The 144,179-nt window shown below is 42.2% G+C and overlaps 3 protein-coding genes across 3 annotated transcripts; 2 read left to right on the top strand and 1 right to left on the bottom strand.

Annotated features, from left to right (window-relative positions):
* Window positions 1-26,470: 26,470 nt before the first annotated feature.
* PTPN5 (protein tyrosine phosphatase non-receptor type 5) lies at window positions 26,471-89,273 on the top strand. The gene is made up of 13 exons (XM_075712599.1): window positions 26,471-26,564; window positions 50,222-50,403; window positions 51,269-51,388; window positions 53,236-53,319; window positions 59,532-59,770; window positions 63,058-63,247; window positions 66,833-66,917; window positions 72,324-72,403; window positions 72,891-73,028; window positions 76,371-76,481; window positions 81,292-81,452; window positions 85,275-85,388; window positions 89,180-89,273. The coding sequence occupies exons 1-13, from the start codon at window positions 26,555-26,557 to the stop codon at window positions 89,271-89,273; spliced, it is 1,608 nt and encodes a 535-aa protein (XP_075568714.1). The 5' UTR covers window positions 26,471-26,554.
* An 8,352-nt stretch (window positions 89,274-97,625) lies between these two features.
* On the top strand, window positions 97,626-122,492 carry IGSF22 (immunoglobulin superfamily member 22). The gene is given in 27 exon segments (XM_075712430.1): window positions 97,626-97,635; window positions 100,310-100,382; window positions 101,054-101,073; window positions 101,240-101,320; window positions 103,695-103,941; window positions 105,718-105,841; window positions 106,471-106,684; window positions 107,858-108,130; window positions 108,372-108,419; window positions 108,422-108,563; window positions 108,565-108,621; window positions 108,623-108,675; window positions 109,613-109,789; window positions 110,889-110,928; window positions 110,930-110,992; window positions 110,994-111,013; window positions 112,921-113,104; window positions 113,106-113,206; window positions 114,120-114,324; window positions 114,706-114,784; window positions 115,784-115,857; window positions 115,859-115,959; window positions 116,866-117,113; window positions 117,115-117,160; window positions 119,257-119,499; window positions 120,038-120,058; window positions 122,425-122,492. Coding segments are annotated over 27 exon segments (3,012 nt in total).
* Window positions 122,493-130,761: 8,269 nt separating this feature from the next.
* Window positions 130,762-143,424, bottom strand: TMEM86A (transmembrane protein 86A). The gene is made up of 4 exons (XM_009487547.2): window positions 143,385-143,424; window positions 139,629-139,636; window positions 136,377-136,641; window positions 130,762-131,189 (listed from the first exon to the last, which is right to left on the bottom strand). Exons 1-4 carry the CDS (start codon window positions 143,422-143,424, stop codon window positions 130,762-130,764), a joined length of 741 nt encoding a protein of 246 aa, XP_009485822.2.
* Window positions 143,425-144,179: the final 755 nt, after the last annotated feature.

Raw genomic sequence — 144,179 nt, 5'->3', positions numbered from 1 at the left:
GGAGGGGGGGGCGGCGGCTCCTCTGCTGCCCGCTCATCACCTGTCCCCCCCTCCACGCACACGCACCCCCGCTCAGCGGCGACGGGGGGGCCGGCGGCCGCCCTGTCTGGCGAGAGCGCCGAGCGGAGGGCTGCGTGCCTCCGGCGGGGGGGAGGCAGGGCGCTGTGGCGGTCTGCGCGTACGTGTCTGCCGGGGGCTGCGGGGGCGGCGCGCCGGCGGAGGGGGACCGCCTGCCCCCGCCGCTCGCCGGAGGGCGAGCCCGGTGTGTGTCAATGGGGGTGGGGGGGGTACGTGGGGCGGCGGGTCCCCCGCAGCTCTCCCCGGGGCCGGGGAACTTCCTGATGCCGGGGGGCGCTTCGTAGTCCCGGCGGCAACCGCGCCGCTTGCGGGGGAGAGGGGTGGGGGTGTGAGGGGGCTTTGAGGAGAGGCGCGGGGCAAGTTGTAACGGTTTTAACCGTCGTAACGGTTTGGGAGTGTGGGGGGGGGGGGTGCGGCGCGCGCGCCCCGCAGCGGGCTGAGGCGGGCAGGGCGCTGGGTGGCGGGGAGGGGAGGGGAGGGGAGCGGGCGGCTGCCGGCGGCGGGAGCGGGGGCGCCGGTGCAGTGCGCAGCAGGGCTGGGGGCTCGGCGGGGGAGAGGCGCGGCGTGTGGGGGCCCGCTTCGCCGCGCCGCAGCGGGCGGCTCTGCCTTTGTGCTCCCTCCGCACCTGAGCGCGAGGCTGGGAGGGACGGCGCAGGTGGGGGCGGGCACGGTAGGCAGAGGCGGCGGATCCCCGGAGCCAGGGAGGGGAGGTAAGGCGAGGCTGTGCCGTGCTGCGGCGGCCGCTCCCGGGGCTGCGGGGGACGGCTGCACGCCGGGGGCTGCGCCTTCGGCCGGCGGTGGGGGCGGCGGGCAGGGCAGGTCCCTTGCTTGGCGTCTCCTGCGGCCGCTTTCCCGTCTCGTCCTGCTGCACGGAGAGAGATGCAACAGCAGCAGCCCGGTCCCCCGGGGAAGGACGGTGCTCGGAGGTGGGCGAGCCGCACCAGCCCGGCCGATGCGCGGAGGGGCTGCCGGGCGAGGGGCTGGGGAGGGGGGGAGCCGCCGGCGCTGCGCGCCCGCTCCCGCGGTCTCGGCGCAGCTGCCCGCCAACCTGCGAGGAGCCGCGGGCGGCCGGCAGCCCCCCCGCTCCGCGCCGCTTACGCCCCCGGGGCGCCCGCCGCCCCCCTGCCCGCCGCCAGCCGGTCGCGGGGCCCGGGGCGTGGTGGCGGCGGCGGCGGCGTGCGCAAGGTCGGGTGCTCGCAGTGTGAATTTTCCCCGTTTTCCCCCGCCAAAGAACACGCCAAGGTACGCGAAGCAGACGCTGGTGTACGCGCTTAGCGGATCTCTCTTGGGAAGGAGCGGGAGATTTGGGGGAGGCTGCGCTCAAGCCGGTGTCGTCGGCAGCTAACTACTGGCTGCAGTTAAAATTTTAGCAGCAACAGCTTTGCGATGCTTTCCGGGAATATTGCTGCCTTTGAGCTGATGTGACAGGCAGCCCATGGTACACTGCCACTTTCTACTAGATGGCAGTGCTGAGAGCAGGATAGTTGGCGTTGTAGGCAATAAAGTGTTGGGAAGCTGGAGACTTACGTGCAGCTGGATTTTGGTGAAGCTATGGGTGGAACAGAAGAGAGACCTCACGTGTGCCCTGTGAGCTTATTTGCAATGAAGAGGATTTTTCCAAACTTTACATATGGTTCCCTTGTTATACAATTACATTTTAATGAGACTGTGATTCTTATATTTGGAAAGGAAAAACAAATTTAGTAGGTTAAGCCTTTGTATTACAGCATTATTGACAAAGTTTCGGAGGTTTGGATCCAGCTCCACTGGCTGCCACCTGATTGTCAAAGATTTACAGCCGAGGCTCAGATTCTGTGCTTGTGTTAGAGCAATAAATTCCTGATTCGAAAGAAACGTGGCTTTTTATTTCATGAGCGTTTTATATATTGAGGAAGCATTTTTTTGGTTTGATCACAGTGTTTTGTTAGGCAGTTTGAGATAACTTCTTTGCTGTATAAATATACAGGTAAGGGATCAAGTTCAAATCTTGGCTAGATCCAGAGCTCACGTTGATCTCGGCGAAGTTGTGTGGTACGTGACAAAGTCCTGAATGTTACCGTGTGGAATATCTGAAGTAAAAATTTTCTTTCTGCTTGCCCTACACTTGTTTTCCAATTTGTTCCTTTGGAGTAGCAGAATGTAGTGCTTTTGCCAATGTTTTCATTGATATATTTGAATTAGGGTTGTGTATCTGGAGCCAGGGATTGTTCAGGGTCTCAATATGCATCCATTGAGAGAAAATTTAGCCTGTTAACTTGAATGTGAATAAAATGGACACCAGAACTCTTAGTTTACATTTGCATATAATGAGTCCCAGTGTTTTCAGTAGGTATGTGCAGGAAGGTAAGCACATCATGTTCGCTTGTATAATTAATTTTGTAATAACTGAATAGGCATTTTTCTTTGTAGTATTTTGTTGTTGGGTTTTTTTTACTTCTCGTTTAGCATTATTGTTGTGGTTTAAGGGCTAAGCTTTAAAATGTTTGTCACTCCACTGCAGAGAGTGTTGCCAACTGGATGTCGTGCATGTAAAACTAGAACAAGAGCCTTTAAATAGCAAAACCATCAATTTAATAACAATTTAGTGTGATAAATGGTAGAATACACAAGAATGCAAATCTGAATGATAATAGTATGCATCTTTTGATATTAATATTGATAAAGTACAAAGCAGGAAAGCAAATAAACATATTCAGCTTTTAAGTAGCTCAACTGGTTTGAAATGGAAGACCTGTTTTCTGTTAGGCAGTTTATGCTTAAAAAAAAAAAACAGGGGGGAGGGAAGAAGTTATTTACAAACATTTTTTTTGTTTTCTGGATCTCAAAATTCCATTATGTAGCAGGATGCTTTCCAGTATCTGCTTTCTCAGTATCTGGAAAGGCAGATGTTGCTGCAGCAGGAGCAATTACACTGATTTGAAGCACAGGAGGGGGGAAAAAAAAAAAAAAAAATTCTGCTCTGACTTTCTGCCTCTGCCTAAAAAGATCAGCCATTTAGCTCTGTTTCAGGCTTGTCAACAGAAGACATGAGATGGGGAAATTAAGTTTGTTCAACAAAGGGAATGAAGTTCATGTACAAATTAGGAAATTTCTGTTTCCAGAAAAAAATGAGTAAATTTGTCTAATAGACTATGTTAAAAAAATTCCACTTGCTTGGCTTTACCTCACAATTGTCCACAAACAAACCCTCGTCAAAAGTCTTGTGATTTCCTAGGTTTTCTTGGTTGTTAGTTGCTTAACCAGATCACTTGGTCCTGTGGGATATTGAGTCAAAAGGCAGAAGAGGCAGTGGAGACTTAGAGCCCTGTAGGCTTTAGTAGAAGAGGCTTTCTGAATTGCAGCTTTTTAAAAGGTGCATGACAGACTCCTGCCTTCACTAAAATCACTGAGAATTTTGCTATGGCAGTTCTTTTTCTGTTCGCTTCTTATCCTGTGTAGACCACAGCAAAGTGTGACTGATGGGACACAAGATTCAAGCTATGCTAGGGCATGGGTTCTTGGTTTAAGCTGACGCTTCAAAGAGTTTATTTTTAGTTTTCGGATAAAAAGTGCTTATACCTTAGAGAATATTTGAGACACCCTGCAAACAAAACATGCAAGTGAAAGTTAAGAAATGAAGAGCTGATTGTACTAAGCCATCTGTAGCAGAATAAGGCCAGAAGAGATGCAGAGCATGTGTATGCTACATGTATATGTGCTACCACGTAGTGAGCGAGCCATAATATTCAAGAAAGACAAGTCTTGAATGTCTCTGGAAGGTGACAGGATTTTTTATTTCACTATGGTACTCAGGCACAGTAATTCTTTTTTGGCTCTTTTCAGAATCCTCCCTTAATGGTATGGAACCAACTTGACCTGTGATTTTGAGCAACATTTTAAAGAGCTAGTATGGTAATAATTTGCATGTTAGAAGTCAGATTCGATCTCCTGCGTTGTAAGACTCCTGATTTGTGACCAGCTAGAATTACAGTAAGTGGTTCTGTATGTTCTTGGTTTGTGTCTTTTTTCATCTTAGCCTTTCCTTGCTTACTGATCTGCTGCATGTAACCTGACTCCTAACCTGTTTGGGGCAGGAGCAGCCATTCATAACTTGTTTCAGTGGGGCTCAAATCCCTGTTTGCAGATCTAAGAGACTAATGTAGTAGAAGGTAACAGTCTGACCTTGGTTTAAGGTCAAGGGTAGGTGCCCAAAATATTTAGTATTTTTAAGAGGTAGACCTCTAGCATTAAAAAAAAAAAGTTTCTTGTTTTCTTTGTGATTCCTTGTCATAACTAGCTTCATTCTGTGCTTTACTACTGTGCTTACAGGTATAACAGCTAGTTATAGTGAGATAGTGAGACCTTCTGCATTTTTATAGCAATGCTGACCTGTGGACACAACTGCATGTGTTAACGGGAACTCACTCTTCAGGTATAAGCAACTCAAATTACAGGGAGATTGTGGTCTCCCTTATATAGCATCAGATAAATGCCTTCAGACTAGCCTTGTCAATCACTGCAATATAATAAAGCCATTTAGACCATCTTTTCTAAAAGAATTGAATATGTGACACTGGGTTCAAATAGCAATGAGTGCTAGAAAGACTACCAGCTGCATGTAGTATCTTTTTATACGCATGAATTTTTTAGGATGATACCTATCTTCATAATCCTGTGTGTGCAAACTTGGTATTTCTCGATGTGCCAGAGGTTCAGACAGATTTTGAAAGCTTCAATGAAAAGCTACTAATAGCTGCAGTGTGCAGAGCCTGCTCAGTAGTTTTGCCCACTGTCACACACAGAGCTAACATCACTATCCAAACTGATGTCTGTGTGCATACACCACTTCATCAAACTGCATAAGCTATGACACAGCTAGTCTTACACTGCTTTTTTAAAGCATTCAAATGTTGTAATTCATATATCACTAGAATTGTTCTACTGCTCATTTGTCCACAGATTATGTTTCATTAAAAGTGCTGATGAGTACCCAGGACTCTGAAGACAGCAGTTTTGTGCAAGGTAAGAATGTTCCTTAAAGAAGCTGATGGAGGATAGAGTTCCAGAGTTCCTGGCAGACACTGACAGCATAAGATGGCACCGTAGTCTAGTCTGAAATTGTAAGTCTTAAGGAGGACTGGATGTCCTTGACTTTACAAGAGCTTACTGCACTGAAGAAACTTAATAGTGGGCTAGAGTCTGCTTTCAGGACCTGTGTAGCTGCTTTTTTTTCTGTTCAGTTACACTAATATGACTATGGAGCGACTAGGTTTTCCCTACATGTGAGTATGAACTGAATCCCTCTACACTGGAGGAAGTAATTTTATTTACCCTGGCGAACCTGAGATCTGCACCCATCATTTCTGAACTACTTTGTTTCAAGCATTCCTAGGAAATCTGGGAAATGAATGGTGTAAGCTTTACCGCATGACTGGTTCCAAAGGAGTCTCCATTTTGAAAGCTGCGTGTTCCAAAGATGTTAGTTTCATTTGCAGAAGGCTGGAACCTGCAGTTGACAAAGGTCATTAAATCACTGATGTCATGAAATATGCAAAATATTTCATATGAATGATATCCATACCCATGCAAAGCCTTTTTTATCACTGAGGCTTTTTGCAGTATAGGGTCCTGTCAGTAGGGAACAGGTTACAGGTCAGGAGGCTAGGGCACTAACACTGTGTATTATGCCTTGAAATACATTACACAGTTGTAATTCCAATATTAAATACAAAAATAACACTCTACTTGGCAAATATAAGATTGATAACTGCTCCTGGGGAAAAAAATCAATATTAGTGGATATTTTAGTGGGTAAGTCCAGCAGACGTAGATTTTTTCATTTCAAAAAGTGGAAGAATCTTCAGCTTCCATGTCCTTTCACCTTCATTACACAGTTCTTGTAAGAAGCAGCAAATGCAGAAAGCAATCTTGCAAAGTATGTTTCTATTTATAAGTAGGCAGTGATCAAATCCTGTCATTCGTTCCTGTGTGACCCTGAGAGATGCAGGAGATGGATGTATTTCATTGGGAAATGGAGGTCTAATTTACATGTGGAAATTTGCTAACATTAGTGTACCAAGCTTATTTTCCGCACATGTACACTTCCTAGAGAAGCAGACTGTGAACATGGAAATGTATATGCCTAAATATTCAGAATGGCTGTTATGGTAGGTACCCCTGTGTAGACAGACTTCTTAGATATAAGTTACTATTGCAGAAGTTGGTGAAATTGCATCTAAACCTAAATGAGAATAAAACAAAAAAAGGAGCACAATAACAATGCAAGTTGAAGTCTAACAAAAGTACGAAGATCTTCAAAGTACACGTGCTTTGGTAAAGATATGTCTTTTCATCTGTAAACCCACTATGAAAAGTTAAGGTTAAATGTCCTCTTAGGTATCCACTCCCTTGTTTGTTCTGTGTCTGTATAGTGAACAGAGTATTTTTTATTTAGAAGAATATTTTGTATTTACAGTTGTAGCTGTTTATTCAGGTAACTGTGCATCTTGTGTTACTAGTGCAGCAGAGAAGTGACTCTGACATTTGCTACTTCTTGAAATGCATGTTTACTGAAATCAGAATTATACCTAGGAATCACAGTCTCCCTAGATCCCGTGAGTTCACTGTGTGTCTGGAGATGTATACCCTTTACTCAAATGCAAGGAGTACAGGTAAAGATAACTTGCGTTATGTGTCATTAGGAGTTAGATGTTGAAAATTGGTCTAAGAATAGCACTAGTCTCTAAACAAGTCAACAAAGTATCAAATTGTTTGAAATAAATGACAAAGGAGCAGACATGGGACAGTGGGGACTGTTGATGCATGCAAAGCAACAAACAAGATGCTTGAAGGAAATTGTCCTTTCAAAAAAAAAAGTCAATTATTTGTAGGAATTTTGGTAAAAATCAGTAAGTATTTTAGATTTTTCTTCATAATACATGAGTTGGAAGTTATGTTTTTCATGCGAAGCTCCTGAGTACTTGACAGTGGAGTATTTGTGCTGTGGGACCACATCAGCCTATGAAATCATTGCAAATGAGAGTCAAAATAAGTACTACAACAAATTCACTGTTGGCCTGTGAGTTAAAGCATTTTCTAAAATTATGATTGAACTTAAATTTAAATAGAAAATCTTCTAGAAAAGAATGTTTTTATTGGGGAGATATAACTTGGAATGTTTTTATTATCTTCAGTTATTTCATCTATACTTCCTTTCAGGTCATGTGTTTTTTCATAACCTACCTGTATTGTTTCTGATATTCTTAGACACAGAAATTTGAAACTTTCACATCCTTAAAGACTCAATCAAGGCTTACAGGACCATTTGTATATACTAATATTAAGTTTGTGCATACCTTTTTTCGTTATTGAAACTACAGCATATTACTTATGTTACCATTCAAAGTATAGTTGAATTCTCTGCTGATTTCACCTTTCAGCAGGTGTGGCTTAGATGAACTTAGATGATGTATTCATTTGGACGATTGTATGCCTCACTTTCAAAATGAGGTTATATCTCATTTTTTCCCTAATTCTGCACCCCAGAAAGTAGCAATCCTTCTGGTTTCTACCCTAAGAGACAAACATTTATTTTTTCCCTGCAGATAGTTTGTACTCCCCTTCAGTGGGAGAACATACTCTGTTTGTAACACCAGCGATATCATGAGTGTCTAATGGTATCTTAGAGTTTGTTAGGAAATACAAATGCTGGCATTTTGTAAAGATGCAGAGAGTGTTTTCAGATATCATTGAATAACCAAAACTACTGAAAAAAGCTCAGAATTTTGCATGGTGAGGGTATTTGCTCTGAACTGTATCTCTCAGGTGCTACAAATAATAACTATTTTCATAATAGATGACTTGCAGTCTGTAAAAACAGGTCATTCCAATTACTACCTTCTTTCTTTTCCCGCTGCTTCAATGGCAGGAAATTTTTAGCAACCAACAGCATTGCAGACTTTTTTAGGTGGAGGCGAATACTCTATGGATCTGAGATAAGGGGAGGACTCTGTTGGAGTATAACAAGCTTTGGATCCTTTTGGAAGGCGGGATTCAAAAAGCTGAGGTGGGCTAAACCCGCAGTAACTAGCTTTTTTTTTTTTTTTTTTTTTTTTTTTTTTTTTTAATTTGGGCAGGCAGATACTTACCTAATTTCAGTCTTAAAGAACGGTTGTTTTTTGTAGCCCCATTCCTGCCTCTCACCAGCTTGCCAGGACCACAGCATGACAACTGTAAGTGAGCAGTAAGGGGACGGGGAGAGGAGGAGTTGAGAAGTTTCTTCTTTGGTTGAGAAAAGTACAGGGCAGCAGAACAGTCCATTGAACATGCTCAGTGATCCCAGCTAGTCTTTGAAAATTGAGTTGTCACAAGTAGTCCATGGGTTGTAGGTTGACAGTTGTCACATGCAGCTGTGGTGACAACACGCAAGCACCAGAAGCTTTTTCACACAGCCACACTGGAGACCTATTCTTACAGTTCTGGTCTTGAGTAGCTACCTACTCAAAAGGCAGGCAGATGGATCTCCCTGGATGCATTCCATGTGTTTCCCAATCACTAAAGAAATTTTGCATCTCACAGTGGTGTCTTGGACTTGACCAAAATTTGAGCTATTGAAATTACAGGTGTGTATACTCCCATAAAATAACAAGGAAGGTAGACTATTGCAGGCCTGCTAATGGTAGTGAGAGTCCTTATGGGCTTGAGGTTTCATTTTTCTCCACTCTTGCAAGTCTTAAATCATACTGTTTAGGTCAGGACACTTAGAAGCACGCTAGGCATCTTGATTCAGCCTCTCTAAGGGAGTACTTGTTTTGCCAGAGATATTATTTGAAGCATTCCCTTGTGTATGTGATACCACTTTTGAATTTACTGTCAGTTCACTGAATTACACTTGCCTGATTGTTTTGGGGGGGTGGGGGGTGGGGTGTTTGTTAGGGTTTTTTTAAAATACAGATAAATAAAATGTGCTCAATATTTTTTCTAGCATCATTCAGAGATTCTGGGAAAGGGAATCCATTTTATTCATCAGGCAGTACTTTTTTTTTTTTTTTTTCTCACAGTTCTGTGGAGCCCATTTTACTTTTAGGAACAGAGACTTGCTGCTTCCTTCCTGTACCTTGACTTGTTGAGTGTGGCTAATTTGTTTATTTTCTTTTCCAGAACATCTTCCATTTGGTACTCCAATAGCATCTGTTCCCTCATTTTCAGTCTCAGTAGCAGTGCACGTTACTAGCCTGGGGCTTGGCTGTAGCTGCCTCCTTTAGGAGCAGAGCCTCCCTTGCCAGTACAGATAGCTGCCACCATTCCATTACACTGACCAAAACATTTGCTCCTTAGGTTGAGAATAGCAAGCCAGAGAGGTGGAATAATTTAACTAATTGGCTTGTTTAAGTCCTCTTTAAACATGGAAATCAGAGCCTGCAAACATTCATAAGATGAAACATTGGCACAGACATGATCATTTCTGTGAAACTGCGGATGTGACTACTTTGTTACGAAACTGCTAGGAGCTTTGTGAATTATTGTAACAAATCCCGTGACTAAAAAGCATGTAATGGCTATTTTATTCTGCTGGTGATTGCTTCTGCACTTCACAGCCTGTTTAGAATGGCCAAATAATTAAAATAGTTAACATTTTCTTTTAAATTAGAGGGGGACTTCTCACATACTTACATGATGCCTAACTTGTACTGACATACATAAGGAGTTGAGTGCCCAAATGCTGTGTGTATTTTAGCCCATTATTTGTTGTATTGAACCATGTTTTCAGACCCTGAAGTGCTGTGTTCTTTGTGGTAAATTACTGCAAGCATGTGTAGCATTCTCCATGCTATGTATGTTTTATAACACCTCTAGTTTCTTAATTATGTATTTTTTCCCTGAAGTATGCACTGCCATTTGTTCCTAACTTCTATCTCTTTTGAGCTTTAAGTATCATGTACAACAGTGTATGTCCTGAATTTTTTAGGAAAAAAATTGTCTTTGTCCCTTTGAATTTTGTATGCGCTCTTTGGCACCCTAACCCCTCAAACTTCTGATTGGAAACACTGTAGATCTTCCTACAGAATATAGTTTTGGCCATTTGCTGCAGTTCTGCATGTTGCCAGTGGGCAGCAGATTACAAATGGAGACTCAGTGCTCTAAAGTTTTGTAGTGATGCTAGATAAGGAGAAAAAACAGCAATTAAGCAACAATATGTTTTATCTGCAGTGTATTCTGTGCAGCTCAAAACATCAGTTTTCAGTCTGTTATCCTTGAGCAAATTAGATTACATTATATTAATTTGCATTAGATTAAATTCAGAACCGTTGCTTTGTGTTAGTCCTGGGCATGACTTTAATGTTACATAATGGGTTTTTAACCCAAAAAATTGTGCCAGTGGTAAGATACTGATTCAGGCATGGTGCTGGTTCCTGTGTTTGGACAGAGAAGACCATTACCTGTGTACCCTAGATTTAGAAAAAGATTCTCTTCTGGCTGGCAAACTTGCTTAAAAGTCAGGTTCTGCTAACACTCTCTCTGGCTTTACTATGTTCTGTCACAGCCTACTGGCATTTATCTGGTGGCCTGGGATTTGTAAAGCTGTGCCTATGAGATTGCTGATTACACTGGGAAGAGAAGGTAGTCCAAAGCTAGCTGGAATAGTGTCTGCTGTCATTTGGGAATTTGCTTTATTGAGGCATCCCACTTACTCCCTTGGTAGTTGATACTGAACAGAAGTAGAAATTGAGAGCAGATATCTAAGCTGATTTATTGTCCTTGAAACTGGATGTTTATTCAAGTTTGGAATACAGAGTTTCCTATCTGTGTCTACAAGCTTTTCTTCCCTCATTTTTTTCAGCCAATACCAATCTCTGCTGCTCTGTGCATGGCTCTCATCCTTTCCATCTGTCTGTCACCTCTCCAGCCCAAGTGTCATCTCCTCTAGCTATGTATTTCTCTCTTCCTCTCACAAAGAGCTGAGTAACCTTCTGCCACAAAGGCTTCAAACCAATGAAATGCAAACTGCCCTCTTTGTCCACTACATCCTCTCAGATTAGCAGCTTGTGTCTGATGTTGTCCAAGTATGAAAGAAGCAGCTTTTCCCCAGAAGCTATAGAATTGCCTACATTCATAATTTCTGAAGACACAGCATGCAGCAGGTTGCCTGTAAATCCAGTGAACAGCTTAGCTGGGAGAAGTCTCTGTTTAGCTTAAAATTAGTGGCAACCAAGTGCTTCAACAGAAACAAGTAGCCAAGGCAAAAAAATATGAGTGATAATGAGAAAGAAGTTCCGGACCTCTGGAGAGCTAATTACCTGTGTCAGCTAAAGTAAATCAAAGGGGTTCAATATCTGATGACCTGAAGATGAACATATCCCAGATAATTAAAGATGATGTATAAGTAGCTATAACCAGGGAGATTATGTAGAAATTACTGCATGCAGCTGCTTCAAATATTTTTGTACTTTGTTTTTCCTAATATTTACAAGTGTTGCTTTAACACAATAGCTGATGTGCCATCTAACATGAATTTTTGGGGAAAAATTTATTCTATCTTTATGGCTTTCGAATTTAGGAAATACTGTGAGGTAGGTTAGGATATGATACTGCAGTTCTGTGATTTCTTTAGTCCTTTTGTTACAATGTGTTGTGTATTTGTCCTTAAGCAAGGTGTTTGGTGCATTTGGAAGGGATAAGGTTTTCCAGTAAGTTTTGAGAGTTAATGACAATTTTTCACATGTTGCTAACAGTCTTCTAGAGCCTTAAATACCAGTAACAGCAGTGGTAACTTGCAGATCTTATTTAGATTTGGACAAAAAGCTTCTGAGGAGTGTTTGTGGTTAACTTTGCTTTCATGATATTCAGTATCCTTGGGATCAAGTTTATTACAGACTATTAGCCTAGAATGTTACGAGCTGATAATGGACTGGCTGTTGAGATTTCCCTGTCAGTAATAGGAGGGGAGACACACACACTCATAATGCCTTGTTTGTAAGGGACTTTATCGTGGACTGACATGAACTGATGGCCACCACTACAGGATACATAAAAGAATCATTTGCTTCTGGTTTTTGTTCCTCTTTTGCAAGTGATTGCTATGGACATCATGCTCTCTGATTCTGAGAACACAAAGGGTATTTGGAAATACCATCCTGAAACCAGTATTGGTCCTGGAAAATGCCACATTAATCCATCCAGCCATTTCTAGGCCATTTCCTGAAATATAGAACTTAAGCATTGCATCTACTTGCTTGTGATTACCAAATTTCTTCTTTGGTTGCTGCATGATTTTAGGAGCTGATGCTTTATAAATTACCAGAGCTAGAGGTGAACAGAAATCTGAGATCCTGCTAACAAATCAGGCTAGATAAAGCCTTGCTTGCTAGTCATAGTGACTTACATAATATTGGCCCTTTGTCCTAGAGAGGCATTTTTTTTCCTGTTGTTCAAGAACTGGTCTCAGACCTCAGACCAGTGTAAATTTTAGAGCTGCTCTGCTGTGCTAATCTCTTATTGTGTCATTTTGGAGCTGTTAATTGATGATAATTTTGAATGTTTAACCCATTTGCTTTGAGGATTTCTAAACCTTTTTCTGGCAGACTATTTCTCAGTGACACTGTTTGATGTGGGAAGTGTTTTTGGAGAAGCAAGGGAATCGGAAGGCAAAAGAAGCTGTTTCTTTTTTGCATCTTTTGTGTGCAGTGATGCCATGAAAAGCAAGGGCTGTAAAGGGTGAGAGAGTGAGTGTTCCTATCCCCCTCTGCACCCGCCAGGCATTCACATTTGAGGAATATGATGCAGAAGCAGAGCCCCATCTGCTGATGTTCTCCTTTGCATGAGATAATTCCTTAAAGAAGGGGTCTTACATAAATCACTTCGCTGACCTGTGTTTCTGTGTATATGCCATATCATGTCTGTGGGTGTGTTGTTAACTGCTGCACAGAAAAGAAAAAGCGAGAAATCAAGTCAGTGCTAGAGCTGGATAAACTAAGTGCTCCATTTAGTTTTATGCAGGTCATTATTTCTAAGCAAGGTTTAGCATCTTCACAAAACTTAGACCAAGATAACTTCAGAAGTTGCCCCATATGAAGTTTAATTCCTCTTTGTGTTGAATTTGATGGCAGAAATCCCCCAGATGGTGGAGGGAGCAGGACTGGACTACATGGTGATGGTTTGCAGGTTGTGAAATTTCAAGTCCACAAAAGCATAGGTACTTTTTCTGTCTGAAAGGATCCTGATACTCTGCTGGGGGGCAAAAGCTGCTATTGTGTTTTGACTTGAAGTGGTGTCTAGGGAGAGGAAAACAGTATTGGCAGCAGCTTCCTTTGCTTTGAGCATTATGTCTGTATACTCCCTAGAGAACTCATTATTTTTTAAGGCTGTGGCAGCAATAGGCTAAATGGATACAGTAGTGATACACTCATGGTTTGAGGTGCTGCATTCATCCTTTCAGGATAACTGGTTCTGCTCCCTTCAGTGATGTGTGGCACCCCAAGATCAATGGGGCAATTTAACCTGAGCAGGTGGCTATTTAGCAAACAGGAAGATGCCATTTAGTACAATGGTAGAAACAAGAAAACTGTTCTCTTTCTAGAGCATTGTCTGCTCTCTGATCGAATCCTTCTTAAGATCAGTTTACCACACTAATAAACTCAGTCTGTTTGTAGAAAGGAAGGAATTATGCAAGAAGGTCAGGCTCACCATGGTTTATGCTGGGGAGACAACAGTGTGTGAAAGGCAAGGTTCTGAGTTACAGTATGATTTCTAATCAGTAATTACTAGTCAGGATGATCATCTTGATTGTTGACTTACAGGGTCTTAATGTTGTGAATGGATAAGCTTTTCAAACCTGGGTGCATTAAGGGTGGTCATGTTTCTTGTGCATGAATATATGGCCCTTTTGTAGCTTGTAGTTTCCAAATACTTAATAAAATCAAGTAAAATTAAGACAATACCGTCTTAATGTGGGAATTCTTATATCAGAGAGGGTGGGGAACTTCTGAGTCCTGACCTAGGACCTGAGTTGTTATAACCCACCTTCCTCTCTAAGAAAAGTTGTAACAGACTGCCACTGCCTTTTGAGCTACAGTGCTGGACTCCAGAAGAGACATACTGTTTTTTCCATGGGTAATCAATGCTGAGCTGTCAGAGCCCAAGCAGGAGAGGCTATGGCACGGCCCTGGGGCCCTGATACTATTTTGCTGTCACCTGGACACACAGCCACAGTATGTAGGGAAGGATAAAAGGGGGATCCTCCCATGCCCCACTGCCAGTTGGCTGGGGTTCACAAGTGGGACAGACCTGGCTGCAGCCAAGGCCTGAGGAACTCTGAAGGCTCTTCTTGGGCACATGTGCACCTTTGTGAAGGTAACAGAAATATTGAAGGCTACAGAGTGGGGTATCACAGGACACTTAGGGGCACCAGTGCCTGGACCCTCAGTACAACGAAGGATGGAAGCAGTCAGTAGATGGGCCTCCATTTGGTACTGAAACCACTTACTGGCTTTACTTTGACCTTGCCATCCTTACTTTTAACCTTATTGGCCTTACTTTAGTACTGAGACCACTTACTGCAGCCTTGAATGGTCATGAAGTGCCCTTCTGCTCTGTCCACTCTCTTAACACTGTCTAATGCTGCTTCCCCTCCCCACTACTGGAATCCATTTCCAAGAATTAGAAGTCAGAGGCATGTGCTCTGCTCCAGCTGATGGGATTGGAACTCCAAATTTGATACTATGTATGTTCTAATGAAAGAAACAATGCCAAGATACTGTGAAATAAACCGCATATAAACATCAAGGGGAGAGTAATGCTCAATCTAATGCAAAGTGTATTCTGTGTGTAAAGCTCTTATATATACTGTATATTTCATCATGTTTGGAAGTTTATAGTGCTTATCTTCCTGACGCTGGACTGTAGACATCATCGTCCCTGTGATGGAAGCAGGATCAAGCTCTCTAAACCAAGAATAACAGAGCAAGTACAGATGGACTGTGTTCCAGACCCCAGAAACAGCTGTGTCCTTTAATGCCCATTGCTATAAGTGAGTACTTAGACACTGGTAATCCCTCATTCTTTGGGGGGATGCTAACCACCCCTATGTCCCACTGAGATTAGAGTCAAGGGCATTTACCACCTCCAGGATTCAGCATTAAATACCTGCCAAAATGTTCTCTGTTTTTGGAACTTGAAATGGTTCCAAGCTTGCTTTTTTTTTTTTTTTTATTATTTTCAAATTAAAACATGAAATCCAATCTACCCTGATACTAACACTTTCTCCCCACCTCCCTCCCAGAGTCTGTCTTCCTGGACTGGAACCCTGTATATCATGTTTCCCTAAGTTTCAGGATCGTTTTGCTTACATATAATTAGGGATTTATAATGTAAATCCTGACACAACCTTAACTAGCCTATTGCAAATGTGACACTATTAATTAAGGACTCTCTAGAGTGCAGTATGCTCCTTGGTGGATTAGCTTCCTGGAAATTTAATGGCAGTTTGCAAATTGGCATCCACTTTTGGTTTTAGTCTGTCTCTTGCTACTATACAAAGCAATTTTGATTCTGATAATGTGAGAGATTCTGTACTTTGTTTTACTTTCATCTCTGTTTAAAAAACCCTCTGTTTTGCCCTTCTGCTGCACTTCAGGCAGGAGGATGAGTCAGCTGGGAACATCCTGGAGAGACGGTACAAAGACAGGTTGCTTTGTGTCCGGTTAGTCTAATAGAAATTTAGCAGGATATTCATGCCCAGCCCCCAGTAACCAGCTGAATTCCTATCCCACCAGTTGTTGAAGCTCAGTTAAGTTCAGAAAAGGCACCTGAGATTTATGTGTAATTCTAGCTTTATTTCTGCCCAGTAATTTTATGGAGGTTGAGATAAGCATTATAGGGTGCTGTGGGATTTACTTAGTTCTTGGTACATCTGGAGGCTAGATTGTTTTGCTTCATCTCAGAAAAACATTGAATTGTTTTTATTTGTGGGATGCTACAATATTCTGTACTACTTACAGGTTATCTATATAACATCACTGTGCAATAACTTTCTAAACAACTTCATGTATGGACACATTCATTCTGGAATAGCTATTCTTAAAATACTCATCCTACTATACTATGACATAACTTGTATCTGTAGATGAGTTTGTAAAAGTTTAATAGTTTTGGGGAGGTCTAATTAGAAGAACCAAACTGGCCTATGTATAAATTATTTTGTACCGAATTGCTTAGCTAAAATATCATCTTTTATAACGATCAGTATTTATTTAGCTATTATATACTACCTTTCAAAGTGTGCCACCCTAAAAATTACCATTTTGTTTTCAAGCTGTTGATTGCCAAATATTTTCCAGCCATTTCATTTAAATACTTAGGTGATAACTAATCTTTCTATATTTCTTGTAAAAACCTGGCTGTTTATCTATCTCTCTTTTTTTTTTTTTTTGAAAGAGAGGGTGGGTCCTTTAAATGCTTCAATCTAAAATTACTGTCCCTTTTCAAGCAATTTTATAGATTCAAAACATGCCCCCCACCCCAATCTAGTATTAACCATGAAAATAGCTTAATTTTTTAAGATTTTAGAATACTACCAAAGACAAAAGCTTATTTAGTGATGACATCTGTTCTTCTGTGTATTCTACTTGTGGATGTATTTGACTTATGCTGTTTGAACTCTACAAATGCCGGGAACCATGAAAATTTTGGCTACCTTTACTCATGCCATATGCTTTGCTAGTACGATGCTCATAAACTGATCAGGCTGTTTTGATGGAGACTCAGTGCTGAGAGATCATGAATCCACACTAATATTCAATGGCAAAAGAGTCTTCAGAGTGATTTTGCACATGAAAGCAGAAAAAAGTACTGCAAAATGAAATAGAATTCTGCAGCATCCTTATGAATGCATGAAGACTGTGCTCTGAGCTTGCTGGATCATCTTGAGTAACCCTATCAACCGTACTTATGGCATGAAACAAAGGAATAGCAAGCAAATTCTGGGCTCCTTCAGATAATCAGTTCCTGCAAAGGATAAAACTAGGTGAGGCGGTTAGGATCTGCAGCGCGAACATAATCATCAGTGGAATGGGGGTAGGAATGTGTCCAGTTTTTTCAAAGTTAGGCTGGTATGAGGAGATTTATAGTTTGCTCAAAAAATCCCCATGTGAATGAGTTTGATGCAAGTTCTAAATGTGAACTTAAACCATCTAGCAAAAATGGCTCTACGTATCTCTCCATAATGTTTCCACAAACCATTTGACAAGCTCTCTGGACATATGTTGAATTCAGAATGACAGCACTTGCAGTTGTATGTGGACTGTGATCTGCTTCTGCTCTTTGTTACTTATGATCTGTACTCTGGCTCACCCAGAAGCATGCAAACATTTCCTTACCTGAATTAACTTTCATGAGCAGTGCTGTACTGCTTGGAATTGGGATTCATGTGGGTGGGAAGGGGTATTATATCATTTTAATCCAGCAGTTAGTTTAAGGGGTAAAGGAAGGGGGAAGTGATGGCTGTACAGAAATGGGGATACAGAGCTGAACAGCGTTGGTACAAGGGTGAAGGGCTGCATGGCAGGACAATAACTCCTTTTTCATATCAAATTTCTCTGATGCAGCTGCAGTATATATCATGTAGGGCAGTGCTAATGGCCAGAAGGTGTTTACCCCCTCTTTACCTTCTTAGAAAGATGACCTTGAAAGACTTAAATCAATTTTGGTGAGGTTGTGAGACTGGACTCAAAGCTGTGCGCTCTGTGCATCTGATATTCCTAATAGTCATAAGAGTCCTAGGCAGAAGAATGTAGTAATTTTGATTCTTGCTGTTGAGCTTCATGAAATCCAGTGAGAGGGAATTATCCTTACTGCCCGAAGACTGAGAGCTAAGGAGGATATTGTGACCACTTGTAGTGACTGGCTCTGTAGCAGGGTTTTTGTCTGTTACGTGGGAGGCTTAGGTTTCTTCAGAGCAGAGAATTTAATTTCCCCATTTCACTGAGGTTAGATGGTTACAGGAATGTAACTCTGTGTACCTTGCAGAATCTGCAGGAGAGCAGAGCTGATTTGTGTTGAGACAGATCTCCCACACAGCTGTGAAAACAAGTGCACAAATTCAGAGTAGCTGGATGTAAATCTGAAGTAACTGTCATGGAGACTGATGTTCTCTCTAGGAGTTAATCTAGATTTACATCAGGGTAACTGTGACCACAATCTCTCAGGATTTGTCTTTGCTAGACTTTGGTAGCTCACTAAATTAATTGCTAATTAACTTGAGATGGTTGATTATTGTGGATGCTTCCCACATATTTCTTCTGTCTTACCATCATAGAATTTAAAGACAGAGCTTCACTAGATCAGACCAGATCTTACCTCTTCTGAACTTCTGCTTGTCAAAAGCTGTTCCCTGCAGCTAGAACTAACACACCGAGCACAGTCAGCAGACATTACACCAAAGCACTGCAGTCCTCAGGAATCCAAACTTGTGCACATCTGGGGCAAAACCAGCAGAGACATGGCAGCCCGTATTGCCTAAGGCACTTAAAATAAGGAAGGGGTTAGAAGAGGTCCTACAAGGCAGTCCCAGACTGCCCTTGAAGCCTGGCCTTGCCAGTTTCCACAGTGGAGTGGGACAGTGCGAGACTTCTCCTTGGCATAAATACAGTAGTCAGCGTTAAGTGGGTTCACCACCAAGGTATCTAAGAAACCATGAGCTAGCTCCCCTCAAAGCACTTCTTCCCTTCTGTGTCAGGAAGCAATTGAATCGGCGATTTGTTAATTCTATACAAAGCAGGTTGTAACATGAAGTATCTCACGGTAAAAATACTAATTTGCAGCATCTGGGGACACTGGGAGAAGAAATGGCCAGAGTCTCTCCTTCAAGGTCTGACAGCATTGAGTCACCTGGAAATTCTGCCTCCCTTCCTCTTCAGATTTCATCCTCAACAGTACACTAAAAAGACACACCTTTCTTGTATGTGTTTTGTATGGTTTAAATGAATTGGGATGCCAGAATGATGGGATCCATGTGGTCCTGCTGTAGTCTGGGCAAGGAGGTCTTATGACAGTCTTACTTGAAAACTAAATTCAGGTTCTGCTCCAGCTTCCTCCAGAATGGAGGTAGAGAAGGACAGTTAAAGCAAGACAACTGAGAACCTCTAATGCTTTTGAAGATAGTAAAAGGATCTGTGTCAGAGTTGAAAGCAAAACTAAATTAGGCTTCTATTCAATAAAAGGTCCTTATTCTTAAAATACACATTTTGTTAGGTGCCATCAAAAAAATGCGTCTAAGCAGTATGAATCTAAAATGTCACCCTTGTCTTTACAGACGTGCTTAGCCTTCCAGTCCTTGGGCTTCACTTTGAACTAGCATATCTCCTAACAGCTTGTAGTTTGAATTGGGAAGGCCTGGTCATACTGACTGATGAACATGCAATGAAGATGTAAAAATACAATAAACTGCTGATTATCTTTTTTGCCTGCATAAGAAAGTAAAGGCATTGTGCCAAGCAAATATGCGCATTAGATGACTAACAGAGCTCCCACACTGTCAGTGTAGGCAGGGAATATGCAATGCAGCCACATATGTGTCTCAGAACCATACCAAGTGCTTTTTATTCTTAATGTTTGGTTTTGTTTTTAAATAGGAGTTCAGATCCTTGAGCAGGATGTTTATCTCTATGCACAGAAAACAATATTGGTCATAGTTTTTAATATACGATCAAGTTTTTAAAACTACCAGCTGATACATCTATTGCGAGTGACATCAGAATTTCAAGTAATTGCTATAGATGTGCGCTAGGATAGCACTGCATATCATGTAATTATCTGAGTTTACCTTTTTTTTAATGGCTGGAAAAAGCTTGGTTTTTTCCTGTGGGAATGTTGTTGAAAAATTTTGTATTTAACTGCCCTGATTGAGGTTTGATCTCTATTTCTTTGATAAAATTGGTATGAGGTTTTGACAAAAATCAGTATGCTGTAACAAAGGAGTTGAATTCTGTTTGATACTTAGCCATAGTTTTAAAATATACGTGCAGATGCTACTGAGCTGAACACCGAGGGAAGTTCTGTAAATCCCTGTAAGCAGAATGCAGTTCAAATTTGCATTTAATGCAGCAGTGAACTTCCACTGAAGATGGTCCCCTTTTCGCTCTTCCAAGGATGCACCAGTGATGTCCACCCCCCAGATTAATTAGTTTTCCATCAATTCTGCAAGCTGAAGCAGCAGCCTTGTTGCTGCATGGATAGATAAGATAGATAGATATGATGCAATAGAGGAGAGTGACCAGGATGAAACAAACCCCTCTCTTTCTGCAGCAGTGGAAGGTTAGATCATCTTAAATGTAACAGGAAGCTAAAGTTAAGTGTTGTTTGTTTGGATGGTAGTGTCATTTAAATTCCCCAAGAAATATTAAGGACCCACTGACCTAAGAATTCTGCAAACACAGAATGGGAGACAATCTCTTGAGGTGAATCTTAACAGATGGAGACACTGGAAACCAAAGACAAAATCCCAAACCACCAAGTTACATTTCTGTGGCCTGACAACCAGATGATCAAGTATTCAATGGACAGACCTCAGTTGTTCTCACAGCTAAATGTTTTCCAAGTTTATCACACTTTTCACTGGCTTATCTCATAAGTGTACAGTATTTCAGAAAGCAGACTTCCAGAGTACAGGTAGAGAAAGGCAGAAGTCTTCAGATTCTTTCCAGGTCACTCTTTCATTGACAGTGGCAGAATCTGTCAATATCCTTTTAGCACTGCATAACTCTTTATCTGATGACAAACTAATTTGTAGGAGTTCAAGAAGCAACACAGCCGTATTCCCCTTACAGAACTATTTAGTAGTCTGTGTAATATGGATTGGTCTCTATTTCTTCTATTTTAAGCACTTGTTTCTTCTTTCTTGATTTCTGTGAAGTTGGCATCTAGATCCCTCATCCCAGTTACTGTATCTTTACCAGCAAGACTTGCTATTATGTGGACTAGCAGTTACAAGGGGTTGTGTGGAATGACTGGGGTGAGAGTCCACAGATAGTCTCCATTATATAAATTGTGCTTTCCACTCAGCTGGTTAATTAAACTTGGTTTTCAGATCCCAAGACAGAAACCACTTATGTACACACTTTATTTTAATAACACGTTTCTGTTCCTCTGTCCCAGGAGACTTGGCCCTGTCTTAGGTTTGTCCATTCTTAAGATGGAGAAAAGGAAATATAAGGACAAAAGGTTAGAGAGCGTGTGGCTCTGCAGTCCTTTTTCAAGCAAATACTCTTGTCTGATCTGGGGTTGTAGATGGAGTGAGGGAACATCTTACAACACAAAATCACTACAGATTGCCTGAATGATGTGTTCTTTGGAATAGATTCTACATCCTTCCCGGAACAGGGAAAAAGTGAACAGTAGCAATAAACCATTTTATCGTTTTGTGTTCTGCCCTCTGCATTTGTGTTACTGTTCTGTGATGATGCTCCTGCACATTAACCTGCTTTGCTGCTCTGTCAGTGCCAGAATATATATCCAGATAATTGCATGCACAATTTTTGCTTGTGTCTGGGCAGACTATGCAGGTGTTTTCAGCAAAAATTAACCTGGTAGCTTAAAAGCATGGGGTTTTGCTCATACAGAGCACAAGATAAAGTCACTCTGGCTTCCATGAAGTAATTTGAATGTGCTGCTGAGTACTTGCTACCAGAAGTTTTGCAATTGCTTATCAGTCCTCTGTGACATGTCCTCTACAGGTTTCGCACAGAGCAAAATGAAGTGCTGAAAACTTCTCCTAACTTAGAGCCTGATTTTGCTGGCACATGAGTAAGTGCACCTGTGACTAGTTTTAGATGCTCATGTCAGTATCACGAAGGACATGCAAGAGTTTTAAAAGCAAGGTTATGCAGTTGTATTGCCTTTATTTTTTTAAGGTGACTAGCTTTCTGTAAAACTACTCTGCCTTCAAGGTCTTATTCATAGTCATGGGCACATGGCAGCATATTTCTTCTATATCAGTGTAAAGTAGGTGTAAAATGCTACCAAATCTGAATATTGTTTTCACATCAGTTTTACACTGATAATAACTGCAAGATGTAAGGTAATTGAGGCTGTGTGCATTTTCAGAGACAGGAGTGATTCCTAACTGTCCCTGCTTTAGTGGTATTTTCTTCTGACTGTTCATATGCTGTTGGAGAGACAGAAAGATGGGGCATGTTAGGCAATAGATTGGCTTATTTCTTGCAACAGTTTAAAACTACACTTGTCCCTAAGTTATCTGGAGGGGGAAAGAGGAAGCAGAGGAGAGGAATCCTTGAATTTAGAGGCAGTGTAAGGAATCATAGAATCATAGAATGCTTTGGGTTGGAAGGGACCTTTAGAGGTCATCTAGACCAACCTCCCTGCAGTGAGCAGGGACAGCTTTAACTAGATCAGGTTGCTCAGAGCCCCATCCAACCTGACCTTGAATGTTGCCAGGGATGGGGCATCTACCACCTCTCTGGGCAACCTGTTCCAGTGCTTCACCACCCTCATTGTAAAAAATTTCTTCCTTATATCCAGTCTAAATCTATTCTTCTTTAGTTTAAATCCATTACTCCTTGTCCTGTCACAACAGGCCTTGCTAAAAAGATTGCCCCCATCCTTCCTATAGGCCCCCTTTAAGTACTGAAAGGCTGCAATAAGGTCTCCCCTCAGCCTTCTCTTCTCCAGGCTGAACAACCCCAAGTCTCTAAGCCTGGCCTCGTAGGAGAGGCGCTCCAGCCCTCGGACCATTTTTGTGGCCCTCCTCTGGACCCGCTCCAACAACTCCATGTCCTTCTTGTGCTGAGGGCTCCAGAGCTGGATGCAGTACTCCAGGTGAGGTCTCACCAGAGCCGAGTAGAGGGGCAGAATCACCTCCCTCAACCTGCTGGCCACGCTTCTTTTGATGCAGCCCAGGATGCAGTTGGCTTTCTGGGCTGCAAGTGCACATTGTTGGCTCATGTCTAGCTTTTCATCCACCAGTACCCCCAAGTCCTTCTCCGCAGGGCTGCTCTCAATCTCTTTTTTCCCCCAGCCTGTATTGATATCGGGGGTTGCCCTGTCCCATGTGCAGGACCTTGCGCTTGGCCTTGTTGAACCTCATGAGGTTCACACAGGCCCACCTCTCCAGCTTGTCCAGGTCCTTTTGGATGACATCTCATCCTTCTGGCATGTCAACTGCACCACTCAGCTTGGTGTTGCCTGCAAACTCGCTGAGGGTGCACTCAGTCCCACTGTCTGTGTCATTGATGAAGATGTTAAACAGCACTGGTCCCAGTACAGACCGCTGAGGGACCCCACTTGTCACCGGTCTCCATTTGGATATCGAGCCATTGACCAGTACCCTCTGGATGCGACCATCCAGCCAATTCCTTATCCACCCATCAAATCTGTATCTCTCCAATTTAGAGAGAAGGATGTTGTGGGGGACTCTGTCGAAGGCTTTACAGAAGTCCAAATAGATGACATCTGTTGCTTTTCCCTTGTCCATTGATGCAGTCACTCCTTCATAAAAAGCCACTAGGTTGGTCAGGCAGGACTTGCCCTTGGTGAATCTGTGCTGGCTGTCTCGAATCATCTCACTGTCTTCCATGTGCTTGAGCATAGTTTCTAGGAGGATCTGCTCCGTGATCTTCCCAGGCACAGGGGTGAGGCTGACAGGTTTGTAGTTCCCAGGGTCCTCCTTTCTTCCCTTTTTAAAAATGGGCACAATGTTTACCTTCTTCCAGTCACCAGGGACTTCACCTGACTGCCATGACTTTTCAAATATGATGGAGTGGCATGGCAGCTACATCAGCCAATTCCCTCAGGACTCTGGGATGCATCTCATCAGGTCCCAGATACTTGTGTACCTTCAGGTTCCTCAGGTGGAAAGGGATTAAGTGTGGAGTCTGGCAAGGCACCTGTACTGAAGGCAGACTACAACAGTTGCATATAGCTTAAGAAGAGGTAACTCTTTCTAGAAGCTACAAGGACCTAGAGATGCAGGCCTTGTGCCTACAGTTTCAGCATTCTTACTCATTTGGCCTCTTTGGAAATGTCATGATACCAAGTTCCTGCACAGCAGTGTGTGTAAAGAAAACACTTTTATACCAGCATTTGGATATTGTGGTGGACTGCAGGCACTAAGGAAGGTCAAAGAACAGCATTTGGGGCTGCTGTTACTGCAAACAGCTTTATGTTAAAAACTAAGATGTGTGATCAAGTTACCTTGTGTCAGCTGAACCACAGTAACTATGTGTACACATTCTTAGTCTGCTTTTGTAAAAGCACTAAGCACTTCTTGCTTGAATTTTGTCAGTGCTGTCTTCTGTTTGCATTGGACTGAGAGCATGCAGAGTCAATTACAGAAGTAATAACTTTATATACTGGGGCAACCAACCTGTTCAGATTCCAGTGCCCTTTGTGTCAAGACAAGGTAACATAAGGAGATCTGTATAGAGAGGCACAGCATCTTTTATTAGACCACTTGATGTAGTTTGGGCATATAGTTTGGCCTTCAGTAGTAAGTCAAGAGGTACCAATTCCTTTTTTTCCAGTGGCAATCACTTACAAAATCCAGTTACTTCTTGGTTCTGCACCTCATAGAAGTGCTGCTGGAATGGAATGAGCGCATTGTGAAACCTGTTTCTTGGGAACAGTTGCACAGAGCTGGTGATAATGTCATTGCCAGAAGTTTCAGAGGAGCAGTGGGGGTGCTGATGGTGCACTCAGAACTACCCACACCATCTTCTTATGGTGCTTGTTAGTTGTTTTGAATGACACCTGCTCTCTAAAAGAAGGTTGACGCCCCTTGGGAGTTGCCTGCAAGACATCTTTTCTGTGTTTGAGCTTTGACTTAAGCAAACACATCAGAAAACAAACTTAATAAAAGCATCTAGCTGAAAATAATTGGTTGTCATTTTTTCCTGTGAGGGAGGGAGAGGTGTTTCTAAGTGGCTATAAAAGTATAAGTATTATCTGTATGCTTTATGCCTGACTTTTCTGGTTTTAAGAATAAATTTTAGGTTATGTTTTGACACACACTGTGTACTCAGACAGTATTTCTTATTCTTGGACCTACATAGTTCCTCCATACTATGTTTTTATTACAAGTGAAAGACACAGCATGTATCCAGGCCTTTACAGCAGGTTTCCTCCCTTGACTTAGTTGTTCCTTGTCCTGGGTAGCAGAGGATTGCTTAATGCTAAGATGTGCTATGTTGGTTGAGGTTAATTTTTGAGGAGTGCCTCATAAATGATTCTGCTGACTTGCTTTTACGTGGATGCTGTCTTGTTGTATCCTGGTGCCTTCTAAGAATGTGACTTGCTTTTAAATATGTTTTTCTTTAACATGCAGATGTGTTTATCTATATGTAGTGGTCACCTCCTGTCCCAGTGTCAGAGATGGTCTGGGTATCTAGGTGGTCTTTGATTTATTAGCCTGTTCAAAGCTGGAAAGATCAGTTTCTAGTGAAATGAACTCTCTGTGATTTCAATAGGACCTCTGTGGGAGAGGGTGCTTTCAGGATTTAGCCCTTATACTCTTGCTCTTCAGGAGACTTCTTGATTGGGTTTGTGATGCAAAGTGTGTTAGCATCAATAGAGTTCTATTGGTTTCTGCGGGCTTTGGATGAGACTGTGGATGAACTGGCCTGATGTTCACAGTGCGAGGTGCTTTAGAAGCAGATGACAAATCATATAAGCCTTGGAGGCAGAGCACTGTATCATCTGGACAAAGAATACATCTCTGGCCTCTCCCTTAGCAGAATTTGTAAAGAAGGAAGAAGTCCCCGCAGTTTGTTAGAGGTGAATTTCTTTCTACGTGCCTGCATGTTTTTGCTATGCTGTCAGTGGCATGTTGGAGACACAGTCTCTGAGGCTATGATGGACTGTCTGTTTCCAAATTATGTATTCAGTTAGTCCCACTGTGTGGTAGGTATGACACATTCAGCAGTTCTTCACAAATAAGTAGTAAGGATCTCTCTCTTGTACTCACAAATCTTTAAGCACTGTCTGAGATTTTAATGAAATTGACCATTATGATTTCAGCTGAAGGCTTTTTCCATATGGAGCAGATGGCTCTTAAGGGAGCTTAACTTGTGGATCACCCCCTTTTCCTTAAATTCTAAAAGACTTTGTGGTACATACACTTTGGACACCTGCAAGGCTTCGGGTAGATCCAAGTTCCTGTATGCAGGCAATAAGCAAAAGCAAGTGGATCAATAACAACACAGGAATATGCTTCATCTCCTTTCGATTCTTTCCCCCACCCCACAGATCAGTGGCTTGATACTGGCTTTATGGATGAACATCACATAATGGTCTTTTAGAATTTATTTTCAAGAAAAATTATGTGTAAAGGCCCTGAATGATTCTTGGACATCTGATAGTGTTAAAGCTTAGATTTTTCACTTATTTTTTAGGATTCTAGTGCATAAAGGACGTAAATGATAATCCCAGAGGACCATCTGTCCTGGAGCAGACATTGGAACTGAGCTACTATGTGACTGAAAGGACTGAGTGCATGTCAGATGGTAAGTAAGGCAAGGAGAGCAGATATATCATACTGTCACTTCAGTGCAGATGAAAAACACAGTCATATACTCATTCAGAACTTGTCCTGATCTTCTTGGAGAATGAAAGGAACGAGGAACAAAAAAAAAGAAAGGAAAATTCATTGCAGCTTGTAAATATTTTGCAAAGCCCAGTTAGCATGGAAGGTACTTTTTGTAGTGGACTATCTCTTTTAATCTAGCTGTGGTTCTTGTATCATGCAAAGAGTCCATTTTACCTCCATTACCTACTTGATGTCTATGAAGCTCATTTTAACTAGGATTTCTAAGGAAACCTAAAGGATTGAGCCTTGGTCTCCTAAAAACTCCTTACAAAGTTCTTTTAAATAGAGTCCATAGCTGTCTCAAACATGCTTTTTATTTATTTGTGGTAAGCAGTAAGGAAATGAGTTTTGTTTAATCATCAAGGAAGTGGGTGTTTTCAAGTCATTCTGGACTTGGTTCTAAGCATATTCTGTTTTCTTCAGAAAGTGTTTCCTATCTGTGCAATGAGGGCTCTTAGAGCTACTGGACTTTGGACTTTCGACTTTCAATCATGCATCTGGTGTGGATAAACCTTTTTCTTTTTATTGGTTAGAAAGCTGATCTTTTTACCTTCTGGTTACAGCCTAACTATGCCTTAATGCTGCACTGGACCAGCCTTTCATACCGTCTTGCTGGCATAGATGTCTTGCAGACTATTGCAGTCTGTGGTTGTTTTTATGGTACAGAAGCCAGTTCAGCTGATGGGGGTGTGCCTTTGGAATCAACTCCACACTGTGAAGGAGGCTCCGCTTATGGAAAGAGGATGCTGAAAGCCTTTATTAGGGAGTGTTTGGAGTGCAAAAACATGTTCTGTATGTGAACAAGCTGTAGGTGAATGGGTTCATTCCACCTGCTGTATGCTTTACTTCTGAAAAGCCCCTTATGAGCTGTGACCTTTTATTAGTTATGTAAGAATCCTGAGAAACTTCAGGTAACCTACAGATATTTCTCCTGGGTGCTTACATTCTCTTTACAGATTAGTGGTCAGCTTTGCCAGCTGATAGTCAAAGCTTGCCACTGATTTGATGGCAGAAAGGATGCACTTTCCTTTCTATAAGCTTAGAGAGTCATGCTAGTGTTCTCTACAGGCTTTGTGTTATACAGTCTTGTCCAGATCCTTTGAGGCCAGTGTTAAACCTAGGCCATAAAACATCAGTGTTATTTACTTTTATATTGAGGTGGTGTGTAGGCGTGCCAAATAATTGGAAGCCTCACTATGTTAGGACATGCACAACCACGGGTAAATGGCAAACATGCACTTTTTGCCTCAAAGCACTTACTCTTGGTAGTTTAGCATAAGTAAAAACATGATGATGTATGTTACCTGATCTTTATAGTCATAGACTATGTTAATTTCAAAGCAAGATCTAAATGCAGTTCTACTGGTTATACAAAATAATTAATTCAGAAATCACTTTGCAGAGTTTATGAAAATTATCCCTACACTGAAGTTTGGAGTAAAATGTAGATAAAAGTATGGAGTTAAACCATGAGTGAATTTGATCCATCCACCAACATAGAAACCACACACGCTCCCTATTTTTAACTGGGTAGTTTAAAAAAAAAATAAAAATTATATCTATGTGCTATAAATCCAGTTTATAATTCTTACGGATACTGAGTATTTTCAGAAGTCTTTCACATTTCACTTTCTATTTCCTGTCCACAATATGGCTGATTTGGGGGAGAAATGTGTGAATGGTTCTGGTAGGGTAATACTTTTTTTTTTTCTCCCCCCCCCTCCCCACTTTATATGGGACTTTGCTGCTTCTCCTTTTGTTTTCACTTAGGCTTTGACACTGCCCTAAGAGAAGTGTTCCCCTCCTTATTCACTTCTCCTCATCCCCACTGAATTCTGCTTGGCCAAAATATCATGTGTTCATGAACAGTCTGCAGGTTGTTTGTCAAAAAGATCTTTAATTCAGCAGTGATACTGGCTTGCTCTTTATATGTGGGCAATACAAAGGGAAGTTTTTCAAACAGTTTTGTTTTTATTCCAGAATAAGACGTGGGTAGTTCTGCCTTGCAGAAAAACATAGCCTGGGAAAACCTGATGTGGGAGGGGAGAAAGAAAAGATCGACAATCATTTATCATAAGTTTGCATCTACAGGGACCCTGATTCCAACATGGAGTTAAATTAAAAATTAGCCTATTCTTTTTGACAAGTATCTATTTGGTAAATTATCATGTGCCAGTTTTAGTTATACAGTCCTCACTGCTTTAGTTTAGTTTCTTTCAGGATTATGTAACGCAGTTTGCCTTCAAGGAACTTTAAGAAAGGTATTGGCTATCTGCAATACATAAGAGAGTAATTGTTTCTTGTGACAGACTGTGATCCCCGTTTCATCTGGTGGTGTTGCACAAATAATCCTGATGACTTCAGGGATATTTCTAACAAAAAGAAGAGCAAAATGAATAAGGAAGCCTTAGTCTGGCTCTGTGTGGTTTATACTGCTTCTGTTTGAGAAATAAAATATAGCAATGTACCCTCAGTGGAAAAAACACTTCTCTGGGAACATAGTGGAAGGAAGAAGAGATTGTTTTCTTTACTTAATGGCTTGACAAATACAAGTTCAGAGGCTATTCATTTAACATTGAGCTTTCATTACATGGACATTCCATGATTTCACTTTAGTATTTATATACAGTAGTCAGCATTTCTAATGAATGCTTGATTCAGAAAGAGATTTGTGCTTATAAAATGTTTGTGTAGTAACATGAACAGAGTTTGGCCAACCATATGTTTGCATGTGGAATGCAAATAGAACCGTCAAAAAAGCCACTCTGACTTTGGCATGAAAAATCCCACCCATTTTCTTGTAAGGTTGTTTTTCTTCCTGTTCCATTACAAATCATGAAGAAGTGGCATTCACAGCACACTAAGTAAAAGTGGTGAAAATGCCAGTTGCAACAACGAGGAGAATCAAAAGAAATGTAACCATGGCTGGAAAGTTTAGCATTTGCCAATGGATTAAATATGTGGGTAACATGCATTTACCATGTGTTAGGTGCTGTATGGGTAACATGGGTAAATACTCATAGCAAAATTTTGTCTTTGTCAAGTTCTTAAAGGAAAAGCAATGACTTGGAAGGTAATGTTTCAAAGATGTTTTTTGTGTGGCATACCTTTATGAAAGGCTGGACAAGTTCTTAGGCACTTTTTAAAAATTCTTCTTGTACTTGATCCTTTCTCAATCTGGGAGGGTGGTAAGTGAGTTGGCTTGATGCTCTTCCTTCTTCTATCCTGTGCATAAAATGGTTTTCTTGCCTCATACCAAGTAAGGGGTATAACTCTGTAAACCGGCATTTGTAACTTAGAGAGACTTGAACCTGTTGACACTGCCCCCCAATGTAGGCTTATTCCTCTGCCAGCTCCATTAGCCCAGCGTAGCAGTCACAGTATCAAGAATATTTTTTTGTTTAATACCAAAGATATTACTCTGTTATTCAGACTGGGATTTTATGAGTCATTTACGGAAATTGATTGTTTTCCGCTGAAGTTCCAGTGGAAGTTGGAATCCTTTGGACACCTTTCAGGCATCCTGCACGAAAACACAACAGAATCCCTTTGCTGGTGCGTCTCTGGGTCTCTGTATCACTAAGTGACTTTCTGGGTCACCATTAAAGAGATTGCAATTCATCGTGTCACTGTAACTAGAAAACTGTGAAGCTGGCTGGTCTCTGGCAATGCTGACAGTTTGGTCTTGGTGGAGTATGCATTTTCAAACTATGAACTGCTACAAAGGTTTACCTTGAACTTCAAAAGGCCTAGCAGGCCACATCAACTGGATTAGAGCATACAGGTTTCTGCAGACAGCACTTTGTAGTGGTGTGTTGTGGTGTGTGCTGTCATCTTCAACCTAACAGCCCAAGCAGAAGATATACACAGGCTGATCTAGCACAGTGTTTTGGTGCAAAGCTCCAGCGTGTGATTTGGGTTTCAACAGCAAGGTATTCTGTTTCCCCAGCAGCTGTGAGTTTTTCCTGGATTTCCATAAGGATGTACATCTATTTCCCCTCAGGTTTGTTCCACCCTGCCTCTTTCTTTCCCAGATAAACATTGCATTTCCAGTTGTAGTGACAGAATAGTTTGAGATGGTTTTCCCAAATTGATAAGATGAAACTGCCTCTTGTTTGCTTGATAATGCTGTACTGTGCTTGCAATGAAAAAATAACCAAATGAAGTGGAATGCACCTGAGTTTGGGCTCATATTCATATTCATTTGACCACACCAATTATTTGTTTTGGTTTCAGTCTTTGGACTTTAATTCAAGAATGTCAGTTGAAAAGTTTAAAGATCTATCGAGAATCATGAGCATGTCTTGACAAGACCTTGAGACATACTTAATATGGTATGCCCCGGGAGTGCTAGCGGAAGTAGGCAGCTGTATGTCAAAGGTGGATCACAGAGTTTGGTTTTTAAGACAGTTTCTGGCATTCTGTGGGAAGATTGGTAACTTAAGTCCAAGGTAAAAGTACATTCTACTGTGTCTCCACTACTATACAGGCAGCAAAATAGTATCTTTGGGCTGTCACTCTCCTCCAGGGATTATTCAGGACTGTTCTGTCAGTCTTTCTTTCACCATTCGTATTAGGACAGTCTTCCCCTCATGTGCTCTTGCCTTTCTGTATGTAGCTCCCAGCTTTTAGGCTTGATCTGTGACAGTAGGGACTGTCACAGAAGATACATCTGACCATGTGCTTTATCTGTGTTAGAGTGAGATCTGGGTGGCATCATCTTTCTGTCTTTTTTTCATGGCTTCTGATGAAGGAAACGTGGGCATATGGACCTGAGGAGAGCAACAGCAAACTCCAGTTACAACCCTGCTCTGGATGGTTGTAGGGAGGAAGAATCACAGCTGTAGTTTGTTCCTGCTCTGCAGTTAGATGTAGCAACCTATGCACACGCACCGTGACAAAAAACAGGTGGGACATGGTGGGACATTCCCTGAAATGGCATTTTTTGGCTTGGCTTGGCATGTCTACCTGTAAGGCCATGTTCCACCCCTGTGGGAGCTGACAGAACTGAGATTCTATTAGGCCCTGGCTAGTGCTGTAATACTTCCCCACATGGGACTTTCTCATGTTTCATGCAGGTGCAAATATCATAAACATTGCTGCAGTTTAAGACCTGGAATGCTGGGCTGTCCTCAGACTGTCCAGTTTGTAGTACTTGATGTTCTCACGACTGCACCTGTGTTTCCCTAATCGTGAGTGACAAACACATACACATTTGTGTGCTGTATTTGCAGACACACAATTAATGGAAGCAAAAGCATATGGTAGGCAGCAGTTTGAAAAGCATGCCAGTCTCAGTTTCAGAAGCAACTGTGCAGTATGTCTCATTGTCTTTCAGGGTGAAATAGACTCCATATTTTTAAGCTACTTTTGAAAATGGAACTAAGGTCCATCTTTTGAAAAACAATTAAAGTTGTTTCAGCAGAACTAGGGTCCTATCTGGCTGGACTGGGGATTTTGAAAATTTCCCTAGACCTTTTGAAAATCTGTCCTCTTGATGCCCTAAATCATTTGGGGAGGAGGTACCCACCATCATGTTTCCCACTAGAAAAATGAATCAAAATCAATGTCTAATTTCTGCAGCTTTGCTTTTGAAAATTTCCATTAAGAGCTCACAGTGCAAACTGGGAAACGACAATCACAGAAAGGTTTAACTAGATTTTTTCCTGCTTCAGAGTTTAGAGCAAGGTATTCCAGAGGAGAGAGAGGGAGGACTCTCTACCCTAACTCTGAGGTTACTTAATCCCCAAGAGGAGGGATGTTTTCAGAGTACTGCACTTCTTGCATATGCTGCCTTGTTTGATTTGAGCTACTGCCAGATGCTGTTTTTAGTCTCCACTCGGTCCTTCTGCCAGGTTTTCACACTCCTCCTCCTCCTGTGGGCTTCTCTTCTATGGCCTTATATTTATTTTCCTTCTTTCATATCTTCTCTCATCAGATATTCTCATTTCCATTATTCTCAAACATACTCACATCTACTTTCGTCACCTTTATTTTATCTTCTCCTTTCTCTGCTTGTTGCTGCTAGTCCATTGTCTAGCTTAACTTTCATCTTTCATGTTACCTCATGAGAGTGGTTTTGTAGAACCTGGTTTAATGTCAGAGGACAGACATTTTAGAGGTCAAAAATACCAAAGGACCTGCTTCAGGGATGTAGGTTCCAAGTTGATGCAGTGTTTTGAATTGGGCATGTTGTTACATACAGATTTTTGTGCATGCCTCATGGTCACTATTTGGGTTGGTGGACTAACTGGTTGATTAATGAACAAACTAATCACATAACTACATGCTGAAATAAGCTCAAAATCAGGCTAGTAAAAGTGCTAGTCATTTTTGAGAACAGAATCTTGCTGAAGTGTCTATTTGCAACAGTCTTACAAACTCGTTTTTTAGCTGAAGCAAACCACCCTTTGGAAGTCTAATGTCTCTTGTCACAGTGTCTCAAACCTCTGCTGCTTTTTGAAATCATGCTTTCTAGACCTCTGCCTTACCAGTTTGCAGATTGAGGTTTCATGCTTTCCTTATGCCTGCTGGTGACATCTCTGTCACCATGGGAAAATGCAAGAAACTTCAATGAGAAAAGTATTTAAATAAGGATAGCATTAAGGAGAGGGTGGGAGGGGAATACCATCCCCAAGAATTAGACCTTTTGATGATGGAATGTTTTCTTCATTGTATCACAGTTCCCTCTCAGAAAAGAAGTCTTGGGAACCCGAGACACACTTTATCTTTGTGCATCTTCTTATCTCTTTCCACCTACTCATGATCTCTGATCTTTTTTAATCTGGATCTGCTCTACATGTTCACAGGGAAAAGTTCTTAAAGAAAGAGGAGGAACTGCAAGGACTGAGAAGTTAGCAAAGCTGATGGAGAGCAGGCGCTGAGTCATACTCAACTGTCCAAAAGCAGTGAGAAGCAGTGTCCCAACCCTGCCACCTGAGAAAAGTTGTCAAAGCAGAGGTGATCACGGCATGGTCTCACCTGGTTGTTAGATTTCCAGCTGCAGTGTGCTGCACTAGGAAATCTGGTTGAATGCAACCTCAGAGTTCCCCACAGCCCTCACCGCAAAATACCCCTTCTAATTGAGATCTAGCTATGTTGCAAAAAAAAAAGCCATATTCAAGCATGTTATTGAGGGAAAGAATAGGAAGGGAAGTCTATCTGGGTGAACCTTCCTTGGGAGCATTCAGAGTGGAACTGAGGAGCTTCAGCTGTCAGATTTAGTGGAGAAAGGAGACATTCTGGCACTCCGTGAGAAGAGCTTTTGGGAGGACAGAAGAGGAGTTGAGTAAATATTCACAGAATCATGGAATCATTTAGGTTGGAAAAGACCTTTAAGATCATCAAGTCAAACTGTTAACCTAGCACTGCCAACTCCACCACTAAACCGTGTCCCTAAGCACCACATCTACACGTCTTTTAAATACCTCCAGGGATGGTGACTCAACCACTTCCCTGTTCCAATGCTTGACAACCCTTTTGGTGAAGAAAGGTATTGACAAGTTTGACTTTTTTGGGGTGCATTTTAGCAACATCTGTCAAGCTTCCTTTAAAAATATCCAGACAGCTATGGCTTAACTGTGGATATTTTATGTGGATATGTAATGTGGATATTTCCCATACTTACTTCCCAGCATTTTAATTTCAAAAACAAATCAACCAGCTTATTAGATTCATCTACCTGCTCATGGAAATAGAAACCCAATAGATTGAGTTTGTTCTCATGTGCTTTGCCATCGTAGCTTTCTGGTTGTCATCTAAGCTTTAAATAATCTATTCTGTTCAGGTTTTGTGTTGCACTGTATTCTATATAATTTCATCCTTGAAATTGCGCCCACCACTACGATATGTGCTAGCACTGGGTTGTTAGACTGTTCTCACCATGGGATTTGAATGCCTCTTCACTGTAGTCTGTTTGGCTTCTTGCGTGCTGCACCCCATGCTGTGGTAGCAAGCTGCCTGGATATTACTATGTTGTGGTTCTTTGCACCTACCAAAGGGCATGAATGCTTATCAGGTGTCCTTAATAACATGAATCTGGCATTGCTTTATTTTCAACTCAGCTGTTTAGCTAAAAGAATGTGTCATTTAAAAGAAAAAAAAGCAATTTCACCTGAAAGTAAATGGCCAAATGGAATTTTATTTAGTCCTGACAATAGAGGCCATTTGCTGTTGATGATTGCCATCATGGCACGCTTTAAGTGAGAACAAACATACTACCTCCCTCCAATACACACAGGCCTTTTTTCCTAACAGATTTATTCATTAAGCATATGTTCAAAGACTACAGCTATTACCACTTTTAAATAGAACCGTTTTTTCATTGCTTTTCATAGATACAATGCCACAGTGTTATGAAAGACCCATTAACGTTCCAGATTTAATTAACTAACATATTCTATTAAAACTCCTTTCTGCTCCAGCAGTTGTTTGACAATAGGCAGATAAATACTGTATGTTGGGAGACTGACCTTCAAATGACAGTCCAAAGTTGCTGCTTTGCAAAGTGTTTAGAAGTTTGAATGCCTTTGTCTTCACTATATGTGTGTTAAAAAGGTCTTTTACTTCTGAGCCCAGAAATAGGAGGGGAGGTGGTTAGGCTGCAAGGCTTGGTCCCAACTTCCTTGCACAGGCAACATTCCTGCTGAAATAGGTAGAAGTCTCATCTGACCAATTTTGCAGGCTTTCAGGAAGAGGGATGGCGCTCCTGAAAGGCATAAAGCCTTCCATTTTGTATGCCTTCCGTGGGAGACAAAGATAAACACAGAGAGCTTTTTCAGAATAGGTCATATTTCTTTCTGTCATGTTCATGCAGGGGCACTCAAAATGGCCCTTTTAGCACGCTGTGTGCTCACTGTACTGCCATGTACTCACTGGTACTGGCAGGTTCTGAATATCCTTTGCCAGGACATTGAAGAGCCTGTGCTATTTTCCATAAGGGAAAATGCTTGCGCAACAGCTCTTAGATGAAGCTTCCTTTGTTCTTGAGGCTTTTCCACATGCTACTAAAGTGCTGTTCCTATTGGATGAACGTATGGATTCAGTGATGCTATGTCTTTTCAGTTGGTAAGACCATTTCAAGGTCTGTAGAGATGAAAGGATGGACTATAAGTTATAATTATCCCACAGAAGTAGGACTTGATATTTCCTTTATTTGTCTTTTGTGTCTCTGCTCAGCATATCCGAAACAGATCACAGTGCTTCTACCTGGGCCATGCATAAAATGTAGCTCTTTCTTGTCCATTCTGCTCTTCCCAGTGTAATTAATGCTATCTTCAGGAAAAAGAACCAAGAGTGTGTTGCACATAGCTGTCACTGGGAGTTGAGGGGTGCAAGGAAAAGATCTTCTAGTGGAATCTGGCCCCTATGAAGGAAGACAGAGGTGGGGTGGGTTTGAAAATGTTGTATTGGTCCTTAGAAGCTAAAACTTAGATTTACAAGATTACTCGGTGCAGGTTTAACTTCTTCATATTGAAGTCAGGTGTATACCTCAGTGCAGAGGTATAGAAGAAGAGCAGCAGAGAAGCAGAAGAGACTTGGTATGAGGTGTTTGGCTCTCCTGTTAATGGAGATGAAGTGTTCTGGATAGCATAACAGGAATGCGTGGATGAAATCTTGCCTCCCATTGACACATACTATCACGCACACTTCATAAGGAACACACTATGGAAGGCAACTGACTATCCATATTTCAAAATATATTATATACACAGCAGTGTTTCAACATGGAGACAGAACAGTGGGTCAACTAGGAGTCCATAAGGATATGTTTGGTGCCTTTGTGGTGAACTGAATTATGAATATTATGAAATCAGGAGTGCCTGAAAAGGAAGAAATGCTTTAATCAAGGCCTGAGAAAACAATGTTTTTCAATAGCCCCAATTTGTGTTGCAAAGGTGAGGTGGTAAAATAACTTGCTGTCTTTTCATCCTCAGAGTAGGCGATACTGTGAGATCTTTTATACCTGTAGCAACGGGAGGTTTTAAGTGTACCTCCTTGGCAGCTCTGCCTACCACAAATGCAACACAGCTGCCACCTGCTTCCATGTGACATCAGATCATATTCAAGTCCTCTCCAGAATGGTCTTGGTCTAAGGTATCAAAGAGCATTTCTGCACTGCTTGCTGGAGTGCAGAACAAAAATCCCTAGGCTAGCTGATACCAAGCTGGCCCTGAAGCTAGAAGCAGAAATGCTACAGTGATGCAGGATCCAAAATGATGTCTCCACAGAACACTGCTTACCACCTTGTGGACCTGCTGATTAATGTCAGGTCTTGCTAAGGTAACTCAGCATAAGACTGCGTGGCATGAGGTAGAGTCACCACAGATCAAGTGGAGCCTTGGGATGCATGTGTCCATGAGAGGCTTTTTTCTTCAGATTGTTTTGTAGAGTGAAGTTCATGGCTGCAGGCAAGTGGTGCAAAATCCTCCCAGAATAATTACAAAGCTCATCATCGTGTGTGCTTTTTTCATCTTGCCTTCTCTGACATAGATCTGTAACAACTTGTGCATGTCTGATTTTCTATCTAGACAAAACATTGCTCTGTGCATGTTCCCTCACCAGGAAGAGGATGAGAAGGCAAGCTGTTGTATTTTTTTTAGTTCACTACTTAAGGCTGTGTATCCATGTTGATGAGCACAGTATAGGAATCCATACAGACTAGACAGTAAACAGAGTGGACTGTTACCTTCCTCTGTGTGCACAGTTCACTTTTTGTGCTGCTATGTGGTTAGCTAAGGAGAAGGAAAGATTAATGAGACCGTTATACTTATCACATTTTAATAATCTAAGCATGCCCCTAACATGAAGGGACTGCAGATACAGAGGTAGCAGAGCACTGAACTGGAAGCAATGATATGTAGTTGTGCAGGCTTTGCATTTGGGCCCATAATGGAGTAGCCCTGGGTGGAAATAGCACTCTAGTACAGACATAAAATTTAGTGTGGACATCCTGTTTCTAGATGTCCATAACCTTATCTATACAAGTGCTTATTCTTCAACCTAAGTTACAGTATCTGAATGATACCATTGCTTTCTGAGGAAGCCAAGCAGTGCAAACATAGCCTTTTTAAATGCATGAAAGAAAGTGAAATGCTTATGCTTGGTATAGTACCCTTGAGGCATCTATCAGGTTTGTGGCTGAAGATGATTGTTGAGACTGGTCTTGATATAATTTACTTAGCTTAGAAAAGAGAATGTCTTTGAAATAAACGTTGAATGTGATAGTGACTTTCCTAAATGTTTTTGCTGAAGGCTCCAGGGCATAAGATTTTAGTCACTTAGTAAAGCAGGCTATACCCAAATGAATGACATGGAAATGTTCACATTTGAACCTGGCAGGAAGCCAGCATATCACCCATCTGCTTCAAGGTGCAAACCCTCTCATTCACTGGAGCAGAAAGCAGTTTTAATACCTACAGGACACCAGGCTAGCAGGTCACTGAAGAGAAATTAGAAACAGACAATGGTATTAGCATTAGAACTGTAGAAGTTACTCATTTATGAGAAGAAATATGCTTTTTTCCAAGCAATACAACTGTGCAACACCAATTCAGATGATAGTAGTATGACTAGTAAATACTTTGAAAAGTGCATGAAACCAGAATGTCCTTGTTTCTTTTAATTGTCAGATTCACTCTTGTATCGCAGAGGCCATTTGACTGGTTTTAAATTACTGCTGCTAATTTTTTCTTATGCATTCAGGCACTTTTAAGTATATCCCATAGTTAAAGACTAAAGGCATAAAAATTATAATTTGGGTTTGGGAGGGGAGAGTTGGTTATCCTGTTTCAGAAAGAGAATTCAATCCTGTACATCTCAACCTGCATTGTTGTTGTGCTGTTGACAGTTCTCCCTGGCTATGTTGTCTGTGCAAGGCTGATTCATGAGCAGTCAAAGCCATAGCTCCTTAACTGTGGAATTACAGAGCTGCTTTGTGGGTTTCCATTTTCAGTGTTAGGGAGTTTGCAGGCTGGGAATAATTTGGGACAACCAGCTCCACTGAAAGTCAACTTGCAGTCTGTTTATAAAAGCTCAAGGCACCTCCAAAATTATCAGCAGGCACTTAAAAAAATTCACTGAAGAAAACAGCATAACAAAGAAATGTATTCTTTATAAAAAAAGGAGGGAAAAAATATTGCATCTAATTCTTAAGCGGTAATCAGATGGACCTTCTGTAAGGGGTTTAATAGGAAAGGAGGAAAGAGCCTTGCGCAAAAAACAAAAGAAGCTTTGAATAGAGCCCTGATTGAAAGATGGCAAATGCTAATTATGTGTGGGTGTGATAGAAGTTAATATTCACTGTCTCTGCCTGCCGTGGGTCTGCATTCACTTTTTAAGAGCTGTAATTTGACACCATATTTAATATTTTAATTGTTTCAAAGCAAACACTGCTCTAGGGGCCCTAGCTGCCATGAGAAATAGTATATTCTTTAACTTGACGTGTTTCATAGGAGAAAAGGAAAAAGGACGGTGCTTAACACCACAACTTGTGTTTAAGACCTGTAAGCATTAGTAGAACTATTAAGAATAAACCTCTTGTGTATTTGATTAAATAGTGGGAGTACGATTTATATGTGGACAAGGGCATAACTAATCTTGCATTGGAAATTAAGAGCAACTCCCCCATTATTAGTAGAGACATAGCAGTTTATAATGAGTATTGGAGGAGAATTGTACCCCAGCAGATGGTACAGTAGCTATCATATACTTCCCATATGGTTGCTTTATCTGACAGTACCTTACCGCTTCTGATGGCTCCTAGCGGTTCATCTTTGTTGAACTGCAAAGCCTGAGTTTCTAGAGCAGAGCGCCTGATGATTTTGTTTTCTTCTTGCTCCCATGTAACTGAGGTTTATATCTGATCTAGACTAGTGTCAGCCAAGTGTATTGTGAGCCACTTTGCCCTTGCAGCTCTGTTTCATATGAATTACTATGGACTGGAGATTCAGTGAGACAATCAAATAAGTTACTTTCTCTCTTACTAGATGGGCTAGGTGTATTAAGCAGCTGGTAGCATTGTATAGGACTCCAGGTCTGGGATGAGTGCTGTCTTGAGCATCTGGTTTCTTCCAAGAAGGAAGAGTTTGACGGCAGCTCAAACAAAGTCTCCCAGTCTCACCCTTCAGTGAAACAAAGTCTCTGGTGGCAGGCTGCATCCTTCCCTCTTCAAGGATGGCTTCATAGACCAGAGTCCTGTCTTGTGCTTTTGATTATTTGGAACAAAAAAACTTCATGGAGGCAGGGAACTTTGAGAAGGTTTTGAGTTTTACTTTTTTCTTTCCCATATTTCTTTTCCCCTGCAGTTATAATATTTTTTTCATGAACTATTTCTTGAGCAACATGACGATGAGCCACTCTAGAAGGTGAGGAGTGGAAGTTGATATAGAAAGCCATGTTAATGCGATGTCATTAAACTCTTCTCACAGTGGGTTTTGTCTTTGCACTTCAGGCCTGTACAGTGCAAGCACATTTTCAAGCAAACAGACTTGTACCAGAAGAATTACTGAGAAGCAGGGCTGAACATTACCTAAGAACAGACTCGTTCTTGCAGGGAAAAACAGGCTTACTTTTTGAATTGCTAATTCTGCTTAATAGAACAAAATCCTTATTTAGTCCCTACAAGCCCCCAGTTTTTCTACTGAATACTAACAGTAGCAGTAGGTTAAGAATTAGTCTGAAAATTAATCACAGTTGTCCTGGTTTAGTTTGAAAGTCAGTTTCAGAAGCGCTTTTTCAGATCATTGATTTGATAAACTAGGAGGCTTCTGGGCATTTTCTTTTTTCATGACCTACAAACTGTACTGTCCAGAGATCTAATTACGGAAAAAAATTACTACCTTGATAATTTAATTAAATGTATATTTCTATATGTATAGCCCAATCTAAGAGCAATCTGGACCTTCTATAGCTATGATAAACATGTATCCCACCACTGATAGCAGAGTCCCTTTTCTACATAAGAATTTAATAGGTAGTAGGAGGTGTTGGCTCCTGTTATGCTTGGGTTTTATGGAAGCTGCAAGAAAATGGCTAAAATTTTCTCTTCGTTTTCCTGAATGATGGAATTTGGGGCTGGTGGACATTTCCTCTGCAGCAACTTGGCTGAAGATGCCCTTAGGAACTGGGATCTATCGAGATGGTATTGGCACTTATCATTGCTTCCCTGTGGCAGCCAGTCAATTACCACACAGTACCTGTTGGACTGTTGAAAAAATCGCAGCAGCTTGAAAGCTCTTCTAAATCACAGAAAAGAGGTAAAACCTCAAGGCCTTGTCTGAAGCCTGAAATTTGCAGAACATATCAGCAAGCACATAACATCAGTGACTGATTGGGAGTCAGATGAAGTTTGCAACTTGTTTGCTGGCCAGTCTCCTGTTGTAGAAGAAGGGAGGGAGGCAGTTTGTCTTGCAATCTGATATTTCTCTTTTCCATCCCTCTCTAGCCGCTTGCAGGCTTGCTTTTATATGTGACCCTGCAGTATCATAATAACGGTCCTGGGTGAACATGAACATTTTTTCTGACTTCACCTCTTTTTCTTTCCTCCCACCCATCCCAGATGAAGTGGCAGGTGGACTGAGTGGGAGCAGTGTGAAAATGAATGCAGAGAAAATGTGTGACTCAGCAGTTCAGCAGGGAGCTGCTGAGTGGAAAGGCAACTATTCTCCTTGCACACTCTGGCATCAGGTTCCTGTTCCCTCAGAGATGAGAATAGGCCATTTATGGATGGAGCTGTGCAGCCCACTAGCAGGGAGAAGGGGCTGCATGTTCTTTTCAGCAGAACTTATTTCAAGTAGAGAGGAAAGTTTCTTCTCCAAGTTTGTTAAAAATGTTGCTACTGAAAGGGGAGAGGCATTGGACTAGAAATACATAGACATCAGTTTGCTGCCTGGCTTGCTCATAGATTTTTCTGCATGACTTTTCTCCTTGCTTTCTTTTCCTCTTGATGTGTCTTTCCATTTTGATAGTCAGAGTTTGGCTTAAGCAGCAGCCAGACTCTACCAGCTGAGCTTGAAAAGTGCAAGTCTCCAGTGCTTTTCTTGGCTAGTACATGACACCCATTTCCCTCTCTGCACTGTTGTTTCAAGAACTCCACAGAGAATATTTGCCTTTCTCAGAATGAAGGCTGCTGGCTTTAAGCATGCTAGCTGCCATTCATGGACAAGCAAGTGCAAGGGAAAATTGATGGTATTTGTGGGTTGTCCTCTGTCACACAAGGGTAAATTAACCTTTCTCACTCAATGTTAGGGAGGGGCCATTGCAATGTCTTTCTAAGCAGTTTTGTAATGATGCAAAAAGTTGTGGTATTTTATAATCAGTTTCTGGTTTTTTCTTTCAGAAGGGAGGAATGAAGCAGATTTTTCTCTATAGACTAAGCAACAGTAGGTAGACACTTTATATCAGTGGTCATACTTACTAAAAGCTCAGTTTTAAAGCTGTAGTGTACATCGTTGCCACCAAATTTTTCAGACTTGTGTTCCAGAGTTTGAACTTTCATATGAACCTTTTCCCTTCTGGCTGATGTAAATAATGTGCAACACTACCACTACCACCCCCCAAAAAACCCAAAACCAACCAAACAAAAAACCCCCAAAACCTGCATGGGATGGTGTTCTGTTGAATCTTCAGAGAGCCTGAAACAGTGTCACTTGGGAGCTCTTGAGCAGCTGCATTCCTCTTGATGGGCATATCAACCCAGGAATCAGAGTGAATTAAATACTAATATTCTTGGCTACTTCCAGTGTGATCATTTTGGCAAAACATCCAGCTTTCCCAAGCAGAATCTCTGAATATTATAAATTTCAGTTTTTCCCCACACAGCAATAAATACCTGTAGCTTGGCCCAGCTAATTCTTATGGTCCAGGGTAGATACACTTAGTGCAAATGGAAAGCATTAGAAATCATAAGCTGAATTTCATCTCAGAATAAGTAACATAGGAGACTGACAACCAGGTTGCTGGTATGTAGACTGAGTCTTGATGAAGAGTTTTCCATTCCTCTGTAATGTGTCAGAGATGGTAGTTACAGTTGCTTGGACCTCTTACTTGGATTAATGGTATGTCAGGCTTATTTCCTCTTTAAGCTCTGTTACACAGAGAGGACAATGAAGTCTGCATTTACGGTTTGCAGTCCTACAAAAGACACTGGATGAATCTAACTGGCTTCCAGTTAGATACCAGAGTGATTTTTAGAATTGCTTTGGTGCCTTGCGTTGTTTAGTGGTAAATTTAGTGGGATATGTGGGTCTGTCCAGCTTGTTGCTAGTGTTCAAATTAAGCTGTCTGGTAGCTTCTGAAGTAGCTCTCTACCTGGTTTTGCATTACAAATGTAAGATCTATTAACCCCAAGTTCTTGGCAGCTAAAACTTGGGACTTTTTCCAGAGTGGAACTGGAAGTACTGAGGCAGTTACATTGTTGTAAATCCCTTCTATCTCTAGTCAGGCAGTAGTAGGTAGCTGTAGGGTGCATTTGGGAATGTTTTTCTTTGTAGCTCTTAATCTGGATACTTCTAGGCACTAGATGCTCTCCTCTCAGTCAATGTTTTATTCAGCCATTTAGAAAAGGTAAATGTATCTAAGTCTTGTAAACAGAGCAGGTCAGGGATCAAGTAGAGTAGAAGTAGTCAGTACCATATCATGACTGGGAAGGCCAAAAAAAAAAACCCCTAACAATGGAGGAGCCAGAGAGAAAGACATGCATTCTTAGGATAACAGCAAGTGTTGGAAATAGCATTCCCAGCTTTCAACACAGCTCATTAGATCTTGAGTGTAATTTTTAACATAACTTGTCAGATGAGTTAGGAGTGCAGTGAGCATCAAGAAAAAACAGGCTTTCCTAGGTGGTGAATTGTATCCATCTGTAGACGGTAATGATGCAGCTTCTGTCATTATGTATAGCTCCTTAATATCTGAGATTGGATGGTTATAAAGAAGTTCAGTAAAAGTTTCTGAGTTGCAGAATAGTGATCCACCAATTGGTTTCCTGTGGAGAGAGGAATGTAAGTACGCAAGTTGCACAAGTACACGTTTGCCATGCAAATATGAAAGGTCCGCTTCCTCTTACCAATTTCCTCCTATACCACTGCAGTGCAAAGGAAAGATTGACTTTTGGACCAAAAGCTCATTACTCTGTTTCCATCTTTCTCATAACTGCAGTGACAAGCAAAAAAGAGAATGTCTTCTCAGCCAATACCTTTCTCCTAAAGGTCCATTTTTTGATTAGATGAGCTGTGCACTCTGAGGCAGCTCATTCAGCTTTGATGTGTCTTGCCATCATCTGGACTTCCCTGCAATCAGTGTGTCTTATGACCTGCAGATTTAACAAGGTCTTGACCAGATATGTGAAGTACAATGGCAGGGCTATGTCTTGCATATGCAATTTAGGTGCATGTGAAAATAAGCAATTGATTTGCAGGCCTCTAACAGTAGTATATGTTCATCTACTGTTTTCTAATCAATAGCGGGTCTCCCTAGCATTTAGATGGAAATTGGAGACAGTGATTTCAGCAGGCAGTTGCATTTTGATACTTGAAGATGTAGAGGCTGTACGTGGATTTAGGACTCTGGTGTGAAGTGTTTGTAATCTTGATGGATGTCAAGCATTGCTGGCATGTTCATGCTTTGCAATGCACTGGGGTCCTTTCCTAGAGAGTAAATTCTTGCCATGGACAGCCATCATGAAGATACAGACAGGTTCAGAGGCATATGGATCTCCACACATGTAAACCAAATACAGGACAGTGCAGCTGAGCTGCTGTGGCATGTTGACTGCTGCAGCTTGAGAGTTAGCAGAAAAAGTGAGGCCCTTTTTTCCCCTCCTATCCTGTGTGTCTGGCAGGTAGTTCCACAGAGCTTGGGAATTCCACCATGAATGAAGAAGAAGCCACACTTAACAAACTCTGTATTTCCCAGTGAAAAGACAGTACCACCCAATCCCCCAGAAGAATAATTCTCATGGGCACAGTGTGATGGATGTAAGAAAAAGTCTAATAACTGTGTGAGCACTATGTTTTCATTGCTGGGGTACATTTTATTTCTATTATAAAAATCCTTTTGGCAAGGAACAAGTCTTTTTCATCTCAAAAATACATTGTTAAATGAAGTCTGCCAACAGAGTTGTGTAAATTCCTTGAGCATTAGCACCCATGCACAAGGGAGGACACAAGTTCCTTTTAAAGTGCTAACTTCATTAGGAAATACAGCCAGGATACGTGGTCCTGAGCAGTTGTTTTTTGTTTTGTTTTTCTCTGAAGGCTCTAAGTATGAATCAGTTGAGTAACTGAGCTGCTGATGCCTCGCCCACAGCAGCATTCGATTGGATCATGTCATGTTTGTTACTGCAAGGCATTGTTGACTGACTTACATTACTACAGTGCCTTTTAGTGTTTCAGTTAAGTCTAGTACTCTAAGCACATGTTTTTCTGAGAGTGTGTATAGGTATTCTTGTTTTATTCTTCTGCCCATTATGTACCCACATATGAAGTCAGAAAAAGAAAGAGAGGCACAGGGGTTTTAAAATGGGTATTGTCTGAGTTACGGAAGCCAGCTGTTACCTTGTGAGTGGACAAAGATGTTTTCCTGCATAGATTATTCCATAGCAAAGTGTTGTGCCATTTATTTTTGGCAGCTTGTACTGGTGGCTAGGTTTAAGGAAAGAATACAGGATAAATGGATCACTGGTTTGATCCAGAAAGTTCCTTTCCCTGAACAGGAAGAATGAGGTTAAGTGTCTGGTGCTGTTCTGAAATTAAGTTACTTTAACAAGCTGTATGGCTGCTACAGGTGTCAGAGACCCTTTAATTCTTCTGCCAAAGGGATTTTTCTAGCAAGCATAGCCCCGCATCGAAGCAGAAGTACTTGTGGAACTTGAATCCCAAACTCCATGGTGCAGGAATTCAGGAGGATATCACATGGATGTTAGATTTCACTGTCAGTCAAATCACTAGCAGAGGAGAGGTTTAATTCAATCCTCCTGGATGTAGTGATCCTTGACAGCTGTCTCAAGACCTTCTTACCTTCTTCTCAAGACCTTCTTACTGACCTTGACACAAGAAAACTTTACTGACGTCTCACTCATTTATTACGTAATCTGTGGACTGAAAGAAACCAGGGCCCAGTAAGGGTACAGGAATATAGGATTTCAAGATGAAGTGTGAATAGTAATTGACGTATTGTTTAAAGCTGACATAGTTAAATCAGTACAGAACCCTAAGTGGGCATCGTTATGTTTGTTAAAATCTAGTATTTTCTGATTTGCAGTAGCAAATTTTTGAGTGGACTTCAATTAATCCAAGGCACTTTCTTTGTATACCCAAGACATGAATCTTAATCTACACATTTCTACATACGAATTCAGACAGTTCTCCCATTATTTTAATTCTTGACCTGGTGTCCCCATTGTCTTTTACTGTATTAATGAAAATACCTGTTAATAACCTGTTGAACTGTATCAATTCTGCAGAGCTGGAATCCTGGACTCCTAGGTCCATAGACCAGTTCTCTGCTTTATGCAGTAAAAATAATTGAAAGTAGAAGTAGTCTATTGTCCTTCATATAGGGCAGTCGTAAGAAGGAGAATAGGACTCCTACAATTGTACAGCTGTTGCTAGACAACACTGGAATACCAGGAATTGGGCTTCTGGGCTGTGGAGAGGCATAGATCCCCATGGTTACAGACACAGAGCAGTCCCCTAACTTTGATGTCTTTGTTCCACAAGGCATGTGGTTAAGCGGCCTTCACATTGTCATGTTAGAGTCGGGATTCTGTTTCCAACCTAAACAGAAGTGACCTTGTAAAATCTCAGGCTGTTGCAGATATGAAACAAAGACATTCGTTTATCTGCTGCATAAGGCAGGTGAATGAGCTTTTGGTCAGTTAAAAAAAAAAAAAAAAAAAAAAGGTCTTCTGAAATACAAAATTTTGTAACTTACAAAAAATAGTTGAAAGCTGAACTTGAAATCTGCATTCCCTGGCTCCTTGTTCTGGTTGTCTTCCCAAAGATGTTTTAGTTTTGCTTTGTGTGTATTCTGTCTTGACCTTTGGGGAGGGGTATCCAAGAAAGGAAGTCATTAGGATTTGGAAAAACAGTAAACAGGTTCATTAGCCATTCTTAGGGACAAAGGTGCATTATTTAATGCAGATAAAGGAAAGGTAGGACTTAAAACATGCGTAGTTAGGGTTAGAGAATTTAGGAGCAAGCCATAATAAACTGTATGTAAATAGATATTTTTGAAGGTTTATATCTCAGCCACAGGTGCATGTCTTTTTGCATGGATGGCAAAAATAATTTCTCACATCAAAATTCTGTCCCTGCTAAATTTCAAATTCCTGTACCAAAACACAGAGCATAAACATCCTGCAAAATTAGCAGAAGAAAATTGGCAAACATTAACAAGGGTTTTCCCCTCAGTTCTTGTCCAAATCTAGTGAGACTTGAAGCAGGTTGGAAGCTTGAAAATTTTAAGTTAAGTTTTAGCACCTTACAGAAAATGAAAACAAAGGTCAGCACTGAAAGTATTTAGGCAGCCTTAACTGTGGCTGCTTAATGTGGCCGCTGTGTTGTCCTCCTGGAGAACTTTGAATCCAGCTCTATGTAGCATGGTATCGGAAGTCAGGTGTTAAGCGTATGGTCGGTGCCCCTGGACACCAAGGACTGCATCTGGGCTTTCTGTGTTTCTTGATAGGGTTTGTCATGGACTGTAGATTACCAGCTGGAGCCTGGAGGATGGAGAGGCGGAACTCCCGTGATCTCTTGAGCTATATTCCAGAAACTGCCTGCTTTTCTTTGAAAAGTGCTATTTTCAAGCAGTTGTCTTCTAGGATTAAAGACATATAGATGAAAGTGAACAAAGTTTTACCACTGTGAGAAATACAGGCTAGGATTGTTGACACTTCTGATTTTACATTTTTAGTTCCATATTTTTCTATGTTTTACTGACCTGTATTTAGTATGAAATTTTGATAGTGTTTATGCAAATTACTGCACTGAGTCCTTCCTGGCAAATAGTCAGTTAATTTCAGCGTATACCTATGGTATGACATACATGGGTGTATGTCTGTCTAGATGCACATTCTCTATGCTTCCTGAGAAATACCTGTGTAAAGATAATGAAAATAACTACATATAACCAGTTATACCCAGCATGCCCTGCTGAGGCCACTACCATCATAAACTAACTGGAGCTATTTTGAAAATGAGAAACCAGTAACCTGAGCTCCTCAGGAAGTACCTGGTAGTACCTTGCAGGTGCTCCTTCTTGTGTCTCTGAGTCTCCCCAGTCATTATGCAATGATGGCTCTCTTGTTGCTGGGCAGCAGTGGGGATGGAGAACCTTGTAGAGGAAGCCATCAGCATTTCCCATACACCTGGTTCTCTTGTGCAGGGATGGATGTCCTCAGGTCTGTTTCAGTGAGGGGAGGGAGAACAATCACAGTGGGAATAAGCATTTCATGTTCCTGTCCACCCTCACATTTTTGCATTTTAGAAATCAGAACGGGATATTTTCATGATTCCTTACTGTACCAATGGCCAGACCCTCAGTTGATACACAGATCCTATGTTTCATTTGCCTAATTACCGCTGTGGCTAGTTTATGGATGCTTATCTGACTTAGAGTTACTATTGTGAGGCATTTAGAGAAATGTCTTGTTGGCGGCCGGTCACGAGCGGTGTTCCCCAGGGCTCTGTTTTAGGGCCAGTCTTGTTCAATATCTTTATCAATGATCTGGATGAGGGGATCGAGTGCACCCTCAGTAAGTTTGCAGACGACACCAAATTGGGTGGGAGTGTCGATCTGCTCGAGGGTAGGATGGCCCTGCAGAGGGACCTGGACAGACTGGATCGATGGGCCGTGGCCAACTGTATGAGGTTCAACAAGGCCAAGTGCCGGGTCCTGCACTTCGGTCACAACAACCCCATGCAACGCTACAGGCTTGGGGAGGAGTGGCTGGAAAGCTGCCTGGCCGAAAAGGACCTGGGGGTGTTAGTAGACAGCCGGCTGAACATGAGCCAGCAGTGTGCCCAGGTGGCCAAGAAGGCCAACAGCATCCTGGCTTGTATCAGGAATGCTGTGGCCAGCAGGAGCAGGGAGGTGATTGTGCCCCTGTACTCGGCGCTGGTGAGGCCGCACCTGGAATACTGTGTCCAGTTTTGGGCCCCTCACTACAAGAAAGACATTGAGGTGCTGGAGCATGTCCAGAGAAGGGCAACAAAGCTGGTGAAGGGTCTGGAGCACAGGCCTTATGAGGAGCGGCTGAGGGAACTGGGGTTGTTTAGCCTGGAAAAGAGGAGGCTGAGGGGAGACCTTATCGCTCTCTACAACTACCTGAAAGGAGGTTGTAGTGAGGTGGGTGTTGGTCTCTTCTCCCAAGTAGCTAGCAATAGGACAAGAGGAAATGGGCTTAAGCTGCGCCAGGGGAGGTTTAGACTGGAAATTAGGAAAAATTTCTTTACGGAAAGGGTGGTCAGGCATTGGAACAGGCTGCCCAGAGAGGTGGTGGAGTCACCATCCCTGGAGGCGTTTGAAAAACGGGTAGATGTGGCACTTCGGGATATGGTTTAGTCTGGTCTACCCTTGATTAGTCTAGAGTGGGCTTGGTAGTGTAGGTTAATGGTTGGACTGGATGATCTTAAAGGTCTTTTCCAACCTAGATGATTCTATGATTCTATGATTCTATGTCTGATGAGAGGATCATTTTGTAGAAACCTGACCTCAAAAAACCATGGAAGGGCCAACAATGTGGCCTTTCCCTGGGGCCCAGGGGGCTGGCTTAGGCTTAAGGCTATAGTGTTGTACACATGGCAGCCTTGGGGCTTTCCTCATGTAGAAAGATGTAAATCAGTAGTAATTACCTCAAATGGGTCTGATCTTTCACTCCTTTTAGCTTGTAAATTAATTTATATCTACACAGACTGTGTTCAAAATACTGTTACTGAGGGACTAGCCACTCCAGTGCATATTTCCACTGGATGGAATAGCATTACAACATTATTAAATAGCTCTTGAGTATGAATTCATCCAAGTAGTAGGTTATTAGAATAAAGTCTATTTTATTAGTGCCTTAGGACACTCAGCCAAAATCCAGAGCCCTTGAGCACTATTCAGACACATAACATGAAACAGTCTCTACCTCAGAAATTTATAATCAAATTAGACAAAGCAGACAAATAAGGGAAAACAGAGAAATTGAGTCAGGGAGGGACAAAATGGGTTCTCTGCCACCATGTAGCCGGGAAGTGTGGAGCTAGGAAATAGCACAGATGGTTCCTTTTAAAAAGTAAAAACGAAAAGGTGCAGCGATGTAAATGAGAATTTATTAGCAACAAAGCCCAGAATCTGCACCTCCGGAAAGAAAGGGAAAATAATTTATCCGCCCACACTCACTTTTTTCTGACGAAGGCAGGTGAATACAGCTGCACTAATAGAGTGTGACGCTCACAATCCGGAGCCGCACTTACTGATGCAGAACTGAGAGGTAACCATCGTCTCTAGGAAAACAATAGCCCTTGCAGGCTCCACAGTGGCTGCAAGGGTTACGTACTATTCATTCCCTGCACATGTCGTTTTCATGTGAAGGTCTTTCCAATCCAGCTGTTATGGAGTCAGTGGATGAAGCTGAAGGACAACAAGGACAGCTGAACAGGAAGGAGCAGTCCCTGAAAACCTCCCAGCAAACAGCAGTGCTTGGTTGGGCTGCCCGGTGGAATGGATTAATGCCTGGAGACAGCATGTATCTGTTTGTCCTCTCACAGATACTGGTAAGACAGCTTGTCATCACCTTGAAGTGCTGGGACCCTTCTTTTAAGCTTTGTTGGCTTGGGACATTTCCTCTTCATTCATTGTAGATGTAGCAATGGACGTAGCTGCAGTCCGCTCATTTCTGCAGCCACCTCTCACAGCCCTCCTTTGCAAACAGCCCCTGCCTTTTGATGTCCCAGACTCCTATCCCATTCCCTGGCCCTCTGCAAATGCTTCCTTTGCCAAATGACCCATCTCCCAAAAATCCATCTTCTGTAGCTGATACCTATGGGGGTAGATAAACATCTTGTTAAAAAGTGGATTGGGAGGTGTATCCTTTAAAGTTGCAGTGTGCCCTTCGTGGTTGGGGATGTGTGCAGCAACCTTAAGTGGTTCAAATGAAATATTTCAACACATGTATGTTTGTGTGTGTGTATCTGTTTATAGGGATACCTGTGTGAATGTGGCTATTTGTGAGAGCTTTGCATAGCATGAGATAGACCATAAAGGTCTTTTAATAACATACAAAGTTCATTCAATTAGCAGTTTTGATCTAAAAGCAATAATGCTGAAAGTTCAGAATTCAGAAGAATCTGTTGCTCTTTTGATGTACAGGCTACCATGGGCAGTCCTTTTGCTAGTGTAGATCAGAGTAAGCTTGCTTAACTTAATGGTACGCATCTAGTTAATGGTAGCTGAGCACTTAGCATTCAGTCTTTTTATTCTTGTTAAGCTACAGCCTAGAAAATACCTGACTTAAAGCAAAAATGATGATCAACATGAAATCAATGAGAACTAAATTAGTTAATTGTGCAGTCTTGAAATGAAAATTAATGTTTGTATAATGAGAGGTGCTCATTATGTATTTTCTGATTGATTACACAGCTTCTCTGCATGATGCTGTGGTACAGCACTTATGGGACCATCCCAGCAGCTCAGAACGCCTTTGACCCGCTATCTTACTTGCTTACCCCATTTAAACAGTTTTTGTCAGATCAAGGGGAGGTAAGTCCCTGTACTCCTCTCTGATTACATAGTTGATGTCAGTAGCCTTGGGAGGTGCTTCTAAGATCTCTTCTGATTAAAAGTCTAATACACATGTACTTCATATAATATAGTGACTGCTGCATTTGTGTGTGTCCCCTGAAATGGTGAAAAGAGTTTTCTGAAAACAGATCCATATTTTATCTTCAAGATACAGGGCTGAATTTTTGGCTTTGACGTTAGATCAGCACAGCAGATTTTTCATAATGCGCAAATGATTACAAATGAAACAAAGCAATAAGAAATCAGCCCACTAAGGTTTAGTCCACAGTAAAGGGAGAGCTGGAACTTAATTTATTAGGATGGATAGAAGCTTAAATTCTGGAAGAATGGATCAACCCACATAAAGGTTGCAAATCATAAGATACTCAGACACAAAAATCTATTTTTGCTGAGTGTTTAGAGCATATCTATGTGCAGTAAAAGGTGTACTAGGTGTACAGATTCAATTATATCTACGAAGCTACGCCAGTAAAATTGCTTAGCTTCTCACCATGACATAATGACACGTATACCAGTATGATTCATCTGATAAATTACTGGGGTAATTATACCCAATGCAGATTTCTCTAGTGTGGACAGAACCTTAATTAAATAGTGAGCAGCCACTTTCATAAATCAGGCAAAATATATTTGTTATCAGAATGTTTAGATTCATTGTACATAATCTTTGTAGCAGAGGCTATGCAGTTCAAATAGGAAATCTGACTCAGTGCTTCTTGTGGCTGAAGTACAGTGGAGACTGTTTTCTGTGTTCACTTAACAATGTTTATGGGCTGCATGTCACCTGCTCTTTTGGTTATTTGAAAGAAGCACTTTTTCTTTGCCCTTTCTTACTTGGATTTATTATGCACAATCAGAGCTCTTCACAGAGCATTGCCTGCACCTTATTTGCAGTGGGTCAATTAACAAAGTGTTCCTTACAGAAAATGCTTGATTTATAGGACTTTGACTTAAAATAAGTGTTCAGTGTGGAGGAAACTGATTCCTAGAATGCACCACAAAAACACCCCAAGTATGACTCTGTGCAGATGTTCATGCATATCTTTGAGAACTGTTTATTATAGCACTATTTACAGTGCAAATTTAGACTTGAAAACAGCAAAGGCAAAGAAATCTTCTGACATTAAAATAAGCAAATGAAAGCTCTTAACTCTGAATTTCTCTTTAGCTGTACTAGTGGGTCAGAAACAGGCTAAAATTCTTTGCACACTGAAGCCCGTTAGAACTGTATTTTGCACCTACTACTGAGAATAGGCTGAACTATAAATTACTTAAATATGACTGAGACAACAGAGTGAATTTCACTGCCAGTGCTGTGAATGAAGCTGATGGTATTTCACAGAATGTGTAGAAAATGTAGAAAAGCCTTCTGTGGCTGGCTTTTGTGTAAGGACGCACAAACACAGGAACAGTACTAAACTTTCTTCAAAGCCCTTTGCCACAGTATAAAATTACACTGACTGTGGCAATGAAACATGGGTCCAGGCTGCAAAATTGAATAATGCATCCAGATTTCAATTTTGGCAATGCATGAGGGTAGGAAGCGGATTTCCTCTTTGTCTTCACAGTGAAATCCAGTTTTTAGACCTTCTGAGGTGCTAGGACTTAGACATGGTTTCAATCTCAGTCTTCTCCAAAGCCTGGCATTTTTCTGTTGGTGGTTCCATGGACAAGAGTATGGTATGACTAAATCTGCATGGGAAATCCAAGAACAAATACACAGTTTGCCAAGAACATGCATGCAGACACTATATATGGTGCACCTAAATACTTTATGAATCATTGTCAATTCTGTTGCTTCACAGGACCTGACTAGAATCGGGAGCATTGTGGTATCATACGTCCTGCTGTCTTTAGCTTCTCTAGGACTATTATTTGTAGGATCTCTGGTAAGTTATGGTACTGTGAAAACTATATTCATGCCCTTTTTCAGTGTCTTTTTATAAGATGTCTAATTTACCCAAAGTTGTTGATGTTATGCCCAAGTTGATTGTAAAGCAACATCGCTGGGGCTATTTCTATATAATTATCTGCTTGCCTTACATAGAGGAATCACGACTACACTTATAATTACTCAATTTCTTGATGAATTGGGGATTATACTGATGGTTTTTATTCTCTCCATCCACAGATGGGCAAACTGTTTTCACTTAAATAGAAGGGATGTGGTCCAGTAGCGGGACCATCTAATATTGCTGCCTTATGAATTACCTGCAGAGCATCCATTGACTTAAGTGGCAGAAATAGCTGTTCCAGAGCACCAGTGTACTTGTGAATGTAATGCCCTTGTAGATATAGGCCAAAGTTCCAGCTGCAGAACAAGAGTAGTGGCATGACTACAATTAATCTAGTTAGCTGTCAGCTGTTTGGAAGCAGGAGGGGTGTATTGTGTTTCTCCATTGATTGCGTAACTGGCACAAAGGTGTGTGCTAGGGAAAGCTAGGGAGAATTCTTTCTTTTTAGGGAGCTCTAATTGAACATGGCTTTTCATACCCTTGTATACTGTTCTGTTAGACTGGGAATGCAGTTACTGAAAATGCAGGTGGAACATCTCCTCCTGTCCTTACAGCAGTGCACCTTCAGGCAGCTCAGGAAGCTGAAGCCGTACCATCTACATGCCATTTGAGTGATGCACAGTATATTGCAGTACATCACAGAATCATGGGACTGTTGGTGGGAAGGGACCTCTGGAGATTGTGAGTCTAACTTGAAGCAGAGCTGTTGCCAACACCTGATAAGGACAGCCACGAATTTTTCTACACAAGTTTTGAAAACCTCCAGGGAAGGAGATATATCATCTCTCTGGGTACCTGTGCCACAACTGCATGGCACTCTTGAGGAAGAATTTTTTCCTAATGTCTGATCTGAGTTTCCCAAAGCTGAATGTCGGAGCTGAATTTCTGCAGCTTGTGGCCATTATCCCTTGTGGCATCAGCTGCCACTACCAAGAAGAGTCTGGCTGCATCATCTCTGGAGCTGCTCTTCAAGTAGTTGCAGGCTGCTGTTAGATCACCCCAGCCTCCTTTTTGCCAGGCTGAACAAGCTTGATTCCCTCTACCTTTTTGAAAGGTCATGTGCTCCAGATCCCTGACCTCCTTTGTAGCCCTCCACTGGGCCCACCCCAGTTTGTCCTTATCTGTCTTAAACTGGAGGGCCTAAAATTGGACACGGTATTCAAGTTGTAGCTGCATCAGTGCCAAGGAGATGGGAATAATACCTCCTTTGATTTGCTGGCCACACTCCCTGGTAGGAAGTTTGTCATATTACATACCATGGCTAAGTTCACTCAGAGGCAGCACAGTGACAAAATCTTCTGTTTAATGTGTTGGGTGAATGTGCTTTCTAAAATCATTCACAAGGCAAAGTAATTAATGTTAATGTCTCCATTATTGTGATCATTGATGTAGGCAAGGAAGTTAGCTGGGCTTATGCAATTTTCTGGTTTTTTTCATGCTGCTGTTCCTTATCCAGATGAATTTTGTCCTCAAAAAATAAACTTCTGGTGATTTTGTAATTGCAAATATTAAAGAACAAAAATGAGACATCTGAGAATTGTGATGAACTGTGTGAATTCTAGGTAATTTTGCAGCAAAACATTCTGAGCTGGAAATCAAAATAGCAGGGATGTGATTTCTCTGCATATCCAACCTAGTTTTTGCTGGATGGAAACATTTTATTGCTGACCCATTCTTAGCACAGCAAGTAACTTTAAATGAAAGCTCTCTGTGACCGAAAATTCTGATCTCGGTTTGAACTGCTTTGCATATGTAGTAGCTCCTTGCAAGTGCACACTTATACCAGTGTAGATGAGAGCAGACTTGGCCCATTTTTAAGTGTTGGTTAAAACTTTTGTACAGAAAACAGTTTTGTAACAGTTTCCACATAGTCAAGCTTGCTCTGTTTTGTATTCTTGTGGTCTGTGCTAACAGTATCCTAGCTAGACTGGAGGCACGAATGTCTCTGTGTGACAGCCTGTTCTCTGGACAAGTCACAAAGAACTAGAACACAAGAAATGTCCTGTGAAGTCAGACCAATGGTCCGTCTTGCCCAGTATGTTCTCTCTAACAGTGGCATTAGGAAGGAGGGACTGTTTAGAGAGAGCATGAGAGCCTTGTCCCTTCCTACCTGTCACGGTTTAACCCCAGTCGGCAACCAAGCACCACACCGCTGCTTGCTCACCTCCTCCCTGCTGGGAAGGGGGAGAGCATCAGAAGGGTAAAAGTAAGAAAACACATGGCTTGAGATAAGAATGGTTTACTGATTGAAATAAAATAAGAATAATTAATGGTAATTAAAAGGAAAACAACAAAAAAGAGAGAGAAACAAAACCCAGGAAAAGCAAGTGATGCAGCTGCTCACTACCTGCTGACCAATGCCCAGCCCAGCCCCAAGCAGTGATTACTGGCCCCTGGCCAACTTTCCCCAGTTTATATACTGATCATGACACCATATGGTATGGAATATCCCTTTGGCCAGTTTGGGTCAGCGATCCTGGCTATGCTCTCTCACATAGATGGGAGGTGCTTCTTGTGCATCTCCTTACTGGCAGAGCATGGGAAGCTGAAAAGTCATTGGCTAGTATAGACACTGCTTAGCAACAACTAAAACATCAGTGTGTTATCACATTATTCTCATGCTAAATCCAAAACACAGCACTATACCAGCTACTAGGAGGAAAATTAACTCTATCCCAGCTGCAACCAGCACACTATCTACCTCTTACCTTATGATAGAATCATAGAATGGTTCGGGTTGGAAGGGACCTTTAAAAGTCATCTAGTAGTCCAACCCCCCTGGCACGAGTAGGGACATCTTCAACTACAGCAGGTTGCTCAGAGTCCCATCCAACCTGACCTTGAATGTTTCCAGAGGTGGGACATCTACCACCTCTTTCAGCAACCTCTTCGAGTGTTTCACCACCCTCATCATAAAACATCTTTCCCTTATGTCTAGTCTAAATCTATTCTCCTTCAGTTTAAAACGATTGCCCCCTGTCCTATTGCAACAGGCCCTATTAAAGTCTGTCCCCATCTTTCTTATAAGTCCCCTTCAAGTACTGAAGGACCACAATAAGGTCTCCCTGCAGCCTTCTCTTCTCCAGGCTGAACAACCCCAACTGTCTCAGCCTGTCCTCACAGGGGAGGTGCTCCAGCCCTCGGATCATTTTTGTGGCCCTCCTCTGGACCCACTCCAACAACTCCATGTCTTTCCTGTACTGAGGACTCCAGAGCTGGATGCAGTACTCCAGGTGGGATCTCACCAGAGCAGAGTAGAGGGGCAGAATCACCTCCCTCGACCTGCTGGCCACGCTTCTTTTGATGCAGCCCAGGTCATGCTGCTCTGCAATTTGAAAACACCTGCTTCTGTCAGTAGTTAGGGAATAAGGTGTAAAATAGTCATTAGCACAACATTGAAAATCATGTAGTGATGGAGCTAAGCAGGGTTTCCAGAATCCCAGCCTGGTGGACAACAGATAGTTGCATGAAGACAGTTTTCTTTATTTTCCTTATTTCTCAGCTGAGTGATATCTCTTTTTCCCCCCACCTTGGTTTTCTTCATGGGGTTTAAGCAATGTGCTGCCGAGAAAGGACCTTGAAGGAGTCTTTTACATTAAGGAGTGCCTTTATGATGAAATCTTTCTTTCCTAAATGTATCCTTCTGTCTTCATGGATGGACATGATAGATCAGTCCCACACTGATGTATATACTAGATGGCATACCAGTGAAAAGCAGCTTATGAATGTTTTTTTTATTCAGCAACTGTGGTAACTTACAGTAATGCTTTAGTACTTCCCTAGGGAAGGGAGAAAATGTGCCTTTTTATACAGGTACATTGTTGCTTTAATGTAGAGTAATAACTGTTGGGCCACCTAACAAGGCTGAGAAATGGTGGTCAAGCGGATTCTCAGAAGTGATACTAAGAGAAGGGAGGCCTTGTCTGGTCTGTGCACTTGCCAAAGTCCAGCTCATTCCTGTACTGGAACATTTGTAATACATGTAGGGCAAATTTTTCAGGAGAGCAGACCTCAGCTAAGGTTTGAGGCACTTTTCTGAGAATACCCAGGTACCAGAATGTGTTGGGACGTTAGCAATCACAGTGAAAATAAAAGACTGGATAGAGTGCTTGAGGCTTGTATTAGTGATGCTGTCTGTTTTCTGCCTCATATAATGGTGTTTTCAGACCCAGGCAGCTGCAGAGAACCAGCATAGAGCTGTCTAGTCCTCCTGAAAAGGTTTTCAGAGCTGACTATTTTTCCATTGTTTAATTTAACCCTATCACTTTTAAGTGTAACTTAATTTCTTCCAGTGTCTTGGGCAGCTCCTTATTTACCACACACTTCTTTCAGTCTAAAGAAAAGCTGTTTTCTTTCTAGGGTGAACTTTTTGTTCCTTTGGATTTACAGTATGTTAAATCACCAGTAAAATCAATCCTGTGTCACCATACCAGCTCTAGAATCTATAATATGTAATTGGTACCTAGACCTTCTACTTGGCCCTCAGCACAAGTGTTGATTTTAGTAGCAACAGCATTCTCCAGCAGTACAAAGTTGTTGAGCAGATACTTTACACTGTGAACTGCTCAGATATTACAGTATTGCAGTATGTGAAAGAACCATGGATAGTACTGTGGGACTGCCAACCTCCAGAAGTCATCTTGGGGAATGAAAATAAGTCTTCAAGCTTCTTGCTTGTCATCCAACAGGCCAAGCATGTAGGACAGACTCAGTTCAGATTTGGCCCCAAATTTGTGGAAAATAAAAGTCTAGTAATCATGTTCCTGTGTTTGCTTTTGTAATACTGTGTACTCTGATTAGCTTAAAAGATATTTTGTGTGAGGTAACTGTTAAATGAATACTGCTGCTTTGTGAGAGTCTAGCATTCACTAAAGCTGACTATGGACTATTAAAACTTGCTTCACTTCCTTTAATTCTTTCTCAGAGAAATGAGAGAATGTGAAGACACACAGGAACAAGAAAATAGTTGTTTAAAATCCTATATGAGCTAATGTGCTTTAGTAGCCTAGGAAGAGAAATTTGACCCTTTTTAATGGAATATTTTCTAAATTCAACAGCCCATTTAAAAGCCATGTAATAAAAGGACTTTGGAAAATATGACCTGTTCTTCTTACTCTCATAAGGATGCATGGCAGTGCAATATAATTTGTATAACATTTAATCTGAGTGATACTGCTCCTAGTTCAATGCTAGAGGGATGAAGTTGGCCTAAGGTTCCAGATCCTGGAATTCAGAGGTGGACTTGAAATTTTTAACTGAGGCCTGTGTGTAGGATTAAACAGTCTACTGATGCAATCTCCAAATCATCTAGTCTGCCACAGCATCCACACAAACCATAGATACAGTAATTTTTTAGATTCATGCCATTTCAAACCCTTCATTAGTTTATATTATAGTGCTTAATATTATATTTATGTCCTAGAACTTCACAAGGTTTATTATTTAATGTCTAAACTATGTTTAAATTGGATAATTAGATTGCCAAACAGGCTTTGCCACTGGCCAGAAACTGAAATGGGCATTCTGAGCCTCAAAACCAGGTGCATCAAAATCAAGACCTCTTTAAAAAATGATTGGTTTCTACATGAATTCAAGGTACAATGCCAGATTATCAAAGATGTGCAGTTCAGGAAAATTATGTTTACTTTTCTTAACCCAGCTATACCTAAATTTTAGATGGAAAACCATTAAGTCAGGAGAGGTATGATTTGTAGAATAGTATAGTAGATTTTTACTTTGTAAACAAGCCTAGGAAGGGTAAGAAACTGAACAAAAGAACAGTGATATCACATTGGCTTGCATATGATGGTCACAAGCACATTCCGCTTCTACTGTATCCCCGAGTTAAGCCTAGCCAGCTCTGTGGAAACCTCTGTGGCTGAAAGCAGGTTTGAATGAGTAGATGTGAATCCTTGTAACATGCACCACAAAGCTACTCCTGCATGGAACATTCCTGTCCTCTTCAGTACTCTCCAATTCTAATACATTATAGTGAGCTGGGATGCTGCCCTAAAGACCCACCCTCTAGGCTGTATGAAAGGGGTGGCAACAAGCAGAAAGCTTTTTTAAATGTTTGTTTCCTCCAGTTTTGGCATCTACTCAGAGCCCGTCCAGAGCCCCCCTTTCCACTACAAGAGGACAGACGCCAATCTGTGAGCCGGCAGCCTTCATTCACGTACTCAGAGTGGACAGAGGATAAAAATGAGGATGACTTCCTAGATTTGGATCCCGTACCGGAGACTCCGGTCTTTGACTGCGTAATGGACATTAAAGCGGAGACAGATCCAGCTACTCTAACGGTTAAATCCGTGGGCTTGCAAGAAAGGTAGGGTAAGGGGAAAGTCTGGTCCCAGATTTTGTGGATTTAGGAGTTCTGTGCCTAGTAGGAAGCTTTATTGCCTTCATGAATGTCACTTTAAAATGTGGTTTTAAAGCCAAGCACCTGCTTTGTTTCCTGTCTTGTTTTCAGTCCATTCATAAACATATTAGCCAAAAAACATACAGTTTCTAGATGGCTGTCAACAAGTGTTTTTCAAAAGCATCATTTCTTTCCTTTGAAATATCCATTTGTATTTGATCAGTCTCTTGCCATTCCCCAAGATGGCAACTGTATAGCATGAAATCCACTATAGGGCAGTGAAAGCTTTTACCTCTGAAAGAGGTGGATCTTGTTAATTTTTTTTTTTGTCACTCATGCTGGAGGATTAGTCCTTTTCCAAAAGCAAACCATAGGACAAATTGTAATCTGCAATAATTCTTATATAAATGGGTTAGTCCAAAAGTAAATTAATTCCTTTGAAATTAACCCAGTAATGAAACTTTGGGGTTAACTGGTGTTCACTCCTTGAACCAGCACAGCAGTGGAGCTTCTCAGAGAGATTCACAGCTGGGAAAAGGCAGTTTTAAGATAAAAGGAAGATAGGAATGATGCAGTATTGATTTGTGTTGCATTTCTTCATCTTCACTCATACATCTCACAGAAGGGATGCTTGCAATGGGCGAACTTTGAAAGACCCAGAGGGGGGTGAATTCCAGAATGTGTGATTTAGGACAGGGGAATGTTCAGCTGAGTTACTGAGTGTTCAGTTGGACTGAACTATCCTTATACTTTCATCCATAAGATTATTTTATTTCACTTTGCCAGTGTATCTGTGTTTGTGAGTGAATGGATGAGTGAAAGGAAGTACACCAGACTTAGCATCCTCATCTCTGAGGCTGAGGTTGGTTTAAGGTTCTTGTCCTTGTTTTTGTGGACCACAGGAAGCCTGAGTTTATATTGTTGGCAGCCTGCATCTTTTTCTGTTTTGTGGTCTTTCAATTGTCTTGGCAAAAGAGAACAAAGATCTTGAGGATAGAAATCCCATGAAGAAATTCTGCAAAGGTGATGATGTTACAAATAAGAATGAGGTTACTGAAGGGCGAAGTATCACCTTTATTTCTAGATTTTAAAGTTTAATTGGAGTTCTAACCACATTTAATCCTCATATCAAAAACTTAAAGGGCAGAACTTAGATTTTTAAAAAGTATGATGCTGAGTTTCCAAAGCACCACATGACACACTCAAAGGGAATGTTACAGAAAAGGCTTTTAGTTTGCACTCTGTGAGCTTAGAATGTTTTTTTCTCACTTTATTCTTGGTTACAACAATTACCCTAAAATGTCCCACCTTTTATTGTTACATTCTTCTACTTTAAATATGAGACTGCAGTAACCTCTGGGGCTTGTCCCTGAACCTGCTGCTATCGGTGAGTTTTGCCATTGCTTTTCATTATGGGCAAGATTGGGTTTGAAATGTATCACCATCCCTGATTTCATTCCATCTCTCTCGTTTTGAAGACACAGACATTTCTTCTCAGGTGACTACTAGCCTGCAGGAAAGATACTCACTGTTTCAAGAGAATTGGGGAATATCAGTTGATTCAAGTAATGAATTACAATTTAAAAACTGTCAAAGAAGTAGAGATGGGAAAAAGAAAGCAATTGCCTGAAGTGCTCACACTAGGTAGAACGTGGACACTGAAGATGTAAAATAAACTTGCTTTCAACATACACATGCGCTTGAGAAGCCAGACATCATTTCAGATTTGGGCTGTGGTCTGACAAGTCTCATTTACATCAAGCTTTGGTCGCTCTTCCTTTGTTTGGTGTTGTGTTGAATTATCTACCTATCCCGCTTTTGCCTCCATTCTGCTTCTCCATCTTACTTCCCTCTCATTCTTTAACCACCTACGCCAATAGAAGGGTAGACACTAGCTAAATTCAAACAGCACAGAATATTACTCTTAAGAAGAAACAATGTAATTTCCTCATGCTGAAGAACTATTAATATATCTATGTATGTAGCCTCTTCTACCTTAAAAGAACCAAAAGCATTTGTTAGCAAATGCATCTATTTCTGGGGAGGAATGTAGTAGCAATTTAACAGCACACAGGGTAGGGTCAAAAGCTTTTGAAAGGTGTCACTAAAGATTCAGTGTCTACCACTAGTGGTCATGTTTCATCCAAAATCATTTCCCCATGACTATGAATCATAGCAGGAGGCTGGCTGCACATTCTTTTGGAAAAACTCCTGAATCCAGAAAAGGACTGTGATCCAAGCAACAACTTCTACTGTCTTCTTTGTGAGCTAGTCATGCCTGCATGTTTGCGTGGTTTTTCAATAGCTCCTGCGAATACCTCCCAACTAGATTTTGCCAGTTGAGAGTCATCAAAAATAGGTTTACTGTGTGGATGCATAGAACGTTGCACCTAGTAATCATCATATTGTATGATTTTATTATTATGTTAAAGATATTTAAATATAGATTCACTGATGGCATTTGAATCTTTTGTCTGTCATATGCGAGATTGACAGAAGCTCAGAAATGCTTTAAAACTGCATTCAATAAACAATGCAGGCATTTTGACTTTTTCATCTTATTGTGTGGCTAACAAATAAAAGCTACTAAAAATTCTACACTCAACAGCATCTCTGTTTTTAATGTAACTGTTAAAATGTTGGGATTTTCATTTTACCCTTCTCATGATGTGCTGTTGTGGAAAGAATTTTTTTCTGACAGAAAAATTGTTCACTGTAATGGTTTACATCTCATGTCTTTATTAATGTTGATCTGGTAATGTTTATCCCAAGATCTTACCCCACTGATGTTGTCTGTGCTACTAATCTAATAAGTGGTTATTCAGTAGGATCTGACCTGATGAATAGGACCAATATTTTCAGCTGTGGTGTCTAAAATGTCAGTCCATATTCAGGCATCCAAAAATATGGTGTGATTTACACAAGTATGAAAACTTTCCTGCAGTTGCCTGCTCATCACCTTTGACAAGCAAGCTGCTTCTGTTTAGGTGACAAAGTGTACTGTTACCTCACTACAGACAACACTTTGAAAGTGTTGCCCTTCATATTCCAGTATATAAAATCATCTTCTGGTCTTATCTACACAAGAATGTGTCACCCATTTTTCACAGTTAGTGACCATAATGTACACAGCAGAACCCCCTGGGTGCTTTTCTAAAGTTGCTGTTTATCTGTCATTGGTACTGTATCCATTGCTGACAATGATGGGTCAGTCTGCTCTGCTGTAAGCAAACTCTGATTGCTCTGTTTTGCAGGAGAGGTTCAAATGTTTCACTCACACTGGACATGTGTACCCCAGGCTGTTCTGAGCAAGGTTTTGGCTATGTCATGTCACCACGGGAACAGTCAGCCCGAGAATACCTCCAGACAGCATCAAACATCCTTACTGAAGAGGAATTGCACAAGAAAGCATTGGATCCTTTCATACTCCAGGCAGAGTTCTTTGTAAGTATCTGATCCCTGTCTTTTAGGAGCATCAGAAAAATGGCATGTTGTGTCTCTTCTATGAACCTTGTTGCTATTTTCTGCAAGTCTAAAATTAGTATATACAAACTCCACTTCCATCAGTGAAGCATTTAATGTAATTCTGAAATTTGTTGTCCCTTGAAATGGTAATGCCTGAAAGCTTTCAGTGATATTGTCACTTAAAAACCAGAGAATCGGTTCTGGCAACAAAAAAAAGCGCTGTGTTTTCACAAGTCTTTTTTTTCTGTTGGCATGCTACTTTTTAACAAAAAAACTCAAACTTTTTCACTAGAGTACAGAAGAAAAGCCAAGTTTCCTATAGGCATAACTTCTTGAAATGTGTCTGGAGTTGCCCTAGGGGTGAAATTAGTCCAAGTGCATGCTCTTTGCTGTTGAATGCTTGGCATGGAGCTGCTTCCCAAGCCTGAACGTTCTCCAAATAACCAGAGCACAGGATGGCCACATCACTCAGCAGGAGCCATAGAAAGTATGTCTTACTGGGGTTTTTCTGCACAAAAATTTTTACTAGTTTTAAGCTGCTATGTCAGTTGCTTTTAGGATTCTGAAGTATTGGCTCACTGTATCCACTGTTGCTTTGGAAGAAAGAATTCTTTGCTGCCTTTTGAGGAAAAATATACATACACAGATGAAGCACGCCGTTGAAAATTGGATTTCTAAGTAGTTTAGGATAAAGGCCAAATACATTTCATTGTAGTGAGTACACTGGCTTTTTAGATCTCTGCATTCTATGAGTCTCTTCCTTAACTGCTTGGTTGTCATGTTTATTATACCTGGCAAAAAATATATGCAAAATGCTGCACTGGCTATGAGTATTATGTCTACTAGGCAGGGTTGTAAATTTCTGCACGAGATGGGAAGTAACCAGGGCACAGTCTTTGCATGCTGGGGTATTTCAGAGCACATGATCAAGAGCTACTGAAGTTAATGCTGCCAAGTCAAATATTCTCTTAAGCATGGAATCTCAGCAGAGCAGGAGGGTGATGATGTTTTGCAACCTAACAGCCCTTTCAGTCTGTCCTCTTTATGACCTGCAAGGGTCTGAAAGGGCAGGAGTAACGCTTTGAGTATCATTTGCTGTCCTCTTTCCTCATGCAATTTCAGGGGGTTTTCTTCCACTTTACAAGCACAGGGGGAGATGAAATAGTCTGGACTTCTGTCTTAAAGCAGACCGCCAGATATCTGTGGTCCTTAATTCACTTAGTGCTGTACAAGTTGAAGAAAAGCAGCTTTTGTGTAGGCAGGCCCCGATGCTTTTAAAGTAAAGCATCTATTGCTGTTCTGTTTGCTTAGCAAGTGTCTGAATTGACTGCTAAACAAGTCCTCATACAGTTTCATCAGTCTCTGAGGTGCACTGTAGCTTTCAAGCAAAGAAAATAATGTTAGAAGTAGGAAAAATATGCTTCATTTATCTGAGAGATTTTTGAATTAGTTTTCCTGGTGTTCAGAAAAATCATTCAGCAGCCAAACTATCCCAAGTCATTTTCATTCTTTAATGAAAACTGAAAAAGCGTAGATAAAAACGCTGTGTAATCAAAATGTCATTTCCGTACTTAAAAATGGTAAACTAGGGATTTTTTTATGAAACAGTTATCACCAGCTAGCTCTGCATCATGTATTTTCAGTCTGTCCAACCTACCTGGTTTTCAAAGTCCACATCCATGATGAAGCAAGCAGCTGTGTTTCATTTTGGAAGAAAAGTCAGAGGGGATGTCACTTGCAGGGCTAAGTCCTGAAATTCTTGCAAGATTTGGAGTTTTTACTCAGGCAGAAGTCCTGTTGCTTTCACCAAGAATTTGCCTGAGCAGTGAATGACTAAGTCCCAAAGACAGACCATGGAGCTTGGCTCAAGAAGAGTTTTGGGTGACTAAATGCCAAGTCACAACTGAGGAAAACATGAAGGTTTGGAGCACAAGTCGTATGAGGAGTGGCTGAGGGAACTGGGACTGTTTAGCCTAGAGAAGAGGAGGCTGAGGGGAGACCTTATTGCTCTCTACAACTACTTGAAAGGAAGTTGTAGTGAGGTGGGTGTTGGTCTCTTCTCCCAAATAGTTAGCGATAGTACGAGAGGAAGTGGGCTCAAGCTGCATCAGGGGAGGTTTGGATTGGATATTAGGAAAAATTTCTTCATGGAAGGGGTAGTCAAGCATTGGAACAAGCTGCCCAGAGAGGTGGTGGAGTCCCCATCCCTGGAAGTGTTCAAAAAATAGGTAGACGTGGCACTTTGGGACATGGTTTAGTGGGCATGGTGGTGTTGGGTTGATGGTCGGACTGATGATCTTAGAGATCCTTTCCAATCTTAATGATTCATAGTTTTTACTTTCATTAAAAATAATCCAGCCACCAAGCCAGGAAACATGAAATTACTACTCTACCCTTAATTGGTTTAGTGGTGGACTTGGTAATGTTAGGTTAATGGCTGGACTGGATGATCTCAAAGGTCTTTTCCCACCTAAGCAATTCTATGATTCTATGGTTTCATTCCCATGCAGTTCCTCAAATTGATAGGAAACTGCTTCAACAAAATGTTTTTATCATTAATTGCCTCTGGTTAAGCCCAACAGTATGCTCAGTGCTCTATAAGAAACAGAATACAGATAGTCAGTCTTCTAAAGCTCCAGAATTTAACATAATCCATAGCTCTGCTCATCTTAATTTCTTCCCAGAGTGATGCTTGTCTTACTCAACTCTGACTCCTGTTACAAGTATGTCCAGTAGTGGCCTCTTAAATCCAGTGTGCAGCAGCTGGGTTGACCAGCTCTGTTCCCAAGCTCCCATGAGCCCTTTCTCTGCTAAGCCTGGTTGACACATCCCATCTCATCTCATCACATGCTACTGACTCCAGTTGGTGGAAAGTGTCTAGTTTGTTCCTGCCTGGCATTGGCCACTTACTTGCAGGAGATGAGTAGTGGAGAATAAAAAGCCCCTCCACCTTTGTGTATTCTTTGGGTCAGTAGTGTAGAGAGCAGGTAATCCCTGAACACTTGTTTGCTGTCCTTGCCCATGGAGCTTTAAAATGTGGTGAGCAAAAAGAGTGGCACTCCTCCAGCTCTGTAGAGTCAGGTCAGTATCCCAACCTATCATAATGTCAGTCATAATTTGTTGCTGGTGAGAGTCACTAGCAAATAATTTCCTTCCACCCTCAGAGAGGAAGAAAGATTGTGAGTCAGAAAGGATGGTGTCTGAGGTCCATCGCTTTTGGAGCAAAGTATCTTACGTACCACCTTTTGCTTAGTTCTGTGCCTACACTTGCAATTCAGTTCTAATAATATTAGGAGCTAACACAATGCCGTCGGGCATATTACTCAATTAGTCACTATGAACATTTTCATATTAAGGATTTCAGAAAAGAAAGCCGGTGACAGTAAAAGGAAACATCAATCATTTTGGTGGTAAATTGCTAGAAGTACTGTACCATATGTCTCAGTTGACTTCATCACTTTGCCTCCCTCACAGGCAGGACGTAATGGGCTTGGGTTTTTTATTCCTCTTGTGACTCTCATAATACTACCTACTGTGTTTTGTGGTTTCTTTTCTTTTTGACAGGAAATTCCAATGAACTTTGTGGATCCAAAGGAATATGATATTCCAGGCTTAGTGCGTAAGAATCGCTACAAAACAATTCTCCCAAGTAAGTTTCCTACTTCTTAAGTCACTGAGGCAGGGTGGTTTATTCCACATGCTGAAGGGCTTTGCACTTTCCAGAATGCATCGTGTGCTGTCACTACCATGTATTGTCCAAAGGCCATATTTATGAAGCAGCAACATGGCTTCAAAGCATCAATCAAATTTCAAAAGATATACAGAGCATGAAGAGCCTAAAATTCACAGCACTTAGGTTTTTAAGTCATTATAATTGCATCTTTTGGTGCTGCTTAAAAATTCTACCCAGGAACTTGATGTGTTCACTCAGATGTTACTTAGTGGTTTCTTTGATTAAACTCTTCAGAAAGACTAAATTCTAGCGATGTATTTTCCTGACTGATGTTTTTCTCAGCATCATGCCTCAAATGCAAACTGAGAATACTGGGAGCTGGCCTGATGGCATTAAGATGATACAGAAAATCAAAATCTCTTTCTTTTTTTATTGCACTATTTTATCTGTAGCCAGGATTAAGAGTTTTGAGAAACATTTTGGTACAAATTTTTACAAGTGTCATCATTTTTCCCTGTGTCATACTTAAAGTTACTTTCAAAAGTGATACAATTAGATATCATGCCTCTTCTTTGCTCTGAGCCATTGTTGGAAGATGCCACCACTAGCCACAGTATCTCTATTTGCAAAGCCCAAAAGGTTCAGTGTCAGGTTAGCAAAGATAAGTGCAGAGAAGTCAAAAATGTCCTCAGTTATACCTATCATTTTCGTCAATGAACCCAGATTGGAAATTATTCCAGAAGAGATTTTTTTACCTAGACTTACAACTCCAGCAGCTGCAGCCAGTGATCCAGTGTTTGCAGCCTTTCTGATGACTTTGTACTCCACCTTAGACCAGTAGTGTAAAAACATTCAGCCATGTTTCACAATTTCTGTACTAATGACTGGGGTGAATTGTTAAAGTATTAATTCACTGGTTTTGCTGGAAAGGGAAGATTGCAGAAGTGGGTAGTGATTTCAGATGCCCACACTGCTAGATTTTAAAGTGATCTATATATTCTGAATTTGGTATCTAATGTGTACTTTGAGAACTGAATCAATTTTAAATATCTCATATTGGACATTTAAACTGAAACATCAGAATTGCTGCCATTTTGAACACCCTTTTCCAGAGTTGTAAACAGATGCCAATTGGCCCACTACCATATATTTTTAAAAATGATCACTCTACGGGTAAATTCTTTGCTACAAACTTCTCAGCCGTATGGATATCTGCTGGCAGCCACTGTTGTCACTTTGACCTCCCCAGATAAATAGTTTCTACCCTACCATGCAGATAACACCAAGTTGGGCAGGAGCGTTGATCTGCTGGAGGGCAGGAAGGCTCTACAGAGGGATCTGGACAGGCTGAGTTGATGGGCCAAGGCCAACTGTAGGATTCAACAAGGCCAAGTACCGGGTCCTGCACTTGGGTCACAACAACCCCATGCAACACTACAGGCTTGGGGAAGAGTGGCTGGAAAGCTGCCCAGCGGAAAAGGACCTGGGGGTGTTGGTTGACAGCTGGCTGAATGTGAGCCAGTGGTGTGCCCAGGTAGCCAAGAAGGCCAACAGCATCCTGGCTTGGATCAGGAATAGTGTGGCCAACCAGACTAGGGAAGTGTTTTTCCCCCGGTACTCTGCACTGGTGAGGCCACACCTTGAATGCTGTGTTCAGTTTTGGGCCCCTCACTACAAGACAGACACTGAGGTGGTGGAGCGTGTCCAGAGAAGGGCAACGAAGCTGGTGAAGAGTCTAGAGCACAAGTCTTACGAGGAGCAGCTGAGTGAACTGGGTTTTTTTAGCCTGGAGAAAAGGAGGCTGAGGGGTGACCTTATCGCTCTCTACAACTACCTGAAAGGAGGTTGTAGTGAGGTGGGTGTTGGTCTCTTCTCCCAAGTAACAAGCAATAGGATGAGAGCAAATGGCCTCAAGTTGCACCAGGGGAGGTTTAGATTGGATATTAGGAAAAGTTTCTTCACAGAAAGGGTAGTCAAGCACTGGAACAGGCTGCCCAGGGAAGTGGTTGTCCCCCCATCCCTAGAGGTATTTAAAAGCTGTGTAGATGTGGTGCTTAGGGACATGGTTTAGTGGCAGAGTTGGCAGTGCTAGGTTAACAGTTGGACTCAATGATGTTAAAGGTCTTTTCCAACATAAATGATTCTATGATTCTGTGCCTCCAAGGATTAACAAGCTTATTCCAAGCTCATTACAATCTGGATATTTTTGCTGAATGAATTCCAAAACTAGTTACTTCTGTGCAACTTTGTCCCTGGCTGTGACCAAAGGATGGCTTGATATTGCTAAGGAAAGAAGAGGGCTGACTGTTCACTTTTGTCCAGCTACCTCCATTTCGAAGGGCTTGGTGCTGGCAGTAAAGAGACTAGCAAGGAGAGCTAAACATCCCCCTTACGCTTCAAAGCTGAGGATCCCAGTAAACTACCCACACACAAAGTAAGAGAGGGAACCGGAGGTAAGATGAGGGAGAGTCCAATGCTTTTCAGGCTTTGACCATCCACTGACTTTTTTGTTTCTGAGCTGACCAAATGTAGCCCGTGCTGCCTTGAATAACTACCTAGCATTCTTCCAAGTTCTAGCTGCAGAAAGCAGTAATGGCAGGAACTGCTGAACAAACTGCGGTAGAGCAGACTCAGACAACTGATTATCATAGGGAACAGCAAATGCTTAATTACCAAACTAGATTCAAACCCGAAATCTGAATTTAAGAAGTAACTAAAATTCCCTTACCAGCTGCATCGCCAGAAGCAATCTAGGCAGTTACCATTAAAAGGTAAGCAGTCACTTAGCATAATGATCAGTTACTTTTGCAACCCTAGAGTTGATTGTAGTAAGTGAGAGACAGGATAATCGTCTGTAATTAATCTCATTTATATTTCTTTAGTAGTAAATTCTTTTTGCAGATTCTCCAATTTTGCTGTTAGTAGTAAAATGGCTTAGAAGGTGGCTTTTTGATGGCAGAAGGATGTTTTTGGGAAAATGCCAAGCTAAGGAGGTTGATTTGCATATTTCATAACTATGAATTTGTTTGTTTGCAGACAGTCCTCTTCTGGGGATGAGTCCTATGGCATTTCCTGGAAAATAGTAACTTTTCTCTAAGGTGTTTGGAGGCACTTTTTGAATATATAGAAAAGGATGTTCTTGTTTATAGAATTCCAGAGGTGGCAAGAACTTATTGGAGCACGTTGTATACCAATCTCATTGAAGCCTGTTCTCAAGAGTAATTTCTAGACAGACTCGTTAAATTTCTGCATAGCTCTATTGCTTTTACACCATTTTAAGTTATGCAAAACCTTTCAGTTAAGTTTAGCAAGTTCCTTTAAAATGTCAGATATAGTATCAACACAAAATGGCCATAAAAGAGACTGTGGAAAAAATAGCTGATATATCATTTGGTTTCTTAGAGATACAGACTACTAGACTACTACTGCTTTTTTAAAGGCATGGTGTCTTCTTCAAACTGGGCCGTGCACTGGTTTTGTCCTGGGAAAAATTTTTTCATTAATAGTAGGATTTGATTTTGCTTAAATGCCTCTCTATTGAAAATTTCAAATTTATACTGCAAACTCTTATATTAAAGTCTTGTTACGATTTTTTTTTTAAAGGAGGAGTTATTCCTGTTTATATATTTCTAAGAGATACAATTCAGCTTCAGTTACACTTCCTGCAAAACAGTGCACATTCTTCTATTAACAATGCATTTTAATATGAAATATGGTTGAAACTGTTCACTAACATACTACCTTAACTAATGTAAATACTACATTAACAGGAAAAATCACAAGCCAAGTATTATAATTTAAAGTACAGACATGTTCTGAATAATGTTTTAATATTTGTGGATACAGCAATAAAGAAGTCCACAGTGAAAAGTAACTCAAATTCTACTGCAGTTGAAGAATACTAAAAAAAGCCTGTGCTTAAAAGTCTGTGGCACCTGTTGATAGAGTTCTTCAGATCCATTTTATTTCTCCCTAAAGACCCACCATGAGCTGGACAGCATAGTATTATTGCTATTATCAGTAGGGAAAAATCATGTAATCGTTACTCAAACTTCAACAGACTCCATGGATGACTGCATAAACCCAGGCAAAGGGACTTCATGCAAGGAATCTATCTACCCAGTCCAGTGACATTTGAATAAACATCTGGCAACCAATGTCACCTCTTTAATGGTGTGAAGTGTTGCAGGCTATCAGAATTACCAATTAAAAAACAGATTTTATCTCTTCTCTCACCATCTCCCCAGCAAAGTTGAGCAGAAGGGAACCGTATTAGAGAGGAACTTACTGGTTTCAGTACTTCCATGCTATAAAACAGTATCTTTGTTAGTATCTTTGCTTTGTAGATTGTGATTATATTATCACATAATAGTTAACATGAATCCGTTCTGAGGACAGTGTTTCATGCTGAATCTGTGTTTGTAGTACTGTAGAAATTAGTGTGTGCTTAGTCTTCTGTGCTTTACCCAATATCACACTATTTTTACATATTTTTTATTTTATTCTGGTTTCTAAGCAGGCTGGATATTTTTATGAAGAAGTCATCTGTGGTTTGGTTTTAATATTCTGCTGGTGATATATGGTGTTGCTGTTTGCTGAGGCCTCTGTCAGGAGGATGTTTCTTGTTAGTGATAACAAACCATGTAGTACTGGTGGAAGTGGATGAATGTGGGCCTGTGTCAGCTCGCATTAAAATCAGTGGAAAAGCTCCCATTGACTTCAGTGGGAATTGGACTGAACTTCTCAGGTGGAATAATGTTTTCATTTGTCTTCTTATTAAAACAAGAATAATGCTTCATAAACAGCTCCAGTGAGGGAGACTCAATTACTGAAGAGACTTATGCAAAGTACAGGAGACTGTTAATATTCTTTAACTTCTCTTTAACCATTATATTTGTTAATAGCACATCTTGGAGTTTAGTTCACTGCGTGCCAAAACAGGGAAAGAGTTATTGTCATCCGGCTTGCCTGTGTGCAAGGAATGTGTGTTTATGGTTTGGGAGAAAAGCTGTTTGCTTTCCCAAACAATATTCTAATGTCTTACAAGCCAGAATGAGACTGTTGACCTAACAAATTGAGAAATAATTTCCTGGAGCAGAAAACTGCTTTTCCAGAGTCACTCTGGGACACTGACTGTGCAACAGAAACAATTAAGCAGGCTTCAGAGAGTGGGTAAAACTATCAGAAGAAGCCAAATTATCCCAGCCACCCCTTCCCTTTTTTGTGGTAATATTTTAACATGGGAGCTCTCCAAGGCCACTCACATCTGTTGTGTTGGCCGTGAATGCATGTAAATGTCTCGCTCTACAAAATAATCTTGTGTCTCTCTTTCTCTCCTCTGAGCAACTGATAAACTATTACTTATCTCTTTACACCTTTCAGATCCTCACAGCAGAGTGTGCCTTACCTCAGCTGATCAGGACGACCCCCTTAGCTCTTACATCAATGCTAACTACATCAGGGTAAGAGCTCAATAGTCCAATGTGTCTGCCTAGCCTCTATCAGCCACTGTTATTGTAAACACAATTGCAACATCCACTGGCTTTTAAAGGCATCCTAGCTGAACTGATTGCTCTTCTCTCCTGCTTATATTAACTGAAAACCAAATCTCAAAGTGCGACTGTACAGGTTCAGACCAGACAAAAACACACTTCTGCACTTCTTGATGCAAATAGCATGGCCTGACCAAGGCACTGGATAATAAGCCTGAATAAGGCTCTTGACCTAGCCAGAGTCACTTTAAGGCTGTTGGACACTCATTGCTGGAATTACATGAGTGCATATTGCGCCTTTGCTCCATGTACACATGTGCAAGGGAGAGAGAGAGAGGGGAAGAACTGATGCCGTGGAGTCACTATTCCAACCAGTGGTAGCTCTCTGTTTCAAAGACTGAACCTTCAAATTGTGGTGGCCATCCCTGTTAAAATTGATCTCTTGTTTTGTTGGCAGGGCTATGGAGGAGAGGAAAAGGTATATATTGCTACTCAGGGACCGATAGTTAATACTGTCAGTGATTTCTGGAGAATGGTGTGGCAGGAGCGTTCTCCCATCATTGTCATGATTACCAATATAGAAGAGATGAATGAGGTAATGGTGTTACATATAGTCTGTATTTTTACCTGTACTCTAGCAGATATTTTCGGCATAGATGCTAAGCCAGCAAACAGAAGTTCGTTCAGTGGCCTGAGCAATCAAACCCAACATTAAAATCTTCAGGCTCAGAGAAGATGTGGGCTTCTTTTTCAGTTCAGTTTACTGTAAGTCCTGTTTTGCTGTCTGACTTAGCCTACTGCTGGTTTTGCCATTTTTCCTCTCCCAGCTGACCTGAACAACCTCTCCAAACCCAGGTCTATCTGCAGACATTCTTTCAAGTTGTCTTTAAAGTGATCAAAAACAATAGTACCACATAACTACTAAGGTTTAATATCTTTAATCAACAGAGTTGGTGCTGCTTTATCATGCATTTATTATGATTCAGTGTCTATATCCACATTTCATTGAGGCTGTCCCTGACTTACGGAAGATGCTAGTTACAATAATCAGCAACTAGAGCTGACTTGGATATGGAGGACCTTTTCCTGAATGCATTTAGAAAATGCTTTTAAAACATTGAAATTAAGATGCTGAAATTTTCTATTCACTACCAACTTCCAGAAATTAAACTATCATGGTGTTTCTGCTAATCCACCTACTGTGATTTTTGTTTGCACTTCAAAATACTGCTGCCCTCCAGCTCTTCATTACTTACCTGCTGAAATATTTGCCCCATAGCAGACTTGCAAGAACCATATGCCTGGGCTTCAGTTCACAGACAGGTAGCTGAGCTTAGGTCTGCCTTTATTGGCACTGTAAGATGTGAAAAAGTGGTCTGGGAATGTGTTAGGTTCTGCATCCTGCCTCACCCCTGGCAGCAAGGTATAGTGGAGAGATCCAAATGGTGTTTCTTAAGCTGCAGCAGCAGTATTTGTCAAAGCTTGTCCCTGAGAACCCATTAGTAATTCAGGTGAGAGAGTTTCCTTTGAAGAAGAGGCTTTATACACTTAGAAGCCCAAGAATATGAGCATACCTCCATCATACACACAGTTACAATGGCTTAACTGCTAGCTGGAAGCTTAGTGCCCATAATTCTGCATGTGCACAAACCTTTAGCTTTCCCTGGTTGTGAAGTAGATAAATTTAACCTTGGATTTTAGTGAAAAAAGACATGAACAAGACAGACACAAAATTATCACACTCTGCAAGTTAAAAATGGTCAGTTATTACAGCCAGCTGATTGAATACATGTTGTTAAGGCATTGCTGATGCAAAGTACAGTATGTTACTGATCTAAATGTTTTGTTTGCACTAACATTTTAAACGCACATCTGCCTCTATCTGAGAGGCAGCACTGAAGTAATAACTTGCTCACTGATCAGAGTTGCCAGTTTATGGCAAATAAAATGTTAAATGTCATGACATAGTGTACCAGAATCATTTTCGGACTTTGAGGTTTAAAGAAGATGATGCAGAGGAAATCTTGGTCCTGAATGACATATCTGGTGATAAGTTTTTCCACTGTAATTTTCATAGCAAGACAGCCTAACAGGAATGTAAATTAAGTTTTACATCTGAATTTCCTCTTATCCACACTGACCAAGTATTTCACCCATCGTATCAGTCTTGGGAAGCAGTGCATTGCAGTGCTGATGCACTATATAACTGGAGCTTGCTACAGCCTACATATCATAACAGAGCTGCTGAGTCTTTTCTGATACCTTTTGTGTCAAAAATTAAATGGTGTCAGGAATCTCAGCCATAAATATAGGGTAAGTCCTTTCCTGTAAATGCCTCCTATATTCATTTCCTTTCTTCCATAACACGTATATTAATATATGAATAACAGGACTCAGAAGTACGTAGATTGAAAACCAAAACCTTTGTTCCGCAATGATGCTAGTAACAGAGGCTTTGTGTTCCTCCTCAGTGCAATGACTTCGCTAATGTGAGTATTAAAAGCTCTGTATCTCAGCCCTCTGTCACATCTAATCTGAACTGACAGACAGCCCACAGAAATGAGTGGGCAATCTTACTCCACTCCTTTAGCAGAGCAACGTCTGTGCTATTGATAGCTGCTAGCGCTCTTGACAATTTTTACAATGGATTCTGCGGTTTGAGAGGAGAGGAAGAAAAAATGCAATCTGCGTAAATAATTTTACAGAGACACAGTGGGCTGCATTCCCAGTGGGTTATTAACTGATGCACTATGCAGATGGAACAACACTGATTCTCCCACACAAAAATTTTGACTCAGTAACTTTGCAAGATACTTTTCTGTTGTTAGTCTTTCTCCTGAAGTTAAATAATTTTTGGTGGGGGAGAGCAAAATGATTTAACTTGCTTCCCTCAAGACTGTGTACAGCTATGTAAAAGAGGAAGCTTACAAGCATCATCTTTAACTGGGTTTGTCCAATAGCAGATTCTTATTCTCCTGTGGTAACGAGGTTGCTTCTTCTGTTATTGCAAGGGAGCCTTTTTCTCAAACCCTGCCTTGTTCATATCGTTCCTTGTCAAGGCACTAGTTCATGCACCATGTTGAACAAGTTCATGATTGTCTCTTCCTTTGCATACTGATTCGTTTAAAGAGAAACCACATACCAAAACACACAGTCTTTTTCAGTCCTTCTTCCAGGATAGGAGTGCTTACAAATTCTCACCTACTCATTTCTAGTATCAGTACCACAATGTAGATTTGCAAATGGACTATAGTTTCTCCTTCTCTAAGTGTCAGGTTGTGCTGGTTGCATCTCTGGGTTTTGGCAAAATCAAATGTAGTAGTCTAATAGCTCTCGCAGCTTCCTTTTAGTTCCTTAGGTTTGAAAGATTCTCAGTGTCCATTTAAAGTGGATTTTGGTACATAATTTAATTCCCAAAACATCCCCAGTCATGTTCTTTTGTACAAAAACTTATGCAAATGATCATCTTATAAAGGGTCAATGCTCTCTGAATATAAAAAATGGAAAAGATGTATTTTGTGTTTCCATAACAGTGTATACACACCACAGAAATATTGGTAACTAGTGTATATTATACTAACCATTATTATCTTAAGAAAAGTATTAATCTAAAAACACAGGCACGTGGCCACTGGCCTTTCTAATGAACCTTCGAAATGCACATCAGTTGCATAAAGATAAGTAAGATTGTGTGTATTTAAAAACATTGGTTAGTCATGACTTGATATGTGCATTTTTAATCATGCAATCAGGCTATTATGAATGCAACAAAAATCACCTGAAATGTGGTCCCTGTTTGGAAAGTGAAACTTGTACTTATTATAGAAACAACGTTCATTCATATTCATCTATGCATGTGCTATATCCAATTTCAGAGGAGTGAAAATGAACCTCCCTTGATATCTGCTTAACTAGATTTATTTTATATTGCACACAGAAATGCACAGAATATTGGCCAGAGGAACAGGTCACCTATGAAGGAATAGAAATCACAGTTAACCGAGTCATACAAGCAGATGATTACCGTTTAAGGCTCATCACCCTAAAGGTAAATCATTCCAATATACTTATAGTAATTTAGCTGTCTTAACCCTTAAATGGAGATGTTCATGGAGAGTTGTGTAGAAATCTTCTGCACAGTGTACTGCTGTACAAATATCACTTTTCATTACTGAAGTCATTATAGCTTTGCCCAGTTCACCAACATACAAAAACTACAGTAAAATAAGCAGTCAGAGATTTAGACTGTAGATGTACTATCTGAAAGCTACCAAGCTAATTGTAGTAGTACGGGGTTCACTCAGTGGAAGAAACCAGTGACTCATTCTGTGCCCGTGTCTTCTGTGTTGACTGGTCATTTAGAGTGACATGTTAGCTCACGGATAGCTTCTTACTAGCCTTTGCAAGTCAGACAGACAGCACTAAACTCTGTGATGACATTCTGTAGTATTCAAAGGCTTGTTTATTCTTTGGGCCGTGGACTTAGGTAAAGTGTTACTGATCACTGACAGGGAACTTTTACCTGCATGGCATCTTACATATTTTGTAGTATGGGAAGACCCCTAAGAAATATTTAGGTTGTGCTTCTTGTCTTTTTATGATCATTATTAGGATGCTGTCAGACTGCTGGATACCCGCCAGCTGTTTATACCTAAGATGACTCGTGCTACTGACAATAAGTAGGGAAGTTGAGAACTGAGCAAAAAGCTTTTTAATTTTGCTTACCTGTTCCAGTTTATCTCGGCAGTTGGGACTACTGGTCTGTTTGGCCCTTGTCAGTGGTGTGGTAGCACCACTTCTGTTCACCATGGCTGAACCCCTTTTAATAGGTACCATGCTAAATTATTCTTTGAGCGATTTGGCTGACTTGACTTTGAAGATGCTTTAAGAGATCATTCTACTCCAAGGCACTAAAACTGTTGATGACCTTTAAAAACACTTTCACCGCAGCATTCTCCATGCATACATTTCTAAACATTAGTATCTTTCCAACTAACTGTATATGTAGTTTTACATACCAGTAACCATTCTATCATCTTGTGGATGGAGATTTTAAACAGAGGTTTAGTTTTTTAAGTACTTAGATACTACTTAGTCTAAAGCACCAGAGTCCTATTTTACAACTGTTTTCATTACTAAGTTGTAGAATCTCAAGCTACGTGTTTTAATAAGAACAGTCTATTTACATAAACTTTATACATCTTTCATCTACCAGATCTACCCCTGACCTTAGTATAACACCACGATTTCTTTCCAAGCTGAAAAAACTCCTTTTTATCTAACCAGTTTCAAGTCTTTTCAGCCGTATGCTAATAGGCACAAAGCCAGCATATGAAATCCCATGTCTGGATTGAGAGTGTGGAAAGTCTGTCACTCATGCTTTTGGCAAAGGCAGCAAGAAGAAAATCACACTCCCTGACAAGTGGGAAGTAAAGAATATTTACAAGTATGTTGCAGACTTGCAGACATCTTAAATACAATTTATCCAAAACACTACAGTGCAGCAGCAAGGATAATTCTGCCAGAGTGCTGATATCCAACAGAACCGGTCACTTTTTAGTTATGGTGACAAAACAAAATTTCCTCAATAAAAAACTACACAGTCTGCCAGAAGAGTTTTTCATAATTGTTTTAAATTGTTAAATACAGCATTTTAATATTAGTGAATATTGCCATTCTTTTTTCAGCTTGACATAAACTATAGAGATTTAAGTGAAAATGTTCTTCCCCGCCCTGCCCCCCCAAACAAAAAAACACTTTTATATTTCTGGAAGGAAATTTGATTCTCTCCCTGGGGAAGGATCATTCAAATTCTTCTCAGGAAGGTAATAGGCAGTTCCATTTTCAGATGGAAATTGCAAGGGAGTGGCTTTTAATATCGATATTGCAGTAGTATATCCAAAAAACAATCTCACTTTAACAGGTGTTGCACAAAACAAAGAAATAGTCCTGAAGACCTTATATACAAGAATTCAAGCGTAATGAGCCATGCTCCCATCTCACAAGTACCTTTCAAGCTAATACTAATCCCTGTGGAATGTTTTCTTCCAACAGCAACCTCTCAGTGTTTTCCCAAATTCTCTTGTCCCTGCTCTGTTCTTCCTTAGGTGAAGCATTCCGTGTTAGAGAAGGAGCTTCAGAATTTAGAGTCAGATATGAATATATCTTTTCTGTACATATAACTGTGGATCCCACAGGGAAAAAAAAACCCAACAACCAGCAAACTGAAAGCCAGATTATTTGTTTGGGCTGGCATATCCAGTGCGTTCAGGCACTAACAGAAAGAAAAAAAAGAATAGCTAGGGTAGCAGAGTACAGCAAAATCATAAGGAAAGAAGTATAGATACCACACATTTTTCTCAATCATAGCCAAGAAGACAAGTGCTTTCTTATCACAAATTATACGAAAGCCTTTATTGGACATACACATCTACAAGGATGTAGCTCCTTCCCTACTAAAATGACTTGATCATTTTGATTATTTTCTTTAAGCTCATCCCAGTTTGCTTTTCAGTTAAACAATGCTTTTGCTTTCAGTACTAGTGGGGCAGTGTCTCCTTCCGTCTATCCCCAAAATGTCAGGAGGTGAACTGCTGGCTTCTAGAGCTGACATGAAGATTCCATTTGTTAGGTTAACATTGCCTAGAGCTGCACATTTGTCATTTAATAGCAATAATGGAGTAGCTGCTCCGGACCATATGTATGTTAAATGATTTGGTAGTGAAAACTAGAGAAGCCATGAATTGACTCCTGTTTTCTTTAACAGGAAGGTCAGAAATATATGATACCACCACCAGCAATATATGATTACTGCGTGTGTTACAGGGTGGACTGTCATACTTTTCTCAGAATAGAGGACTGGATTTGTCAAGCTGTAGGAATTTAGAAAACACTCAGGCAATAGAGCAAGGCTTGTTTTCCTTTCTCAAAGGAACCTGCCAGTGTCTAGCCACTGATTCACGATCTCAGCCTCAGCTACAGCGTACGTGATGGTAGACTTCAAACCATCAATTAAATCTTGCTTCTTCCTAGGTGTTCCCAAGTCTCCTCAGTCTCAAGGAAGCACCAATAGACAATATTTTGTTAAAGTCAAAGCAGAAGTGTACAGAACCACAGAAGTTGGGGTTCTCTAAGTAGAAGTGTAAAACTGGTAACACTGTAGACAAGACATCCAGAGTTCATCACTAGAACTTTGGCTCTTCCCTGTTTCTGTCAAATGAGTGACTTTATTTAGCGATTCCTGGTTTTCTTCAGATTACTTGTATCTTTTACTTTTCTCTCAGTATTATTGGCAGCATTTTTATTACAATTTTCACAACCCACTTAAGAATCCAGTGTTCATAACTTCTATGGCTCACACATAGTCACACATTCAAAAGCAACTGTGTATGTTCATGTTTCAGAGCAGTGTTGAAATTTGATTGGATTTATGTAGTGAGCTCCAGTACTATTCGTGACAACCAGTTATGCTCTCTTAACCAGAATATCTTCTCACTAGGGTAAATAACCTAAAGCCAGGTTCTGTGCTATGATAGCAAGACTCTCTCTTCCTAAACTGAGCTAAATGTACCCTTAAGGTTCCTATGGCTGTGCTTCAATGAGTACTTTAAACCCAGTATGAGATGGAACAGCAACTAAGTGAAGCCTGGCCTCCCTTTGTCCAGCCCTCTTGTTCCTACCCTTGTGTCATCTCCCATGTGCCCACACAGGTGTTTATGCGACTGTGGTAAGCCAAAGGTGGAAACTGATCGATCGATCTGAAAATTAATCCAGCATGAGAAAGAAAAAAAGATTTAACTAGATCACTTCCCCAGTCTAGTTCACTGTGAAGCTATTCAAAAGCTTTGTCAGTGAAAGAGAAGGATGGAAAGTGGCACAACCACAGAGCACTTTTAACATCCAGCAACTGACAGTCATAGGGACTTAGGAGTATAGACGACAGAAGCTATTTCTAGATTTTGTGCCTGGTTCTTTAGAAAGAGGCAAATTTGTTCTCTTTTTCCTCCCCTCTTAAATTCAGCCCATCATGTGTTTAAGGGAAGGTTGTGGCAGCTAACACTTCTGTTCCCAGACCTTTTGAAGACATTTGCTTAGCCCTATGCCAGCTGGCTTATGTAATGGCTGAAAGGTTCCCTGAGCTCCATGTTACTATTTGGCACCTTTAGAAATCAGGCAGAAGGATGTCACTTTGAACACACAAAATCAGAAGCGCGCAGTGCTACTTGGCACTCAGAAAAGGTAATGGCACATTTGCTATATTCATAGCCATGCTGAGACATAGAGAGAATTGGAATTTGTGTGTCTCAAAAAGCCCTGGACTGCAGCTAGATACAATTCCCACCTTCCCTGGTGTCTCTGAATTTCTCACCATGTCTAAGAGAAGAGTAGAATTGACAGGAAACTGATATGAGTCTGTCTGTCAGAAGAGATGGAAAAGTAAGCTCCCATCTCTCTCCCTCATCTATCTAGCTAGCTATCAGAGACAGAGATATGGCTCCTGGCTCTCTGTCTGTCAAATACATTATGAAAGCAATTATGTCACAAGCACAGCTCTGGCTTTGCTGAATGAGTCTGTCAAGAGGGAACAGACTGCCTGGAGTGTTTTGCACACAGCTCTTGGCACTAAAAGAGCAGCATATTTGGGGAGGGGAGGTTTTTTTTTTTTTTAAGGCAGTTTACTGAAGTGCAGACGTGATATTTGAAATCCAGATTTCTGTGTTGTGTAGCTTGCCATTTGGATCTCCTGTTCCATTTAGCATTGATTTACTCATTCTCAAAGGGAAGGCCAGGTTTCAATATCAATTTGCAACCAGAAGTTCTTTTAAAACTTTGTGGTGTTTGTCTTAACTGGATTGCAGAAAGGAGAAGAAGTCAGAAACCTGAAACATTACTGGTACACGTCTTGGCCAGACCAGAAGACACCAGATCAAGCCCCCCCACTGTTACAGCTAGTACTGGAAGTGGAAGAGGCAATGCAGAGTGCAGAAGAGAAGAATGCCCCAGTGATTGTTCACTGCAGGTAAATAAATGTTGTATCTGACTTCTAAGGGCTTCTTCACATACAGTGGCATAGTGCAGATACTGTTGTATTGGCCATCAGTCGGACATGGGGGAGATCTTCCCCCACTGCTTATGAAATATGCTTGGAACTTCTAAAATTTAATGACAATAATTTTCTATTACAAAGTGTTGCATTCAGATACAGACTGAGCTGAACACAGAAGCTGGTGGTGGCTCAGTTACAAGTAAGAACCATCTAATTTTATTTGCCTCACCAGTAATATATGCCTTTAATGATCTTATAAGGGCCAGGTTACCAAAGATCAACGTACCATGAGTGAAACTGAGTAGGAAGACACATGCAAGGAGAAAAATGAGAACATTCAACTTTAAGCCTCAACTTTAAGCCTCAAAAACTCCTGTTTTGTAAATTCCTTCTTTGATTTTCAAAAATCCTCATTAGGCCAAAGACAATAATTTAAGTGTAATACAAATGAAACAGTGAAACAGTGAAACAAATGAAACAAATGAAACAGTGGCAAAGCTGATTGCAGCAAGTACTAATCAACAGACAGGAAATTTATGTAATTGATAGTAAAACTGAAATATCCATGAAAAGCCACTGGCAAAGATGAACATTTCTTATACGGAAGAAGCAAAATCTTTACAGTGGTTTGAAGCCTGATGAGAAAATTGTAATTATCAATCACAGAGCAGAAAAAATAGATGAAGATAGATACTTCTCTTCTGTCTTCAGAAAGAAGTAGGATGGTGTACTAATCACTTGTAGACATGATGAAGTACATTCTTTTGCACTGCTAACTAGGGAATGAATTAAGCAACAACTACTAACCGTTATTAAATCAGCTATACTGGATGATTTTCACCCAAGAGTGTTTAAAAAAATTGGTCCACAGGCTGTAAACCATTAAAGTTTAGTACAGCTGAGTTCTAGTTCTTGGAAAATTTAAGAAGTTCCAGACGTCTGAAAGCAAGTCCTGTTTTGCCAGTGTTTGGAAAGGTTAAATATGATTACTTGAAAACTTGTTCTCAAAACAATTATTCCAGGTAAATAGTGGAAAGCCTGATAAGTGATGTAGTCATCTTGCCAGGGTAACCTTCAATAATTTCAATAAAATACATTTTGCCAAATTGATCTTTGGGGTTTTTATAAGGAATTTTACCGAGTTTTGCATAACATTTTCTAGGAAATGGCAGATGGTTGCCATCCAGAAGCTGTAGTAAATGGGGTATTATCATACAATGGGAATGTTTTTAGAGACTCTTGGCATGAAGGGTTGGTAGCCCAGTGTCATCAAAGATCCACCTATAAGCTAATATGGAGTAATCGCTAGTAAAATGTTCGTATGATGCCACATGTCCAGTTTTTCTGCCTGTGTTTTAAAACAGATTTTGACAAATTGGGGAGAGTTCAGAGAAAAATAACAAATGGTTTGTAAGAAGGTCCCCTTTGCCCTTGGAAATCTGTGACTCTCTAAGAGCTCCTTGAAGTATTATGGTATTTGCTGCAGGTAAAGATTCTGGTCACCATGTCACTCTTGCTTTGCATACTTGTTTTGTCCTCTTGTATGGTGTCATCCCCATGACACAGTAATAATTTGGCGGGAAATGGGTTTTTTTTTTATTATTTGAAATAGCTACTAAGAGACATGGTGATAGGATTATGAAGTATTTTATGTGATAACTGTGGACCAGAGCCCTTTCAGATTCTCAGTTGCAGTCATTTTAGCTGAAGAATAAATTTAATACATTGTCTCTATTCAAGAGTGGTATATGCAGCAAGCTGTTAGCCAAGGCCTCTGTTAACGTTGAGTATGGTAGCTCCTTTGGCCTTTGTGGGAGATCCTCAGTAGAACATAATCATTCTGGTTTTGGCCTTCAGTGATGTAAAATAATGCACCTTTAAGAAAAAAATAGATACAAACCTAACAATGAAACTATTAGAATTATAGAATAGTTTGGGTTGGAAGGGACCTTTAAAGGTCATCTAATCCAACACCTCCCCTGCAATGTGCAATGAGCAGGGACATCTTCAACTACAGCAGGTTGCTCAGAGCCCCATCCAACCTGACCTTGAATGTTTCCAGGGGTGGGGCATCTACCAACTCTCTGGGCAACCTGTTCAAGTGTTTCACCACCCTCATCGTAAAACATTTCTCCCTTATATCTAGTCTGAATCTACCCTCTTTTAGTTTAAAACCATTACTCCTTGTCCTGTCACAACAGGCCTTGCTAAAAAGATTGTCCCCATCTTTCCTATTAGCCCCCTTTAAGTACTGAAAGGCCACAATAAGGTGTCCCCGGAGCCTTCTCCAGGCTGAACAACCCCAACCCTCTCAGCCTGTCCTCATAGGAGAGGTGCTCCATCCCCTGATCATTTTTGTGGCCCTATTCTTAAAGCAGCTTCATGTTGAAAGCAGGCTAGCAGTCCTGTTAAGGACTGTCCTGGGACAAGTGCTGTCTCAGTGCTGTTTCCTGTCTAAAAATGGGTGTTGTTCACTCCCTCTGCAAAACTCTCTGAGGTCTATGGATGGGAAACAGTAGACAAGAGCTGTGTACTGTGGCCTATTTGGTTATGGCATAAATTCGAAGATAAAGGGCTATTTTTTTTTTTTTTAACCATTGATATACATCCATATGCAGCAAAGAGTCCTCTGAAACCCTGAAATAAAAGTTTTGATGAACAAACTAGATATAGTAAAGAAAACAGAAGTCAGGGCATGAGGTACAAAGAGTTTCAGGGACAATAATTTTAAGTCAGGTAGGTACCTCCATCATAATTATTTGAAGACTGAGATGAGTTCTTAGTGAGTAAGATCATCCCCCAAACTTCCGTTGAGTTGCCTTGATTGTTCTGTAGTAGAAGTTAAAACAATTATAATGTAGCTGTTTCCCTAACAAGCATAAATGCCCAATGAAAAATCTGTCTATACAGTCAAAGAAACAGTATTAGGACTTTGCAAGCAGCAGCTAACTACAAACTTGATTGTTGCTTGTACATTTGTTGCCAGCATTTTTATATTATGACTTTAGCGCAATTTAAATGGAAGCAGAATTCCTTGCAGTTGTGTCAAGTAATTATTCCTGAGGATGCTCACTTAATTATTTAACACATAAGAAGGGCTGTCACCTTTTGCTGCTAGCTTTTTATTAGGCGATAAGAAGAATTCACAGCTTTGATAGCACTGTCCCTTTGAGAATAAAATCAATTCTGGTCATTAAGCAAGGACTGAATCAGATACAAAGGTATTCAGGAAAAACAAAGAAATTTCTTTAGTAGTGAATTTGTTGTATCCTCCACTAATTCAGAGAATTACTAGATTGCAGATCTCATCAGCAAATGGCATCACACTTACCATATTGCTGTTAGCTCTAATTATTTAAGCAAGGGGTTTGCTGGGTTTTTTTTCCTGTACCTGTGAATGAAAATAGCGTTCAAGAAGCTATATTAGGATTAAGAATCTCAAAGCAAAGGTTGCCTTCAAAGCAAGTCTAACTAAGAAATACTGTTTAACTACTTATTTTTCAATGGTTCAATGACGTATTGGGTCAAACAGTACCCAACAGTCCATTTTTAGCACTGTATGTGCAATGTCCATCCTTTTGCTGCAAGTGGCTCACACTTAGTTGTGTTGTCCCATTGAAGTTAGTATCTTTTCCTAATTACAGCTTTATATTTGCAAGCAGCCACCTGGCAAAGGTTGGAGGGAGGAAGGAGATAATGGGGTTTGATTGCTGGTTTAATGGCATTCATTTAACAAGAAAGTTCCAAAGCCATTCTAACACATCCATTGCCTCTTTCTGCTTTTCCTTCCCCTAGTGCAGGCATCGGGAGGACTGGCTGCTTTATTGCAACTAGTGTCTGTTGTAAACAGCTGAAGAGCGAAGGCATAGTTGACATATTGCGAACAGCCTGCCAGTTACGGTTAGACAGGTAAGAAAGCCTGTTTCCTTTTCAGAAAAAAAAACCTAATGGTGATCTTTCCCTTTACTTAAGGAGAAACAAATGGGAACAGGGGAGGAACAAAGGCAAATGGAGGCCAAGAGAGAACATTCCTGGAAGGAAGTTGTCCTGTTCTAAGCAGTTCTGACTTACAATCTTTGCCTATTTTATGACCAGTAAACCTCAATGAACAGCCCTTGAACTGAGCTAGACTCACAGCTGGCATCAAAATCTGCACAGCTGTGCAGCTGCACAGCTCAGTGCAGCAAGGGATGACCTTTCACCAGCTGAGGAGTTGGCCCCATGTTCTTGCAGAAGCAAAGGCTCAAAGGTCTGCTGTACTTAAGTTCAGAGCCACGGATCAGCACTTTGCTCCCACGAGGAGTAAAGAAAACTGGCATTGCATAGTTGGAGCTGTGAGCACTGTTGGGAGGGCGTGGCTGCTTGGGACTTTGTGGGGAGAGGGAAAGTATGCAGTCTGGAGTGTTTGCAGACATAGGAAAGGAGCTGTGAAAATCTCCAGAAATTCAATGGTTTCCAGTTAAGCATTTCTTAACACACCACCTTGAGTTTGATTATGAAGTAAACAGACTTGAATTTTGCACCAGAGATGTTATTTTTCCTCTCCCACTGGTTTCAAGTGCCATCAAAACATGTCTCAGTGCTCTCTCTAATGATAATGATAAATGTAGTCGGGGGAAGAGATGTCACGAAAAACATACCAAAGATTTTTCTGAGGAAAAAAAAGAACCTCAACCCCACGCTGAACTTTATTTCAGAGGAGAAATTATGCTCAGTGGGAGGCAGAAAATGAAATGCTTGCTGCCCTGCTGAGGCTCTGATAGACAGGGACCTGCAGGGGCTTGGGGGTTTGGCTATTTCAATGGATTTCAGGCCAGACAAGGAAAGGCTTCTTGAGAATAAGAAAACCAGAATATGAGTAGTGAGTGCTGATTATCCATGGCCCAGTGAAATATCTGTCTGGATCTGAAGTATCTTGTCTCTGTGACTAATAAGACACAGGAAAATAGCCATACAAATGAAGGTTGAAGACACCTGCTTACAAATGTTTTTTATACAGAAGGCCAATTAAAAATACTAGCTTTGCAGGGAGAGGGGAACTGGCAGTCATTTGCAGAGACTGGAGAAGGGAGAACACACTTAAAGGATGCCATGGAGGAAAAGGAAGCTGTAGACCTCTGTAGCTGCCATGTACCTCTCAGAGGTGGGATGGGATAGGAAAAGGCCATTTAAATGTCATGGGAGAAAATACTCAAGATGGAAAGCAGTCAAATCGCCATTGTTGCTACAGAAGACCATGGTTTCTTCAAAGAGTGAAAAATGGGGCTCGTAGTCTCTTGGAAGTCATGCCGCCACCCACTGTTACTGTCACTAAACCCCCACAAAAGCTCCATGTGACTTCAAAAGCAGCATGAGAGGATGAGACAGTGTCCAAGCAGCTATAGGAAAGAAGACCCTCTCTGTTGCCTCCTCCTGTCTGGTGGTTACTGGCTAGAGAAAATAGGGTGGATGGGAAGGAGTCACCAGGGACTTAGGGAAAGAGGGTTGGATGCAGGCCAGAGCAGACACGTAGAAGAATGCACCTCACTGCTTCACAGCAGTAGAGGGGTTGACATTAGCCCTGAGAAGAACCACCTTTGAAGTTGCTGTGGGGGTGGAGGGGACAGATGTTTCTTTCCCTTCATTCCCTTACAGATCCCTTGGAAAAATCGTGTGCACTGGGCTTTGCACCAGTGGCCAACAGTTGGTCCTAAATTAACCTAGTATGACTAAGGAGAGGAAGTGATCATTCCTGCATCCTTCCCACCATGCTGAGAGACATTTGTTTTCCTTTCCCTCAATGCAATTCAGATTTGAAAGTTTTCTGTGGCAAATAGGGGTGAAAACATAATTTCTGTATTCTGTGCCAAAGCCTGGACAGCAAGCACATGTCATGGTGTGCATGTGTGTGGGAAGGGGAGGAAGCCACCACATAGCAGGGAACCAGATAAAAAGGAAAATAATTTTGTGCGGTCTGAAACTTGATGGCCACCCTAGTGCTTCTGTTGCTACAACTTCAGGGTGCAACCTCACTGTTAATGGAATTGCCTGGGGAGTAATTGCTAGATATGACTAACGTTCCTTGTGTGTCATGAACTGACATAAATATATTTCAATGCTATGTGCAGCACAGAAGGACTCAGAAAGAGATCAACTGTGAGCCTGTATTAAGTAGAGCAGATGGGGAGGAGATGCTCAGCTAAGAAATATTTCCTTTAGAAACGCAGCGTGTGTTTCCCACCTTTGCTTATTGATGAGAGGTTGAAGCATGGGTCCCTACCCTTCCCTGCTCATTGTTGAGTGTTATTTCAGACAGCCGCTTAACAAAGTAACTGCAAGAGGCTGAAGGAGGAGGTTCTCTTGCCCACTCATCTACCCCTTACTGGTAAGGTTACTGTGTGACCCACAATTGCTAAGCTGGACCCCATAGAAGAGGGCAGTCACAAAGGTGGGTGCTAGCAGTCTGCTATCTATTTGGCTCAGAGGAAGCAACGTTTCATTAATTTCCTCTGGTGGAGGCTTCTGAGGGAATGCACCACATATGCTTTTCCTCAGACTGACACAGCCTGGTTGGCACTGGCCACCCACAGGTTCCCATGTTCCTCAATGCCGCTTGTTGTTTCAGCCTCCTTTTGGCACCATGGCCCCAGGATCTGTGCGCCAGCACCAGTGCTGGCACAATTCCACATACACCTTCTGTGAATTTGAGGCATGGTGTTTAATTATTTTCATAATGGATTATCAAGAGATCATATCACTGTTGTTGAGGTACTCTTAGCAGAACTTTAAGCATCAGTAGAATCTGCTTAAAATGGACAACTTTATCCTTGTTCTTTTTGTTCATTTCTGTCTCCTGCTGTAGTACTCGTGTTGATTAATATGCTACTTGCAGAAATACACAGGCTAATGATACATGGAAAAGCAAACTGTTCCTGCTCCTGCTTGCATTTCCTTTCAGGTTTGCAGTTTTAAAAAGAACAGCAAAAGCTGAAATAAAAGCTGAACCAAAATATATTTCTGTGCTGGGAATCTTTTACTGATCAAGGTGTGCATGGCAGTCATTTCAGTTACAAATCTGAGTTGTCTGTTGTTAAATTTCCATTGTCTGTTCCAAAATCCTGCTGTTCCCTGGTGAACTTGCCATCCCCTAGTTCCCAGGTGAACTTGCCAAAAGCACAGTGTGGGATGGCACGGAGGAAAGAACCCTCATTCCAGAATGAGAAAGTTGTGTGCTACATCACTTGTAGCCTGGCCTGGCCCTCTATAGTCCTGAATTCAGTCCCTATTGCAGTTGTGAAGTCTTGGATAAGCTACTTCCCCTCTTTATTCCCCCTGCTCCCATCTATCTGTCTAGAGCTTTGGGGTGGGCATTGCTTTTCATGGTGTTTAAAGTGGTGCTTGGACTATAGGTGCTCCGGTGCTATGAATGTAAATGATGATGGTGTTGCCTTACTGGATGAGGGCCTCTGCCAAGAAAAATGAAGGTAAAGCCCATTCCTGTTCTGACTACCTTCTGTTCCTTGGTTAGCAGAGACTTTCAAAAAGGAGCTCGAGGTCAGACTGGTTGCAATCAATGGGCACTTTTCACTCATTTCAGGAAGCTTTGGAATAGACCTTTTGTGTGTAACACCAGCTTCATGTTAGCTATGCCATTTCCTCATATGTTATTTGCATGTAATAAGGCTGCTATTTCCCCCCCCCTTTTTTTCTTTCCTTTTCAGGGGAGGAATGATCCAGACTTGTGAACAGTATCAATTTGTCCATCATGTCATGAGCTTGTACGGAAAACAGCTTTCTAGAGCAGCAGAAGAATAAGTGTTCATGATATTCCTAAAGACTAAAACCGAGAGAACTTTTGACTGCATTCAGATATATTTCAGACCTGATAAGAGACACATGGTAACTTGGTTGTCTTAGCTGGAAAGAAAGATATACTATTTTCCTTTGATATTGCTTTTATGCTCTTGTTTGCATTTACATTTAAGAGCTGAGGTACGCCTTGTCTTAAACATATGTGACAGGACATAATCCTCACCTAAAAAGGCTTATTTATACTGTAAATAAGAATAGTAGCTTCATTTGTTACAAAAGCAAGAAAAAAAAAACCCAGAAAAAACCCCACTGTCTTCAGTTTGCTATTTTTAAAAAAATCATTGCTAATATATCCAAATACAGTGTGAAACTTTTTGAATTGTCATGCTGAAATGTGCCGTATGTTGACTAAGCTTGAAAGTAACTTTTTGCCTCTTTCTGATTGTTTTTACATATAAAATTACCGAATACTGTGTATATCGTAAACCTTCTGAGCCTCTGCGTTGAAAGATTCAAGTAGATTCTCATTGAGATGATGTTTCACACATCATGTTTGCTTGTTCATTTTTGCTAAAGAAGTTGACCACCAGTGTTGTCAGAACTAAAGGGAAAAAAATTTTTCAACGATGCGAGTCAAATTCTTACCTCCAGTTCTTACCAGCAATGTACCCCAGCATGACAGCTGGGTGAATTGGAGGTGAATAGTAGAAGTTAATCTGAACATAAATTCTTTACACTTTACCTGTTCTTTGTCAATATTTTGGTGCATCAGTCTGCAACCAGATTTGATTTTTGCAAATAATTTCTCTTTTTACACAGTCAGAACACAATCCACATACAATTTCCCCTGAAATTTGAGGACTGAAATCAGGTGAGGAATCTTGTGAGTTGAATTCATCTTTATTAAAAATGTAATAATAAAATCATTTGTATTCTATGAATTTAAACTTATTTCAAAGCTTTGAGGGTGACCAGGTGCTCAGTGCTCATCAAAATTAACACAAATCCCATAGGCAGCATTAAAAAAAAATCATTCTGAACATGTTGGCTGCTTTTTGATAGATGTGCCCTCAAACCAAATTTAGACAATCATTATCCCATTCTAATCACTAGTCCGGGCAGCAGTGTTTCCTTTCCAATAATACAGACTGCTGCCCATGCTTTTCTTTTTAGACCTCAGTCAGGCTGTGAAGACTGTAGTTTCTGTTTAATGCTTAGAGGTAAGCACATGTTTAAGTGCTTTACTGAGCAGAGAAAAATGAAGGTACACAGGACCCTTAACATGAAAGATGAGTGTTTTGTGAATAGAAGCTGTAATGATCTACCTAAAATATTTTTGCTTCTCTTTATTTGTAACAATAACCAAAACCCACTGCTTTTATTAGTGCAGCAGATTCTGGGAATTTACTGCACTTCCTAATCAGGGGAAGGTAAAGCAGCTCTCAGAACAATACAGGCTGATCCTGCTCCCACTGAGGTTTTGCCATTGATGTCAGTAGGTGCAGGGTGTAGGGCCTGAAATGTTATGCCTACAACTTCATCACTGTGGGGAAAGTTTCCCAATATTTCAATACACATCCTTTGTGTTTATTCTGTATCCATGAACCTGTAAAAATCCTGTCAGCAGGGTTTGCATGAATGTGTGGCAAAATGTGTTATCTTTAAACCACTTGATTTTATTGCTGTATTTAAAATATTTCCTTCAGTGAGAAGCTAGCAGGAAGAACTGGCATTCTTTTTAAAAATACTGGTGGTAGTCATTAAATAGAGCAATAAACTTAAGCTTTTGAGCATAACATGACTGTTAGTTTTATGTAAACCTTGCTAGTTATATTCTCCCCATTGCTACTGATTCTTTTGAAGGGGTAACACTATTCCATCTAAGCACTCCTTAGAAATAACAAAAGCACCACTGATGTTCTGAATAACATTGTAGGTGGAACTCCCTATAAATGATGTTTTCAGCTGTTCAGTGCCCTTCAGTGTCAAAACTGACCCAGTGAATAAAATTACTTGTTCTGTCATCACCTTCCTGTGCATCTGCTAAAGAATATTTGTTGATGATTGATAGGAGTGTGCATATAGAAGCGAAATTCAATGTATAAGTTGCCTCCTGTACAAGGAGACTTTCTAGAGGAGAATTGCTTTATGGCAAACAAGCTATAAAGGACTCTAAGATACTGACTTTGAGGTCCTTGTGCAGATCCTCAGCAGGTATTAGCTGGCAGTGCTTCACTGACTTGAGTAGAAGTGAACAATTTATACTGATGAAGGAAATCTAGCCTGCAGTCCACTCCCATTCTACATGTGTGGAATGTCCTGAGAGAGTGGTCACTGATAAAATCAGGCTGCTTTGCATCAATTCACTAGTAGAAAGCAAATGTCAGCCTAGTTGCACAGTCTGGTTATGAGGGCTGCACTGCTGCCATCTCACACCAGGCAAGAGCATGTGGCTTGGTCAGGATCAAAGTATTCTAATGCCTCTTGGCGCATTATTTTATCTAACAGATTTGGAGCTAATCCTCATATTTACTCCTTGGCCTTAATGTAATTAACATACTTCTCTCTGTCTCTTTTTTCATCTCTCTTTTTTTTCCTTTTTTTTTTTTTTAATAGAATTCGAGGTCTCAAGAACCTTATATCAGCTGTTCTGATCTGATGGCAGAGGTAGTCTTAAGAAATGCTTAGGATTAGCAGATAGGAGCTCTGGCCATGCAGAAGCACTTGAGATGAGTGAGGCTTCTGCTTCTGCAATCAGTAGGTTTGAAACTGAGCTGACAATAGGAACTAAGCTAAGCTATGTGCCTTACTAGATTTCTCTTTTTACTAGGCACTCTTTCTCTATTAAAAGAAAATTCCTAGCACAATTCATCCAATCTCTACAGCTCACTGCCCAGGCCTCTTTGTACCAGAGACTACAGCATTAACACCTACAACACAGTTGTTTCGCAGAGGACTGAATTCCTCTCTCCAGGTAGATTAGCATATAACAAACTTGAGATGATTTTATTTAGAACCAACTGTGATGTCATATGTTTCGGAAGCTTTTTCACACTTCGTGAACAGGGCAGAGCCTAGCTCAATGCCTCACTTGTTTGCTGGTCATTTGGTAGCTGGCCATCACAGTTAAGCCGTGTTATCCTGTTTATGTTTCTGCCAAGGTAACAGACTAATGACACAATGTCCTTTTGTAGGTACTCTGAGATCAGCAGATACACAGGGTTACGTAAAAACAAAAACTAAGATTGCACTTGAAAGCAGGAGCTGTCCCCGGGTAAAGCACATGTCTGACTTTCTGAAAGATCAAGATAAGGGTGACTTGGTCAAATTATTCTGAAACATCAACTACCTAGCAGTCATATACAGTAGAGTGTTGCATTTACTTGCAAGACTTTGAAAAGTAGCTAACGATTCTGGATGTTTTCTCGATGATTATTCTACTTTGGAAAACCTTATCCTTAGCCTGTGAATTTGCAGTTGCAAAGGGCTTGAGACTGAAGAGATCACTAAACAGGACCTTGGTTTGTGTCACTTCCCTGCTGTCTCTGCAATGGAGGAACCATGCAGCTTGCACATAGGTGGTCTTAGAAAGTGTATGTCTGTTGATTAGCGAGTTGGCAGGTTTTAGAAGTGGACCTGTACTATTATTTTTGATGTGTTCTTTCCCTGGAAACCATTTTAAACAAAGGGAAATGGTAAATTTACAATCTGTTAATCATAACTATTTTTGACATGAAATGTGCTTTGTACATTTGCTAGGGACAAAAACCAAAACATTTTTTCTGAGATACATTGGGGATAACCTTGTTTCTGCTGCCAAGTCTGTAGATGTATATTTGCTGATGTCTGTGAGAGTGCCTATCAACTCAGGATTATGTAGGGCAGGTCAGGAGTCCTGCAAGAAAAAAAGTTACTCCATTCAAAAGCATGGAAGAAATAATGTGAATGAAAGCAGCTTTGTGTGTAAGGGACAGGCAGTCAAAGAGCTGCATGCTCTACACAACACAAGCACTGATTTCTAATGTCTAAAAGTGAACTTCACGTATTCACAAAGAGGTGAATTCCTTCTCTTACAGGCAAGGAAAGAGAAAAGTCCACTCTCCTCTGCGTACTGATACAGATCAGGCTCCAGCACCCAAATACAACAGATGCCACTTCTCATGGCATGGTGTGAAAGTCACAGAAGGGGGTACAATTAACTTCGGTGCAGAAGACCTGCCCAAACTTGTGCGCCATGTAATCCCCAGCAGGGCAGCAGTGTCAGGTTTATTCAGTTGATAGCAAAGCTGAATGCAGAGAAAGGCTAAATTATTTACTCAGAATTAAAAGCTGTGTTGGCACCAGAGCTGGCAATATGGCTCAGAGCATTTAAGAAGCTAAAGCTTAAACAGTCTGGCAAAGGACTTGGGTATTGCAGTTCCTGGCCCTTTCTCTCCACTAGACCACGCTACTCAACTTCTGTGTTCCCTATTGTTTCTTTATCTCTTCTCTGTCTGTTGCTTCCTAGGCTTAAAATAGAGTTAAGTAAGTCACTGTATTGCACTAGTTCTAATCCAATATGTTGATAGGCAGTGTTTTCCAGGGACCATCTCTTCCCTTGGAGAGAGCCTGTCTTGTCAGACACTATTCAGATAACTCAGCCTCTTCTGCCTACCTTTTGAGCTCAATACATCTCAAAATTTTGGGGACAGGGAAGTCTGCAGTACTGTGCATCTTACTAAAGGCATTTCTCCTTTGGGAAATGGTAGTGTTTTCTCGAGTCACAGTTTTCTTATCATGTCTGACCTTTACTCCCCTAGTCCCAGTAGCAGCTGCAAGGTGTCTGCTTTCCTCTGAAAAGGCAAAGGCAACACTTCTCTCCAGGAATCAGAGGGAAAAAATCCCGCATAGATCCTTTTGCTCTTTCTCCTTTGCATGCTTAGCTTGTTTGCCTCTGAAGTCGACACAAGGAAGACTGTCAGGAATTAAGACTAATAAGGCACAACAGAACAACAGAAACCTCTTGTAAATTACCTTTGACTCCTTTTGTCTCAAAAGAAGGAAAACCCGATGTGATTGGTTTCACTACATCCACTGTCGTCTTGGTCTTTAGGCTGTTGTGAGGAAAATGGAGAGCAAACACTCAAGCATCACAAAGGCCAGGGTAATGAAGAGGCCTATGTCTGGCAGTGTGGCCAGACTTAATGATCCAAACTGAAAGATCTTCTCAATCATTTGCGTTGGTTTTCCACCACAGCAGTGTGTGTGCATGTGTGTGCATATGCACATGCCCACTCAACGTGCCACAGTAGCTGGTGTAAGAATAGAAGCATGAGGGAGGATTCATGAGCACTGCAAAATGAACATGGAAAGGGACTGCCTGGTTTTTGAGTCAGTTTGGATAGGTGGGAGGAATTGTATTGAGTTGGCAGTGTTTTGTTTTAGCTGGGGAAAATGTGACTTCCAGTCCAGATACCAGGTTTCTCTGTATCTAAGTTGGGCTCTTGTTCCTGAATTAAAATATTGAAGAGATAAGTGAAGGTTGGTTCCTTGATAGATTTATTAGACAAGCAATAAATAATACCTTATCAACTTTACAGAATGACCGATCTCAAATCCATGCACTTCTGATTTGATAAATGCATCTGTGTTAATAAGAACACTAACTTCTAGAGAAGGGAGCACAGAGCCTCTGTCTTGCTGGAATCCTTCTTTAGCCTGTGAACTACAGCATGTGGTTATTTTGGCTGTCTGCATACAGTATTTCTTGCTCACTGGAAAAGTTGACAATGTTTCAACCTCTGCACATTTTTTTCTTGATTTTTGTTAATTTTTTTACCTTCCTCTTTCCTAGATTAGCAGAAATCATCTTAAAATCATCAGGAAAGGTGGTATATTCCCGGGGTGGGGGGGCATTGCTTTTTCCAGAGCTTACCCCTAGAATTATTCCTGTCAGCCTCTGGAAGTTGGCTAGATTTTTATGTTCTTTGGTTTTATAAGTTCCTGTGTTTTGCAAAACATAACCCAGGTGCCTCCTGCACTAGACTCCCTTTTCAGGTGAATTTAACATAAATACAGAATAGATAACAGCAGTCTGTTCCAAACAGAAATCACATGTGGTCAGTTAAAAGAAGCAGTTTATTGCTACTAGTTCAGCCTTCATTGCAAGCAAGATAGGTAGTTTGTGTCCTTCAGAATGGATAGACCCATAAATACGTAAAACGTCCTCTTCTACCTCCACTGTTTCAGCACTGCTGCTGAAAGTAGTGTTAAACTAGTAAAGCAAAAGAGAGCTAAATACACAAGCTGAGATCTGAAATTCATTCTCTTCTTGAGAAGTACCTTACTCATTGGGAACGAAGTCCTTCTCCATATGAAGAAGGATGACAGAATCTCAGACTTGTTAAGGAGTAGAGAACTGATTAAAGGACGACCTATGTAATCTAAAGTTGTGAACTGATTTTCTAAAAAACCCAGTCCCTGTTTGAGTAACTGAATGAACTGGCTGGACTTGGAAATGGTGGAAACTGCTGCTTGTATAACTTAAAAATAAACAAAGCCAAAGCCTGGCCATTTCCTGGTGGTGTGAAAGGAGCACTGGGGACTGACTTAAACACCAAAGCAGGATTTGTTGCGTGTTTAACTGTTTGTCATCTGGACCCACATATTTTGTTTTTAATATGAAAAACAAGACTGGTAAATTGTTTAATAGTCTGCCTTTGATCAAAGTTTTGAAATTGTGTAACAATCAATCATAAGAAAACCAGGGATTGGGGAGATAATGTTTATTTTTAAATAAAAAGATATCCTTTTGGCCTACAGAAAGTTTGCTCCATTTAGCCTCATACTTGAAGTTTTATCATCCTGTTATTCCAAGAATGAGAAAATGCTGAAGCCAGTGTAAAGGATGTGACAATATAGCCCACAAGAGGCCAGTATGTATTTAAATTCTGAACTACTCAAAGCCATATTTGTCCAGTGTAAAGGGACACAGGCATCTTCGCAGGAATGCAACAATCTACAGGAGTTCATGTGAGCTGAGGGACACAGAAGGGTCAGTAATGGTCATGAAAGTTCCTGTCTCTTTAGTAGATCAGGACCTTAGCAGCTGGAAAAAAAAAAAAGGGGGGGGGGGGCGGGTAAAATATACATAAACATATATTCTCAAGAATGTCCTAATACTTTGTATTCTGTGGCTGTGGGCAGGCAGCATGGAAATTGGCTGTGTGAGATCAATAGCTTTAGTCTTATATCTGCTTTACTTTTCCTTTCCTTCCCTTTCCAAGAAAGGAATTTGTGAAGTACCACTCTGAAGTATAACTCCTTGAGCCACTTAAAACCAGGAGTGAAAGAGCTGAGAAAAGTATGGTGTAGGGAAGACTCAGTTATCTACACAAGAATTAGTCAAACTTGTCCGATTCTATCTTCTGTAACTGAAACTAAAATTGCCATTGTCTTGCACCAAGTCTTTGTTGTGTGTACTTCGGTTGTACTGACAAGTCTTTTCTTGAGATCTGGTTTGCCTTGTAAATGTGCACTGGTTCTGTTAATAGCAGCCATAGTAAACACAGTGTGATAGCCACACTATATGTGATGAGTGAAGTTAATCTCTCTGCAGAGTACCCGTGAGTTGATTCATGGTGTATCTGTGGTCCTAAGCACTGAGGGTTGTCTGCATTATCATTTTGTTTTCTTTCTTGCCCACAGTCAAGGTATGGGCAAGTTGAGTCATGGTGATGGGCAGTTACAGTCAATGTCACATCCTTCAAGTGCAACCTTTTGGGCTCTGGAAGTCAGTTCCAGTCTCATTGAGAAACAGGAAAACTTGTAATCTGACGAGGCTTCCAAAAGCTCATCGCTTACTATTAAGGGCAATTTTTCTGACAGAGTGCTTGCTCTCCTGACTGAAGGATAACAAAGGGTATTAGCACAGCAGTTTAGAAAAAATCTGTTCCTTACCAGCTGTTTCTGCTCCTTAGCTGCCACAAGCTACTGGATCTTCACCTGTAACATTTTCATGTTCAGAAAATCTGTGGCCAAGGATGAAAATTTTGATCAGGTAAAAGAAATGTAAGTAAAGGGAATTCCATTTTTAAGGTGAAAGGAGGAACTTTTAAAATGATGACTTAGCTTTTAAACTGTGTCACTGTGAGTTTTGTAGGATTTGAAAATCCAAATAAATTCGAAGGTACACAGAGAGTTGTGCAGTAGAGCAGCATGCTATACGCCTTCTCATTTTAGCACTTGGTGCTACTGGTGTGGATTTGCCCCATAATGACTGAGGGCAAAATACGCTCTTTTCTAGGGCATTTGGGATTATAGAGTAATATCTTGTCTCTTCCTAACCAGCCCCAATCATTGCTGTCACCAACACCAATGACCATTGGTATGCAAGAGTTGAAAGGGTGAGAGCAGAACAGGGAGAGAGGGTGGTAAGGGCAGGGGGAACACCTTTGGGCAGACCAGGAAAAAGCAAGAGTGATCTCTTTCTCTTGGCTTCTTGGTTTGTAGGAAAGACTTTAAAAATTGTATCTCTGTGAGAAAATTTCCAAGCAGAAGAGGAAAGACATAACAGGGTCTAGAGATACATGGATATCCCTGTATAATTTTAGATGGTATATGGAGATATATAGTCTAGGATAGAGACTCTTCACTTGTCTTCTGTGCATAAGGAGTCAGAGAACATTTGTCTCTCGTACAGGCAGGCTGGAGACAAAGGCCAGCTCAGCAAGGAGACCAGGGTATATACATTCTGATAAGGAAAAGGATCTCCTTGGGAGAATGCCCAAAACACAGCACTTTTGGCATAGCTATAATTTCTGCTGGCAACAAAGCAAAGTCTCAAGGTCATATGGTCTTAACATTATCTTCCCTGTGGACTGTATCTTCTAGGTTGCAGTGCATAATTACAGCTTTATCATTTGTGCCCCCAAATCTTGGAAAGGCTTGTGTTTTGGGTTGATTTCCTTCTGCCCCAAGGTTCTTCAGCAGCACACAAGTGTCTGTCTTGCCAGGGAACACTTTTTAAAACTAGGGAGCTACAATTTCTAGATGACTAGTACTCATCCCTCAAGGACTAGAGTCAAATAGTCCCTTTTCTCCAAACTGCCTTCCATACTGGGACCAGTCTTGGCGTAGCTATAGGCAGCAGAGTCTCCAGTGGAAACAGGCTATATGGTGATAGAATTTTTTCCTGTGGTATGGTCACATGGCCTCCCCAGTTGATGTACTTCAAGCTGACAAAAGGTGGGCTGCATCTGTGCGGTGGGGTTTGCCTTCTGCTAGGAGAAAGTGAGTATTTCTGTTTTTCTCAAAGGCCAGCGCATGGTCTACCTGCTATTGCAAGACTACAGGTGTTGTCCCTGCATTAGCTATTGCCTTTAATTAGAAACATTTTGTCTTGCTTTGATTATATTGGCTTAAAGCAACCTCCTTACTGGTTCTGTCTCGACACTGCAATGAGGACAACGACACAGTTCCCAGCCACGTCCACTGAGAGCAGGGTGTGCACAGGCCCTTCTACTAGTCACATATCCCGCTGTATGTGATACACTTAGGAGAGCTGGGGAAGTCCTTGATTAAGGAAAAGTGCAATGAAATGGTCTAAATGAATAAGCCGGAATAATTCAAGCTGGTAGTAGAGTTTCTGTTGATTTTCCTGGTGTAAAACTGAGACCTTTTGCTATTAACAACAGAAAAATATTTCAATTCCAGCAAGGCATTTGCATGGAGCTGTTAGAAATGAGTATTCAGGACCAGCTCCTTACTGGTCTGCCTGGCTGGAAATCAGTTCAGTTTTACCTGAACTGAAGAACTAGTTCTTATAAAAACAGACTAAATTGGTTCATTCTGATAGAAAAATGCAGGTCTTTGGAGCCTCCTGAAATGAACAGTTTAAAGGAGGATGATTTGTCTTAAACTATGGGCATTTGTCTAAACATAGGGCATAAGCAGCACTCGGGAGCTTAGTACAGCTTGTGCAGAACATAAGTCCTAATGGGCCTTTTGATATGTCCAGTTTTGATACCTTTCTTGAATGACACCTAAGCACCTTGCAGCACCCCTGTGCAGCAAGGCAGCCCAATTTTTCCATTGTGTAGATGACAAGACAGGTACAGACAGAGCAAATTCCTTGCCCAAAATCCCACAAAAAGACTGGAAAGAAGGACAGTCTACCCTTTCCTGCTCCCAATAAATAAATCCTTCAAACAGTACCTCTCTGTTCTGCTTGATTAACGTATTTTTTCCCCAACCGAAGAAGTTGTTTCTAGGAAGTCTTCTGCCTTATTGGAGTCTCTTAGCATGGTGACAGCTTTGAGATCCTTGCTGGAGAAAGCATCCTGAATTTGTGGAAAAACCTGTCCACTGGCAACACCTGAGGGTGAGTAACAACAATTTCTGGTGAAAGACAGCTCTTTACATGCCAACAACTGACTGCATTTTCAGGTGGACTTAGGTATATTCACCATCTTGTGCAAGTAAATATGGTCTGTCATCTACAACTGGAAGAGTGGTAAACAGAAACAGGTGCAAACTGCAGTTACCTGTGCCCATCCTCACTGTTTCTAGAGATTTGTCATGGATCAGTCAACATCAGTGGGAAAGCTGCCATTCATTTTATCTGTTCTTGTTTATGTGAAACTCATGATCGAATGATTTGGTTGAGGCTGGAAGAATGTGACCTTTAATGCATAAGTAAATAAGCCTTTCCATCATGTATAATCTTTCCCATATGACAGATCTGTGACTGTCTAAAGTGACAGAAAGATCGTATGAGTCTTTATTATATATCACAAAAAAACCCACAAATCATTCCTGTCAGTGTGCAGAGCACTGCTAATGAACAAATTTCATTCCTAGAGTGGTATCTGTGATGGATGTAAAGTTGTAATAAGTACAATAAGTAAAGCAAAGCAAGGTTAATCTAATCTCCTCCATAAAGCAGACAGGAAAAGCAATCACGCATTTAAAATAAACCCCAACAGAGAAAGTAGGCAACAGGCCCCTGTTCCGTTTCACTCATTCATTCATTAAGTCCAATGTTTCTTCTTGAATTTTAGGAGACAAAGCAATATTCTAAGCTAAAGTTAGAAGTAAACCAAAGCCTAATGCAACATGGAAAAGAGAGAATGGGTACCAATAGAAGAAGGATCCAGAATGTTTTTGACAATACTTTTAAGAAGTATATGCTAAGGTAACACACATTTTTTTCTTGCCATTAGCTCATTTTTTTTTATTTCCACAGTAAAAACTGTAAAAAAGAAAAATTTAAGCACTATAGTATTCCTCAGCAGCAATAAACTATCCCCGTTTGAAGCTGGCCTACTGCAATACCGCTACTTTCAAATACTGTTGTGTGTTTATAAGGCAGTGTTTCCAATCAACAGAAAAAGAGCATCAGAGCAGGAACCATATTTTTTTTCTTAGTTCACTCTAATTCACCTCTTCTCTCAGGCAGTCCTTTGTTTACAAGTCTGCCAGCCAGGGCAGGTCAAACTCTTTTACTTTTCCTACAGTACTCGAGTCTTAAGCCCAACAGCTTCTATTCACTCTCCTCTGGTCTCTGTATTGCTTATGCAGTTCAGGGGTGATAACTCACTTTCAATGCAGAGCACCAGAATAAAAGGATGCCTCTGAGAAGAAATGTGGCTTCATTTTCTGCCTTAGGCCAAGAATGGACCTGATCCAAAATACATCACTGTCAGTGGGAAGACTTCTGTCTGTTTCTGGGGCTTTAGGAAGGCTGTGAGGGATCTTTAGGGAGGAGGGAGCATTGGATTTGGCCTCAAAATTTCTACCCTCAGAGATTCTGGATTTTCAACAGGTCAGTTCTGTTAATGATTAAAAAAATACTGATTTAAACACAAATAAAAACAGTGATTCACTAATACATTTGCCATATCTGCTCCCCACCACCCCAACCTATGTGGAGCTTTTGCTTATTGTTTTCCCTATGGGGTTTTTTTTCCAATCTGAATGCTTCTCCTGAGATGATACAGATAACTACAAGTGTGTAGTGTCCAATACCCACACCAATGCCATCCACACAGTGTCCTTGATCATGACTAAAGGTAAGCTCTAGAGGTCTGGCTTGGTTAGTGACCAGACCAGTTACTAACAACTAGGCTTGGAAGAATTTTTAAGTTAGACAAAATGGAGAGTCTTTGCAGGGCAGGTTTGCTGCAAGTAGAGTGGGGTGAAGCAGGATGAAAGAATTTATCCCCTGCTGACTTTAAACTGAGCACTGTGTGTCTTGCCCTCTGTGTCCATCGCACAAAAAGAACATGTTTTCAAAGGTGCAAGCATTATGCTTATTATGGGGAAGAGCCTTTGTGTTCCCTGTATTCCCAGAAAAAAAAATGGTATGAAGCATGTGGGTATGAAATATATGCTGTGCATCACCAAAATGAATGGGAAAGACTTAGGCACCTGCAGTCTTCTTGTGGCTGACAAGAAACTCTCTGTTATGCCAAGAGTGATAGGTAATCTTTGTTCTCGGATACATGAGGTTCTGTGTACAATGTCAACATCTGCAGACAAAAATTTGAGGGTCAAAATTGGTGGGCCAAGCTGTGAAAAGCCTACTTTCTTTTCTTATATGGCTTTGCAACATTCATGATTCACTGGTCTTTTTCTAACGTTGTACAAGTCATAAACCAACCCACAATTACCAGAGCGCCCGTGTGAAAACACCTTTCATGAGATAGCAGATTTCAGTTTGAAGCCTAGTTATTACACATAATAAGCCAAATTCTCCACTGACGTCAGTGTGGCAATGGTGTGAGTCACTACTGAATTTGGATGAGTTTTAGTGGAAAAGATGGGAATGCAAAATGCACCTATGCACTGCCCTTTTAGTGGAAGTGAACTTTGCTCAAACAATGTTACAAAACTTGGGAGTGAGTGGATGAGCCTGGGCATAATGACAATGAACTTTTTTCATTTGCATATGCTTCCTACAACCAGCCAAAGGTGTGCCTGCTGTTTGAAAGAAAACCAACCACATTATATACAGCAAACTTGCTTTAAATCAGTGCTAAGTAAAAGTGATGCTGCCCACCTGCCTTACCTTTTATTGCAGTATTTTATTATCTTAAAGATAAGCTTTGCCATAAGCACCATTCTTTAAGTATAATACTTACCTTTTTGATAAAGCCCGTAGCAGGGCGTGGGCACAGGCTATTTGCTAGAGTGGTAGATAACCTTACTTAAGCCAAAGAGCGATCCTGTGCCAGGCGCTGCAGCACTCTTGACAGATAATGCAGGAAGACGTCAGTCCTCCTTCAGCTTGCCAAATGGTTCCAGGTATGCTTTTAGATGTCATCTGCAGTTGCCTGAAGCCATTTACTTTACAATGACCTACAGTAAAGGAGGGGAAAAAAGCAGAGCTAAGACAGAAGAACTGAACAGAAAAGCAGTGTGTCTGTTGGTAATGAGCTTTGAAGGATTACATGCAACTTTTACTGAATGTTATGATTGGTAGTTAGCTTAATTTCCACTGAAGTTGAAAGAATTAATTGATCTTTCTGCTACCACTCAAGAAAGAAATCAAAATGACTTCGCTGAAGTCTAGCTAGTTAGTGAAGGAAGTCTGAGATCAGGAAATAAGCGTAACAGAATGAATATTTGTCTTTTGGTATTTTAACAGGTGAGCCCCTAACTCCTGACAGAACTGAAACCAGTGAAAGCAGAGGAGCATCAAGACCTCATTTTCACACTGGAAGTTAAGCCCCAAACCTGGAATCTCTCCTGCACAGGAGCCCATGTTATATCCTGCAAAGGCAAAGCCACCTGTTTTTATTTATTGCTGGTATGTGCCTTTTTTTCTTGCCAACCCCTTCCCCTTTCCCAGGGGTTCCAATTCAGTTGGTCAGTGTTGTGGTTTAGCCCCTGTCGGCAACTAAGCACCACACAGCCACTCGCTCACCCTCCTCTGCCAGTGGGATGGGGGAGAGAATCGGAAGGGCAAAAGTAAGAAAACTCGTGGGTTGAGATAAGAACAGTTTAATAATTGAAATAGAATTGTAACAATAATAATAATAGTAAGAAAAATTGTAGTGAAAAGGAGAACAATGAGAGAGAGAAAAATAAAACCCAGGAAAGAAACAAGTGATGCAACCGCTCACCACCTGCCAACCGAAGCCCAGACAGTCCCTGACCAGCGATAGCTGCCCCCCAGCCAACTCCCCCCGCCTTTATATACTGAGCATGATGTCATATGGTATGGAATAGCCCTTTGGTCAGTTTGGGTCAGCTGTTTTGGCTGTGCCCCCTCCCAGTTTCTTGTGCAGCTGGCAGAGCATGGGAAGCTGAAAAGTCCTTGACTTAGTGTAAACACTACTTAGCAACAACTAAAACATCAGTGTGTTATCAGACTTATTCTCATACTATATCCAAAACACAGCACTATGCCAGCTACTAGGAAGAAAATTAACTCTATCCCAGCCGAAACCAGGACAATCAGCAATCTCAAGAACACCCAAGTGAAAAAGAAGGGAAAAGCCTGCCTGGAGTGTGTGCTGGCTTCTGAAGATGTCACCCTGAAGGGGATGTATATTGGACACGTGATTGAGAGGTCTCCTCAGTACATCATGAAGCATGAAGGGAAGAGAGCAGAGCAGAGCAGAGCTTATCATGCTGCTGAGCTGAGTGACTCAGGAGATTGCACAGCCATCGTAGGCTACACAAGACAGTGACGCTAATGAGCAGAACAGCAGTGCCAGTGTAACTGTGGAAGGTAAGTGTGAATAGCTCAAGAGAGGAAGACAAGGAGAAACAGTAGTCTTTGCACTGTTCTCCAGTGAACTCTGCAAAGGAGCAGTGCTGCTTTGCTGTAACAGCTAGGAAACTGATGTGAGAGAACACTGCTCTGCAGTCTGTTTATTAACATGGAATAAGCCATTAGTCTGTGCCCCCTCTTGCTAGCATGCAGATAATAATTAAGGACTTCCCTTTGCTGTATAAAGCAGTAGAAGCATAAAGCAGTAAATCTTACATTTAAGTCCTTGCACGTGTCACCTAGACCAGCCCAGTAAAGTGTACCATGTATTTTATTCTAATCAGGGTTGTCCTAACAAATTCATATCCTGATTCTTTAAAGCGACCCATGGGACGTTTGACTGCAGTCTGCTGAGGACCAGCAGCACAACATGAGGCTGGTAAATATTTAATATCACATTTGTTTTGTTAATTAATTTTGCAGTGGCATTATTGATGCTGTAAACTTAAGTTTATCATCTTTATAGAAAGACACAGGGCTGTTAAGAGTGGGGAAAAAAAAGTTGTCAAGCTTAGCTTCATGCTCTCAGGCTGGAGAAGAATTTCAAAGTTAGGGTGTGGTGTTTAGTGGCTGTTAGTATTTGAGATTACTTCTGTCAGATGTGGACCGGCTTTGAACTACACCCAGGTGCCTTCCATGAAAAGTGTGGCATTTTAAGACCATTTTTAAATGAACTGCATGGAAGGAGGATAAAATTATATTAGTGTATCCTTCACAGTTCAGGAACAACTGAATATTCAGTTGGTAGGATGGTACGAAGGAAACTTCAGGGGCCAGAAGCAGCTCAGCTGTGAGGTCAAGCAGATTTTCTCACGTGGAAGATTGATCTGCCCTAGTGCCCATCCCTGCCAGGTGTCTCTGTGAGGCTGGGCATTTTCTGTGTTAGATGATGTCCCACAAATCCTGTCCTGGTGTATGGACTTGGGTGGAGGTCACTGAATTAGTTGCATTTTGGCCATGTATTTCTCAATTTGTTTTCCCAAAACAGGCCAGAAGGGAGCGGTTTCCCAATGGCATCCCCAGCCCTGGGCTTTCCAGGTGTGCAGCCTGGCGAGGGGTCTGTGGCCAGGGTTGAGTGTGGCTGGCACTGGGCAAGGAGGCGCTGGCTCCTGGAGGATGGGTACCAGGCCTGGGATGTGAGTGCCCTCTGTGGGCCATGGCCAGGGTGGCCTGAAGGGACAGCGTGGGGCAGAGGCCTTCTCTGACCACTCCTCTGGGACAGAAACCACTCCTGTGGCACAGGTGACCTGGAAAACTGTGGCTGAGCCGCCTCTGACTCCTGTGCAAACTGGAATTGCAGGCTGGTGCCTTAGTTACAGATTCGTCTTTCCCCATGCAGAGTTCAGGTTCAGATACAAATATTATCAGGCAGTAGAGGAAGTGTACCAGCTAAGGGTCTGGAGCAGTGCCAAGAGGCTGTGTTCTGCTTCAGCTTTTGGGTTCCTATAGCTACATTCCCTCCAGCGAACGCCCACAAAGAAGGGCAAAAGCTACTTAGGAACAGCCTTTCTCCACCCCCCTTTTTTCCCATTAAGTCCAATTCACTCAACCACTTCCGTCCTGAGGGCCTGTCCATTATGTTATGAGGTCTCCCTGCCATTAAATACCTCCTTGGTGTTTGAAGTGCTCAGTCAACAATCATTGTGCACAGTTTTTCTGTTCACATGCTTCCACCGGGATTTCTTCCAGACACATTTGCAACCATGAAGAGTATGTGTGTGACATTCATGCTCTAACTGGGGATCCTGCTGAGCTCTGTGTTGTCCTGAGCGACGTGAAGGTGGAAGGAATATGGCTCAGTGATGGCAAATAGGTAAAATGCCCATGGTATTGTCAGTATAATGAAAGGCTGCAAAGCTCTAGTGGGAAGTTTTCTCCAAACAGCTACTGTGGGACTTGGCCTGGTTTTGATAAAGGGCTTTTGACTAAGGACAGACAGATGGACGGATCAGACAAGAACAGGTCTAGTCTTTCCTACTCTACTACAGCCCTCAGTCTTACTAAGGTTTGGCTTTGAATCTTGCCTTTCTCAAAATTTTCTTTCCCAGTCTCCTGTAAAGATGCTTTCACATTTGCTAACCCATTTTCTCAGCCTGTAGACTTGCATTCTTTCCCAAAAGGTTGGCTTCTCACGACGCACCCTTCTCCTTCCCCCAGTCTCAAATTTTCAGAGTAATCAGTAAAGGTATCCTTTGTATACTAATGCACACCCTTCGTTACATGCCATGTGGTTCATCTATGCAGATGCACAGATCATTCTGTCCACGTAACACTGAATTCATTTTGTCCATAGGTCATAGAGCATTTTAGCAGAGTAGGAGCTAGAAATCCTGACCGCTTAGACATCTTAGAACAGGAAACTCTGATCAGAGGACTCAGGGACAGGGCCGGAGATGGTGTTTGTTGCAATTGGGTTGTTTCCTGCCTCAATCTTTTTGTGAGATGATTACACACATGAAAAGGATGTGGATAGTGAAGCAGGGGGCCATCCACAAACTCATCATTGACAGAATGGGAGAGGAGCGTGAAGGGAGGTATGCGTTCAGAGCCAAGGGGGCAGAGTGGAGCAACAGTTGCCATTGGAGGTGGCCACCCCAGCTCCTTACTGCTCTGTACCAGGCATACACAAACACTTGCCGAATCAGTGCTTCACCAGGTCTCCTTACCTGGGCCTGTACCATTTTACAGGCTTATCTATGGGCACCAGCAAAACCTCTTCTTTCTGCTTCTTTGTTCCCCGAGGGGAGAAAATTGAACAGTCGTACTGGTTAATTTTAAGTGACTAAGCATAGGTTTCTGTGTTTTTAAATCATCAATCAAGAGTTTTGGCCTGAGACTTTACTTCAAACATTGTTGTCATGAGCAACAAGAAAAACACCTTTTCTGAAATTTTATACAGAAATAGATAAATATGGGTATTACCCAGCCCTTGGCAGCCAGACGGTGCCAGGTGGACCTTCAGCCCTGCCTGCAGCATGGAAACAAGCCTCGCCCTGTCCGCTCGGTCGGGGCAAGGTGGACAGGTACCGCTGCACAGACAGCGGGACAGACGCAGCAGTAAGGATGCTGTGGCTGCAGCACCAAATGTTTATCATACCTGTGTTGCAGTAAAAACCCATCCACGGCAAAGCTTTGGTATAGGGAGGGTTGAATTTCCTGCATTCGTAAATATTTTTGAATGCCTTTTTATGACTTTCAGCAGAAGATTGTAATTTCTAAACATACATGTGTTGTGACAAAAATAAAAAGAAAAACACCAAATATGTTTAGGAACCTAGTTATTTTCCTTTATTGTGTGCAGGACATCCTTACTATTTTCCCATATTGCTCTGTAACAAATGAGGGAGCGTTCTCTTTACAAGCAGTACCTAACTTTGATTCTACTATCTTTATCATGATCATAGATAACCCAGTGTGGCCTTAGGGAAGAACAGCACAATAGGCTACTGCTTGTGCCTTGCAAAGCTTGGAAAGAAACTGCCTGGAAGCAAATCTCCAGGCCCTAGTGAAGTGAGGAACTTTGGGGCTTGCTATTTCCCAGAGGTTCCTCTTTTTCTGCTGAGCTGAACAACTAAAGGAGGTCACCTGGCTCCCTGTACAAGAAACAGAACTAAATTAACAGAATCAAAACACACTGAACATTTTGAGTGTCCCCAAAGACTTTCACAAAACACAGGATTCTTACATTAAAAACATGAAGGAACGTATGAAAGGCCCAGCTTTGGACCACCTTTTCTGGGAACTCACAGACACAGGAAAGATGTCAAGCTATATTTGCAGCTGCAGCTTTCAGATGTCTTCTGTTCTTTCCACTCTCCTGTTATTGAAGAACCTGTCCCCGAGCTTTTTGCTGCACACGGCGTTACTGTGAAGACGAAGCATACAGCAAGCATCAAGGTGCCTTTCAAGGCAAAGCCAATGCCAAAAGTCACATGGTTTAAAGATAGTATTGAGGTGACAGAGGAAGAGAAAGTGGAGATGGAGAAAGCCAGTGACTGTGTTACAATCAAAACCTGTATGAGAGAAGACAGTGGAGCCCTTACGTTGAATCTGAAAAATTACTGTGGCTCGGCTTCTGGCAATCATTACCTCAACTTTGTTAGCAGGTCCTAAATTAATCCTTTTATAGCAGGACAATCACTGGTGGATATGTTGGGTTACAGACACTGTAATTCAGACTTTCTTTTTAAAAATCTTGTGGTGAGGCAGTCTCTGAGTTATCCAATCAAGTGATTCAGGACAGTTTAGTTTTGCTGTAATCTCCACTGATTTACACCGTGACAGGACATGAGCCTCTAAATAATAGCCCTCCATGTCACTCTGTTCAGCTGCTCACACTGCAGACAAACTAAAACCCCCACAGGGGAAAGCAGAGTTTCTGTAACACACAGGGAAAATGTAAAATGGAAGGCACCCAAAGGCAATGGAGGAAAGAAAGTGACTCACTCCATCATCAAGAGGAGGATGGCTGAAGAAAAAATCAAAGTAGGGGTGGTGGAGAGCAACTACACCACATTTAAATGGAGGAAGGGAAAGCCTACAATTCAGAATAGATGCCATCAACTCTGAGGGCGTCATCAAGCCGCTGGAAACAAGAAATTTTTGCTGGAGGACCAATTAGCCAGCTGTTTTTAATGTGGTTTCACAGTCCCACTTCCCACCATTTTTGTCCTCTTCCGCCTTGCCAGTCTCCAAAAGAACGCTGTCCCCTGTGCTTCAGGGGACAAATTCCAAGGACAGAGCTTAGAAGCTGCTTTGTGCTTAGGCTAATAGCCAGGATCAGACAAATACCCAGGTCCTTTCACTGCAAGTGTTTGTGGACTCAGAAACCCCTCGATATGGACTGGCCACAAGAGAGGACTGACTAACGCACTGTTCCAGTGTCAGTTACATAAGCTTAGTGGGATACGGCTGAAATGAAAAGTGGCTTTCTCTGGAAAATATTGTGGGGGAGGAGGGAAGATAATTTAAAAGGGAATGCTTAAAAACATTTTGTTTTGCAGCCAGAAAAGAAAATATGTGAGCCAAAAACTAACTTGGTTAGAAAACACTGCTGAACTATCTTCTGGGACTTATAGTTTGGGTACCTCATGTTCCCATTTTTCCCTTATGGACTGGGATCCCCAGTGAAAGGTGATTTGCAGTCCCCTTTCCCCAAGACCAGAGTGTATCATAGAAGATACAGTGCAAAAAGCTATTCTGGCCTATTGAAACATTTCAGAAAGAAAATTACCAAATTGAAGTAATATATATCAGTTCTCACCTGAAACTTTGCATTTTTGTCCAAACTTCCTATGGATTAGGGAAGGCATTTCTGAGCCGCTCTGTGATGCATCACAGAAAGAGCTCATTTTTCAGACTAAGTGCAAGAATTTAAATGTTTCAACATTTGAAATGACAAAGAGAAGTAGATTCCGAAGAAAGAGTCTTTAGAAAAAGGTTGTGGCCATGAATAAACCTTAACATACAAGTTACCTTCCTTGACTTCTTGCTGTACATACATACATATATATTTACACACACACACAACTTGAAATCAATGAATTCTGATTGTACTGTGCTAATTTGATTTTCTTCTGCGTAGAGCCTCTGAGACAGGTGTGTCAGCCTCCAGTTGTAGATGTCAGAAAAGAAGAAGATGTCACCATCACCTGGAACTTCCCAGCCCAGGATGGAGGCTCCCCAGTGCAAGGTTATGTCATAGAAAAAAGGAAGAAAGGCAGCCATATTTGTGTCCCAATCACCATGGAGCCAGTCCAAGGTCAGACCAAGGTTATTATCTTGGAAATTTAGATATCTAGAAAGCTAGATAAGCTTTGAATGCAAGGTTGAGTATTGATTAATCAAGGAAAATGTCATCATGGCGTCTATCAAGATACACATTTTGACATATGCTGTTCAAAGCGAGATTTTCAGTCCTCAAGTAGAAATAGCCTGATACCCACAAGCAACAATGAGAGGGCAGAACACACAGCACCTCTGAAAGTCACACCTATGGATTTGGGTGACTAATTTCAAGCATCTGTATTTTACATCTCTCCCTACCTAAATTTGCTTTTCCCTGACTTAGACCAGAACTGAATTAAACAAGTGACTGATTTTGTTGTATCCATCAGATAACAACCATATGATCCATGCTTAGCACAGCTTGTATAACACATGGGAGTGTTCCTATCAGCAGCAGCATCTGACTAACGAGACTTTTGCTTTTCCTTTTCTGTTAATATTTTGGTTCTTTCTTGGATTCTTTCCTCTGTCTCATTCAAAATGTTGGACTTTAATATTAATTAAGTTACAATCAACCACACTATCCAAAAATATCCTCCTTAAAGCACCATTATTACTCATGGTAAATAACGGAAACACTTTTTAAGGCAAATTATTCAATTACTGAGGTTTTTTCCAAAACTGAATGGAGGTTTAACCTTGCTTGAAGGCTAGATTGTGAAAGGCTTGGCCTCTCTATTGAGTTTGTTGCATCATGGGCAATCCCACTGAAGTCAGTGTAGCAAGACATTAAGATATTTTTCCCCAGCATGTATGATTATACCAGGCTAGACCATAATCTAGTGGAAAGCAAATTATGCCTTTTTTCCTGTTGTTATATGGATCAAAATTCCATCTCCTCAGGGAGAGAGATATGAAAATGGAGCAGACCACTAGAGAAGTGAAGGTTAGACCTAGTTAAGGGGCTCCCTGAACCCCTGAGATTTATATTGTTCTCCAGCAGTCTGTGAGCTGAAATTTCTTCTTGGTTTATCTCAATCCAAAAGCAATTAAAACAAAAAAAATAATGACCACTAGGGAACACTTTTATGGGTGATTAGAGAGTTGCGTAATTGCACCATGTATGTCTCTAGGTACCAGATTCAAAGTGGATGGTTTTCTGGAGGATAGAGAATGAGTTCTGTGTGATAGCTGTGAACCGTGCAGGCTCTGAACTTCTCAGCATGCCCTCACCCTCTCATTGCAAAGGATCCCATCAGTGTGTTTCTTTCACTGTTTAATGTCTTGTTTTCCTAAACATGTATGTGATGATCAGATCTACGCATTTATGACTGAAGTCTGAGGGAATGTGGCAAATCCAGCCTGGCTTAATGTAATGGACTGCATTGTGTTTACAGCTTAACTAAAGATTAAGGAGGGCCTTAATACTGTTGGCTATAAATCTAATTATATTGTAAGTGCCTGAAAGTGTGATATTATTCACTTAAAATGTGTAACTATTAAGGTAATGACACAGTAAGAGATTCCCACCTGGGGGGAACTGAGTATATGCAAACAGCAGAGATCAACATAATAAAGGTTCTCTAAGGTGTAGAAACCTTTAGTGCTTAATGTTCATGTATAGGTTGCCAAAGGCCCTAGTGTGTGACAAAGAAGATCGTTTCTCATACATGTCACTATGCTCCTTTCATCTGTCCCCCATCAACCCTTTTAAAAGAAGAGAAAACTCTTGCGGAATTCATGGAAGTTGCTTACATCCTTTCATTTTAACACTGGATTTTTAGTTGTAAAGAATATATGCCTAATTCTGGACTGTTCAAAATCACAGACAAACTCCAAAGGATTACAGTAGCCTCAGAAATACTGAAATGGGCAGATTTTATTTTGTGCCAGTTATAGAGAATTCTTACTCTATATGACTATATAACTAAAGCATTTTAAAAACAAAAGGCTGTCAGAGGCCATCAATAAATAGCTTAAACTATTGATGGAATCTTGTAATAGATACAGGAGTGGGCCTTAGTAAGTGCACATAATTTAGAAAAAAACCTAGCCAACTGTGGAAGCTGGTATAGCTAAAATATGAGACAATTCTATGTAGTAGACAAGAGCCTTGGGGTTAAATAGTTACTCAGATGGGAAAGCATTCAGGTTCCTTTACATCAGAAGATAACAAAAAAAACAATTTAAAGCCTGAAGCTATGATTCTTCTCCTATTTGAAGACTTACATTATTTCACGTTAGGCCTAGGAGAATATGTACTGTCCATATGCACCATATTCCTTATGACCCTGTGTGTTTATATGAGTGTTCTGTATAAAAGTCGTTAGCATCGAGTTTGTCATGGCACACTGCACTGGTTGACTTTTTTGGGTTGGGGAGGGCAGAGGGAGGTCATTGCATTTTAGCTGAGACTTTCATAGTAGAACATGGATTCGGATACACAACTCCCTATTCATTTGATTAAATGCAAACAGGTATTTTTTAATGTCCCATCTTTTGCTCTTCTTACATATTCTGGAAATCTAACTGCACTGCTGCAAGGTGAACTAAAGAGAGAAAAGCAAGATGTGTATTTTCAAAAATTACTATTAATTAGGGGTACTGTAATCTTCAGCAAATAAACTTGAAGAACATTAACAGGTTCTTGCAAGCCAGTCAGCAAAATCACTAATCCAAACAGTCCAGAAAGCACCTGTCCACTTTACACAGGACTGTAGGAGGGATTTACTAAACAAGAAGAGACACCAGGCACTCAAAGCCCGGACAAGTTATAGGAAATGTACTGCAGAGCTCACTAGTCAGCTAGGAAGAGGCAGAAGCAAACCTTTAATGCTAGACACCTCTCCCAAACACGTGTGGAGAATGAGTGGTGGTCAAGTGCTCATAGAAGGTGCCCTTCCCAAGCTGAATTCAGATGGTCCCATGTCAAATGTTGTGAGAATTTTTCTTAAATGGCCAACCTTGGAGCAAGGTCTACATGTATGTGCCCTTTTAGGAACAGCATTGTTTTGTTGGACAGAATTTGCTCTGTGTTTACTAAGGCTCCTTTTACCTTAAAACCTTCCAGGTTCAGCATCTTGAAATAGGAACAGCTCTTTATTCACATATGCAAGCATAGGCCTCCAAGCGCCATAGTGTGTCACAGCTCTTCTGCTGTCACAGAGCCTCCAGAACTGCTGAAGGTGATGGATTTTTCCAACTCCAGCATTTCCTTAGCCTGGCAGGAGCTAGAGCATGGAGATGTGCTGTCAGGATACATACTAGAGATGTGAGCTAAGGACACCAAGAAATGGACAAAATGCACCAAGATCCCTACCTCTAGTACCATTTACACTGTGGAAAGCTTGCAGGAGGGACAGGTGCTACTTCTGAACCGGAGCTGTGAATCAAGCTGGTGTGGGAGAAGCAGCAGAGTTACAGGAAGGAATTCTAGCAATGCCACCTTCAGGTAAGATGTGTGGTATCTGTCCTGCTGGAACTCCCATCTATCAGCTGTTACTTTGCTGTGTTTTTAAAATGTACCTCATTTTGTAGAGGGTTATCAAATTCATCTTGCACAAAGAAACATTTAGCATCACAGCTCTGCTTCTTTTTGCTGAGTTTTCATAGGTGCCGAGACAAGATGGAGAACAGCACAAGCTGTGAAGTCCTTGAGCAAAATTAAAATCATTCTGCCATCCTTCTTGCTGAGCTGTCCCCTGAATAGTATGTCAGGTATAATGGCAGTTGTTTCTTCCACCATCTGACCTCTCACATCACATCTCATGTGATTACAGAGGTCACTGTTGGAAGATTCTGATTCCTGTCATGTATACTGTAGTCTGAGTATGGGTTAGGAGAGTAGATACTACAGCAAATAAACCATCATGTCTGAAATGCCTGTTTGTTGTAAATACAGTGGTACTGAGGGAGGATTATAATTCTTTCAGGTACTCGGTTTGAATGCGATGAATAGTCAGGTGCCAGCATGCTAAAGTTGAAATAGTATTATCAGAGGTCATGCTTCAAAGACATTAATTATGTCTTGAGAATGAAGGTATCATGACCTGCCACGAAATCCCTAGATAGCTTACTATTTGAGGTAGCAAAGTATTTAAATCGTTATTGTTTACGACTTATGATTGCTTAATTATTAATTAGGAAATTCAGACTTTTTGTGTCTAAGATCCTCCCAGGTAATAAAGCATGGTGCTGACTGCCCTCAGTAGCAGTAACGCCAGCAAGAAAAGATGCATGATTCATGAGTCATGCTATATAACACTGATTCCTATAGAGTAGAAGGATATTCAGGCTTGACTGAGAATGTCTCAGAAGACAACATCCAGGTGACCAATACAAAAAACGGTTGTTTCTCTTCTTAGTCTCCATTTTGGAACTGCACAACCAGTCCGTGCAGCACGGTTTTGTTACCACATCTCCAAATAGAGAAACACCAAAAAATTCCAGAGAGACTGCAGGCTCCAGACAAATTTGCCTGGTGTGGAACGGCAACTTGCAGTACTGTACTGAAGAGTATAAGGAGTCCTATAAGAAACAGACATTATACAAAATTGTTTATGGCAGAAGGTGGACAGTAAAATCATCTAATGAGGCATTAAAGCTGCCTCTTCTTTGTTTTTGTTCTCATTCACTTCTTACATGAACTATTTTTAAATGTTCCTGTTCCACCTGCCTCACCTGAAAATGTCCTGAATGGGTGCTCATCACTAAGCTGTTGATTGCTTAGGCATTAATGTTTCTCTTCTGGTGGTACAGGTATTCGGAAAAGAGCTGGCAACATTGCAACCCTTACACTAACTGCCTTCTGCTGAAACAGTTTGAAGGATTCTTCTTCCAGTCTCCAGGCATGACTCAACAGACTGAAAAATGGCTTTCCTTTTCTGTGCAATCTCTCACTCTTTTAATTTTTTAATTTCTCTCTCCGTTTTTCTTTTATCTCCCCCATAGGTTTGATTTGACTGTGAGGCTGAAGAGCCACATGGTGGTTTGTGCAGGGACAGCACCATGTATTCATACATGTTTCCCTGTGAAATTCTGTGTTGTGTCCTGTCAGAGGAGAAATCCTGCAATCAGACTTTTCTTGGGCATCTGGTGGGTGAAATACAGCTGCAAGGCTATGGAGGCTGTAGTTGTCCTTTAGCCTTTATCACATGAGCTGTCACTTCGGTTTAAAGGAAGTTGACTGTTGGAGAAAACTCATGCAGTGTTTTATATTCATGAAGTCCTGAATAATTGCTCACTATTTTTATGGCCAGTCTTTTTATAAGCCTCCCTGTGGCAGTAAGGGTAGAGGGACTTCTTTGCACACAAGTTTGTCAGCTGCACAACCCAGCCCTCTGCAGATGGAGCAAAAGTGTTCAGCAAACCATAAAACATTGGGGAAGCTCTCCGATTCATCACGAGAAGCAGAATTTTTTGATCGTGCAACTACAGTTCATGCTAACTGAAGTGAAATCATTCTTGATTGAACCTTGAGTGACCTGGGGGAGTGATCGGGTTGTAAAGACAACGCTGAGGTCTCAACACTGTCCTTTCTGAGGTACAATTTCTAGTAACATGGATGTTGAATTCACTTCTGTAGAGGCCAAGGGCAATTTCTGTGCTTTCCTTTTTTTTAAGTCTAGACTACTGCACAAGCTGGGGCTCTACAGTACCTTGCAGAATCAGCCCCAGTGTAAGAATGTATCTCTCAGACTAAATTGTACAGGTTTATCTGTATCACACCAGCTGTTTTCCCTCAGCTTTCAAGACGATCAAACTAATGAACTGTAGCATAAGGTTTATGTGGCATCTCCCAAGCCAGGCCAGCTCTATGCACTTTGCTGGGGACAAAGCCTGCCGTTGCCTTTGAAGCTTGAAGAAATCTCTAGGATTGTTGTCCTTGAAACACTTTTCTATCAGGCTGATTGTGTACAAGTGGCTCCTGTAGACACAGATATCCCTTTTGTGCTCAAAGACGTGGTTTATTTCTGTTGCCACCAAGTCAGGAAGCAGAACGTTATAGCTGCACATTTGCCTTGGGCAGGGCTCCCCACCACTACCAGTGATGTGGCAAAAAGAAGTCATATCAACAAGAGGGAGGACAAGAACCATTCCCAGTCCTTATCCACAGCACCAAGCAACTTGTTTCTGACCTGTACCAGATTATCCTCAAGAATAGTTACAGGGAAGCCCTTTACGATGTTCAAATGCAAGCTGCAGGTACAGTATAGAGCAAACCTGAGCATCTCAGCCACCTCTGGGTATCAACAGGAGGTACTCTTCTGCTGACAGAAATTTCACACAATTTCTGCATCAATACTAGAGTTGGGGAGGTTGGTTTTTTCTTGAAAAAAACAAACGATCCAAATCATACACACCCCTTATCCAAAAAATGCCACAAGAGCAATCCAAAATGTTGTTTCCACACAAGGGAACAAAGACTCCCTGGTCAGAAAGGATTTTCCTACCTCTTGTCACTGTGTTTCCCCAAGTCCCACCTTCACGCTAGCTCAGAGCCAGTTAGCTGAGCCAAGCAGGGGAGCAGTATGGTTCAGAGCTGAGGGATAAGGAAGGAACGTGCTGGGGCTTTGCTCACTCTGTCCAGTGTGGAGGGAAAGGTGAAGCAGTTATTGCTCCAGACATCCCCAAATGCTGCCTTGTTTTTCATGCCATTATTTGATCAGGTAAATCCCCATAACAGCACTAACACAAGTGTCTGTCCCCTCAGCAGTCTGGTGGCATCATTGCCATTGCAAGTGGGTCTATGACATCTATGACAGCCAAGTGGAGGCAGGCTGGCTTGCTCCTTAGAGAGACTCCTATTACTGTAATGACCTGCTGTGCGTTAGGGACCTTTGCAGTGTATTTTGTACTTTGTCATCTCATCAGAGAGTGCTTTTTAAAACTAACAGCCTTATTTTTACATCAGAAGGGAATTACATGCACAAGGCAAATTGGTCCTCAGGTTGCTCAGGGTAAAAGAAATCAAGGAAAGAGGTACTTTCCTAGACACACAGGGACTTTGGATGGGAGGAGCTGAGGTGAAAAATTTTTACCCCAGAAACGAACAGAGGGAGGGTCCCAAACAGAAGAAACTAATACATAAATGTGCTCACTAATTCTTAGATTTCCCCTGACCACCCACTAATTTGCAGCTGGTCGAAGAAGTCCCAAACACTGTGACCCTAAACTGTAGCTCAGAGGCAGAAGATGACTAGCAGACTGATTATGGTGTCCTGAAATGTGATGTCAGTACCACCACATGGTTCACAGCTGCAGAGCAGGTCTACAGCAATAAGTACACTGTCACAGGCCTGCTCCCAGGGAGGAAATAATTCTTCTGAGTCATTGTCTGCAATGACACCGGGGACACTGGACCCTCTGGATTCACAGGCGCAGTGGTACATCTCCAAAGACAGAGGTAAGCATAAAAATTCATAACAGCACTGGAAGAAGATGGGTGCTCTTGTACATAAGACTGTGCACTAAGCTCAGGCTCCTTCTGTGGTCTTAGGTATATCGCTAACCTACTCTGCACCTCAGGTCCCCACCTGGGGAATAGACACAAGAACACCTCCGGTCCTAGCCCATCCATTTGTTGGCAATCTCTTCAGGACCAGGCTTCCTTTTACTACAGGTATGTGTAGCACATTACATAGCAGTCATATAGATGCTGTTTAAATTAAAATTCAAGACAGTAGGGGCCATCTGTATGCAGGGAGGGTGATATTATCGTGTCTTGACATAACAGATGATTGGCGTTACAAGTAATTTGTCTTGCAGCTTATTTCCAGTCTTACTGGGATTTGTTTTCTAAATGAAAAGCAAACATATGACATGTAGGAGACTGTGTGACAGTCTTTCTGGGCCAAAAGCTCTAAGAAGTCCCTAAAAGCACATTAAGTTAAACACTCAGAGGTCATCCTTTCAGGTAAATGCCTTCTCCTTTGTTCAGGCCTAATCACTAATAAGGATGTCTCATTAGCAGTACTCCCAAAAAAAACTGAACATGCCCCAGCTCATCAGGTCAAAATGGTAAGTGATCCTTCTGCCCAGTCTGGGGCAAAGCAGAATGTAGTTACTCTGAACAGTGAGATCCAAGCCAAACTTTTTTGCTTGGCCTACGCCTGTTCTAACAAACAATGTAGTAATATAAAACAAACTATATATTAATATATATTATCAGATTATGCATATATTTCTTCAGAAGCCTAGCCACATGCTGCCACAAGTCTTCTAATCCCATTAAGAGTAATGGGCAATACATTAAAATAAAAGAATAAGTAGTACACTAAAATGAGTAATCAGGTGTCAAATTGTGTATTTGTATTTAACAATCAGCCCTCCTTGATCTACGTAACCAGACCATGGGTATGTTGCTTTGGCTACCTGTGCAGCTGAGAGAGAGCACTTCCAGTTACGTGGCTGTAGTCATGTTCTTGTATGGAAGTAATCTAGGCCTGGATTTTACATAGTCTGAAATAACTTCAGTAGCTTCCGTGTATGCAGGCGAGTACAGAAGAGTAGTAAATGGAGGAAAGCTAGGCTGGTTGTGCCTTGCAGTGCATTCCTGTGAACATTCCTTTGACAACAGCCTGCCTGTCTTCAGGCAGGACAGCAGGACATAAGCAGATGTGAACTGATTTCCTATTCTTCATTACAAATGGCAAATCACAAGGTTTATTTGCACAAACCTAAGACAAGATAGAAAAACTAAAGGATTAGGAGGAGATAAGCTGTTTTCTGAGAATGAGGTCTCGTAAGAGAATTTTGCCAAAGAGTGCTATATTTAGGATCCAGAGGATTTACCTGATGGGATCCCATGCCAATGCAAAAGGAGGTAATAAAGACTTCATGAAATGTGGTTAAATACAGGCTGAAAATGGAAGATTTGCAGTGGACACTGGAAATTAAATTGCACATGCAGTTCCCCTTGATTCCCCCAGAGCATTCTGTAGACTATTCATGCCTCAGAGCAACACCAGCAGAGCAAAATCCCTTCCTTTACAAGATCACCTGCTTTGGTTTATAATTGGGTGTAATTTAATCATGCATTTCTAAAGTGCCTTGGGAGCCAAATATCCAAAAGCACTTTACAATTTAATGGCATTAGTGAGAGAAGGCATCAATATATTCCCATGGAGCAAAAACCTGACACCTTATTTACAGACCAAGAAACAAAGAAATTAATTGCTTGCTTACAGTTGCATAGCAGATTAATGGAAGAATGAGATTTCTGATTCCTTCCTCTCTTGCTTTTCAGTTTGTATTTGTTTACGTGTTGAGATAGGTATGCTGGTCAGATGCTGAGAATGCAGTGTATTGTTCATTCTTCCTCCTCCCTGAGTTTTCCCTGGTGGGAAAAAAGGCCCAGGTCATGAAATGTCATACCCAAGTTTTTTGGATTTGTACTCATGCGGGAGAAGACTGTCTTGACGGTGCTGGCGCTGTGTTTGCATGTTTGCCTGTGCAACAGACAGTGCAGTGCAAAGCAGCCCGTAGTGACTCTGTCCTCAGAAGAGTGTTTTGACTTCAAGGTGGAGTATCCCAGGAAGAAGCATGCTTCCTGTTTCATCGCCCTGCTGAAGAACCACAGCATGAGTCATGGCAACAACTGTGCCATGAGCCGTGCTTTCAGCAGCAGCCCCCACTCAACAGTGACCCTGTACAAGGGTAATATTAGCATCACATGCAAGTCTAAATTGTGGTTCAACTCAACAAGTAACATCTGTCTGCTTATGATCCCTACAACTTGCAGCTGCAAGCTGATCATCTATCTGTGCTAAATCAGATTCACAGCCACTGTTATTTGTTGGGGGTGATTCCCTCCAGGTTGAGTAACTGTAGATTTCATGTCTCTGAGTATAGCTTACACTCTGCTATTTTCCAGGGCAAGTGCAGTTACTGGGACTGGCACTGTGGAGCACACTTCTCCGGGCCAGTTTGGCTCTCACCCTTGTCTGCAGAGGAAGAGATTGCTCAGTCGGGAGGTACTGCAACTGGAGCTGCAAGGGCCACATTGTAAGAAATTATCTTCATATCCAAAAAACAGCCTAACTCTGACTTTGTCTTTCTCTGAAGTCACTGAGATTTGTCTTCAGTTGCTTGAAAGGCAGTATTGGGTCCCTTAAAATGGCATATTTTGGCTAGCAGGTCTCATGAATTCCCTAGATGGCTCAAAAGCAAATATGGCCATTTCTCAGTCCTTAACCAGGCTTGCCCTGCCCCCATGGCATACTTAGTACCTCCAAGCAATCAACTGATGCATTCTGACAACGGTTTTGTGCTTTTTTTGTAGATACCACAGATACTGCACTGGGTAAATCTGTTCTCTTTGTGAAATGACAGGATTTTGCCAACATTGTATGAAAGACAGTAAAAATTTCCAAGACACAAAAAGGAAGAAAATCAGGCATTTCATATTCCTCTCTCGCTTGCCTGTTTTTTTCCATGCTGGAAGCACCCGGTGAGGTTAAAACTTCAGGTTGTAACACACAGCTTGGTTCCAGCTGGCTCAAGTTAGTCCTGTGAGACTGAACACTTTCAGGTGCGTGGGAAGAGGTTTTACTAACAGTAACCCACACCCCACACATGGTTGTCCCATGTCGCCATGCCCAAACTTAAAGCTTGCAGAGTGGTCTTACAATATGCACAGCAGTGCCTTGAGACAGCTGTGTCCTGTGAGTTTCATCAGCCCCTGGTAAGCTCACCCTGTTTATGATTGATTAACTAGGGAGCCTTCAAGGTTAAATATTTGAGAGCAAGAATTCTCCATCCTTTTGTCTGTCATCCCACTGAAGTATGTTTCCCCCATTCTCCCTTCTAGAGAAAGGCCCTGGTGCCTCAGGACCTGCTGGTGTTCTCTTAAAGGGAACAAGAGAGATACACTGCCAGGCACAGCTTGAAATGAAACTGATACAGCACAAATAATGAGGGCCTGTATTTGGAAAGATCTTTTAAGGTTATTTTTGTCTGTGATCATTGCTTCTGGACAGCCTGCTGAGCCCCGCCCCCCCCCCCCCCCCCCCCCCAGGGTTTGGTTCTCTCTGCTAATGTGGAAGTAGCTCAGTGTGGGTCCATGGAGGGAAAGGATGCACACACTGGGTTTCCTGCTCTGATTTTCAAGCAAACTCCTCTGTCATTGTGTGTAGGATGCACGCAACACTTCGTTCACTGAAGCCAGCCACTGCCTCCCTAAAAGACTGAAATCAGTTCTTTAACATTTTTTAAGAATTCCTGGTGTTATTGGGTCTCCCACTTCCCATGCACCCTGATACACTCCTCTCTGAAGCCACAGTTTCAAGCCACAGCTGGAGGACAGCTTCCTAGTCCTTAAAATCAGGGGGCCTTTCCCTGGCCTGGCTTGACTGCCAGCCAGGCTGACACAAGAGGAGCCCTGGCAGCGCGGCTCACCTATGTTCGGGGAGGGCAGGGCAGGCCTGAGGGGCACAAGAACAGCTTTCTGCCCCCTCAGAGATCTGATTGCTGGGTAGGACTCATCTTCTGCCTTCCCACAGAGCTTGTTGAGGTGAGGACTGTTACAACAGGAACACACCTCTTCAAAGTTATTCAAAGCAGCCTGTTTACAAGCAGAGGTGGCTCAGAAACAAGGCTTGCAAAAGTACTGTATGGGTAAAGTGCTAATTTATATTCAGATTCCTTAATGGGAGCTTATTTCTGAGGCATCCTCAGGCTCCTCCTTGCCTTGACCTGGGCAGTCTCTTGGGAGGGTCTCTCTGCTGCTAGGGTATTTGCAGCTGGGTAGGGTAGGAAAGCAGGAGCCTGAATAAGAGACTGTAAAACTGACTTTAGGAGATAAGGAATTCACTTCAAATTGAGCTTAACTGCAGGCTTATTTTAGATCTCAGAAACTATGTTCTTGCTGACTTTAGTGCTGGAAGAGAGGTAGTTACTGCCTGGAGTCAGGTGCTGTAGGCTGGAGGACATTGTACCTCCTGTGAAAGAACTCTTTGTTAGGCCAGGAGCTCCTTCAGACCAGGACTTGGAAGACTTCTGTTAGGGACTTTTTTAGAGACTTTCAACGGTCTTTACCTGGTGACAGGCTGTCCCAAGGAAAAGGAGTAAGGAGTGATCTAAGGGATAAGCAGATCTGCTGCCTTGAATAGCTGTGCAGGAGTCTCAGTTGCTGATTTCTATGCTGATTCCATGGGAGCTAAACCTCTGTTTCTCAAATATCTGTCTCCACTCCTCTTAATGTATGGTCTTCCATCTCTCTTTAAGGAAGGACACTTGCATTCCGCTGCTTAGCCATGTTTTCAGTTTTAGCCTTTTTCTTAATATTTGCAAAAACAAATAGGGCATTGCGCCACCTCTATGACACACAGCAGCATCTTTCCTGCTGTTGTAGGTCAGAAGGGGTGAATATCATTTTCCTTAGGCTGGGAGGTGGCAGGTTGCAGAGAACACAAAGCCTGTTAGACCCAAAGTGAATTATTTGGAACAGCAATGAACTGGACAAGGGGAAATGAGAATGAAAATGAGAACTGCCTAAATTTGAACTGTTCACTTCCTACAAAAACTGTGACCAGACAACTTTTTCCTTTATACAGTGGAAAGCTTTATAACACTTTTTAGCCAGAACTTTGTAAGACCTTCACTCAAAGCATAGGGTTGGTTGCAGTAATTATGGCACTTACTCATTTCCCCCCACCACCGCCTCTTAAGAAAAAGATAATAAAAGCCACCTGGACACAGTGACACAAAGGTTGCAGAAGTCAAAACACAAGATCTAATTAGTGGAACTAGTTCTGCCTGGTCCAGCATGCAGAACAGCATTGCTGTGCCTGTGTAGTTTGTTTGTGTGGCTCAAAATGCAACTGCCCTTGGCTTCTGTAATGGTCGATTACACCAGGTGGTAGAGTGAGGCTTCTGCTCAGCAGGGATGCTTCTGATATTTCCATCTTCCTTCCCTCTAAGTGGTTTTGGACAGCAGGGTGCATGTTAAAGGTGATATTTCTAATACCATCTGCTAATGTATCTTAATGGTAATAAAAGGAGCCCAAGATTGCAGTTCTCTCTCTCTTCTATATATCAGTTTCTTTCCGCACTGGTCAATGAGAATCCTCCTTCTTGAGTTCAAGAGGACACTTGGGTTCTGTCTCCATGTCCCCAGATAGCCCAGCAGGACCTCCATGACAATCTAGGCTTCATTATGTCAGACTATAAGTACTCAAATCCTTGCAATACGAAGAAAGTAAACACAGTCTGCAGCTTTGCAAATGAGGGAGCCACTTTGTGAAAGAGCTGGCTGTAGAAGGCAAAACTTGAGATCCAGAAGGGTCCAGGAACTGACTAGATAAGGAATTACAGAATATCTGAACCATTGAAGGATCAACAGATTGATAGATAGAAAAATATCCATATATATACATTGGTGCTGGGTTTTCTAATCAGAGTGAGTTCTTCCAGGAGCCAGTTGTGGAATAAAAGCAGAGCAGTGGCCAGACACAGACACACACTGAGTCTGAGAGTATTTTGCCACCTTTGTTCCATCTGGAGCTAGGAAGGAGGTGTGAGGAAACAGGATGCTCCTCCCAGCAGGCCTCTAAGTTTTTGAAAGGAATCGTAAAAGACCGAATTAAAGAAAGAGGAAAGAAGCACCCACTTTTGCCTGCTGTTAACCCCTTTAGGATGCTTTGAAAAGAATTCGGTAGTATTTCTGCCTGCTGCTGATTCATTCTCACATCAAGAACTATTCCACTTCAGAAGGGGAGCATGAAGGAGTCTCTTTTAAGCCTGTGAGCAGATCCATTTAATGGACTGGGAGCAGTTGCGCACTCTGTGTTTCTAGGCTATAAATCCTTGAAACCTGTTCCACTGGTGACAGATGGCCTGGTTCAGGATTAATGAAACCAAATATCTGTGCCACTGCATCAAACAGCTGAAGAAACTGGCATCAGATCCCCAACCAGAGAAAAGTGTCCATACTACCCTACTTTTTCCTCCTGGGAATTTTGCTGGGGCGGGGGGGGAAGAGAGACTTGGCCATTTGTCTGGGATTTCTGGGCAGCAAGCAGCCTTCCCAGAGAAATCCTTTGCAGCAAGCTGCCTTCTCCCTGGAAGTGTGGACAAATGGCCATTGTATGTGGGACTGGCTGTAGCAGCAAGGGGCGAGCGTGCCTCAGGGCTCCGCAACCCAGGGCACCAGGGACGTGTTGTAACAGGAGCCAGGTGCCAGCGTCACGGTGGTGCCTGGTCGGTTTGTGTTGGATGTGCTCTGTGGGGTGCACGTGGCTGTGTTCCAGGGTTCCCCAGACAGGAGTACTGTAGCCGGCTGTTAGTGTTAGTTGGCTTCATTGGGGCACTGGATAGCTCCAGGGCAGAGCAACATGACTGATGGGCATGACGGTGGCACAAAACTGTCCACCACAGAGGTTCAGTTGGCTACATACTCCATACTATAACTGTGACAGAAAGAGAAAATGAGCAAGGAGACATTGTATCTGCACAGTAAAAATACCCAGTAAATTAATATTTTTAATTGCTGTTACACACAGAAGAAATAAGAAAAAAAAAAACCACATTCCAACCAAAGAATTAAAATAGTAAGATCAGCATAAAAATGTGTTAAGAAAAGATCCCAGATCAAGTGGCCGTACTGCATGTGGTGACCTTTACAATCACAGTAAAGGAAGGAAGTGCTAGAGACTTTCAGACATGGCAAAATGCTTGCCTCCCGGGGGGAGAGCAGCTGCTTCGCTCACGTCTTTCAGTGCACTCTGCCTGGAATGCGTGGGAGAGGGGCTGGAGCGAGAGGCTCGCATGGGTACAAAACATGGAGATTAGTGTTCAGGACAGACCAGCCAGTCTGCAGCCTCTGCCAGGCAGAACTACTCTTACCCAGTGGCATTTGCTTTTTTGTTCCTTGGGGGATTTTTTTTTTTGGGGGGGGGGGGGGGGGGGGGGGTAATCTAGTTTTTGGAGTTTTATTTAACAAAGTGCCAGGTTCTGGTGGCCTGACCCTGCCGGCATCACAGGCTTGGAGCCAGCGTTCCCAGGTGAATTGGGAGCCAGGCCCGGTCCAGCAGGAGCCTGCACGTGTGTTTGCACCAATTCAGCACTGTCGCCCAATGGGCTTGCTTTGGTTTCTTGCTTTTTATCTGTCAGGAAAAGGTTTCTTTTATTTCCTGATGCTCTCTCTGTCTTTTGACTGATCTGAATTGGTCCAGTCACGCTCCCACTGCAGTCTCGGTGGCTCAGCCCCTGCATCCCTCTTATATAAGACTGGCCTTGTGCTTCAGCCTCACTGTTGAGCTGTCACACCGCTCCAGTAGCTCATCCTACAGCAGCGTAGTGTCACCACAGAAACAATACAAGCCACAGAAGTTTTGCTATTCCCGCCAACTGGCCACCTTTTGTCATTTGTGGTCTATCTAGAGTTGTATATTTTTATTCTTTACAATAACAGCAAAAATAAAATAACATTAAGAAAATTTCCTCCAAACTAAGAAAACTAAAACCCATCAAACATTTTAAAGAAACCATAAAAATTTGCATTGTGTTTGCTTCTGAGTTCATATTTAGATAAGATTTTACTGCAGCTGCTTCAAAATTGTGGTCCATTTCACATGTGCACAGGTCACATTCCTTGGTGTATAATTCCTCGCCTTCATTTGTGTTTGTACAGCAGCTAGTGCTACCAGAACTAAGAGGTTTCTAGCTATGGTCCAGATTTGAAAACAGTGAATAGTGACATTTTTATACTAGTTGAGAACATGGTGATGGTTTAGAGCTGTATTTCTAGATCAGCTTTTGTTCTGGGCCCTAGGACTGGTGGTACAAGCACTTCCTTTGCTACAGAACCTGCTACTTCTTTGATTGAGGTGAAAAGGAAGTAATTAAAGAATGATGAGCCAACCTTATTGATTCCATCAAGGCCTTCCCTCTCCACTGATTTTAAAGCCAGTAAAACTTACAATCACAGAAATTAAACATCCCTTTGCAAGTTGTCCCATGAAACCTAGCTGGCCTTCTGCAGAATGAAGGTTGAACAGAATAACTTCATTTTCTGTTCCAGTCTTTTCAACAGCCACAGCAGACTGTGACAGCACAGTTTTGGCTGGATTATACTTATTCTAGCTAACAGTCAGGGATAAGACCATACTGCAAAATTTGGATGTAAGGTTCACATCTAAAAATTTGGTTGAGGCTTTTAGAAGAACTAAAAACCATTTGCAAACCTGAAATTAGAGTTCAAACTTTTAAGCTAAACCCTCCTCAGAGTTCAAGTGCAGCTGAGCCCATCCTGTTAACCAGTATGAATAAATATTTTGCATTTGCTTTCCATCTGATGCAAATTGAAAAGGCAGTCACACATTCCATGCTTTAAGAGAAGTCCTGCAGATCCCTAAAAGCATTTTTAACACTAAGGTAGGATAATACTTGGGACTTATATAGCACTTTACATCTTCAAAGTGCTGTATGAGCATTAATCCTCACAGCATCCTTGTGAGGTAGGTAAGTGCTAATATCCCCATTTCAGAAATGGGGTGAGGGCCTGGTCCTCTCCTGTTGTAACTTGGCATAGCACTGGCTCTCAAATATTTGTGCCTTTTTACACCAGATGAGGACCTGGCCCCAGAATATTTAAGAACTGACTTACTCAAGGCCACAAAAGGAGCAAGCATGGATAAAAGGCAGGAGAAGTACCCAGGAGGACTTCTGTCATAAGAAGTCGGCAACTTCCCATCCTCTTCCAAGAACGCAGTTATGATGTCTCTGCTTAAAAGAGCCCCTTGTCTGTATCCAGAAACCAAGCAAAGAGAAAGAGGTACCTGTCACTGAGCTTTGCAGTTGCTGTTTGCTTTGATCTGCTTCTTTCAGAACAGCTTCCAAGATTACCATGATAGCAAGCTGAAAACATACAGGTGTTAGTGTCAAACTACAGGACTGGAAAGCTTTGAAAAGCCACTACAAAATTCTGCAAACTTTGTCCTGGGAATTTTATATACTTGTGCAAAAATATATCAATTACCTCCACTGATTACAACAGGAAACCTTCAGCAATCTACTTAAAAGCCATGTTAGAGTAATTCTTAAACCAATCAGTCTTACAGTTGCCTTAGTATGGAGTAAAAAGCCAGGTATTAAGCACGAATACAATTTTCTTGGTAGAGTAGGAGTAAAGCTGTTAAAATCCTCTGGCTTTGTTCTTCTCAACCCGCCATTTCTACACCAGCTTCACCCTGCTGACATCAGTGTGACCGATGACTTACTAGCATTTAAAAACCAGTGGCAATTAGCATTGCTTCTTTGACTTCATTGGGAGTTCTGTGTGAGGAGGATCTATTTACAGAAAGAAATACAAGGCTGAAATAAATGTGCTAGATGTTTTACATGTCCAAATAAGGAGCCAAAGGATCTCCAAGAGGGTGATAACTACAGAAAGGAAAAAGAGCAAAAGTAATCAGACCATGTGTGTAACCTCAAGACGGGAATTGCAGAGAGGTATTTGAATACAGCAGTGTGAAAAGAAAGCCTCTGTACTTAGCAAGCAAAGGCGCTGATACTGCTGGGGCCAGGCACGCTACACCACTGGGGTGCTTCAGTCTCTCTGTAATGTCCCTGGGCCAAAGACTGGGTGTTTCTCAAAGACTGTACTCCTGAAAAGGAGAAGAATGCATCAAACCTCGCAGTTTTACAGTGCAAAGAGACAACAGGAAGGAAGGTCCACAAAGGTAGTACCACAGACAGTCACATCATTCCCACTTCTTGTTTGCTCCCTTTTGAAGTGAAGATTGCCCTCGCTGGGGTTGAGGGAACAGTTTTAATCCCAAGAAAAGCTATTTAACAGACTGTCAGCAACTGCTTAGTGTTTCTCAGGGTTTATGAAACTCAGAATTGTGTCAAATCAGTGTCCACAGCAGCTGGTCTCTTCCCAGCAGGAAAGAGCCTCCAGGAAAATGGTCTCATTCAAGTAGTATGGATTAAAAGGAAGAATGCAGAGCAGGAGAGAGATTCTGAAGATTGAGAGCCTTTGCTGGTGAGCCTCCGAGCCAGCCAGCACTCTCCCTGACTTTGTATGCTGAGGTCTCTGTCTTGTGTTCCTGGGAAGGCTGAAGCCGTTGCAGCACTGGGACGGAGCCAGCGTGGGTGGCCAGGATGCATCCCAGCCAGCCCACTCTAGGTGAGGGGGCAGCGAGGGAAAACAGCCCATTTGGGCTGCACACGTTTCTGCTGTCCCAGCTAGAGCCACCCAGAGACCTCTGCCACCAGAAACTGCACCTCTGATGGCCAGTGGAGAGGAGAGGGCAGGCCTCCTAATAACACTTCAAAGATCCTTTTCTGCAAATATCCAGTGGCTAATGGTGGAGCAGGATAACAAAGCAAGCCATGATGAAAAAGCACGCAGAAAAGCAACTCAGCTATCTTCAGGAAATTGAAGACTACTCATTTCTAGAGGGCAAGAAAGAGATAATCAAAATTCTAACTTTTAAATAAGGGTTATTTTATATCACACACATTTTCCTCAATGCAAAGGGAAGCTCAGGGTGTGGGGGAGGCTACTCCGAAGAACTGCCAGCTAAGGACTGAATGTGCTGGACTGACCCATGACAAGGAGCTGTAAATCAGACTGAAAAGTGCTGTTTGCTGACATGCTGGGAGGACGGTGGGGTTCACCCCAAATGCTTAGATTTCCCCTTAGCTGGGTCAGTCCATTGCAGGAAGAGATTTGCAAACAGCCAAGCTGAGTAACAGCAGGTGACATCCGCACAGAGCTACACTGCAGGGTTCAAGCTGCGGCCAGGAGATAAGCAATGCTGATGAATGGAGATGTTTTACGGCTCTAAATTCCCTTAGCAGTTTACCGGTGTGCCAGTGAATGAATCCTGACAATATTACACAACAGCATTAAAGGGAAGAGATTACATGGGGGCTGTGCTATTTACAATGCTTTCCCTCTCAGTAATGCAGCTGACCTTTCTGATGTCTGTCTGAAAAGCAGCAGATGCCTCCACAGGGTCAGGATGGTTAACCTAGATTTTTGTAATACTGGCTGCATTTGCACCAGTGCAGAAGTTGTGGGGAGGCAACACCTATTCCACACCCAGTCCCACCACACGAGGCTGGGGAGGAGCAGGAGACCCACTTAGCACCTCCAACGCCCAGGGAAAAGCTAGCAGGGTTGGTAGGGTTGCCCCAGCTTCCCCCTGATCCTGCTGTACTCCTCGTAGAGGAATTCCCTCTCTGCCAACTGTGCCAGGGACTCGGTGCCAGGCTTTCGCCTGGAACGATCTGGGCATGCTAGGTATGGAGACCATGATGATTTTCAGCACACAAGGCTGGTCTGGAGGGCTGCCCCTGCTGTTTGCTCTGCCCACGTGAGCGTGTGCAAGGGGCTGTTGGGATGTGCGTGGATTTGAGTTGTGCAGTCTGTTTTGGTTGTCCCTGTTTGGCTGCAGGTTTGAAGAGGTGCAGAAACCCTCAGCAAGCTTCCTTTGCACATCTGAGTGCACTCGAGTCTTAAAACAAGCCATTGGGGGAGCATCTCAGCCCATGGGAGCAGCCCTAGGACGGACAGAAGGAAAAAGCACATTCAAGATAGTTTCAAACAGAAACAGAGCTTGCTGTTAGATATCCCAAATAAGAGGAAAAAATATACATATGATCACAAATAAATTTGAATTAAAAATCAGGGCAACCTCTTCCTATATCTTTTTAAGAGAGTCTGAAGTCAGAAGTAAACTTGCTTCAGCAGATTGGCAAACCAACTGAAGAATCTGCATCAGAATTAAACAGGCTTTCCCAGCCCTGATGGCTCTCACATTCTCACTGCATCCATGTGAGTTCAAGAAGGAAGCAGCAGGCACTTTGAACACAGAGGATGGTGCTTTTCAGGAAGCTCTGCTGAAAAGGGGCGTTCCAAAAACAAGTGGTTTTTGAAAAACAAGTCATCATTTACCACCAGCTGGCAAAACACAACAACAATCTACATCGAAAATCAGGGCCTTGACCATGGAAAATGCTCACATGAAGATTCAAGAGATACTGCAAGCAGCAGTACTGTAAATCTTAATGAGTATATGGAATATTATTTGTTAGGGTACTGGAAAAGAAAGGCATAAAGGTTAGCTTCCTCTCTGCCATACTAAGGACAATTAGGACATACATTAGTTAGACACATGCTCAAAGTCCTGCTGTAAAAATCGAAGTTCCTCACGTGCCCATTACATCTCAGCTATCACTGGTGTCTGCAGACACTGTGTAACTGCGCACGCATGGCAGGGGAGAACGCACTGGCCTGGCTACCTAGATGTCCCTGAAATCCCACCAAACTCCTAGTTCTGCCACACGCAGCAACACTGACAGGCACCTACAGACCTGCCCTGGAGCAGCGATCAGCCGCAATCAAAGCACACAGCACTGCATGTCAGTGCACCTCTTCCTCCGTGCTCTCTGCTTGGTGTTTTGCTTTCATTCGGGTTCTGCCAGGGGCTGCCCCACATGCTGTCATTTACTCCAGAGCTCAGCCCTCACCTGCATATGCTGTTTTTACTCTACCTCCAGGCTTCCTTTCAGCAGAGGCAATAGCTCCAGTTTGTGTACTGACTTTCTAATGCACATAAAGAGACAAACATCGATTAAATTAATTTTCACCCAGGACTTCAGCAGAGATCTGTGCCTGTCTGCCTAGTATTGAAAGCAAGTCTTCCAGCACAGTGCATGGCCAAACCTCCTTTCCATCAGCCCTCCTCTTCCCAGACATCCAGCATCAGTTTCAAGACTAACAAGTAAAATGCAGTAGTACACCACTTCCAAGGACAAAAAGTTGAATGAGTAGCTACTGCAGGGACAGTCTAAGCTTTCTGATGTGGACTCCACGCTGAAGTAAGCTGTATTCAGAGAAAGCCATTGAAAAAAAAAGCCCCAAAGGTAATGCTTCAAAGAAGCAAAATCAACATCACCAATGTGCCTAGAGAAATGGAGATCTCTCTCAGGGGTGAATGCAGCTACAGCACCTGAGATATAACCCACGTTGTTCACAGACTATTGGCACTCCACCTAGCTCCTCTTTCTGAAGTCCTCTTCATCTCTGCTCTCTACAGCTGACAGTGCAATAAGCATTTGGGCTGCATAGTAAGTAGCCATGATGATGAAGCGCGAGTAGGGCACAGGAAAGCAGAACTTGTTAAGTGCAATGGTCAGATCCGACACCATGAACAGCATCGCGCCGATGCAGGCCGAGAGCTTGGTCCATGTCCAGAGGTCGTTGCACAGCTGCATGCCAGCGACCGCTCGCCAGCCCATGAAGCCAATCAAGGCGATGTAGACAGCTACCAGGTAGGTGAATGGGCCTGAGAGGTAGGAGTACAGGAAGGCATAACAGGAACTGGAAACAAGGCCCATCAACAAGCCGGCTTTGAGGTCCAAAGGCTTCATGCCGAAGGCTGAAGAGTACAGGATGTGCGTGATGGCGAACATCAGCAGACCTGGAAAGAAGCATTGACATAGCAAGTGTGACCTTTCACCAGTGACTGGCAGGTAGTAGCATAAGAAAACATGTGGCTATATTGGATTTTAAATATACCACAACAAGCACAGGCTTAGACGTACCTGCAGTGTTACAACCCTTAACGCTTTCAGTGGGAACCACACTGACCACTTGGGAGCATTTGAATATAAAAATCTGTGCCCAGGCAGTCAGCCTTAGCACCAAACTCCTGCCCTAAGGAAAAGCCCCAGTGCATCTACAACTGCAGCCAAGTACAGCTCTGTTGTGATGCAAGCCTTTTTGCTGAGAAGCCAGGTGAACTCAGCTGCTGCAGAAGGAGCAAAGCTTGTTTTTCAGGTGGTTCCTTCTCCCCTGCTTTGGGCAGAAGGGTGGGGGCAAGGCAGACCAAAGATCATCCCCTCTAACTATCCAAAGTTTTGCTCATGGGTCATGTGTAGAACAGGAAGGCTGGAATCAGAGCAGTGTAGGAACAGAATGTGAAAAAAGATTCTGATCCCTCCAAACCCAGACACAAAGCCTGACTGTATTTAGCCAGAAACTCAAAGACACTCAGGCACTAAGTCTGGCTTCTACTCCATCTCTGCCCATAGCTAGGAGAAACCTAAGCTGGAAAGAAGCAGCTGGCATATTTCAGGGACTGCACCAATGTGATCTGCCAACAATTTTATGGCTATTTGCAAGATTCAGATGAACCTTAGCTGGAGTCAATCAGTGAAAATAAAATGCCGGCTTCCCTTTGAAGTGCAATACCCCTGAAAAATGCCAGATGTGGGTGTTGGAAGGTACTGCCCATATGTTAGCCACTTGCCACTAACCCATTTGACAAAAAATGTCACAATGTGTTGGTACAGCTGCTGACTACTAGTTGTGCCAATTGTAGATAATGGGCCCCAAATGGAGTCCAGCTCCTCTGGTCCTCTGGTTCCCAGACCCACACACGATGCAGCTGCAGGCTGTCCCGCTTTATCCTGGCAGGGTTATTAGAGTAGCTGGGAGTTTTCATGCAGCTCTAAAGCATGAAATGGAGAAAAACAACCCAGGAAGCTGAGTCCTCCAGCAGGACACTGGTTTACATTTAAAGCATGATGCTGTGGTGTAAAGGGCAGTCACTAAAACCTGCTGCTGGCAGACATTTCTTCATCCTAATACTCCTGTGTTGAGGCAGCTCAAAGAAGGGGCAGTGTCTCCCTGCCTTTGAGGCTGGACCAATGGACTGAGCCCAATTCTGTGAGGTTCAACAAGGCCAAGTGCCGGGTCCTGCATGTCAGTCACAACAACCCCATGCAACGCTACAGGCTTGGGGAAGAGTGGCTCGAAAGCTGCCTGGCCAAAAAGGACCTGGGGGTGTTGGTTGACAGCCGGCTGAACATGAGCCAGCAGTGTGCCCAGGTGGCCAAGAAGGCCAAAGCATCCTGGCTTGTATCAGGAATAATGGGGCCAGCAGGATCACGGAAATGATTGTCCCCCTGCACTGGTGAGGCTGCACCTTGAATACTGTGTCCAGTTTTGGGCCCCTCAATACAAGAAGGACATTGAGGTGCTGGAGCATGTCCAGAGAAGGGCAACAAAGCTGGTGAAGGGTCTGGAGCACAGGCCTTATGAGGAGCGGTTGAGGGAACTGGGGTTGTATAGCCTAGAGGAGAGGAGGCTGAGGGGAGACCTTATTGCTCTCTACAACTACCTGAAAGGAGGTTGTAGTGAGGTGGGTGTTGGTCTCTTCTCCCAAGTAGTTAGCGATAGAACGAGAAGAAATGGGCTCAAGCTGCACCAGGGGAGGTTTAGATTGGATATTAGGAAAAATTTCTTCACAGAAAGAGTAGTCAAGCATTGAAACAGGCTGCCCAGAGAGGTGGTGGAGTCACCATCCCTGGAAGTGTTCAAAAAACATGTAGATATGGCACTTTGGAACACGGTTCAGTGGGCATGGTGGTATTGGGTTGGTGGTTGGACTGATGATCTTAGAGATCCTTTCCAACCTTAATGATTCCTAGTTTTTACTTTCATTAAAAATAATCCAGCCACCAAGCCGGGAAACATGAAATTACTATTCTACCCTTAATTGGTTTAGTGGTGGAGTTGGTAGTGTTAGGTTAATGGTTGGACTGGATGATCTTAAAGGTCTTTTCCAACCTAAACGATTCTATGACCAGATCAGACATCCACTGAAAGCTCAGCCATGGTGGGATGAGAGAGGAACCTGCAGGAAGGAAGGGGCTGGCAGGGATCTGGTCTGCAAGGTGAGGCTGGAGAAAATGGACAGAATGAAGGGGAAGGAAAAGAAGTGCACAGGAGGGCAACGAGAAGCTGATGTTTCGTAGAGTTATTACACGTCATGTGCACAGCACTGAGGAAACCGAGGAGGGACTTAGGACAAGAGCTGTTCATACTGTTATAGTGCAGGAAAAGTTAGACCCCTGGGGGCAGTCAGGAGAAGGTTACTTCACCCTAGCAGTGAGGAGTGTTTTTTCCTTCAATAGCATTGTATGGAGAGTTCTGGGATGGGAAAGGGAAGAATGCGTTGTCCTTTGTGCAGGCAGCTGGCAATAAGGAGGAGGAGGACAGGAGGACAGGATGTGGCAGCCAAGCAGAAGCCCAGGAAGGCAGGAGGAGTTTTGTGATGCGTGGCGAGGCTGGTGACAAACAAGAGTCGGCTCCCACGTTTGCTCATTCAACACCCACAAATCAAGCCAGGAACTGGGGAAACCTGTGACGGCTGCACAGGGAGGGGGATGCATTTCTCTTGCATTTCTCAGCCTTTGGCTCGGCCCTCCCAACCACATCAGGCAGATCAGCCCTTCTCCTCTCTGTCCAGTTCCTTCCCCCTCCCTGCCCCTGGAGTCTCCTCTCAGGCTGGCAATAAGTCCTTTGTGTTAGTCCCTCTCTTCACCGAATGCATAAATTGTTTCAAAGTGCCTGCTAGCAAGGGAGGTGGATGTTAACACTGTAAAGTATCTTCTACATGCAGTAAGATACTAGTCAGAAAATAGCGTGTTATTCGTAGACTGAAACAGCAAAAATGAAACAAAGTCAAGTGTGCCAGGAGTAGGTTCCCAGGCTCTCACTTCCCTGTAAAGTAATGAACAAATGTCCTTTTATAAACTCATTGTCTCAAAAGCTATTCAAATTAGCCCAGTTCCCAACCCTTTTTTCTTCAGCCTGAAAACTGTAGAAATTGAACAGACAGTACATTTTTACCTAGCATTTCCTCTTATTCTCCTGAAATTTCAAATTCCCACAAACGAGGATGTCAAAAGGTTGAATATTGTCAGTTGTCAATAACAGCAGCCTACTGAGTTTTAAATAGGAAAAAATACATTTTGCAGGAGATGTGAAGCATGGAGTGGGGTGGTGCGTTTTATTTGCTGACAACTGAAACACAAACGTTAACGCTTCACTACGGAAGATAGTAGCTCGGTTTAGCATGGACTGAGGCAGGCAGGAGACAGCCAGGATGAAGGCTGAGATTTTCAAAATGCTCCAAGAGAGCTCTTCTTCTCTTGAAGAAGAATAATGTGTCTAAACCCACAAAGCAACACTTCTCAGTTGTGAGACTAGGGTCGAAAATCCAATTTATTTGCAGATTAAAACACATTAGCCAGATACCGAATTGCTGTTTGGTTGACCTTCCTCTAACACTAAATTGGAGAGGCAGCTCTGAGATATGCCAGGTACATGGGAATGGAGGGGCTCAGAACAGTCCATGTACAAAAACGGTCATGGTGGGAATCAGGCCTTGAATATTTTCCAAGCCGCAGCTCAAGGAGCAACTCCAGGAGGCAAAAATGAAGGACAAGCAGTTGGGCTGAGACAACCAGCGCTGAGCCAGGTACCCCTGTTAGGAGGAGGCCCGTTGGTGGGAACGCCAATACTCAGCACAGAGGGGATGCCACGCCAGGAGGAGGCCAGAGCTCCTCAGCAACATGCCCAAGGTTCAGCCAGATAGATCCAATCCTCAGCGCCTAATCGGAACCCCACCAAAATCAGTAAAAATTTTTACATGAACAGTTAATGAGATTGGGATAAGCCCTTGGGAAGCAGGATTAAAACCAGATTCAGAGCATTTGGCCTTTCATATCTGGCATTTCACACACTTCCCTCTCATAAAGAAAGATCCTGTGGGAATCCCAGAATAAAACTAAATACTGACCTCATGAGAAGGGGCAAAAATAAGCCTTTGACTTTCAGAGCTGACAACAGCACAAGTCAGAAAAGTTCCCTCGTCTCATCACATTTTCCAGTGGGACAATCACAGCAGCCAGTTAATGGTGGATTTTACATGAGATCCGTGTGCTGGTTAAATTAACTTCAGAAACCCCACCAGTCATTTTAGTGAAGGTCTCAGCTGCTGCTGATCTCTTGTGACAGTCCAAGGCCAAGGGAGAGTGTTGCTGCAGGCAGGTTCAACATGGCTTGAAACAATTAATCTAAATCATTATATTCTAGTCTGCAAACTAGCAAAATAAAACAAGTTTGTTTTGCCAAGATGCGGATCTTTCTGTACAGAAGACAGGCCATTGTGGTAAGGTTTGTCCTTGATTCCCCATCACTTACATGTCATGCAAAACAGACATGTCTTATACAAGAGGTTGCATGATTCATACTGATGAACCTGCAAGTAGGACAAGATTTCTGATGCTTTGGTTTCTAGCATCCACTTAAACACCTCCCCCAGACTACGGGCTTGTCTATCAAAACATAAGGGTCCCCTCCACCTGTTCTCCACTGAGGACCTTTGCACCATGTGTCCTATTTCTGATCCTTGTAGCAAAGGACTGACAGATCCCCCTGCAGAGACAGGAGGTAGATACTTCCCATAGCTTCATGGGAGCTGCCAAGTGCCATGAGCATTTCCTTCTCTTCCCCAGGGATTCTGCCCATGCCAACTTCCCAGCTCCAGTCAGCTGAGATGCTGTGAGCATGTGCCAAGGTACCAAACCTGCCCCCATTACCTCTCTGACCTCAGGAGAAGCTCAAGAGAATGATTCATCCATGGTGTGACTCCTCTAACCATGATGGATTTTAGTCAAGGGATGAGGGCTTCCCACTGCCTGGGGCTTAAGCTGTACATGACTAAACAAAACATGTGGCCCAGCAACTCATTACTAAATAAAGAGGGTAACAGCTGGACACTGTGGCATCCCTTTAGGACTGACACCGCACTCACCATGAATGAAGTAGCCCTGCTCCTGCCAGATGAGAAAGGCGTCTCCCACTGCTGAGAATATGAGTCCTGCTAGGATGCGGCTGGCGCTCCGGTGTGACACTAAGAAGTTAATTCCATGAGCCAGAAGGAAAACCCACAGGCAGAAGATGGGCAGACATTTGATGAGGGCACTGAACCAGGAGGGGCTGGAAGTTGGCAGCCAGAGGACGAAATAGACACAAGTGGCTTTAAAGAAGGGCACCAGCTTGGGGCCTTCACTTTTCACCTAAAAGAAACAAACATTAAAAAAAGAGAAATTAATATGATCATCAGAAGCATCAGTGGAATAAACTGCATAACAGAACTGTCTCCTTCCTTTTGAAAGCTGCTCTTTCATGTATACTGTCAGCTAGCAGCATTTCTACCCTGAGAAAGGCTGGTTGAACTTGACCATGATCCTCAGCCTAGACCTCTGTGACCCCCACTGCTGAAAACACTTCTTGGCTGGCAGGATGGGTTTTGGATGGTGGAGATGGAGGAATTTTTAGACACCTTTTTTCTTTATGTGTTCTACTGAAAACATTTAGGCCATCAGTCTAATTCCTCTCGGTGGTCCTTGCCACCTTGCGTTTAGACTTTTTACACCTTTTACTTTACACCTTTTACACACCTCCTTTCCTGTAGCTGCAAAAATACTGCACTCCCCAGGAATATCCCAGCAGCACACAAGCCAATAAAAGTGCAAATCTTCCCTCCCGTTTTGGTGAATCCTCTTAGCCAGTTGCAGATCACCCTGAGGATACAACCTCTCTTCTAACCCATTCTCTCTGCTGCCCTGTAGCCTCATGCCTGGAGCTTGCTGTTGGAATCACCACATGATTTCAAAACCCATCACATCAACCTTCCAGGTGAGCATGTCACTTCCTCGGCTGACTAATATTGACATCAGTCACATGTTGCTTTCTTCTAGCATTACACTAATAATATACTGCACATATTGCAGGAAACATTTTGACTCAGGGCTCTGTTGCATAAATCCAGACGCAAAAATGAAGCATGAGCACTAGGCTACTCATAACAAAGCCACAGCAGAGGCAGGGCGCATAGCTACACGTTCCACAGGCTGGGTCTGCTCTTACCATACACTTAGCTGAGACCACTCTGGACAGTGATAAGATACGCACTGTGTTCACCTGCCCTCCTGTGCCATTTCTGCATTTTAATGCAGGTGTGAAAAACCCCACATGAGAAAAAAAAGCTATGATTTTATTTTCTCCTGGAGTGTAGGCAAGGGCCAAAACAAGGAGCAAAGGAAGAGACTGTGATTGCCTCATGTGCCTGCACTGTTGATGAGCTATGTCCTGGGATCTTTTAGGAGGCTTGTTTCCTCCTGCAGCTCAGGTAGTGCAACCTCCAGAGCTCCCCCACAAGCAGGGGTTCACTCCCATCTTCTAATCTCTTTGGTCAAGCAAGATTTAGTTGCTTAGTATCACAACAACTTCCCACTTCTCGTGGCCAAAGCACTCAGAGGCCTCATGCACTGGAGGAGGACACAGGGGAAAATTTAGAGGCATCAGAGCTGGGTTCACACTGCAAAGTCCATCAAAATCTGAACATCCATGTGTGACACTCTGGGTTTGCTTATCTCATGCAAGGAGCCCATGCTCCAAAAAACTGCAAAAGAAAAATTGGTCTTTTTTTCCAAATCACTTGACCCTATTTCTGCTTCCTGTATCATGGGACATTGCTATGACACGAAACCAGTGTCCATTTTCTTTAGATGCAACGTGCCTTGCTGCAGATACCTAGAATGGCTGAAGGCTGCACAGCAAATATCTCTGTGCTTACAGTGATCATTTAATAAAGCCTAAACTCATCAAAATTCAGGAGCTTTTACAGGCAGAAGCAAAGGGAATCAGGTGAAGCTGGAAGACAGAGGCAGAGGCAGTGGAGGGCATCTTCACATGCAGTATCTAAAAATGGAATGCAATCTCTGAAGCAGCAAGACCATAAATAAAGGGCATCCCAAGAAGACAGTGCTTTCAAAATTGTTCTCACATCTGATGGGAAGTTCCTCGGCATATCAGCAGTTTCTTAGCAGTAAGGTATTTCATTATTCCTGTATACATTATTCATAGGCTATTGCCAACACAATTTTTAAACACTCCATTAAACAACCAGGCTACACCATTCACTCACAAAAGGACATCAGCAAGCCATTAACTTTCTTGTATTACATGCGGAGCCCACCGTGAGTTCTCCACTTAGGTTGTCTAAATTAATCACCATTTACCACCTCTTGTCTACATTCCTTGGGAGAATTCTGGCAGCAAATAACAAATGAACTTGAAATAAAAGTCATAAAAGCCCACGTAGTCTCACAGCACTGGGGATGCCTGGGAACCAGAAGTATCACAGGGGGAAGAGTGGAGCCAAGCTTCCTCCTCTTTCAGACCCAGCACCTTGCCCTTCTGAGGTGACACATGAGGCTCAGACTATCTCCAACCACCTCCCAAGCCGGTGCCTGCCTCCAGCTCTGCCACCTCCCCTTCTGTGACTCTTTTTTTATTAAAAATGTAGTTGATCGCATTCATCCTCTCACAGTCGCAGGCAACAGATGACAGCGCTTCTGGCAGTGTTTCCTCCTCTCCCCCACTAGTTGTGGAGGATCCCCATCACGCCGTAACGAGCCTGAGATCTTCAGCATGGAAAACTAACAACCTCCAGAGCTACACAGTGCAAAAGAATTTGCAGCATCAGCAGTGCTCCAGGTCCCTGTAACAGTCTCAGCTAAGGTAGGCAGTTTTGTACCTCTGAAGACAAAAGTTTATTCTGAAAGATATAGTTCAAGTTCAGCCTTGTTTGCAACACATCACAGAGGCACTGTTAGAAGCATACAGGAGAGTATTTGGGTTAACAGACACAGGAAGTTTCATTTTAATACCCCATATTAAAAGAAAAACACCTGCTAGGAGCAGTTACCATTACAGTCACAGCTTGCCCTCCCCTGTGTGCATGCATGATGAGGCAGGTTTTAATTACACTTGTCATTTTCCCCAGGAACCTTGCCTTACTGAATATAAGATATGCACTTCTGCAGAAAGATGACGTTTGCTTGGTAAACTTAAAATTACCATTTCCTACTATTTGAATGTGAATTTCCCAAGCCCAGCCAGTATTATTTTAAAATAATGGTTTATATTATTTCCATCCTAATAACAATTAAGGAATTTTTCAGACATAAGGGGTCAGATTCCAGTCTCAGTTACTCACCCATAACCCTGGAATTTACAGTGTTATGGAGTCCTCATACAAGAATAACCTCGTATATCTAGAAGGGCTACAAGCTTCCCATTAACACTTTACTCCTTTACACTTTTTCTACAAGTAAACTTCAAATGAGTTATTTCCAACCATGTGCTTGCAAATTACTGAATGCTGCAGCTCAGTGGAGCCCCTGTGCTGGCTGTGACCAAAATGAGTGCCCCACAAGGGACACCGCTTGCTGAGACAGAGGTACCCGTACAGCTGAGAGCTGGGCAGCACATCCTGCTGGGATGGTGTGGCACTGGAAATACTTGGGAGAAGTCTCCCAAAAAAACCTGAGGCAGCCAGAGGGTGAGGCTGGGAGACTGCCCTCTGTTTGGAAATGTGACTGAGGCTTGGGAAGAGGTGATGGGGCAACTTGCCACCTGGATGACAAGTCAAGGCTGGTACTGGGAAACCATGTACCAACATGAGTGGAGGCTGTGGCTTGAGGAAAGCCAAGCACATAATCCATGACTGGACTTGCCTGTACCGCAGGGAAGGGAACATTATTTCTTGGCTGCATGGATAAATTGCATCAAACCATCCATCTCCTTTGCACCTGTGTCTCAGAGGGAATGTGAGATGGGGCTGTGCCATGGTGTTGGAAAAGGAAGCACTTGATGCAGGTGACAAGGTCCTTTTTGCTAATGTGGTTGTCATGACTTTAAGCTGGGTTTTGCCATTTTATTACAAGTTCTATTACATTTTTCTTCCCACTTCTTCGTCCACTGCTGATTTAGTCTGGGCTGAAATGCAGTACGGAAAACATCTTGAATACAATGACAAATATTTCCAAGTTTTGATTTTCTAAACCGAGCATAATTTAGGGCATTTTCTCAATTGCTATGACTACTAAGTTACTTAGAGTCTTTAAAAATTAGTTCAAATTGCTGTAAAGCCACTATCTCTGTATTTGTGGAAGTAAAGTGAAAGTATCGTTTATTAAATTATCTGTATCCAACCAAATCCAATGAAACCCTCCAAGACTTAGGCAGAGTAGGAGGAAGTTGTGTCCTGGCTCTCACCAAGAGATTTTGGACCAGATGATCTCCAGAGGTCCCCTCCAACCTCAAACCATTCTGTGATTCTGTGATCTTCAAACAGAACATGGTATTGGCACATGCAGCCCTCTGGAGGCTCAGGGCTTGGATAGCCACCTCCCTGCTAGGGATTCATAAGTTTACAGTATCCCTTCTTGTTTTGCCTGTTCTCATTCTGCTCCAGTTTGAAATATTGCTCATTTTCTTGTTGCTGCTGTTCAACAATGACAGACGACCCTATCACCCAAGTATTCCAACCATGCTGTGATTTGATACTGGTGTAAGACGTCTTGAGACGTTAGGCCAGCCAATGAAGAAACACAGTTACAGGAGAAGTGGCAGACCTGAAGGAGTAACTCTGGGTAGTAAGGACTGACAAAAAGTTTCCAATGTGCCAAATACAAGGTGTAGCACACAAAGATGACCAAAAGCTTCATACAACAGCTCCTAAGCTATATCCACAAATTAGTTATTGGTGACTTGCAAAGAGCCCAGGGGTCCCTGCTGGATGATCTCTTCTTGCGCCTCCCCGCTATGTAGCACTAGGAGATGTTCACGATTCACATCTGTATAAACCAATATTCACTACGGGGTATGACCTGGGGAACATCTATGCTGCTCCTCAGCAGAACAGACAGCCTGTTCTGAGTACTGCAGGCACATAACCAAGCCAAAAAATTTATAGCTAGCTCCTCTACTCCAGAATAAGCTGCATCCACGGAGGAACAGCTACATTTGTAAGCCAGTGCCATGATTAACATTTTGGAGCCAGTTGTCTGTATCTACAACACAAGCTGGATGAAGAAAATCCAGCTGCCACATAGAGGGAGACATCTTGCTCCTGAGGTATAGAAGAACGTCAGAAGCTTGTTGCTTTGAAATGCTAAGTCAGACAGAGTTCACTGTTCCTAAGCCTCGCACTGGTCCCAGGAAACAACATTGAGTATCAAATAATGCTCTTCTCTCCACAAGTCCCCTAAATGAGCCTGCACAGAAAATGAGTATACAGCCTCTTCCAGACACCAGCTGTGTGCCAACCTGCTGTGGAGATATGGCTCACACCCACTGGGCTGTAAAATGCTGCTTTCCAGGAAAAGTTTTTTTAAAATAATACCCCAGCTATTCCACCGAGCAACACTTGAGCATGACTGTGCGCACTAGCCAAAAAAAGCTGGGCTGTTGTCCTCCACCCATCCCTCCTGGCGGCCTTGGCTGGCCAAGTACCATTTTGCATATCCACGGCTGAGCTCTTCCTCCTGACTTGTGGCATCCTGCATGGTGGATCCTGCCTTGGTTCTGCCCTCTGTGACAATAGCTCTTACTCCCAGTTGTGCGCCACTAAATATTTATGCGGCTTTGTTGCCATGCATTATGCTGCCATTGCAAGCCCATCAATTCTCACTCCCCAGAATATGTGGCTCTTTGCAAGGCACTGACAATCCTCTCTGCAGTCTGAGTCATAGAGGGAGAGCTGCTCCAGCCTGAAGATGGACCACAGTTAGGACAAAGTATATATAAATGTGTGCCACAGGCTCCCATCTACGAAGCAATGGGGAACACACACAATTCGCCATCAGGCTGAACCTACAGACAACCCATCTTTGTGCTTAACCAAAATGAGCAGACCATAAAGAGAAGCCCATGTGTGCACAGATCCTAGCCAAAGGCAGCCAATTTTTCCCTGAATTAAGTGACCCATCAGCTTTTGCTGAACCAAGAAGGAACACAGCAGTGCTGGGCAATTCCTGGCCACAAGCCCGCATGAGCTGACTGCAAAGCCGCCATCCTCCTGGGCTTGCTTGCACATTCCCACTTTGGCTCAGATGGTGCAACATCAAGCCTTCTGAATGTGTACACACTGAAACTGATATAAAGGAGGGAATTTTTAGGCAGGGGGGCAGATGTGTGTGTAATAGGGAGGATTCAGCTATTCACTACCCAAATTCACCACTTACATCTTCTCTTTCCCTGGTGGATGCAGGGGCCCTCTCAACAACCAGCCCTGGCATGGTACCTCGCCTGGCCAAAAAACAGAGGCCCCAAGCAGAGGCCCCATCAGCCACTCTGGCCGCTCAGCTCTGCATCCCTCCTGGGCAGCTCGCAGAGGTGAGAGAGGAGGGGACGGATGAGATGTAGGGGGACCAGCCAGCTGGCACTTTTCACTCCATCGGGCTGCTGAAACATTAGGGCTGGCTGGGACAGCCCTAACTGGTACATTGGTGAGTGTAGGTGAGTGTAGGTGAGTGCAAGAGCTTCACCTCCAAGTCTGCTCTCCTGCAGGAGCAAACATGCTCCTGGAGGAGAACCAATTGCCTTTTGTCAAGGAAGGCACTATCTCATACATGCCCCAAGTTGTTCCTGAATAAAATTCTGAGAAAAAGTGCTTGTTTATGGAGGGTGGTGAAGAGTTACTGAACCAGCCAATCAACCTGCCTGAAATACTGTGTTGGTGCAACGTATTTGTGCAAACAACGAATTAATGAGAGGGTTTATGTTTGTGTTGGAGGTGCCACAGTCCAGGCATCCAAGGCAGATGGCTCCTGAACAGGTTCCACATGCTGCAGGAAATTCAGATAAACCCTCCTCCTCTCAAGTGGAGACAAGACTGTAGAGGCTCCATCTAACATGGACATGTAAAATAGCTCATAAATGACCCAGGACAAGATGATACCTGATTTACCTTTGGGAGAATGCGTGTGCTGATAATCTTCTGTCTCCATCGTGCTTATGCCATGCAATGAGTTTTGCCAGGCCTTGTGGTGCTTTATGGCAGCTACTGGCACTCCCCAGCACAACTCAGGGCCTCCATTTCTCCAACAAAGGTAACGCAATGAAATTCGTCTCGTGCTTGGCTGTCCAGCCAGACTTGTTCACAAGTGGTCAAAAAATCACAGTTTTGTCTGACAGCAGAGCCTCCATCGTTCAGCACAAGCCAGAAGTAACAGGGCTCGGCCTGAACACTTCCCACCTGCAAAAGGACCATCCTCCCAGCTCAGCCACATATGGCAGAAGCAGTGGGTCCAAGGCAGCTATTCCGCCCCCAGGGTCTCTTCAACTCCTGCAAACCAGGGCTGGTTTGTTGGCTTCTCTCATCCCTCCCTCTACCCTAGCAGCCTGGGTACTTTCTTCCTTCCCGTGGCTCAATGGCATTACCGCCCAGCTAAGTAAAGTAAGCTCCAGCCGCACTTCCCAGCTTTGCTCCACAACGGACTGACACAGAGTTGAGAGCTAGAAATACTTGAGTTCTTTTTCTTAAGACCAAGCTATGGCTATCTGCCAGAAAAATACAATTAAAAATTTGGCACGGGCCCTCACAGTCCTTGGGTGGTGAACTCGGATATATTGCCGCACAAGTTCTTGGCATCAGAAAAGTCGCCCTTTGGTGAAGGCACAGCGTAGCACGCAGTAGGTGAGGATTAATCAAACTGGCAACTAAAAAGGGCCCCTGTGCAGGTCTGGGCTGCTCCACACACAG

This window comes from Pelecanus crispus, chromosome 6, assembly GCF_030463565.1.
Source record: "Pelecanus crispus isolate bPelCri1 chromosome 6, bPelCri1.pri, whole genome shotgun sequence".
NCBI classification, from domain to species: Eukaryota; Metazoa; Chordata; class Aves; order Pelecaniformes; family Pelecanidae; genus Pelecanus; species Pelecanus crispus.
The sequence above is the reverse complement of the archived record's forward strand: the minus strand, read 5'-3'. Positions and strand labels throughout refer to the sequence as shown.

Bases quoted from the DNA above. Each gene is read 5' to 3' on its own strand.
- TMEM86A (XM_009487547.2), bottom strand. From the start codon at position 143,424: ATGGAGACAGAAGATTATCAGCACACGCATTCTCCCAAAG. The intron at 131,190-136,376 runs GTGAGTGCGGTG...GCTTCTTTCCAG, and splicing joins GCAGGGCTACTTCATTCATG to GTCTGCTGATGTTCGCCATC.
- PTPN5 (XM_075712599.1), top strand. The intron at 59,771-63,057 runs GTAGGGTAAGGG...TCTGTTTTGCAG, and splicing joins TCCGTGGGCTTGCAAGAAAG to GAGAGGTTCAAATGTTTCAC. The intron at 76,482-81,291 runs GTAAATCATTCC...ACTGGATTGCAG, and splicing joins TAAGGCTCATCACCCTAAAG to AAAGGAGAAGAAGTCAGAAA.